The sequence below is a fragment of the Vanessa atalanta genome, chromosome 6 (genome assembly GCF_905147765.1).
Source record: "Vanessa atalanta chromosome 6, ilVanAtal1.2, whole genome shotgun sequence".
Lineage (NCBI taxonomy): Eukaryota > Metazoa > Arthropoda > Insecta > Lepidoptera > Nymphalidae > Vanessa > Vanessa atalanta.
This window is the reverse complement of record NC_061876.1, coordinates 6,207,122-6,346,742: the sequence shown is the minus strand read 5'-3', so window position 1 is coordinate 6,346,742 and position 139,621 is coordinate 6,207,122. Positions and strand designations below refer to the sequence as shown.

Sequence of the window (139,621 nt, the reverse complement as noted above, 5' to 3'; positions counted from 1 at the left end):
AAATTTCTATTTATAAATGAATGGCTGCTTAAATAAAATTTAGAGCGCACATGTGAGACAATTATATTTATATCGTATTGTACTGAGTAATCGTCATTTATAAGTAAATATAGTTATGAAGCATTCAATGTATGCTAGCTACTCAGACAGTGTGTAAGACAGTGAAGACTAAAAAATTGTGGCAATAAGAAGTACGTAGGTTTTTATTTAAAATCGATGAACTAATTACAGAAAGCTTATCGTTAGCCTAATATAGATTCCGCATTCAGATCAAGTACATACGTTCAGTGTCGAAGACACGTGAGTTGGACACGTGTCGATTTTGACATAGACATTGATATTGAAAATACTAATGCATTTACATTATTAAATTTAAGAATATATTTTGTAAGCTTAACCAATAACACTTAGACCGTATTGTTTGTAAAAATAAGAAACCGTCACGCAAAACATAATATATTTACAAATTTACTTTAAAATATTTTTGTATTACATAAATATGTAAAATATTTCAGACGACATTGGATATACAAAAAATATTTAAAATTCACACAATAAAGGTTACTAGTATTGGTGTGATAAAAAACTTAGATACCTCTGTATTTAGTTCTTACGAATTATATAGAGTCAAGTTCGTCCTTGAACAATATTAATTTACAAAGTAGCGCTGAACGCTTCCGCGACACAGCGAGGCCGTTTTGCGTAATAACAATATTTGCAGAAATGCCGACGCCTTGGCGCTCAGAGCCTCGGTGACCGCGAACTTGTCTTTTATCTCATTTGTTTCCGTATACGTCTGTACTTTTCACAACATAATACTTGAAGAGTAAAGCAAAATAAAGTGTCTGTAAAATAGTAAGCCATCTCATTCTTATACGGTTGTTGCATGTATGTTGTTTCGAGTATCAACGATGTTGCAATTACTTTTCAAAGGAATTTTTATAGGATGAAATGCATAACACGTTGTTTTCGGCAATTAAACATGTGGTTTCCATAAATAAAAAAAAATAGTGACGTGATATTAAGCGAGCGCGACTTGTGGATACGAGCATGTTCGCCTATCTGACTGTACAAATAGCAGCAACCTTGAGATTCGGCGCGCGCGACAAGGTCACCGCGCAAATTGTTATCACAATGACGTCAGTGTGTGACCTCCGAGAGACCTTCGTTGAGGTGCCCGCGCGATAAGACAAGCCGATGGCGACCGATAGCGTCTCACGCATTACCGTCCACACCGCGACCAGCGCACCGAGTCTTGCTGTGATTCGCGCGCATATTACGCGGAACGAGTACGCCAATACACTATGTGACAACTTCACATACTCATAACCAAACGATAAAATTGACGTGGTTAAAGTCTAGTAGAAATTTTAATCTGTTTACAAACAAACGATCAATGGTATCCGCTAATTATATATTTTAAAATGTCTTATGTTAAGAAGAAAAATTTAGGATTTTAATAGAGTCTTTTAATATATTATATATATTTTTATAAGTAAAATATTATTATCAAAATTAAATCAACTATTACAACGCATCGTTTGGAATACGGCCAAAAATAAAACATTAGCCGATCGAAATCACTTTCTACGTGCTTATCGTTGCCGTCCGCAAAAATATATTCGGTCGGCCTTGTAATTTCATGGCCGCGCAAAAATATCGACTTGACATTCTAAGCGATTTTCCTATCTTGAGTGGTTAACCAGGAAACACTGATTAACATTGACCACGCCTCAAAGCTACACTCGTATTGATATAATACCGACATATAGTATTAGACTAGATTAATTTGATTAAGAAGTAATTTTTTAAGAAATGATGATAGGAAAATAAACCTTAAATTTGAAAACGGCTCTAACACAGGGATACTGCAGTGAATAAGGAATTGACTAAAACCAAGAGTTGAGAAATACAACATTTTATCTGGCTTATCATTTTAGAATAATCTCGGCTTTATCACAAAGACGCAATCTATAGACGAGTATTAGTTATTAAGGTATGGCAATGATGTAGATAAACGAATTTATTAAATTGTAACTGAGCCGTGAAATATGAAAAAAAAACAATTGCAAAAAAAAGCTTACGGCACGGAAACGAAAGTCTGTGACGAAAATATATCATTACGTAGCGATTATGTATATTTTGGAATTAAATGAAACTATTTTTAATCTTTTTCTTTTTCGAGACATAAAATTTAGTTAACAACGACACAAAACTAAAGAAACGTCTAAATATTTGACTTTTGCTAATCGGCAACGATTTTCACTTTTTATTAATTACTTATTTTATTTATAATAATCTAAATATTAAAACGGTTACAAATTGTAATTACCATGGCATTGTTTATGTAGAGCAGTATGTTTGGGCGAGGTGAACTCGACCTGAATCCGAATACGGACATGAGAGAAATCTTAGGTGGCACGGATGCTGTGCGAGAAAGGCATAGCGACTTGCACAAGAGAAAGGACTTCGTCCTTTATGGACAGCTGGTATATCAATTCATTAAATTATTGTTGATTTCGGATGATGAATGAATTTTTCTTGAATGAGTTACACCCTAAATACTAAACACCGCGCAAATAAACAAGACTCGAAGATTTAAGTATAGTATAAAATATGCGTTTATTAAAAATGTTTTTTGAGAAAAAATATAATCATTTACTCTTTCAACGTATATTAACTTTCTGCTAAAAATAAATTAAATACAAAAATAACACTGATGGTATCGTTATATGTGTTGTATTATTTTATATAAAACGTACAAGGGAATTTTATAAAAGCAAAGTATGTGTACCATCTTTGTTGGTCACTAGGGCATCAAGCACATGTATATTATAAGCGATATCACCTCAATTTCTCTGCGCCAAGCTGGCGAGGGCGCGACGTGAGGCGATCTCGTCGCAGGGACCTTATGATAATTGGTACTAAAGGCGGAGAAAATGTATGGATGCTGTCATCGTATTCACGAATCGCTTGACTTATGACTTACAAAATCTACATACAATCATCATCAATGTGGGTCAGGGCAGTGGGCCGCACAGCCACGCATCGCTGCCTGCCGCGCTGTAGATTTGTATATAGTATTCTAAAATAAACATAAAACAAGTTTTATTCCATTTATTACATTACAACCATTAAGATTAATATTCTTTATTAAATATTTTTGTAAGAAAATCCACAAATTTATTTCACTTTCTATGTGATACGTTTACTCGACCTTATTAAATTTATGTCGAAGTAGAGTACCTAAATTCGCCTCATGTTTCATAGCAATTCGAATCTCTATATGGTATTCTCTTTCATTGGTCTCTGACCTGCTTTTCTTGCTTAATTTGTAGCGTCTGATTTCTTCAATTCGTGTGGCTGCTTACTTGAGCATTACTTTCTTTTATGAGCCGTGTATCAGATAGGATATTGAGACAAGAGCGCACGATGACCTTTTTATTTTCAAACATCAAAGTTTAAAATTAAAGCACATCATTTACCGAAACGATTAAGAACCCAACACAATATTTTAACAATAAATTCATAATCTGTCTACGCTACATTTAGACAGGCTTGTTTTATAATTTAAAAGTTGTATTTGAGATAATTTCTTGGCATTACAATAAGTCTTAAAGATTTATGGAGAAAGTGATAGTTGTTGAAATATTTTTGTAATTCTCGTAATTTTAAGGTAGCTTTGAAATATGTCATATGTATACTTGTAGGTCCGTACTAAAATGTCAGCAAAATATTTAATAGACGCATTTTTATATTGTATTTCTAATGAATTTCGAAAAAAATCGAAGTTTGAAAACTCTTGTTTTTTGTCTTCTATTTTGTATCACTTAAGCTTAAGCTCAAACAATAAATTAGGATTTTCTCAGTTATTTGTGTCTTCTTACTAGATAAGTAGTGAAATATTAAATTACAACTCTAGAAAACAGCCAAGATGATATTATCGGTCGAAGCAATGGTTGCGTATCTACTTTCTACGTCGATAGTCTTGGATTCGTTTTGGACTGGTATTTAGACACGTTATGTATATATTCGTTGAATTGGGTGTTTTGGGTCTCACTTTCCAGAGCACGTTAAGTAGTCGGTCACGGTTGTTATCATAATCATTTAGTAATTAAGTTTCAGTTTTGGCAATAAACTAATGTTTAAAACATATTAAACCTAAGATTTTACGTTTCTGGTAAAGAGTATGGAGTCAAAAAATATTTGAGAGATGCTCTTAGTAATTTTTAAGTTTATATAAATGCAAATAATTTAAATGTATCGAAGAAACATTGAAGGTGAACGTTAACATGAAATGTTATTTTAAAATATTAAAAGCGATTTGCCTAAACTGTGTAAACTCATTGATTTTGATTGATTTTGTTTTTGATTTCAATTATGTCATATAGTTTTTTAATTATTTATATGTCATTTATTTTTTGTATTTGTATTTTAAAGAAATACAATAAACAGTACATTTTACATACATACAAATCATAGCGAATATAAATCCTTAAGTATATATATAGAGTCTGAGTGACTGAGCCTCATTTGCAATTAAAGCTAGCTTATCTATACTAATCTATACTCATATTATAAATGCGAAAGTTACTCTATGTGTCTTTTGCTCTTTGGCAATCGCGCAAACTACTAAACGCAATTTGTTTAAATTTGGTATAAAGCAAGCTTGAGCCCTTGTTTATGCACTTCACAACTTGTATTTAATTAATATTTATATTTGTTAGAAATACTTATTTATGTAGTTACATTTATATTATAATTATATATTTAATAAACTCATATTTTGTTATTGTATCCCATTTCATAAAAGTGTAATCGATTTCAGAACGTCATTCGTATGGCTTTAGAAAATAATACAAGATATTTTCCCGCGCAAAATAATTATTAAAAAAACAAAAGAGAGTTGCGCATGGAATGACAATAGGAGATTTTTGTTAATTAGATTTTTAACTTCAGGACTATAATATTTATAAAATAAAATAAATAATAAATAAATATTCTGTGTACTGGTGTATTTATTATATTAGTAACATTATAAGAATGTTGTTAAAACTAGTGTTGTATGAAATAACTGCAACATTAGGTTTTTAATCATTTTTATTTGTAGGTTTATGAAAGTTCAGTATGTTTTTATAAAACATTTTGTTCTAAATATTGCTATTATTTTTTAATCAATTATGGTTTTCTGATAAAGTAATTGTGTAGCAAAGATTTATTTAACGTTTTAAACGAAATAACAAATTTTCTTAAATAAACGCATGAGTTGTGCATCCAAACGGCAAATAATTAATGATTATTTATTAGCTGTTAAACTTTGGCTCTGAAAATCGTCTAGAAAAATTTCAACAATGTCACTAATATTTTGTAAGGCGCACTTATTTTTATTTGGCGTTTTTGCAACAAGTGGGCGGGCGATTTGTTTACAATTGTGAAGTGTGTGATTTAGTACTTTAAACACGTTCAGTAGTACGGTAAGTGCGGTCTGCAAGGTCATGACGTATTTTAGAAGAAATTATTGCAATAAGCTAAGATTGGAAACATCGCAGTATTTATTATACAGGAAAATTATTATCTCGCGGATAAGACCTAATATGTAATGAAGATATAGTAGGTACGTTAAAATAGGAAAAAAATATATACTAAATTTGCTCATAAAATATAATTAATTTTGATTTTACAATGTGTCAAGTTTTTGCATCGCAAATATTTACGATAAGCGATACTGCATGGATTGCTGGATATGCTTACGTGTGCTGCAGTTTCATTGTTAACTCGAGGATTTAGTTATATACATATTAGGCTTCAATTTAAAAGTTCACAATACAACAAGTACAGCACGTCTTCAAAGATTCGAAATTACGGGCTTTACAAAAATGTTCTTTAAGATTTTTATAGATAACTTCAAGTCATCTACCATGTAATTTATTTAAATATATGCCATTCTCTTTTCTATTTTCATTTATTTTCTCCTTGTACTATCATTTAATATGATTCAAAAAAATTAAGTTAGTACATAATAATGAATTAAAATGGCATGATATACTTTGCAGACAAAGTCATAGTACAAACAAACACACACTCGTGATATAGATTATCACAAAATCAACAACGAGACAGACCTTGTAGTCAGACTACTAGGAAATGTCTAGATAAAATGTAATACTCAGTATGGGTATTATAAATTTATAAGTTGATTCAAATAACTAAACCCGGAATAGAACGGTGACTCTAACAAGAGAGTTAATGTGTAATTGTGTCTTGAAACTAAATAATATTCTCGACTCATTTATTTCTTATAGTTATACATATGGGCGGAATACAATGAAAGACGGGATTTTCTCCGTTGTTAGTAAAATTGTTTTAACTATACGCTATATTTAAGAGCCAACTTTAAGTTAAATTTTAGTTCTACATATTTCACAGTCTAAAAATATATGATGTCATAAATAGGATTTCACGAAATTAACCCGTTTCGTAGATTTAATTCCTTATAAGGTGCGTACGGGGGAGGAGTGTTGGCGGCCTTGTGGCAGCATCATGCGATATTTTCGCTCTCTGCGTTAATGCGGAAGACTATTTCAAGAGTCAGGGTCGCCGCGGCGCCCGTCACCCGTACCGAGCTCCATTCGCTTACCGCTCGTATGACGCGCTAGTATCAGGTTTCCTCAAACACCATCCCCAGGAAAAGAAAAAAAATATCGTATTATATTATTATAATAACAATATCGAGGATTCAAGTTACGTATTTAAAATTCGAAAAACAATATTGTTTTTGAGCAGAATGATGTAACGAACTATTTACTTACGGCTCTAAACCACAAAAACATCGTTTTATTATTCTCACAAGAATTCATCTACAATGGCATGTGTAATATCGGCGTACTTGCAGACCGCCGTTCTGGTGACCTTAGCCCGCTTGTGTGAAGGTAATCTATAGTAATGTAAATAGACAGGAAATCCATTCAATGTCAGGAGTCCAAACCACAAATCATCTTTTGTTCTTAATTCAGAATTTCATCCAAATTTAACGCGTTCAATATTCTCATATTGTTTCTTATTTCTATTTACCATTTATCCGTCTTCTAAAATCGACAGTCGTTAATCATACATATATTTAATTACCATTAATGCCATTTTTTATATTTCATTTGTTATTCTTTACGTCGTTTACTGAATATTTACTTTTGGTCAAGAAAGTAGACTAAGTAACTAATTAACTAAAGTAATTTTATTTTTATCAATACTGTAAGAGACGAAAAGTCTAGCTGTTCTTATGCTAAGCGCATTTAAAGGATTTCGCGAACGCGCGAATCATACCTATATAACTTATCACAGTATGAAATTGTGAAGAAAGTCCTCGTAAAACGTAGAGATTTTTTTTCAAAATTCATTCATACAATTGTAATTTCTAGTTATTAATATCATTTCACTTATTCACCGATAAAAATATAACATTATTGATTTACGATAGAAATTATTATAATTGAGATATTTCTTTAAATAAAAAAAAAACCTATTGTTTAGAATATGAAAATTTTTTTCCATTTATTATATTTTAAATAACTCCATTAAGCCTGGAATATATTTAATTATCTCAGAATATATTTATAGTGTTTTATGGTGATCTATTAATTTATTCGTCTGACATATTGCTCAGTGGTCAGCGCGAATCGTAATTGTAATTAATATAAATTATATAATTCTATACAAGAAGTTGACTGAAGTGAATACAAATTGGGTTCACTTCACTACAATGTTTTAACCGTAGGTTAAATGTTGATGCTCAAATGTTTTATTATAGTATGTAATTAAAAAAATATAAAATATACATATATACATTTTTTTTACAAATTTACAGATTCACAGGACTAATAATAATTATTGTTTTTAATCTTATCACAAAAATCGTGGTCATGTTATTTTTTATGAATACAAATAAAATAAGTATAGATAGTTTTGGAAGACGGGTCGCCACCCATATTTTAACGTTACATAAAATTAGTTGAAGGACATTCTGGAACCGGCTTCAAAACCACTGGTTCACATTGCCAACTAATGTGCCCTCGAGGCAACCTCCACAAGAAAAGTACATCGTTCTACAGTTGTCGTTAGCCAGGGCCTTGAACTTTGAGTGGTCGTCGGTAAACATGTTTGCGCAGTAAGCACTGCGCACTCGATATTGCTCTGACGTCTCACTTCACCCTATAGGTTATAAGTACATTTGTATTTGCTTATATTTTATTTACCGGTCTATTCTGCCACACGTCCGCACGTGATCGTAATTACAAGGACGCCTTTGGTTGTAACGCCCACTTTTGATGGTTATTTAGATTTAAGAAAAGTACATGACGACGTTGTTTTATTCATATAAGTAACGGTAATTAATATTGTAACAAGATTTGATAGAATTAAACGTCTTGTTTTGACAGCTTATATTTTAGGACTATTATATGCATGCTTAGATATTTTTATAAATATTATTAAAAATATATATATATAAAAACTATAGAGATACATATCGCAATTATGTGATTTCTTACTTCACAATAATCATAAAAAGAATAAACAATGATCGAGGAAAACAATCCTATTTGTATACATAGTTGTAGTCCTTTGTGACGTGATCAACTGTGGTGACCGCGCGGCGGCAGTGGCATGGCGGACGGCGGCGGTGGCCGAGATAATGAGCGAGCCAAGGCCGACGCGTGCTAATTACAATTACCGTGAGTGGACATTCTTTGTTCCAATAATGATTAATGCCGGTCGCGAGTGTCGAGGAGTATCGCAATGAGATAACAGGAAGCGTCCGTGCTCGCCAATGTCACGCGACAAGGTCGCACTGTGCAAGTGCGAAGTGTGAAGCTGTGCGTATGTGCATCGACAACACAATACTGTACCAAATAACATGCTTTTTATCAAATCTTTATTTTTTAATAAGTATAATTGTGACCAGTGTTTTGTTGATATAGCATATTCTAAATAAATACACATAATTGTTTTTTGGGACTTCTGCTTAGTTTTGAACATTAATCTTGATATATTACATATATAAAATAACCTTGCTAAATCAACAAAACAGCAAATTTATATTTACTGTTTTTTAATTCTTATATAAAACAGCAACGATTGACGAAAAATATGCTTTATTTCGAATATAAAAGATTTTATATTACACTGTTCGTCTCGTTCTTATCGCCATAGTTCTAATCAGAGAAGCGGTAAGACCTTGAGGCTGACCCTGAATATTTTTATCCGGATATTTTGCAAATGTTTGTAATATCTAGATACGAACACGACGTAATATAATACTTTCGACCTTAGAAGACACAACCTGATAAAGTCCATAGATAGCGAAATTGATTCGATATTACTATAACAATCGTCTTTCCATTTTAACATTATCGTAAGTATGTCGAAAATCAACTATAGACTATAGTATGTATAGATAATTTGTAGCTTTTTTATACTATCTACTATCATAGATAATATAAGTGCTCACTAAATTATACTTTAAATGAGATAAATATTAGTTTTAAAAATTGATAAATTGCTTCCGGGTCTCTAAATTTTCAAGAGTAAGCAACTCAATGGCGGACGATGGCTGGCGAGGCCGGCCTGATCTAGGAAGTCAAACGATATGACCTCGACCTTGCGCGTGCGAAAAATATTCGGCAGCATAGCCCCTCCTCCCTTCGCCCACGCCGACTCTCATCTCTTCTAACAATTTGCTCTACCGCTCTACATACATCATAAAATTATCCAAATAAAGTCGTTTAGGAACTAAAGACACTCAAATATAATATTATTACGTTATGTAACATGATGTCAGTGTTTTGATCATAAAATATAATACGTATTAAGTGAACAATTAAACTAAATATCTATTCAAAATTCTTCGGTAGGCATTTTAAAATAATAATCAATAGTATTAAGTTAATTGCGGTAAATGTTATTGTGTAATTTAATTTTAAATTAAAGCTATTAGACTATATACGGTATAAAAATTAATCAAACGTCATCGTAAACGAATGACGTATGTGACAACAATTAAAAGAATGGTAGAAAATATCCCAACAACAGCTTAGTAGTGACTATTTACGGAAATGAGTAAAGGCCAATCATATTTGCGGAAAACGGGTTATAACTAACTAATAAAGTATTTTAGTACCTTAGTAATGTGGATATATATATATTTTTAAATATCTGTTGAATAATAAAAAAAAAAATAGATAGAACATACATGTTCATGGGCAATTACATATTTTGTAATGTAATTGTCAATTATAACTTATAACTCTAATACATGTAAAATAAATTATTTTTTTAAAGATATATTATACTTTAGGCCATGTAAATTTCCTACCTTCACTGCTTAGACAACAATTATAAATATGATTCCAAAATTGTTATCTTAACCTAATAAACCTAATATACCTGTGTATTTTACCAACATTCGGGTATCGTTCTTTTAAGGTAAAATTGTCTTCAAAGATTTTAAGTCCGTTACCTGTGTCATAAATTTCTAGAAAATGTTACATATATATAATTCATTATTCAACTAACTCGATGGTTTTCGAAGGAAATACAAGGTGCGAATGTTATGGCAATAAATCTCCATTGTCGCCATTGTTCTGGTTTTATTGCGCAACGATATTTGCCAAACATTCGCGTACCTCGCGATCGATATCGCCGGCTATGTAAACAAAACTGCAATGACTTATGAACAATATAGCTATTATAACATTCATCCTTAAGTATATTTCATTTCATTGGTACAAATTAAACTTTTGGTTCTTAGGTTTTTTACGTAGAAAAATTGCAATATTTGTACTCCATTTCTAATTTATTCATACAAAAAGTCTAGTCTATTAACAAGACATTTTATTTGGTAATATTAAAAGCTGCAGAACTTAGAAAGTATGTTGTAATATATTGACAGATTTCTTTATAAGATTCACAGCATCTCTATGTTTCAATAAATAATATACACATGTAAAATCAGTTATGATTACTATTAATTTACCTGATAAATGTTTTTCTATAAAAGATAATTTTGGAATAAATATGATACTTATTTAATTTTATAAAAATCTTTAAAAAACAATTAGGTAAGCATTACTTGGTTGATTATTAAAATTATTTTAGCATATATGTGTATAGGTAAATACATAGATGTTATTATGGTATTTACTAAGAAATAAACTCTATTTCATCATTAATAGCAACCGTGCATGTGTGCACTATGACGTCATCGAATCTACTAATGTTGTAATTAATTTGAAAGTAAAACAAAGTAAATAGTTTGAGTGTGTGCGAGTATCGTGTGCAGACAAGAGGTAAACATGCTCCAAGCAACCTTAGGATGCGATACATACATACATAGATCGGTCGACCTTAATCTTGAACGATAGAGTCGGCGCGTCGCGTCGGAGCAGCGCCCTTACCTTATCACACTTGTCACATTAAACAAGCATTAACAACGCAAATATTATTTAGGCTATTTTCTCATGAAAACTGGCTAAAAAAATGTTAAAATTAAACTGTGTGTAACTAATCATTTTATTGAAATTTTACTATAGAAAGGAAAATAATTACGATTTATAAATAGCTCTAGATACATTTATAATATGATCATACTCAACAGTGAAATTAATAATTAGCGAAACGGGGATAATCTGATAGGATAAAAGTAGAACGAAAACACTTTTCGCGTTTTAAATACACTAAAATGCAATACTAATCTTAGCATACATCCATGATAAATAAATGCGGCTTAACATTTATAAATAATTTCTTTTGGATAAGTTTCCATTGACTTTACCGTACCACTGCATTAAATTATTATTTGGAACACACTTACTGAACGTACGTCAAACATGGACGCCCGTTGAACTTCATGCAATTGAATTTTATGGATTTAATATTCAAATCTATAATTTAAAATTGCGATTTGTTGTTGTGGACAGGTTTGGATCGGGTCTATCATAGACCTGCACGAAATTATTAATATAGATATGAATAATACAAGCGATTAAAGAACTTATTGTTAGAACTTATATTATTTTCTGCCATTTTAACAAAGATACCGATAAAACGTATTGGGTGATTCATAGTTTATTCTGATTATTTATTATTAATCAATTTATGCTAGAAATTCGATACAGGAAAGGGTCGCGGATAATCCGCTTTCGAATAATCGAGAGTTATCCTTCTATAAATACTCTATGATTCATATTATTAGCTATAATTTAATTTACTTTATGATCTATTTTATCAGATCCAGACAACGATTATCCTTAGTCTAATTTTGTTTTTACACTGTTACTGTCAACTGGTAATAAACTGTAGATGATAAGATCATCAATTCTATTAGTATAAAAATGTCTAAGTTAAGCATGATGAAATAAAACTTACTGTTTTAACTATTTACATTGCATTCCGCAGTTACAAATACAAGTTATTTTTGTCTAAGTTTACAGAATATACATATTCCAGTAATAAACTATTATTTTTTTAATAAAAGAATAAGATAATGCCTATCAATTAAAATCCTTATTCATGTTTAATGAATTGATAATCGTACAATTAATATAATGTGAACGGTAATTTTTTAGAGGCATTCAAATTAGTAAAGCAATAGTTTAAGCATTCAAATATGAAATAAATAAAATTTCATGAAGACTTATATCGTAATTTAATAATGTATTTTTCAAAAGAGTATTTTCAATAGCAAAGTCAGACAGTAATACAGTTTACAGCTTCTAGAAAACCTTGGCCTCTAAGAGTTTGCCAATTGTTCTACCCTTGATATTTTTTCTCTTTTTAGGCTTCGCTTAGTCGATAATATATATATTGAGTTAGCGTTAATTTAATATATACCTATTATATAGAAGTCGGCCTTTAATCTTGACTGATTTTTTTTATTTGGTTTTTTCAAATCGTGTATTGTTAAAAGTTTTGCTTACAAACAAAAGCTAACATAATTATTGTGATATACTGTGTTGGAAAGTATAAAATATAAAAAACGTACTTAGAACTGGGAACAATAAAGTGTTATTCGTATTCAGTATAAATAAGTAACATAAAGGCGATATTGTGCATTCAACAAATAATTGATGTTCTTAGAATATAATATTTGCGTTCCTTGTTACTTATAAATTTGTCGAAATATTTTATGCGTAAGTATAAAAAAAATATATCTTTTTTTGGTGAAATACGGTTTCTTTAAATCACTGCATACAAATTGCAGAACTTTCAGATCTTCATCGCCAATTTTAACCCTTGAAGGGTGAATTACATAAAATATAAAAGTAGCCGAATTCCTTTCTTAGGGTTCAAACTTACTCCGTTCCAAACTTCATCAAAATCAGTCCAGCGGCTTAGCCGTGAAACCATCACTGACAGACAGTACAGACTTTGGATATTAGTAAGGATATTTATCTGAGAGACCGAACCTGTGGGTTATTTAGTCGCACCTATTAATAAGAACTCATGTAATGTATTGCAAACATTACTCACTACATCTGTTACGATATCCACACTTCATAATGACAAACATCTGCCGCTACCTACTGAATCATAATAAGTCTATTAGTCCAAACGTCATTGGCTGGGAGCTTACGAGCCTCAATCAGTTCCTGCCTGAATCATTCCTTGCGTCGCTAGATTGTAGTGACCCTGAAAACTAAACGGCAGTAAAATAACACATCTACATAAAGTTCAATTAATCGCTTCGCAAAATACCCGAGGACTTCCTTGTTTGTCGTTGTGATATTTTACTGTAAAAATAATAATAAAAATACAATTTACCACCAAGGTCACCCCGACCTTGTTTACTAGGAACCGAAGTGTCAGAGTGTGTATTAATATATAGTATCCATCGTACTCGTATATGCTAAGAGTTTTTCTTACGTTCGCTGTCGGCATTTAAATATAACAATGGGATAATATAACTTATAACACATTGTTTTTTTGGTAAAGACAATTGTCAGTTGTCACAAATTAAATATAATTAGCATATTTAGTAATTAATTTTTTTCTGTAATTAGTAGCAATATTATTTTGAAGGCTGGCAAATGCAAGTAAAATAATAAATGCAATACCTATGATACAAACATTAGATTTAGTCTAGGTCTAGTGGCTAGATTTTAGAGCTGCTAAAAGTTACGGGGTGCTTCCGCCAAATATTCCCGGTGGCAGCCCGAATTTTTCCAGTTGGCAGTGTTAACACTCGCATGCCTTGCAAAGCAAAATTATTCAGTCCTTCAAACGAACTCTCTCTGATTGCATTGTATTCGTGTATTTGTGTTTGTGCACACACATGAGCACTATAACATATTTTGCGTAGCTGGCATGGTTGGATTATTCTCCGTTGAAATTAGCCTTCGTAACCAAAATCGGTCGGGTGAACAAGCCCAAGTGACTGTAATTTAATCACGCGATGTCTTCTGATTGAATGGATAGACGAAACGAAATAAAAATATACAAATCTAAATAATGAGATGATTTAATAAAACAAAATAATAATGTCTACGGTAGACATTATTATTTTGTTTTATTAAATATTAAAATAACACATATTCCCGAAAAACATATTTTTAAAATGGGAACTATTTAAAAACTTACAGAAACAAAAAAAGAAAGATATCGTTAAACGGTCACGCAAATTAAGTTGTGTAAATTTCATGGAACCATTCCAACATTTTTGAATGTCTTTATATAAATAATACTGTTATAAAGCCAATCTCATACTAATGTCTATTTTTATACGTCAAAATATATATTCCATACATTCTGGGCAAACCATTAAGTCAAACATTAGTCCAAGTGTCATTACACATTGTCGTACACATCTAGAGAAATGAAATAAAATGGATGCGTTTTCATTTCGCTTGTAAGAATGACACGTCGAAGTTTCCATGGAGGATTTGTAGATCACTCATTTTGAAATGTTATTATTATTTATTTCATTTTCTGAAACTTTTATTTAATTTTAGTTTTTAAGACTTATGCAGAGAAATCACACAATTACTTAATGTAATTACATATAACATTTGATTATTATTTAGTATTTGTAAGAATTTATTTATTTTCACCTATAACTAAGTCTTAACCAACATTATACAATAAACTGTTCATAATTGAAAAAAAATATGGGAAGTTAAATATTATTGTTAATTTACGAATATTGCCTCTATTTATGAACCAAAGGGTAATCACTACCCTCAAATTGTCAGTTGTTTGAATTCAGTACAGTTCCGTTGTAGAAATTTTGGACTTCAATAAATATCATTTGTAAATATGGTGAAAAAGATGATCGAAGACAAATTGAGTTGGCAGGCCAATAACACCTTTTCAATGAAGACAACTGGAAAATAAAAAGAAAAACTAACTCAATCAAAATTGCCATTTCTCTATTTTAACAGGTATTTTAATTGTTCATTTGAAAACTACGAAAAGACATTCATGTAATACAAGAATCTCTTAAACCTAAATGCAAATAATGTGGACAATGCAAATAACTGTGTACTAAGTTAAAAATAATATGTCAAACATATTATTTTTAACTTAGTACACAGTTATTTTTTCCTCTTTTTCATTTTAAATAAGTATATATAAGTATATTATATATACTTATTTAAAAATAAGTTCTACCGAAATTGCTTTATTATAGGAGAAAAATCATTTAAAAATATATATATCGAGGAATTAATTATATTAATTTATTTTAAATTGCATTTTCATTTAAAAAAAGATTTTGAGGTGTACTAATGTAAAATTAGTCTGGATTTGAGATATAAATTTAAAACATTTAGAAGCTAACAATATGAATGACTTTTAATATAAATGTAAAAACTTGTATCTCATACAAGAAATATATATAGATATATTTTGGGAATAAATTTAAAGAATAACATTACTACGACAAATATCGACGACATGAGTACCTCGTTAGGATAAGAGGTATGTCACTGTAAAAGGAGTATTGAACGTGTAAACTTATTTTATTAATATCTAGAAAATTAATTGAATGAAATAAAGTATGTCGTAGACGTTGTTATTAAAGATTTATTTTAACAAGTATAAGGTTTTTGAAAAATTATCTTGTATTTTCGGACGTATGATGATATTTTTGCACTTTTTTTATCCACCCTAGGGGTAAGCCCCCCTGTGTTTTCATGTACTTTATGTGTATTTAATTTCAGTAGCAAACTAATTGGATAAAATTCTTTAATATATAAACACGAACCGGAATTGTGACAGCGTGGTGCAAGCTCCAAACCCATCTCCTCAAGAAGGGAGACCACTGTCCTGCAGTGAGATATTTATTGGCTGTTACAAAAGTTTAGTTTTACTTTTACTTATACCTTTACTTATTCTTGTCATATTTTTTATGACAAGAATAAGTAAAGGTCATCACATAGAAACTCGTTAACATCAAGACATAGTACATAGAACTGTTTTTATAAGTAACTAGCGACCCACCCCGGCTTCGCACTTCGTCTTACAACGTTCACACTTCACAGTTTTTCAGTTATTAGACAATACAAACCGCTATGTCACTGCGTTTTATATCTATAATATTTTCAAAAATATTCATTTAAATTACATGTTATAAGGGGCCTTATTGATCTATATGAAATACTCAATGAATTTAAGGTACTAATTAGATAAGGATTAATGTTGTATTGCTTAAAAACGCTTCGAAAATAAGCTTATTTATTATAAAATATTATTTATTGTAAAAAGTAAAGGATAAAAAATGGTTATTGTGGGTTATCCTTAAGAGACAGATATATACCATGTGGACTTTTTTGAAGACCTTTTTAAGGTGTACAATATTGTAGTACATTATCTATCTCGTAGGGTTCAGCCTGTGCGATGTAAACGCAAAAAATGTGTTTATTATGACATCACTTACAAACCTCTAAAATAATCAGTGTTTCTCTACTATATTGTGCATTTATTATACTTATAAACCTTCCTCTTGAATCAATCTATCTATTGAAAAAAACGCATCAAAATCCGTTGTGTAATTTTAAAGATCTAAGCATACATAGGGACAGACAGCGGTAAGCAACTTTAATTTATACTATGTAATGATGATAATGATTTTATCATAGTTTAACTGATCTTTATAAAAGTTATTGTTTTGGCATCAATCAGGTTCTTCATAACAAAGGCTGACTGTTTAATTATATTTGAAAATTATTTCGATAAATAGTGGCTTAATGTTTATAATTAAGCAGTTTTATGTCATTTTTATCGTTAATTTAATCACAATCGTGTTTTCATTGAAAACACACAAGTACCCTCAAAACGAAAATTTCCTTCATACTAAAACCGATCTTTGTATAGATAATAGATACACTTATACACCTTACAGAACCTTAAAGAATACCAACATTTTATAACTCTATTTTTTTCTTGTTTTTATCTTTTCTTTTTTCAAAAATTAATTAAGTATAGTAAGTTTGGTATTTATGCTACTAAAAATACAATAACAATAATAAAATATTGAAACAAAAAAAATATTCTATAAAAGACTTAAAAATTATTTAAAGTATCACCTAATATTCCACGTGGATAAGATAATTACAATACGTGCTCGATTTTGAGTAAAGATTGTAACAATAAAATTGCAACAAATATCATTTACATATTTTTTTTAATTCTGCAGATTACAATTTATCTATCTCTATCTCGATTGAATTATAGTTGGTGATGTATTGGATCTAGTAATTAAAATAATCTTAATGTTGTCTTAGATTTTCGCGATTATTACACATTGAAATAAAACTAGTTTTTAACGGATTAATTTAGTCTGCCCGTGACCACGAACACTGCAAAGTGCTCGAAACGTCGGGATGTTAAAATAATTAATTTACGCGATTAAATCCGTTAAAAACTAGTTTTATTAAAATAATCTTATTATGTGTTCCAAGCTGGTTTCAGTCTTCTACAAATATAACGTGCAACCAAAAAAATCGACACTTCGAAACTGTTTGTTGGATGTGACAATAATGTTATTTTGACCATGGCAACTAAATTTACCTAAATTAGAACCTAAAAGCTATTGGAAAATTTTGATCTATATTTTACAATAAAATTACAACTTAAAGCAGTTTCTATATTAATCATGTTTCTGATATATGATATAGTACCTACTTAAGTAAGTATATCATATATTACTTATCTATTAATAAGCAAAGGTTTTAAAAAATATATTTACTTAATTGTCCTTTCTAAGAACACTTTCCATTTCCTTAATCATTTTAAGAAATTGCACCCGAGATTTTATTATAATTTTGTGATGTGTATTATTTGTTTATTTTTGTGTTTGTCAATAGAATAAAATATGTCTACTCAGTTTTTTTTCACTTGCAAGCCAAAAATGTTAAGGTCTTAATCGCTATTTAAAATAGCCATTAAGATCAATGAAGCCGGAAAAGATTCTCTGAAATTTCCTTGTATTTTTATTTTATTACATTGTAACTCTAGACAATGTACGAAGTAACATCACACACTCTATGTTTGAAGGGTTGGTATAAGCAATAAAAGACTAAGTTGTGTTTTATTTGGTTTTATTGGAACTTTGAAAGTTATTTTAATTGATAGAAAATATCTATGCTTACACTGGTTCACTCGCCCTTCCAACCAGAACACAACAATACTAAGTTTAGCTGTTCATTGGTAGAATATGTGCATAATAGGTGAAATGTAACGAGAACCTTCTATTTACTTGGTGGTAAATAGAAAAAATGGTTGCAGAAAAGGTTAATATATTAGTAGAATTAAGATGTGGTTCAAACGCCGAAAATGAGGTCAACGTTCTTATTGTAATAATGGCTCATAAAACATTCCACAGTCGCTTTATTGTTCTAATATTACGTTTATTTCGATTATTACATACGTTGTGTATGTTTTAATCATTCTGTAATTGGTTTAATTAAATTCTAAAATAGATGTTTCATTAAAAAAAAACTTAAAATCACAATATATTTTTTATCAATTTGTATTTATATTTGTACGTAAAGGCATTGACTCATAGATATGTAATCAACAAAAAATAACTTTAGAGACATTGAATGGAAATCCGAATGTGTGTCAAGAGTGCGCGACTGGCCGGCTGCGTACGCGCGTTGACCGTCGAGCGCACTGCATCTGCCGCATGGAGCCAGGGCCGGGGGCGTCATTGTTACTACGACCGTTCGTCGAAACTTAATTGGCCCGACCTAGCTCGTAAAAGCGTTGTAAAAAGTGTGAAGGTCTGGCGGAGGTAAGGACTCGAAAAGAGGTCAAGTGTAATGCTTCGTGTTCCACTGACCTCATTTAGAACCGAACGACGCCGACGCGGCCGTGCGCCTCGCTTGCTCGCCTTTCGTTTTAAAAGCGTATAGATGAACAGTTTCCTTTGTTTTTGTACAATGAAGTGTAATATTATTTTATTATAATTTTCTCCATTTTCAATTTGATCATCATAGGATCGATTGTCTAAATACCTAATTTTGAGGTGAATAAATGTACTTTCAGTTTATAATATACATATATTGAAAATGGATATCTTATTACACGAAACAAATATAATTTAGCAAATAAACTAAATTGAACACAATCTATTTATAACTAGACCTTAACCGTCCATTTCCGCTCTCGGTATAACCTAAAATTCATATTTTTTATATGAATAGTTAATAAAATAAGTACCGGAAAGAAAGGTTCAATAGTAAAGTGGATTCGTGAAATACCAAACGTAATCAAGGCCAATTTTTATTAGATTCCGTCCAGCTATTCACAAAGCGTTTATCTACAAAATGAGTAATATACTCGTATCACTGTTTAATTATAAAATACCAATTCAAATAATAACCTAATAAATTAAAACACAAAATTAAGAAAAAATAAAGGATGTTATTTTGTGCTCTTAATTAAAAATATCCGGAAATTAATTATAGGAGAGTAACCTCCCCAAGACTGACGGGACCTTCAGTTGCTATAATCATCGGATCGGCCGCGAAGCATTAATACTGACACATATCCGCGCCCGAATAACACCATAAACTCCATAATTCATAGAAACCTTGGCCCCGATGCCTCGTGTTCAAATCTCCACAGAGGCTTATAACGAGAGGCCGTAAAGACAAAAATAATGTCTAGACAAAAACATCGATTGTACATATAATAAAAAAGTAGATTGAGCTCTTTACCACGCGATCCAACTGACGCGACATTTAATTTAAAGGCGGAAATTCCGGTTGTATGACGCATAGATTAATGTAACTTAGTTTTACTGATTGCAAGAATACATTTTTTTATTGCTAATATAATTATGAAATTGTATAACGTAACCTATATATTAAATTTACATAGAAAAATAATTGTAGGTTTATAAGCTATAGATTTTTGTCAACGTTACATATATTTTGTACTAATTTCCGCCTTATGGCTACGTTGTCTGGTAGGTGTTAGTTACATTTTTTCGGTATACAAAGTAAATTCTGTGTTATTCCAAACTAAATCTACATCTGTGCCAAATTTCATTCAGATCCATTCAGCGGTTCTGACATGTTTGATTAACAAACATCCAACCATCCAAACTTTCGCATTTATAATATTTGTAAGAAAAAAGCAGAAATTAAGAGGATTTGATTAATATAAAAAACTATATTATCGTTTCATTTCTTAATATTATCATGACTAACTAACTATCTAACTGTGTTCGTCAAAATATCATGTATCAAGGCAAAACAATATGAAGTTAGTCGCCTTCACTATTCTTATATGACCTTTAACTAAAGATACCGATTGTTTTTTTTTTCAATTGAAATCCTTGTGAATAATGGACGGTGTCCTTAACGACTGAGCAGTTGTATAAACAGAGAAGTAAATTTAAACAACTACGATACGTGGTTTATAGCTTTCAGTTGCAAGGGCATTTTGCTTGTACTGAAATGACACCAGGAAATAAAAATAATTGATAATTTTATTATCCTTAACAATGATACAATCATTTAATTATTGTAATGCATAACTTTGTCATTATTTAAGATTCACAACACGGATACCATTGTTCATTTCCTAAAGTGATAACTTAACACTTCATTCATTACCACTCTGTCAATGTGTAGATATATAAGATACTATTAAATATTATATACATATTTGTATATAATTAATACTCATTGAAAAGATAACATCAGAATTTGTCACCAACACAGTCACAAATTCATACATTAATTTTAAAAACGTTAACGCTTAACATATTTTTAAAGAAGAAACTTTAATTATGTAAATAAGGAGATTTTTTTACACTTAATAAATTTTGTAAGTAATTAAAGTTCAAATTAAACAAAATTTATGATAAGATATCAAAATAATATACAACTATATCGAATTATACGGAAGTTTTTTTCAATTATTGTAGCTAGTGGTCTAATTTCGTAATCTAAATAATAATAAATAGTAATTTTCACCAGCGTCTTATGTAGTAATTTTCTTTCGGTTGCTTTGTAATAAGTTCCTAGTTGTTATACATTGTTGGAGAGCTAAAAAATAGGTTATGTTTTTAAAATAATCGGCAGGACAAGTTTCAAAACGCTTCTTTTTGTTTTTAAAGCATTTTTGTGGAAAAAAAATATAGAAATAATATCGTTTTCCGTCTCGCGTTTTAAAATTAGAATTATTGTTTCAATATTGGTATATAACCAGTGTTTATTCATATAACAGGACGATATCTTCGCATTATAATAATTAAAAAAACAAACAAAATAATGTCAAAAAACGCGTTACTGATTTTATATTTGACATCACCTTTGTTTAGTCATCAGCAGTATGAACGTAAATCATAAATGTTACAAATTCAATATGTATAAATGAGTGTGTGTCCAACGCATGGTTAAGTGTGTAATGTTTTTTAAAATAATTTAATGTATTTCAAATATATAAAATAATATGTCCTGACTGACTGATTCATCATCGCACGAACGTATGATTGATGAGTTGGTCGTTTTATTAAGAAGACAGGGAAGGAATATTGGAATTTCTACCTCTAAGGGGTCGAAGTAGGGTTGAAAGTTTGTAAGTACGTCATTTTTTAGGTTAGAATCATGAAACTTTATTTTGGGTTACTGATTAAAAGTGAGTAGATACGTATTTACGTTTCTCGATATTCTACCCCTAAAGGGAGAAGTAAGGATTGACATTTCGTATAAAGGTTACTCTGGAAGTCCGCGTCATCATGACAATGAATAAAGCACATGATGAAACCTTTAAAATTACTTGAGTAAACCTAAAAGAAGACTGTTTTTCACATGGACAGTTCTAGATAGTCTGTTTGAGAGTCAGCTCTGCGAGCAGTCTGGAGATTCTAGTGCGCGAAAGTTGAACCAGAAATGTGGTATACAAAGAGGTCTTAAATTTATGCAATATTTTAAATTTATCTGTTAATATATTGAATTTCCACGCGAGCAATGCCGCGAGCAACAGCTAGTCTCCATATGAACTTAAACTTTCATAGTATATATATATATATATATTACAATTTACTCTTAGTTTTTTATTTTCCTGTTACAATTTCTTGTACATAACTAAATAACTCAATAATATTTTTGATTCAAAATAATTTATGTATTTTTCAATAGAAATTTCATTTATTTATAAATTTTATAATACAAGGAAATTATATACAGACTGTTTTTTTACTTTTTGTAATGTGTAATAAAACAAACGCCTATATATCAATTTTTTAATGGTACACATCAAACACCTAAATATCAAATTAACCATTTTAGTAAGTATTAAAACAACAAATAAATTTATTTTACTTAAATATATTAGAACAATATGCTTCAATTATTTTAGAAGATTGTGCACGTAGAATTGTGACAACTATATTAAAGTTGTCACAATTCAATTCACAGCCTGGCAGTTGACAAACCGCCTAATTTAAGGGAAGGTAATCGAATATATATATAAAAAAATATTTTAAAGACATTATCGTTGTGACTCAATGAAATAGAGAAGATGATGAATGATGATGATAAGATGATGAAGAGATCTATTTACCATAGACATTTTCTAGTACGTTTTTCTACGTGCCTTATATATTTTGTTTAAAACTTATCGAATTCAAGTCCAATAACATTTAGTATTACTATCATAATTAGATACAATTGCCACGTGTCATTCGAATGTTCCTTTATTTAGGACATGTAGTCCCAAATAAAGTAACATTCACATGACATTTGCTTAATTTAAATATATAATAAACTTATCTATCGACCTTGTTATAATATTTAAATATGTGAAATATAGGAAGTAATAAGAAATATAAGAAACAATACATTAAATAAATTATAATTTATTATTAATATTTATAGATTTTATGTAATACTGACTGCTAAGCGTAGACATACGTATGATTATTATTCCTGCTATAAGGAATAATAATCATACGTATATCATATGATATTTAATTGTGTTTATCGTAATTGTAAGAAATTATTTGAGTAACCTCGTACTCTAATCGGTAGCCTACAAATTCTTACCTACATAATAAGTAAGAAAGTAAACCAGGCAGACGGCAGTGCCGCATCGTTTGATATAATGGTCACGGTAGTTGGATCATCCTCGAATCAAACAACAACTTGAAGTATGTATTGTTGAAATGACCGATAAAAATCGTTCGTCTTTCATTCTGGAGAAGTCGGCGATATTACTTCAAGGTCTGTTTGACGGGCTGACCTCGGCATATCGGTCGTGGAGGACAGACGGTCGCAAATATTTGCGCGCACTAGAGGCGCGCGGACTGGGGTCGGGGTGTGAGGTGCGGGGCGCGGGCAGCGAGGCGGAGGGAACAGGTGACCTTGCCGCGCGTCTGCCGTGCGACCTTGATCTTGAGACGACCGCGCGCGCGCCCTCGCGGCTTCTTGAACGACGACACCTATGCTCCGCTCGGTAACTATATCTGCCATTGTAATGGGCCATTACTAATGTGAAGCCGACTCACCAACTGAAGATTTCTACCTACTTCCTTGAGTGGTCACACAATTGATAAATGCATTTCCAATTTATTTGTTGACGATGTTTCACACTTTGTATAGTCAGAAAATTTAAACTTTCTATAAGCTTTATATATTGTATAATAATAGTAAACATATATTAAAAAAAGGGCTTAGTAAATTTTGTATTATTATTGTATGAAGAAGTCATAATATTAGGTACTACACATTGCAATGTTATCAGATTGCTAAGAATCCTATAGGCTACTTGGTGGTAGGGCTGTCTGGGCTAGATATCATCTACTCATCACTTATACTTAACAACACTACTTAATATTTATGTGTTTTGATTCGAACGGTGAATGGGCTGGTGTAATTACAGGGGATATAGTGCCAAAGGTTGTAAGGAACGGTCAATATTTCTTAAAGCATAAATGTCTATGGGCGGTGATGTTTACTTATTATACCAGGTGGGCAATTTGCCAGCCTACTTGTTATTTATTATAAAAATATGATAAAAGTATGAAAGTATGACAGAATCACATTTTTTTATGTTGAACTATGTATTTAATTAGATATCTTACAACTTGTAAACGTTCTTTTAAGTCACCCCACAAAGTGGCTGTACATTTTTTTTTTCTTCGGCCGTCTATATATAGCTTGCATAGTAACGTAAGTAGGTATCAATTTGGCACAGATTATATCGATTAGGAATCTCGAGCTTATCTTCAATTTAAATTAGCTACTCTTTTAAATACTTTTTATATTTAATTTAAAATGAGTTATTGAAGACAATAGCATTTAAAGGAATTGTACCTGTTATACATATAATAATAATTATATTCACATTCGAAATAAAGGCTAATAAAGTCTAAACCGATGGAATACGTTGGTCAGCAGCACGTGGACGCAGCAACCTTGCGATAACGGGCATCCGCTGATAGCATGCGCTGACGCAGCACCCGCACATTTCTCCACGATGCATCTCTCTCCCCTCGCACCCGCGGCCCGCGGCCTCTGCCGACGTCCTTCACCACGCGTGCGCTGCAATAAACTTACACGTGGATAGTGCAATTGCATTTATAGCTTAGCGATTTGACGACGAGAATACTACTTGTTCATAAAATTACATTGATAACGTAGTTTAATAACCACGTATCTTGGAACACGATGTTTACCGCATCTGCGACGTAGAAAACGTTTTATACATTTGTTTTTCAACGAAGATTCAATGTTTATATTTATACAGAGTGTGATAATTCCTTATAACCTTTTGATTTTTAAGAATGCTAACTGTCTCCTTTAAGAGTATATTTTGTGATAAGATTTAAATAATATAAACGTTATCATAAATAAAAAAGAAAAACTTGTATTTAATCAATGTCAGTGTATTAGTATAAGTACAAGATTGTATCTTCACCGACACCAAAACTGTTTACGAAACTTCACCTCAATATATCCAGTCAGAGGAAACTGGCTTAAAAATCGTTTGCTAGAATTGACCCACGCACAGTAACAAATAAAATTAAATATATCGTTAAAATAGTACAACATTCATCTAGTTCCTGGATAACATACAAAATGGGTTTATGATAGATATGAATAGTGTAAATATTGAATTAGTAAGTAAAATATTAAATTGTGAGGCTAGTTATAAAAGCAATGAATGGTATTATTTATTTTTATATAAAACATAAGTATATAATTATATAATTCATTGCGCAACAAATTTAATTGTATTAACCTACAAGAAGTGGGTTGAACGCTATTGCGTTTTTGTAAGGATTTTGTTGTCATGCACAATTAGGTAAGTAAGTAAAAAATAATTCTAGTCATAACGACGCAAACGGCTTCACGCCGAAAATGGGAACGCTACCAAGACTGGGCTAACGCATCAGCGTCTCGTTATGTAAATACCAGCGCATTCAGAAAGGAATATAACTCTGCCTCTAGGTCCTTCAAAAACGTGATCGCTAAGGCGAAGACGGAGTACATTGGCCGATTTGGCGAGAGACTGGTGCGCCTCCCTTCAGGAACACGTGCATTCTGGTCTCCCGCCAAGGCTGTCTTAGGGAATTTCTGTCAGCCTTCCTTACCATCTCTGCACAAGGACGGTGAGTCATTGGCCCATACAGTGAAGGAGAAGGCTGATCTTTTAGGCTCTCTCTTCGCGGCGAACTCGACGATCAAGCCCTTTCCGATCTGTTTGATCCTTTGGCTTTGCGTAGAGATGTTGGATCGCTCTGCATCTTCTACAGAATTTATCACGGGGAATGTTCCGAGATTGTTCGGATTAATCCCGGCTGCTGAATTTCACCTTCGGACATCGCATCAAAATATCACCCGCACCACCTAGATGTCCGAAATTCCACAACAGCGCGATTTTTAAGACATTTTTTGCCTCGCACAACCACACTGTGGAACCAGCTTTCGCCGGCGGTTTTTCCGAAATACGAACTTGGGAACCTTCAAGAAAAGAGCGTACTCTTTCCTGAAAGGCCGGCAACGCACCTGCAAGCCCCCCGGTGTTGCAGATATCCATGGGCGGTGGTAGTCACTTTTTATCAGGTGAGCCTCCTGCTCGTTTGCCACCTTTTGACATAAAAAAAAAAACAATATGACAATTCTTGTACTTTATGTAGGTAATCAGCAATCACAAGTTATAAAGTAGGTATATTATAACTATCAGAGTTGCGTGAACCAACGGTTACGTAAAATAAGGTATAAATAATGTCATAGTTCTCTACTTGTATATTAATTCAAATTAGGTACCATCGAATTGTCAGTTTTTATAGAAATTTATATCCAATTATATCTCAGGTAAACCGAAGGTTTGTTTACGTGGTTATATAAAATGAGCCTATTTTTTGCTATAAGAAGTGAAGGACATTTAATGACACCTTCAAAAAGGTTTTTGCAAGCAGATACAATTGTACACTTACTTTAGGTATTTATGATAGATAGCCATTTTATAAAGAAGTAAGTTGTGTCTGTTCGTTTCATCCGAATTCATGCAAAAATATTATCCGTTAAACATAGAACTTGGCGATAAACATAGCTTATATTTAAAGGTTAGACATAGGCTACACACTAAAAACTTATTGTACTAACTGTTATATAATTTTTTTTAGTATAAAATTGTATTATTATCTTAATGAAGACTAATTAATACTAGGTTTAAATGATGTAATTTAATTCAGTATCTCTTAAATATACTCGAGCCACGGTGCTTGCGACTAGGCATAAGATTCTAAAATGTACATACCTATATCAAAAGACAATTTTAATTGTACACGTGCTAATTAGACTAGAACAATTGGGAGCCAATAACTACTGTCTGTTCTTACATAATTCTTATGTTTTTATAATATTATGCATTTAGATATATTATACATACATAAAAATCTGAGTCTTACTACAAAAACATATTTTAAATGAATCAATTGAAATATATATGGCATAGGACTTTTATTTTCGTATTATTATTGTTTTTAAAATGAAATAATCGTTAACTTTATCTTTACAATAACATAGTAACATTTACAGTATTTACCATTTATATCGTTCTGTAAAACTGGAACATGTGTACTTTAAGGAGCTCAAAAAGTCCATGACATGATTTTTACTACTACCTACTGTACACGGAAATCTAACAATTTGCTCGTCCACGTGACAGTGGCAGGTGGGTCGCCAATGCAACGCATTGAACGTGACTGGCAGTGCAGAGTACGACGCGGGCGTCGTGTCCCTACAGGAAGGGGATGACATTGCATGACCGACACGATTTTTTTCATAAGCAAAATGCTTTGATGCAATGACGTCAACCGTCTGACACGCAGAAACTAACAAGGTCATATTTCAATAATGTATAATTGTTTGTTCAGTGTTTACGTTGAAACGTTAATATCTTTATTACATCGTATGACAGCTAGAACGTTTGTTACGGTCGGACATTATAAATATCAGGCGATTTTAAGTTTATTACAATATTGTTTTTATATAAAACATTAGTTTAACTAATGAGAAGTCCTACATTATTTTAACTAAATTAGGACTATAGTCTCAGAGGTTTTATTTGTAATAAAGGGTATTTAAAATGTTTGTTTCTAATATATCCTTAGTTTTGTATGTCCCTCCTTTTTTCTTTACTAACTTTTTTAACTTTTTTCTAATACTTTTTATATTTTTCCATGTAAAATGCACAGGATTTTGTATTGTATAAAAAACTTATTATACATTTGGCACATGTATAATTAAAACAGTTGACATTCAATACATTTTACAAGTGATTAAATATGTGCAGCTTAGTATGTCGTCAACTTCCTACTAACCCTTTTGACCTCCAGTCTCTTTGGACGTTGCAAAATATTTAAATATAATATAATACTTTTATAAGCTTACATTATTAAAACAAAATGTTTACAATGTATTCTTAATACAATTAAAGCAGTGTTACATGTAAAATGTGATGATATCATGGATAAGAAAATAAGTAACCTCATTCTCTCTAACTCAGTTAAAACATCAATCTGAACTTGGAAGTTAGTTTTCAAGTTTTATGTTTTTTTTTGCGCAATAAGAACTAAAATTACGCCGTCCATCAATGAATTTAAGTTGTAATTAATGAATGTATTGAATTTTTAGTAATTTATAATCTGCAATATTTGAAATAACTTTAAGTTAAGATTAATGAAAGCATGTAGATACAGAATTAATTTAATTCTTGTTTTGAAGCATCACTATACACATAGTACAAAACGAAGCCGCTTCCTCCTGTCTGTATGTCCTTATTTATGCTTAGATCTTTAAAACTACGCAACAGTTTTGATGCGGTTTTTTTTTATTGGATAGAGTGATTCAAGAGGAAAGTTTATATGTATAATACACGAATAATGTAGACGAGAAACACTAAGGTTCAGAGGTTTCTAATGTGATGTAGTAGATAGACACATTTTTTTGCGCTTACATTGCAAACGCTGATCAAAATAATATACAGTATTGTACACCTTAAAAAGATCTACAAAACAGGGATAACCCGCAATAACCATAATTTATCCATTACTTTTTAAAATAAATAATTGCTTATTTACGAAGCGATTTTAGGCAATACAACATTATTCCTTATCTAATCAAGTATCTTATACACATTTTGCATCGATAATGAGGTGGTTATAGCATATGATCTAAATGAATATTTTCAAAGATATTACAGATTTAAAATGCCAGGACACAGCGGTTTGTTTGTCTAATGACAAAAAGCTGTGAACGTTGTATATAAAGACATTCTGTATTATATTTAGTATCAGTAGCACCCTGTGAAGCCGGGGTTGGTCGCTTGTAATTATAAAGAATTAACTACAGTAGTTAGTATTGAAAAAGTTATAAAAAATATGATAAAAATGGCGTAAGTGTACATGATATCGCTTTATATAAATTACCATTTATAAGCATTTTTTAATTTTTTTAGATCTCCCTTAAATATGACTGTTTATTGCATAAAATATGGATGGTATACTATTTTAATTTAAAGTTGTATTTATTTGTAACAATATATTCCGTCAATATCAATTATAATTACATTCAATCGTACTTTTATCATTAAAAAAATGCTAAACTTTAATAAATAATATACGAATACAGCAACTTGTAAAGAAACATATATTTAATAAAATTTTCATCAGTAGGTAAATATTATGCAACATACATACTTAATTATTCCTTGACATTCGGATGGTTATAGTAGAGTAGACCAGTAGCAGTAGGAGAAAAAAGGATAACAAACATTATTGGCTACCAAATAATTTTCATTATTTTAATGAAAATAATGTTGGTATACTAATTTAGTCATTCACACGCACTTGAAAAATTCTACCTTACTTAGGGTTTTCGTTACAACGCTACTAAAAATAATCACAAAATAATAAAGGGTAACAATAATGTTAATAATAAAAAATAGTATCATATAACCATAGAACAACAAGACAAATCACAATTATTTCGATGTTTGAATGTTGTTTATTTGTGGCTTGCAACGTCTTACAAAACACATAGATAGTGTATAATTAATTATTTACTGTGTCAAGGTAGTTTAATGAACTGCAGTGAATAAATACAAACCAATCTGATATAGCTAATAAGTTTGATTATAATGTATCGGATCAAAGTAATTCATACACAATGTAATGGAAGGGCTTTGTGCAAGCCCGTCTGGGTAGGTACCACCCACTCATCAGATATTCTACCGCCAAACAACAGTACTCTGTATTTTTGTGTTCCAATTTGAAGGGTGAATGAGCCAGTGTAACTACAGGCACAAGGGACATAACATCGACGACCTCCGTGGTCGAGTAGTGTGTACACCGATTTTCATGGGTACGCCACTCCGAGGTCCCGGGTTCGATTCCCGGCCGAGTCGAATGAGAAAATAGTCCATTAGTCTTCTATGTTGTCTTGGGTCTGGGTGTTTGTTGTACCGTCGTTACTTCTACTTTTCCATAACACAAGTGCTTTAGCTACTTACATTGGGATCAGAGTATTGTATGTGATGTTGTCCAATATTTATTTATTTATTTATTATTATTAACATCTTAGTTGCCAAATTGGTGGCGCATTGGCGATGTAAGGAATGGTTAATATTTCTTACAGCACCATTGTCTATGGGCGATGGTCGCCTGTTTACATACCCGTAAAGCGGCTGGTTCTACGCCAGAGCTCTTTCCGGTCGTGTCGGATTTCCCGGATTTTGAGAAGGATGGAATAAAAGAGTGTACTTGCTCACGCGTCCGCATGTACACTATGATGTGACTTGCGCAGTTTTGGGTAGTCTCCCTATAGAAAGTTAAATCATTATCATTATCAAAACACCAATTGGTTATTAATTCTTGTTACGTAAAGCAATCAATGAAAAATTCAAACGCACAAGATATAGAATAGTATAATCTTAAAATTATCTACTTAATTAAGATGAACTGACAGTAAACGCATAGCTTAATCCCGTGGGTCTTGAAGTAAAAAAATTATCCAACACTTCCTTTAAAATTTTTTTTATCATTCTTTAGCATTGTTAAATAAGGTATGGATGTTCAAATAGAAGTACGTCATTTTCAAGTTTTCAATATAGAAATGTCTCTCCCTGTTTATAAATAAAGTCGTATAAGTGTTTTGAGAAATTAAAAGGGATGGTGGTTCACAATTTTATATGTTAGAAACTTGGAAATTCTGTTATTTCTAAAGTCTTGATTCGTTTAAGCGAAAGTAATACCTCGTCTTCACATGCCTGATTTTCGGCTTTGGAAAAAAGGGGGAAATAGATTGCATCAACTGCAGAAACTTTATCGTTCGAGAAAGATCAGATGGCTGAGATGTTTTTGATAGGAAACCTTACTGGCATCTAGCCTACTTATAATTGTTCAAATTTTAAGTCATTAATATACTTATAATCAACTGGTATAATAGCAAATGTTTTATTATTTTGTTTTAACAATAACAACATATGAATAAAATTTTTAATGCACTTTTAACAATATAACGAATATAGTATAATTTGAGTTATTATATTATACTATTATATTAAGTTACTATAAGTACATGACTTTTATAAAACAATAATATGTAATATAATTTTCTTTTTTAAACAAAAATCCTACGGTACATACACAGATAATTCATAATGTATAAAAGTAAAGTTGCGGTAAACAAAATTCGCAGGGATTAGCCATGGAAGTTACGCACGTCTATTAAATATACATAATATGTTCAACCACAATTTTAATTACAATGTTTTTACTATATTACGAAGCTATGCTATAACCTTGTTGAAATAGGAGAAATATGACACATAATTTTTTCACTTGCCTACACTGTCTAATAGATAATCCGGCCATGAATATTAATCTAAAAGCCAACTCCGTCTACGTAGAACTTACGGGATATGCTTGCGTCAATCAATAGAGTATAACTGATGCAATCACTGTATTCAGGGCCGGATTTTGGGGAGGCCTACCGGGGCAACTACGCTGGGGCCTCCACATGAGAAGGGCCTCTACAATAAAAGTTCCGAGTTAAAATTTTTTATGTAATATATGTTTAGATATCTAGATATACTTAGTCAAATTACAATAATAGTAATATTATAGTATTGCTATTTTAAAGTTACTGATGAAAAGAGTAAATAAATTAACTTAAAAATAACTATAGGCCCCCCCTTCTCTGTTGCCCCAGGGCCTCCAGACCTCGAAATCCGGTCCTGGCTGTATTATATCCATTACGACATCGGCTACTTGTTTGTTTTACTGATATTTGTGATTGTGTAGTATTTAAAGTATCTTTCGTAAATTTGTTAACATCGTTTAATAATTCGTGCAACGCCTGTGTTGATCAATGACGGATATGAATACTTCATTATATTACTTATTTAATAAAAAAATATTGTGAATTAAGTTTATTTCTTGTATTTTTAGTTTTCAAATGACTCAAATTAATTAGAAATAGAACTAGTCGTTCGCTGCAGTGCAACGACGTTTTATAATTAGCGATGCACAAATGAAGTGGCTTCGAAGGAATTAGGTCGGTGCGAGGTGCAAGCGCGGGGAGGGTGGTCGGAATTCGCGTAACGTTACGTCAGCGGGCATCGGCCTCGCATCGGTCGCTGACCCGCGGCTATCTCTAGCCGCTCCTCGCTAGTCGCACGCGCATGCTGCCGCCGTCGCTCAACGCTCATACGCTGACGCCTCTCACGCAATATCCGCGCTACCCTTGCACAGGCCGCTGACCCGTCAATAGTATTGCACTCGTTATTCAAGTCTCTCTATGTTTTATTACAATTAGGTGCATTGTTCATTGAGAGTGATAGCTTATAGAGCTGAGACAGTTGAGCAAATTGTGAATCAAAAGCGATTGTTGTATTTCGTATAGAGTGTTTGAAAATGTTAGTTACATGCTTTAAATTAATCAACATACCAAAAGATATAACTTAATTTTGTTTTAAGAAGAAGAACCGTTGTGAACTACACATATTAAAATCGTGTCATGCAACGTATTCGAGGTTGTCGACCTCGTTCAGTATCTCCCCACGCCTTCTCTGAAGGTATACATTGTTTAAAACGGGAAATAATACGGTTCATTCCATTTGAGGGCAGTCATACTAACATAGACAAAGTTTACATTTACCACAAATGGTATATAATGCTCCGAATTTAAAAAATGTAATTTTTATCCACACCACCTTTTATCGCTGTCTCTTTCTCTCTTTATCTACTCAAGAAATGTGTATATAAAAAAACTCTTAAACCAATACAAAATAAATACCTTAATATTAAAATGTATCAACAATGAACTCTATCTTTAATAAATTATTGTAAGTTTCTCGCAAGTATAATATTAAAAGTGAGTCCAGTCTGAGTACTTTCTTCTATGAAAAATCTAACATGATTTTTGGATGATTTTTGATATGCGATGCAAAGCAAAGCAGAGTTTAATAATTGATTGTAAAATAAAATATAGTTAAAAAATAATTAAATTCATTATATTTATTTTTTCGCGCTCTGTCACGTGGAAAAAACCACGTTTATCTTTATCTAAATATTGCTCACAATAACTATCACTATTTCAAATTATAAATAAATATCGAAGTGACAAATAAGAATATCGTTTTACTTAATAATCAAACAATATTTCCTACTTGTAAGATCATATTCCAGACCCAGAACCCTTATATGGAACAACTAACTTGTATAGGTTATATCTATATTGTATATGTAGCGGTAGTTTTTTTTAAGTGGTTTTAAAAAATTGCTTACTAAACATTAAAAGGGCAAAACCGTTATAAATTATCTTCATTAGATTTCATTATATTTGTATTTTTCAAGTGTTTTGGAAAAGATTTACAATAAATTATTTTATACATGATTGCTTATATGCATTATTCTATATTATGTTGAAAAATCATTCTATGGCTCAATGTAACATTCATAACAACATTGAACAAAAGAATAGTTACTATTCAAATTATTAAATCTTCTTTAATAAAACCAAATTCACACTGGTAAGCACAAAACTAATAACATAAATCATTAAAAAATAAAAAGTCTAAATTGAAATTTAAAAAACGAGAGAAAGCGAGAAGAGCGGCGCGCGGGCGCGGGTCCTAAGTAGGCCACTTTCATTTTCATTAATTTCTTTTCGGATGCAACGCGTTGGGCGTTTGCCACACTGTTTAGTTTTTATCCAGAATGCCAATCATATTTTTTGTATGTTACAATTAATACTGATATGCATTTCAACATTTTAAAAGGAATATCAGGATTGATTACATGTGGTCAAGTCCATATGTTATTGTTCAATTTATAGTTACTCACTGTTGTTTACAAAACGAATAAAATCATTAAAAGAAGCGTGCTAGTATAAGTTCATGTAATACTTTACGTTTATATATGCCACTGGTTTTTTTCTATAGATTGGAGTTAAACGTAGAGCACTGATTTCAGAACCATTCAAGCGTTAAAACTATTACAGAAAACTTTTCACTTCGTGTTCCACATTTATTTTTAAAAACCTTGAAGATCATTTAAATCATTGTTGTTGTTTTATTTAGAAAGCCTTTAATATTATTAATAATCGGAAAAAAATACACAACAACACTTTCAAAGGTATCTATCTACTTTAGTATAATAACATAATAAGTATCCACTTAGATAAAATTTTACAAAAATAGTTTTATTACATTTATATCAAATAATTAACTAATGAAGAAAAATTATCAAATATATAAATCACTTTATATTATGTGAACCGGATTTTAGGCAAATGGGCGCCAAACTAAAGAATAAGGCGGGCGCGCAAACAACGAAAGTTTAAACTTTCTAGGCCACTCTTCACCGGCACGCTAATCACGCATTTTTATAACGCAGGAGTTTTCTATTGACATATTCAGTAGAAAATTATTTAATATGCCTTTTTTGTTTGTATATTGTATAATTATCACAATGTATTTTAATTAGACTAACCAAATTTGAACGTTTAAGTTGCGCTACATTTTAATACAAAAAAAAGTTTAAAGAACTCGTTGTTAATTAGTGGTTTTGATGAAGAGATAGAAACTCTCATGTTTTGTCGTTTAAATGTATGTTCATTATGTTTTAAGTATGTTTTCCTAAGAATTGTTAAAATGACAAAAAATATATTTGCCAGATAGATAATAACCAATAAAAATATTTTATAAAAACTGTTAAGCAATGATTGTGGAAATGATAAAAGTAACGACTTTTGATTTGATAACACACCCTGGGAATTAAATAATCGCCCCGAGGCCACGTTCAATAAAATATTTGGTATATTTAATTTTTTCTAAGCATCAACTGTGAAAAGCAACTCACTTTCTTTTGTCGGTTCCCCACACATCTTATATTTATATAATACTTATTTCCGAATCGGTGGTAAACTTTCGATAGTCAATAAGTAAGTGGAATGCTTCTATGTTGAATAATGATATTTCCTTGCAAGCAAATGATTTCGAAACGAATAAATTCCTTGAAATCGTTATAGTGTGTGGTTAAAAAACAGAAATCTTACATTTATTTAATTAGGACTATACATTAATATTTTTATTAGCTGTCATTGGCATTTATAAACGATGTCCTCCAATGAAATAATACATATAATTAATACATTGCATTCAGCTGATTTCAAACAGAACGTCATAGCAAGTTTTCCGAGGTACATTTAAGCTACAACCTGAGTGCAGTCAATAAACATTTCCTTGTATTAAATAAAGCTTTTGAGATTCAAGCAATATATCTTCTAATTCTTCTTTATTGTGCACAGTAAGCAATAATATATTTTCGTTACATACATAAAACGCTTTACCTTAACAAACTTAAAAAAAAGATAATGACATGAGATACAATTTAATGTCGTATATAAGTTTATTGTCTTCTAACGATATCAGTATGTACTTCTATATAAATTCTGACCTAATTTCCTTTTTGAACTTGAAACATAAACGGCTTGCAATATTAATAAAAACACAAACTAACCAACACTCAAAAAGCTATCGACTTTCTACCGACGGTCTGCGAGATAGCGAGCAGGTCAACCCGCGCAAGTATAATAGAGTGGAAAAGGTGAAATTTAGCGGAGCGAGAAATCGACGGGATGCAATGTTTATTGTAACGAGTCCACGATGAAGCGTGCGCGCAAGAGAAACTGAAAGTAATGGCGCCGCACTCAACCCACTTTCACTGCTCTGCTGCGCGAGCGCCTACAGTCGAGTGTCGCATGTCCGTACGATGCCACATTCGCACTGCAATCCCAACCTCTTTTAATTACTCTTACATAATGTACATGTACTTAAGTCTGTAAAACGCGATATTGACATTACAGCTAACTTTGAGCCACACTTATTGGACTATGATTTGAATCAAAGAGGTATACAAAAACAAACATGTATCCCGTGCTCTTTAACGCATTATAACATTTCAGAATACAGTTGGTTTGTCATACAATTACTACTATGACATCATTCCATATAACACGGTTTGACGTTCTCTTGAATTTCAAACGTATTTTGGAAGTACATTTTGTCTTAAGTACACTGAATATAATGTTAAACAGTGAGCAATATTATCTGTTTAATAATATATCTCTACCTTAAAATAAAGTACTAGTGATGATGTTTTGTAGTGTGTGACAAAAATAAAAGTAAAACTTTAAGACGCATTGATCTTGTTTTAGACTATGAACAGGTTTCCAGTTTAAGTAAGCATTATTGCATATCCCGAATGCGTTACTTATAAATTCTGTAATGCGTAATTTATTATAATGATATTTCTAATAATATTTTAAAAGTAATAAAATATTAAGACTGACAAAATAAAATAACTAAAACCAATCATAGTGGTGGTTTGTAACGGCCAATTAAAAAGTATGATACTGACGTATACTCGTACTTTTAACTGAAACTAAAATGCTTAAAAAATAATTAAACAAATATTTTTTCACGTTTCGATATTTAATCGGTTTCATTATTAACTATTTATGTAGATGCTTAATTCCAAAAAAGATATGTTCATTGAATACCTACAAGATGTAAAATGTAAGATTGAATTATGTTTACGAAATGGAGTTTATAATTTAAATTTAATGCCAGTGAAATCGCGGCGTAATCCTAGTTATATTTTAGTTATATTATTCAGGTCATATTTTTCAGGAGAATATATTACAAGGTGAGCATTGCCTACAAACCACAAATACGTATCTTTTTTAAATCTCAAGACTAGAAAGATTAGAAATTAAATATTCTTAATCGTATTTTTTATTTATACTATATACATACAATGCTACCAATGTAAATGCTTATGGAGCGCACAGGCGCTATTGAAAGGCTTAAAACATCTGGGTCGTTTAAATAGTTTAGGATTGTACGCGAGAGAAATTTCTCCAAGAACTTTATCTATAGAAAACAACTTTCAATACCATTCAAGTAAAATTTCTCTTTCTTTCGTTATAAATACATATTTTGATCAAATAAAATATTACTGTAATATACTGCGATAATTATATTAATTTTAAAAAATAAATACATTATGTTATAACAAACTCAAGTAATTTATTTTTAATGTGAACAACAAATGGAAAACATACACAGTAACAATAATAGACTTAAATAACTGCGATTAATCTAGATAAAATGCATTAAACTAAATATTTTTTTTCTAAGGGACTCGACCAATTTTTTAAGGTTTAGTTTTTGGTATCATAAATCCACTTTAATCTTACTAATATTATGCGAAAGTTGGATGCTTTTTTACTCAGGTTGAACGGATCATAATGAAATTTGACACAAGGATAGATTAAATATAGTATACTAGATATATATTATTTATAGCATAGACATAGATTAGAGATAATCTGAAGTAGAACATACATCCCCGGAAAAATGTACCTAACATCTGTAGACAGAAAAGCCTATACAGTATATGAGTATACTTATTATACAGGTTATATAGCGCCGAAAAATCAGAAACATAGATAAATATATAATGAGAATAGGGTAATTACACTATATAACTATGAAAACTAAGTATTTGATTTAAAATTCTTACGATTTATTATTAAAGGTATTTTAAGAAACAGTTTTTATGCGATTTCATGATTGCTTGATTTTCAGAAAATGTTTGCCTGTTTCTAAAGCGACAGAAGGGCTGTAGAGTTTCCAGGTTTGCTATTGGTCATCTCTCCATCCTTGGATAAGTGTGATCTATGATGTTATATAGATGAAAGTTAGTGCTCGAGTATGAACAATCAATGATAATAAATGAACGATCGTCGCTGAGAAGTAATCGTCGCGCCGTCAAACGAAGTCGGCATATTATTTCTATTGATTTTGATATAATATTTGGACTTAAGACATATTACACTTGTTTAAATTTGCGTCTTAAAAATACATTAGATATAATTATCATTTCTATTTTAAGTTTTGCTATCATAAATGCAAAATCACCAATCTACTACTGCTATAATAAATGAAAAAGTTTTAGAGTGCCACTGCCAAACGCCTAAAACAGTCATTTATAATATTAATTTAAATCAAAACTATATTATATCTAGATGATAATTCCTTCAGTATAACAAAGCAAAAATATTTCGTAAAAACAAATAATCATACGTTTTTATTACTGCCTCATTGACAGATAGATTAACGTGAGCCGTCGTAAATCAATTAAATTCCGATTATTACGAATAATCATACTTGTCCACTGGGAAAATCTTAATGTTTACGGTTACAAAATTAAAAAAGAAACAGTCGAGTTATGTTGATCTCGAAACATGCTCTTCATTTTTCATTAGACGGCCCTATACGTTATAAAAATAACAACTTGTAATTATAAATCTTTAGTTTATCTAGCTATTAGTTTTATCTATTTTGTATTATTTTGTGACTTCCAATAAGCAGTGGCTTAAGTTATAACTCCTTATTGACTTGTTACAGAACCCAGAATACAAGAGGTTCACTCGCTCTTACTTATGTTAATGGCGGATAACAGTGGATTACTTTTACTTTAGCCAATGCCAATGTAAACAACGACAAATTTTGATATTTCAGTAAAATATAAGTAAATTAGTTTTTATTACGTTAATGAGTGTTTTATTACTGAGTACAGCCTATTAAAATTTAAATAGTTACATCTATCTAATATACTAAAAAGCATTTTTGATTTTTCTTACCTGCGAATCGTCAATACATTTAAAACATGCTTATAAAATATAACAGCTGTTACAGCTTAGTGGGTAATGAACGACGAACAAGCTGTGAGCGTAAGGTGCACTAAGGCCGTGGCCGAACGGCTGTTGCACGTCGTGCGGTGTGCGTTGCGGTCGGGAAGGCGCGCGCTGCGCGGCGAGGCGCGACGGTGTCAGGCGGTGTCGCTGAACTCGTGCGAGTCAAGGGCCTCGGTCGACGACCGCCCGCGGCCTGCGTTTCGCCCGCATAATACACAAACGGACAGTTTACTTAAAATGTGCCCAACTGCTATTACTTACACCATTTCGTTGTTTACTAACACCTTATTTGCGTATTATTGATTTGAGGTTGTTTGTTGGTTGTTTATAGAAATAAATAAGAAATACAACATGAAAAATTTAAGAAATATGCGGTTATGAATCGCAATATCAGTATTATACCGTGTTTTAAGGTCATGAAGCTTTACTGATTTTGTAAACTTAATTAATACCTTAATTATAATCAAGAATAACCAAAAGTATTTTTTATCAAATGAACAATTAATTACCTAAAGATACAATTTCAATTACAACACACATAATAAGTGCAGTGGTATGCGTGTCAACGCTCTTAATATACATGTAATAGGCACATGAATTGCAACAATTTCATTGAAAAAACAATAATCGCCTCTATATGTGGGTTTCGTACCTACAAGCGTCAGGTTGTCACGGTCGGTCGTCGAACCCACTACGATACACGCAACACGTCATGCCCCTTAAATAACGCTTTAAATTTACAAATAAACCTAACAATAATTGCAGTGTGACATACATAAGACACTAAAAATAATTATATTTGTTATTTTTGAAAATAAGAAAACAAAGTCATATTCGTGTTCCTCTATAATGGAACATATATTTACGAGTATACATATTATTGGTTGTTGGAAATAGTGTTTGAAAAATTACGAGTCTCAATGATCGTAGTTGTTTATTAGTATATTAAAATTGGAAAGTGTTTGCTTCTTAATATGTCATCAGACATTTAACGCTATCAATTTGAACAGTCAGTCAGTCAGAAGCAATTAAAATGTCAGTTACGTTTTTTATTATCAATCATTAGTATTTATTACTATCATTAAATTATTCATATTAAATACTTGAAAAGGGCAAAAAGTAACAGGATAACAATGATGGCTGATTCTTTATAATACAAATATAAGATTATTTTTTTGAATGATAATTATTATCACACTGGAATATATAATTATAATAATATATAATGTGTTTTATTGTAATGGATCGTAATATATTGTATAGTGGTCCTATACAATATATTAGACACAAATTATCGCCTCAAAGATGCCTTAGCTTAGAAGTGAGCCATTTACAGGCCATCTTTGGAACATCTATAAAAATTCATAAATCATAAAATAGTTTGATTGTGTCATTACAATACAGATTGAAATATATTGTAAAGATAATAATTATTATAGCTTCATTACATAATTTACAGTTTTTGCAGTCAATTGTAGCGGCATCTTTATAAAATCACCTTTCGAAGAAGTATAGGAATATTAACAAAGTGGAGAAAGGACAATGGAGATACACGTCAACAATTCGTCACAAGTTTTATTGTTGGACTGTGCTCATAAGATGTCTGAAAGATATTCGTAACAAAAATAGCGTTGATTTCGGCGCTTCGGCTTAAGAATAATTTCGGCTAACGACCGTTCGGTGAGAGGTTGATAGTCGTTCACCTGCCTTTAACTGTCAGTGGAATGTGACTGCCGCTTTGTTTATCGCAGCATGTTCGCTGATAGCTCGTGTTTCCGCAACTCTGGCCATGAACGTGGTCGCTCACCGCTCAGTAAAGTTTCGAGCTTTATTGTGCGGGGGCGGTTAACTGTCGACAAGATTTGTGTTATGTTGTTGACTTTAAAATATAGTACATACTATATACATCTGTAATCAATGGGCCTCTTGACCCGACAAAGGGAAGGTCAAAATAATGTATAGACGAGTTAATGTCTTGATTTTACCTTGTAGTTGTATAGTTGACACATATCTGTGTGTATTATTATAGGAACGCGAGATAACATAATATTTTTTTTAAAAGTCTATTTATATGTTTAATTTAAAAAAGCCAAGTATTTAAAATAGAAAAATATACAAAATAATATTTATTTAAAATATTTCAAATTACTTAATTTAGATCTATGCATATAAATACCTATAACGCAAATGATTCCAATTATAGCTTATATAAAACGAGACTAGATATACCACGAATATACCACAAATAGCTTATTTTATTTTGAATGAATTTCATACTTATTTATACATTCATTATAAGAACAAAAACAGTTACACTTACACATTAAAATATCAAATAGAAATAAAATCACAACCTACTACTCTTCACAAATAAATCAAACATAATTCGTAAAATAGCAGATTGTTTCAGCCAGTAACAACTGAATAATAAATTAATGACAAATAAGTAAATAAAATAAAACTTAATTAAAATTTAATGCAAAGACAATACTGATTGATAATTTATTGAAAATCCTTTATACAAATATTTTACAAATCTTAGATAAATATATACACTCAAGCACTTTAAGTAGTGAGAGGTGACTTTTTTATTAGTAAAGTGCATTATGCTACATATAGCTCCATCAGGTCAGACAGTCCAGTCAACATTGTAATGTAATATTGATAATCTAAATACAAGCTATTATGTCTAAAAATATCTATACCTACAACTTTCGATAGATCAATAACAATATATGGTAATTAGTTTTTACCACACATTGTTATAATATTATAAACCATACCAAATTAACTTGTCATTTTATCTTGTTACATATTTTATAAAACAGAAGGAGTGCTCGTTATTATTTTTAAATAATATAATATTATAGTTTAGTATAGATCTTTTTATCACCTATATGATCCTTTTATTCACCTTTCATAAACATTGCGATAGGCTCCAAGCAGGAGATTCTGAAACTATCACCAATAACTAGAACGAAAAAACAATATGGAAGTTGAAGCAATAAGAATAGTGTTCTCACTTTCTTACTTTGCATTGCAATGAATCTCGCTATAACATTTAAAATAAAATAACACCTTGTTTTATATTTGCCAACATTTGATAATAATAAGGTCAAAATACGTAACCACATATAATGTAAACTCGTCGTTTATTATAATAACGGTCAACAATTTAAGTTCTAAATAATATTATTAACATTAACCTGGTTTATGAGAAATATAAAACAGTTAAGATTAAGAGGTTAAGCAGGTTCTATCATAACAGAGACAGATTAACATATTTTTCAATGATTGTTTATGTAATGTCGTTGTCCTTTTCCCTATACTTCCAAAACCTAGTTTTATTTAATTTTTTCTAGTTTTTTTCATGGTATGGGCATGTTATGCGGAGGAATGAGGGCCATGTCGTGAGAAAGGTTTTGAGAATGGATATGGAAGGATATAGGAGGTAGGGGACGACCTCAAGAAACGATGGATGGATTGTGTGAAAGACGATATGGTTAGAAAGAATGTTACTTGTGAGCTGACATCCGACAGAGAAATATGAAAGAAAAAGACATGCTGCACCGACCCCAAGTAAAATTGGGATAAGGGCAGGAGGATGATGAATATAATATATCAAATTATAAAAGTAAAGAGGAAATATTAGAGATAACTATCTTTTTTAAAATTAATTATAATATTTTTGCAATGTTGATTATGTGCGTATATTATGTACGGATTGTACGGCTTTATTCAGCTCAAAGTATCCTTAGATTTTGCTTCCGGATGATCAACATTACTTTTGAAATTATCGGTATCACCCAAACATTCAACTAGGGTAATGCGAGGGTTTAGTCTCGTGTTCACATAACAATGTCACTCTTTTGCCAAATATTCCGTAAATAAGTATTACAATGTTACAGATAACAAGGTTCAGTTCATGCGTCGAACACGTCCAATATATTTGCATATTCTTTTTCCTATGCAAATATGATCAAATAGGTCCATTACTCATTGTCGAGTTCGGAACTAATACAAATACGGAACTATGCCAAGTAAAGTACCACAATTAGTGCACAGATTTGTTCAGAATTACACGAAACACAATTACAGCTGTGCCTAATTATAATTAAGTAGGTAATTATGCATTGCTTACATATAAATAATTATTTATAATTGTCAATTATTCCAACTTTTGACTTTGTTTAATTTCTTTATTCAATTAAACAAAATATTGGAAGTGAACCAATTTAAGTTCCGCCCCAGCTTTACAAAAAACTATCGTCCGAACTACCATCTTCATACTCCTAAATTTAACATCGTTAAATAACATGGTAGGTAAACTTTCCATTATTTTATAAGTGTCGCTTCTTAGAAATTAAATATATTAGGCACCATTTTTAAATCGCATAAATTGGCCATTTAAACTCCCATCCACGTCTCTTCTTCATCTACGTAAAATTGCTTAATTGAAGGTTCATTATTAACACTAGTCACTATCGATTGAAGATTAAATACAATACACGTTACACTTAAATTAAAATGAAAATGTTTTCTTAGTAGGTAACGAGATGCCCGATGATACATACCAATACCTATACTGTTTCTGGCATGGAAAGGCCTGGAAGAGTACCGAGTGGGGAGAAACATGGCGTTTCAGTGGAACGGCTCTTGTGACCTTGCGAGGGCGAGGTCACCCCCGCGCCCTGCACCTACCTGTTCACGGACGTCACTAACCGACATGCCTACCTACCGATAAAATGTACACACTGCCGAGTCTAATTTATAAATATTAGTCATATTTATATTCTAAAATATAATATTGTTTAAGAATATTTCTTTTTACATTTATTTCCTTGTATTGTTTCTGAATGTATATAAACCTTTATAAAAATATAATATTTTTTGTATTAGTAATATAAAAGATAAAATACTTTAATGCGATATAACACAGAAGGTAAAGAAAACTTTAACATTATTAAATAAAATAATATAAATATTAGATGCGGGTATCGCGGATACGGGTGACGGCGCACAGCTTGGGTCGGGGCGATGACGGCGCTGCGGCCTTGGCCGTGATCGCGCGCTCGATATAGCGCCAACCGCCTCGATCCGCCTACCTACCTAACAATCTCCCTCCCCTACCCCCAACATTTCTCACTTATACCTACGTACTAAATTTCTGATGCTCTCTGGCTATTTCCGTAATGATAAAGATACCTAAGTAACCAATTTCTATTGAAATAAATTTATGACGCAATTCTTATACAGGAAATATACCAAAATAATAATTAATCAGCGAATAATATTTAGAATTCATTCAAAAACAAACATTCATTACGTTTGTGTAAGTATATTTAGAAAATTGTTAGTATATTCAGTAAAATCGGCTTTAAGTCGGTATTAATATACACAAAACCACTTAATAGGCAGACAACGTTGTTGAAACGAATCAGAATAAAACACCAAGGTCGAACAGCGAATGATATCATTTATGGCCTTTCTGTCCCTGAACTCTAGCGAGTGACGCACGAGGACTCAAATATCGCCGACCCTGAACTTATATAAAAATATAGCTTCGGTAATGTCAAACAGCACCCACGCTCAATACTTTACCAGGTCATAATAGTTTTATAGGGATACATTTTGTATTAAGATTTGAAAATGTTATGATTGATGATGAAAAATAACTACACAAATTTCATCACATATTTATTTCTCTTAAAATTTCGAATTATTACAGTAAAGTAATAATATTTAATAATTATTTTGCTTTCTTGCCCTTCTGCTTAGGGGGCCTTGTTTTATTTGCCTTGCCTTTCTTGCCGCGACCTTTTGTTTTTTCCTTGGCCTTCTGCGCACGTAAATCTTTTTTCATACGCGGATCGACTACCTTGTACTGTCCCTTTACCCCTGTGGGTCGTTTCATCCGCTTAGCTGTTGTATGCTTCTTGGCAACGACGTACGTAACTTTCTTTTTGCCATCAGATTGGGCCTTTTTGTAGAGATGTCTAACCTGTTGAGCCTTTTCTCTTTCTGACATGTCTGCATTTTCCATAACAGCCTCAACCTTCTTCTTTGCACGTTCCATTTTCTTAATCATTCGTTTCTTCTTTCTAGCCTTGGCTTCAATCACTTTCTTTATTGGTCGTGCGTTTATGTCCTGCAATCTGTTCTTATACTCTTCTGCATATTTCTGTAATAAAATGTATATTTTAAAGTACATTTATATTATTCCTATAACAAAATTCCGCAGATATTTTTAAATTCCTAAATTAAAATCATTTGTAAAGAAGTCATATAATTCAATACAAGATTATATAGATGAAAAAAAAGCGTGGCTAATACTTGTTGACTTCCAGGCAGGATAAATTATATTTGTAAATATATAACTGTATTTAACTAACATCACTTTGTATTTTAAAATGTTGAAAAGGAGTAACTACTGAGTTACTTGCCAGTTCTTCTCGGTAGAATCTGTATTCTGAACTGGTGGTAGCTTCACTTAAAATAGTTTGTTAAATGAAGATTCAAAAGTGCTTGTCAAAGCCTACTTGAATAAAGTATATTTTGATTTTATAATAACTGTTTCATCAGATAGTATAATTAAGGTAAAAAACAATATATTAGGATATTATATTTTCTTTTTTAAAAGCAAATTTTTTTTCTACCTCAGGCACTGCTACTTCTTTATTCATATGTTTCTTTTCATCTTCAACAAACCAATCTGGTAAATTTTTATCATTAAAAGCATATCGATTCCAGGCATCATCAATTAGATCCCGCTTGAATTTTTTTGAAGTAGCCATCATTGTTCCTAAGGCCAGAGTTTCAGCGTCCATTTTAAGTGTTTTCTTCAACCTTTTTAATTCTAAAATTAAATAAAAAACTAAAAATTATCATATGCCAAAATCGTTTTAAAACATGCTTTATTTTATACTCAAACAAAAAAAATGCAAATATCTAATGAAATTAGACTACTCTAAAAGTATTCTTTATGTATTATTTTAAAAGTTTATTAATATAATACTGTACCAGGATCTTGGGACACAACTTCAAAACCATCTTTTTTACTGGTTTTAGCTCCAGTTTTTCCCACTGTTGGTGCAGCAGTCTCCTCAATGTCATAGTCACTGTCAGATGATTCATCATCATCATCATCATTATTATCATGTTTTCTTTTTGACCCAGACTTTACCTCCATAGATTTTTCTGAACCACTATCTTGTACTTTCTTGCCTATAAAGTAATTTTCATATTATTTATATACATTTATATTATTTGATAAAGGAAATGTTGAATGCAGATGGCATTCTCAAATGATACTAGATGTTCTTGGTAAGCTTAACACAATCTTGATGCAATTTAAAATGACCGTAACAGTTACCTAGTAAAATGCATACACTTTATTAGAATATCCATGGATATTTCTAATAAAGTGTATGTATTTATGCTTTTTAAATACAATGATGAATACTATAATATTATTATTTTTTATGGCCCATACCTTTTTGTCTGTAGAACTCAGCCAATTTGTCTAAATCAACACCCTCGTCATCTTCTTCGTCAATATCTTTGAAACCATCTTTTTGAAACCAAAGTTCTGCTTTCATTGATCTCTTTGACACAGGATCAGTATTATCAAGATCAGTAAGTAAAGGATTATTTTTTGGAATTGATGGTGTGGTCTTTATCTTACTGTTTTTTAATGTATTTAATTTTGTTATTTTATCTATTTTCTTTGATTCATTGTCAGAATCTGAGAAAGCTAAAAAAATATATATTTTATTTTAAATAGCATGCTTTATAAGGAAAATGTGCATTAAACCTTCACATAAAATCAAAAATTCCGTGTTATTGGAATACTTGTTCATCGGACATGACAATGAGAGAATACAGTTTGCACCTATTTAGTTTACCCACATTTGTGTCAACATTATTACATATACTTGTTGCTAAATTTATGTTACCTAAAGATTCCTTTGCTTCTTCAGTGTCTGAATCAGATTCCATTTCCAATTCACTATCTGAATCTTTATAGTAAAGACCAGATGAATCCAATTTCGATGACTCTACATCATATTTGACATATTTAGGTTTCATTTTCAATTCATCATCAGAATCATCTTTCTCATCGACTACAATATCAGGTTGTTGATCGATGACCATTTTCAGTTGCTGTAAAGCAGATGAAATTATAGAATACATGACAACAGTATATTAATACCAAAAAAGTAATATTGTCATTATTGTAAATAATTATTTTTTTTAAAACGAACTTTTCTTGTTCATGATTATATATTTTCTTCCATAAATAGTTTATCTATGGCACTTTAGCCTATGTGAACATTATAACATTCTCTCTGTGCATCAGTATAGGAGTAGAAATGGTGGCTGGTTGAACCTGTACATTCATTATATGTACTATGGTGTAAAATCACATTTCACTAATGTTACAATGGTGTTTGTAAATATTACATTATTTCAAGATTCATATATGTATTTATTTCATTTATTGAACCATAATTTTTAAATTCTTAAAAAGATCATAATTAAATCTATATATTTTAATTATATTGGTAGAGGATGACCAAAGAAACAATGGATAAATTGTGTGAAAGACAATATGAATTGAATTTGAATGTTACCTGTGAGATGACATCCAACAGAGTATATGGAAAAAGATGTGCTGCGCCGACCCCAAGTAAAATTGAGATAAGGGCAGGAGGATGTTGATAATAATATTAAAAATACATATAAAAAAAATGTTGTCTTACCGCACCATCCTTGATGTCAGCGAGTGTAAACATATCATGACTTTCCAAAATAGGGCCATCATCACCTTTCAATACCATCTTTAGATTCATTTTTTCAGCCAATTTTTGTCTTTGTTTATTTAACTGTTTTCTTTTCCGTTTAAGTTGCCTCTTTTCTTCTTCCTGCATAAAAAAAAAACTATTATTTCCTGATAAACTCACCATTCCCTACAAGCTATGAACTATTATTCGGCTATATAAAAATTGTATGTGCTAAAAATAGCTGAACATGTTAAGGTCTTGATAAGTTTAAACAAAAAGACAAAACATCTACATATCTAACCTGCAGTTCGTGGACTTCAGCATCAACTTCATCATTTTCATCTGCTACCTCTTCTTCAACAACTTTTTCTTCTTCTTCCTTAGTTTCAATTTTGTCCTTTAACATAACACAATTATTTGATTTATTTTTATTAATTTGAAAATCAATCATAGTTAATATTATAATTTAACAAGGTTTACATAGTTATAATTTTTACTGTTATGCAATTTTGTTATACATGACCAGTCAAATAACAAAAATAAACTTAAAGATCAATAAATTTACTAAAAATTTCCAATTTTGAATCAAATGTGGATCAAAGTCATTTTATAAAATAAGTAATCTCCTTATTCACATTACTAAGAAAAGTAATTTTTGAAAATTACCAGGGAGATAACATTAAAATGGAGTCTAAAATTTGTATTCTTAGAAACAGACATGAACGAGGCAACCTCATGGAACAATGTAACTCTCTGTAAGTACTAAGTAGAATATTTTCTCACTGCAAAATTGTGAGGAATCATTCTATAAAAGTTTAGCCACCAGCAGCAGGTATCATAAATTCCAGTTTAACATTTTTATATGCATCTGGACGGACCTGATAGGAATACTAACTTTAAAAAAAAAGAAAACTTAAAGGTAGTGGAGCCATATAATAAAAAAGTCCTTATATTTCTTTTTGTATTTTAACACATTTTACTAAACCTAACAAAAGGACAAGGGTAAGCAAGGGTGATGACTATGGTAATATAATTTTTATATTACCTCAGAAGTTTGTGATGTTTTCCACTCCTTGATATGCTTAAACCAGCTGAGCAACAACTTCACATCCTTCCTTCCAAGAACTTTTATATCTTTGCAGCATTCCTTTATTTCAGTTGTAGTTCTTGGATGATTTGCAATCTCTTCATCATCCAATATTATCTAAAAATAATGACTACAATAAATAAGAAATAATGATGATGCATTAAGTACATTCATACAATTTGTAGAATAATTGTATAAGTAAAGTAACAACAGTTGTTTTATTAAAGAATTAAAACTGGCCCTAGGCACTTATATCCAGATAAAATATTTTTTTTGAAAATTATTTTTGTGATTATTACTGTAAATATTTTTTCTTAATTTTCAATAACATATGGAACACAAAAGTAGATTTAAACTTTCGACAATTGAACTGAGATAGAGTAATAAAACCCAAATGACATCTAATAATCTATGATTAAAGTGGTAATGAACATAAAGCTGTACTATATGTATAATGAAAAGAAATTTTGATACCTGGGAACATCCTTGTAGCAAGTCAATTGGGTCATCTTTATCTAAAAATTCAGAAACTGAAAAACTATGGAAGGTTGTATAATCATTTTCTTTATATCCTTCAGCTTTAGCCTTCTTCTGTTTTTCAGGATGTAATATACTGTTGTGTTTCTTCTTCATTATTTCTAAATCTTCAAATACATATTTTGGGTCCAACAATTTAGGATCTATACTATCCGGAGCAATATAACCTTGGCACACAACAAAAATTTCAGATGATTCGTTACGAGAGGCTTGGGGTTTTGTTGCATGGACCTTTTTAAAGAACTGCTTAAGAACCCAAAGCAATGCATGGTAATCTTTAGATCTGAAAACTTTTGTAACAAACCAGCCACCGCTTCTTAAAAAATGTGATGCCAATTTCATAGCACTTAAAGTAAGACATGCTTGCTGATAAGCATCATGTATCCAATTTAAACCAACATTGGGTGCGCCGTCATGTAGAACAACGTCAGCTTTCCATGTTTTTATTTCCTTTTTAATTGCAGTTTTGCACTTTTCCGTTGTAATATCTTCAGTGAGGCTGATGCAGCCAGGAACTTGTTTGATAGGGAATAAATCTACTCCAATTACTACACTGGACACAGGCATATTTTGATGTGCAACCTGCATCCACCCACCGGGAGCTGCACATAAGTCTATGCATACTCGTGATTTTTGTAAAAACCCAAATTTTCGATTCAACTGAATTAGCTTGAAAGCAGCTCGAGAACGAAAACCTGAAAAATATTATTACAATTTACGATACACATTGTGATATTTCTACATTAATAGATTTAAAAAGTTTTCATCAAGACTAACCTGTTTCTTTTGCTAATTGATAATACTTATCCTTCCGTTGCTTTCCTACTTTAGTTTTTTTACCCATGTTGTACAATTTTAGACTACGGCAACGTTCTATTTAATATAATTCACCATGTTTCAAAACTATCATGTGTGTTTTGACAGTCTGTGAGTATGCTGACTTTTACAGGTTATATTTTTTTTTTTTATAATACATGGCCTATCAGCATTTATTTTACATCCAATGCCAATTGCCAATTAATTATATGTACTTATCTAGATTTTAATAATTGTTAATTTAATTCAGTTAATTTATAAGGTATATTATATTTCGACGTGATTTAAGCTGAAATAACAAAATTTATACAAAACATAAAAAAATGAATTACATATGACTGTAATCAATTAATTCGTGTTATTCTACTATCGGTTAAAACGTGAAAATCGATTGGAAAAAAACGATTTAAAAAACACTTAATTAAAAATAACTAAATATAATATCTTGAATAACTTTCCTTAAGACCGTAATTTTATAACTGTTATTATCTTTTTAATAATATAAAGAAACAATTAAGTAAAAACTTTTACTCACTGGTATTAAAATCAAAATATAAAAAAAAATACATGATATAATATTACTAATAATTACAATTTAAAAGATTTCTCTATTTTCTGAATTATTTAATCCTGGAACGAGAATGTAATCTTATATAATATAGCAATAATCGATAACATGACTTCTTCTCGATTTTCACTCTTGAAAATGTTACTAGTTCAATAATGTTCAATTTATTAATTACCTACCTCCTTGCGGAAGTCACAACTCTCAAGTCGTGGATGTGATATATAATATAACATCGTACTCTAGTGTCAGCCATTTATTCTATTAACCATTTCTAAATTGATTGCATCATACGATATTAAATTTACTTACTGCTCAGTTTTTCTTGTGAATTGTATTCGATTCAAAGCTTAAACTTTTTAATTATTTTTAGTTATTGTAGTCCAACTAAAAGTTACTGTTCTAGTTTGGTCAGATCAGTTTGCAACATGACTCCAAATATTCAATCCTTTATCAACAGCTTTCAGAACCGATTGTAAGTACTTTATTTTCATGGATTTAGAATTTTATATGACGTCCTATCTTACATAAAAAACCTTAGTTCACAGTATTAATGAAAGATAATTCTAGAACATAGACGTCATTATATTTATAAACTAGAAATAACAAGATAACAACCGACTTATGTTGTTTTAAAGCAAACAAAAAAAACGAATTTAACTCTACTTTATGTATGTTACAACACTATAAATCATGTAACGTAAATTATTAAAAATTTAATTTTGCGCGAAATTATGCCTAGTCATGATTACTTCATCAATAACATTCTAGTAAATAAAGCTTGTTTATAAATACCATAATTTATAATAACATTTAAAACTTATAGAGAACCTCCGGTTCGTCAACATCTCAAAAATGTGTATGGAACACTCATGATGACTTGTGGAGCAGCTTCAGCTGGAGTGTATGTTGATATGTTCACAAGATTCCAAGCCGGATTCCTTTCAGCGATTGTCGGCGCAGGTCTAATGCTGATGTTAATTGCTACTCCAGATAATGGAAAGAACACAAAGTTAAGACTTGGCTACCTATTAGGATTTGGTTTAACTTCAGGTATAAACTAAACTTTAATATTCATACAAAGATTAGTAAATTAAGATTATGCATAAAACCTCAATTTATAAATTATTTTCCAGGTATGAGCATGGGGCCTCTTTTGGATTACGTGAGCATTATTGATCCATCTATAATTGTGACAGCTCTTCTAGGCACAACAATAGTGTTTGTGTGCTTCTCCATTGCTGCTATGCTAGCCGATCGAGGCAGCTGGCTGTTCCTAGGTGGCACACTCATGACCTTACTTAGTTCCATGTCCCTGATGACACTTGTTAATATTTTCATGCAGTCTCAATTTCTTTACCAAGTAAGTTACACTTTATGTTATAAAGAAAAAAACCTGAATTAAATAATATTACATGATGATATCATTTCAAATGTCTGTTGACTATATAAGGTAACAAGCATGTAACTATTTCAGGCTCATCTCTACCTGGGATTAATGCTGATGTGCGGTTTTGTTCTGTTTGACACTCAACTTATCATTGAGAAGCGTAGAATGGGTAATAAAGACTTTGTGCAACATGCTCTGGAATTGTTCATTGATTTCATTGGAATGCTCAGGAGACTTCTCATTATCTTAACACAAAAAGTAAGTTATATTAAATTAAAACAAGTTAATAATTTAAAAAAAGCCTCTAGCTATAACAATAATTTTATTTTTTACATCTTTATATTATTTAGTATATAATTGTTTTTCTATTCATATTTACTAATTTTTTTTCAGGAGGAACAGAACCGTCGCCGCAAACGTGAATAAATCTTTCATTATTAAAATTTAAGATGTTTAAATTACACTGTATCTTGTAACATTTTCTTGTATTTATTTTTGTTATGGGTTCAGAACTTTATAAATTTCATAAAATGAAATAAATTAAAACATATTATATTTGTTTTATTTAGAAACCTTTTAAATTCCCATATATAATAGAATATATTATATACAATGGTATGGCTATTCCAGATATGGCATAGTATTATTGTTTGTATATTATTTGTGACTTACTTATAATTTAATAGAAAATGGGAGTTTCTCTACAATATTAAAGAATGAATGTCCTCCGTGCATTCCTGATCAACCATATGTCTGATTCTTTTCTGACCTGAGAAGGTTTTTGGATAATTTTCCTTCAATATGAAATATAAATGTTTTATGTAGACCATTATTTTACCCCTGCAAAGCCAGGATGGTTACTTAATGTAAAAAAATAGATGAAATTTTTATTTTCTGATATAGGTTGAATAATGCCGAGAAATAAAAATACCAAATTCCATGCATACTGTGTAATGAAAAAAAAATTAATAAGGCACATTATAGATAAGTAAACAAGGCACTTTATTTAAATAAGATTGTATATCGTATCATATTTACATATTAAACGATTAGATGAGTTTACATATTAGACAGCCCTGTGTTCTCCGTACACAATCAATATGCTCGGAATGCGATTTGGTGCTATAATATATAACAGTAAATTACATATTACAACTTATTTATTTTAATAATACTTAATAAAACATTTAACTTATTCAGTCCTAATAATGTGGTTATTATATATTAAAAATATACAATAAGCATAGGTCAATATCATAAAAAAGTTCTTATTAGACTGTCATTTTTTGAATACACGAAATATTTATACATATTATCGTCATTTTTTTACATGCTTCTGTTATAATGTGAGTCAAATCATGCAACTGAATTTTAAACTAGTCCCACTCAATTAATTGATTTAAAATTTTGTGTTCAAAATTTTCAAATAAGTATTATTATTAAAAATATTTTTTACAGTATTTAAAAAAAAAATATTTTATGGTACGTTTACAACCAAAACCTTACTTCCAAAATTAACTCAATATAAAACCCTTAAATTAAGTATGTTGGCCACCAACACTGAAAATATCTTTTTCACATTGTTGTACGTTGATCAATATTCTCTACTGTTAGCTTCTGTCTTCGTTACTAGGATGAATTTTACTATTTTCATATAAAAAAAAATTTCTAGCTTTATTTAATTCATCGGTAACCAAAGTATTTATAAAATTTTTCACACTTATTTCATTATCATGTTCCTGCGTCATGTTTTCTCCATTTACCCCAGTTTCAGAACTAACAATTGCATTCGATTTTATCTTGTCCTGATTTATTATGTAAAGTCGTCTTATATTGGTTCTACAAGACTTACAACATATCGATTTAGTGTGAGAGTTTCTCATTATATATTCGTATGTGGAGACGCCTAAAATTGAAATATAAATGTGAAAACATAATAAATGCAACAAGGCACAAGCTATCGCTAAGGCGATTGTACAAAACGTGACAAGAAATATTAAAAAATATATCGAACTCTTACAATATTTTTTAGTCACATCATTTAAATCCTCTAATTGTGTACAGTTAATAAAAGTTTGAGCTGCAGAACTTAATTCCTGAGGACTTACAAGAAAAAAATATATATCTATTAAACACAGTATCACAGTAAACAGAGTAATTAATAGAGCCGAAACGACACATAAAATAAATACGGTATAATTTCTTCGACCAACACAGTTGTTTAACCATTTACAGTGATGATCAAATTTAAATATGCATTTATTGCATATCCCGCAATGTTTTGTTTTCCTGTCTGTAGTATTAATATTACAGAGATGACATCTTCCATTTTCAATAACATGGGCATGAATTGTACGATCAAACTCTGGGAGTATATTTATGACTCGTTTTCGTAAATCGTCTTCTCCTGGATCCACTAAAGAAGCGGCAAAATGGGTAATCACGTAAACTGCATATACAAAACTATAAATAATTAGTGACGCAAACTTTAAATCATCAAATTGTATGTGAGAAAGTAACAAGAAGTTAACTAGAGCGGAGACGACGCAAACTATCCACCCAACGATTTGTTGGTAATTTAGAGGAAATTGAAGTCCATTCGTCCTCCTTTGAGGTCTCCGTTTTAGGCGCAGCGAACAACATTTATGCATTTAGATATAAATGTCCAATTTTTAAGTACTGTTACCTTAACCACTAAGGCAAACAAATAAATCAAACGGTACAAGGCATGGCTAGATTCAATGCGCGCGCAACATTGCGTGGGCTGGGTTGGTAAATTACGTGGTTTCTTCATATGTATATACATATAAAACAATGGGTTTCTTGAAAAAAAAGCATAATTAAAAAAGGAAATTATGTCACCGGCTTACTCGTGACAATATTATTTCCTAGTTTTTAGTAAATTTTATAAAAGATTTATAAAATTTACCCAATTAATTTAATTCAAGTGATATTCAAAGTTAATATCACTTAAATGTAAAATTTAGAAATCAAATCAAATGTATTTTATTCAAGTAAACTTTACAATAGAGCATTTTTGAATACTCTTATTTTATGTATCAATATTTTAACTCTGCTACCGTTTCGAAGCCTTCAGCGAAACAAAACTGAATTCACATAGTTGCTATTTTAAATAATCAGATTTACAATGAATTATGTTAGTATTCAAAATAACTTATTGTTTATTCAGGCGTCTTTATCCAAAAGTATTCTTTTAATGAAGAATAGGTTTTATTTTTGAATTTTCTCGTAATAAGTTTTTTAAATTTGTTAAATGGATAATATTTTCCCCTATCTATCAATTATCATATATAATAATATGCGTTTATGACCATTCGTATGACGTTCTCCGTACCGTTTTAGCAAGCATTATACAAACGCTTGAGTTCATAAGTTTTATTAGAACTTGTATTAATGGCTCCATGGATTTTAAATAAAACACCACACTCTAATGGAATTTTATCGATTTTACGTTATAATGTAAATTGTACTTACATATATGCTAAAATCTATTGGTAATAAATTAAATACTTTGAGTAACTTTTGCGATGAGCGATAAATGGTATATAAAAAGCTATTAATACCCTTCTTGAATATTTAGATGCGAAAACACTCAAAAAGTGTTTTATTTTCATGTGAATTACAGAATATAGAAATTGCCTATAGTCTTTCCTCGTTATATAAAACTTGTGTCGTTGCACTATTTAATTATTGTTTTCCAAACATTAAGAATCCAAAAATAAGTCAAAACTTAAATAAGACATCAACAGACATTGCAATTTAATATTTAATTTGTGTTTATCATTTATCTCGTACTCAGCGTTGAAAGTAAACATGTTGAAAAAACCCACTTGTGTCTAATTTTACTACCACCACCAATCCGGATATTCTCGTCAAAAGGAAGTTTTTGCCCAAAAGAAAAAATTAAGATTTACAAAAGCAGTTTACTTTACTGTCTATAATATACTTATTTTAACGAATTTTGATTATTCCTTCCTGATCATATGATTATATCACAACATTCTGATCATTGAAATGATGCAATGAACTATTTTCATTATTGCTTGACTTTAGAATCTCCAAAATGTTGTTTAATTTAAATTTAACCTATAGGTATTATAAACCACTTTCTTATAACAAGATATGAAAAAACGAAATACAGCCAAGGAAATTTATATTGATGTACTTCCATATTATTATACTCAGAAAAGACAATATTATACCTATATATTTTTTCTGGGTTTTTATAATAATAAAAAAACAATAATTTCAAAATCCCATGATTTTATTTTAAGATAACCTTGTCAATTTGAGATGAGTTTAAAATTAATTACTGACCAATGAAACATGAGTTCTTGAACATTATTTATATATACAAGATATTATTGTTATGGTAAAGATTGGAAAACATTGATTAATGGAGCTGTATTTAATTTTTAACTAAACAAAAAGTAAACATGATTCGTAAACTTATAAAAACAATTATTTGGTAATGTAAAATTGTATAATGTCACAATGGTTGCTAAAGTAATGCCGCTGACTCTATTGCACTCTCACAATCTCTTAATTGATTTAAGCTAACTAAATAAATTTCCATTTAAGTCCAATATAAGAAAGTACTACAGTACTTTTACTCCTGTTTTAAATTTTAAATAAAAGATTGTGTACAATAGAATCGGCACCAATATTAATTTAAATGTTAAAATACTTTCTTCAACATACTTCCTTATCTTTCTGTAAAGCAAACTTTTTTGCCATCTCACGCCGCGTATGTACCAATATTCTATGCCCTTTGCAATCTAAGTCTTCTTCATAACATTTGTTTTTACAACATTTCTTACACAACTGATAAACACATTTGCCCCCCTGAAAATTCAATAAAATCAAAATTATTTTCTATTTCACGCTTTTTATTAATTGTTATATTTAACTGGAAAGTTTTTATAACTGAAGTTATTGAGTTGTGCAATTTGAGTAGTATTTCTAAATAATTGATAAATACTTAAATAGTCATAATAATTTTGAATAAATGTAGAATAAAAAAAATATTACGAGAGGATTAGGACAAGTGTTATTGAAACAAATTTCTCCATTTCTTCTATTATGTTGCTCGAGATCGGGTTTCACTGGTCTTCTCATTATTTTTCTCAATTTTTTCATCTTTTTCCTAGAAATCTTTTCGTCATCTATATCATTGCTTGCTCTTTTTTCGCCATTATTATTGTTCTACAAAACGAAAAATATTAAATTTTATTATATATAAATAAAAAAATTAATCAATATTCTTTCAACAATAGTTTATAGACTATAATTTTCAATAAATGGTCTAATTTTTAGGCTTGTAAAACAAAGTATCCAATTCAACGATTATAGATATGGAACAGGGATTATGTAAATATTCGAATTTGCAATTGTCAAACTCCTGCATTAATTACTTGGCACAAATTTAGATGCTGATGCCATGACAAACAAATCTTCAAGTGAAGATGATAGTTAAGAGCAAGGTAAGAACATCTGAATTACTGGTAATATTAATCATAATGTTTTTATTGTAAAATACTCAACTCAATACTAAGAGACAGTAAATGACAGAGTAGACACTAAGTACTTTGATGGAAACATGATCTTTTTAGACCAGAAAGAGAACACATGATAACTATACCTAAATCTTCAGATCCTCTTAACTGGTAGAATGAAATGAATGAATGAATTCAACTATTTTATGACTGAAATATTTATTCTTTTTTTCCTTTTATTTACATACTTATATGAAGATTTTCGCTTTAAAAAAACAAACAAACATAACACAAGAAAACATTACATATGTATTCATAAATATTATCTATTTCTGAATGTGTATATGCCAATAACTCTATATCCATAACATCCCTGGTAATGATCCACTTTTTTTGTCTTGTTTACCTACAATTTCAAAGGAAGCATTTAAAACAGTTACCTGTTTATTACTAAGCCTCTCCATCTTTTGAGTATGTTCCTCTGGTGATATTCTTACATATGGTTGACATAGCCAAGGAGGCAAGATTAAATCAAATGCAATCCTTGTTATTCCCTCATTGTTATCAAATTTTAATTCACCTTGATGATAGAGTAAATATTTATCTTTTATTTTAATACAAACACTTTTAAAATCTTTTAAATTTTGTGCAGTAGCCAGTAATTGTCTCTCCTCATTATTTTTTTCAAATGTGAAACTGTAAGAATGGAATACTTAAATTATATTTTGTTGTTATTGATCAACTTTGTAGTCTCATATGATGTACTTACATTTTATGAAATATTTTGAACAAATGGCCTCTAATAAAAGATGTAGGGCATGGGTACTTCTCTACTAAATCCAAATACTCAAATGCCATTTCCCATGTAACTGGATTGACTCCTTGAAAAATTGCAGGATTTGTAAGATTACCTTCAGCACTCATAATCCCATCAACATTTGTGTAATCCAAGCATCTTTGGGCATCTTGTAAACATTGTATATTACCATTTGCAAACATGGGTATAGATATGGCTTCCCTAAAAGTATATATATATATATATTTTATTACAACATTGATATGGAGAAAGTAAAAGACAGTAGAGCCCTGATTATAAAAATATAATTATATCAGAAATTATGAAGAATATGATATACTTTTTGTTATCTATATATTTATATAAATACTATACTATACATATTATGTTAGTAATCTGCCTATAACTTAAGATTGTCTTTGCTAAAAATTTTATAAAATGTATTAATTTTATTTATTCTCAGAAAATACCAATTTTGTTTTTATGATGCAACAAAAATAACTTTCACAGTGGAATATTTAAAATAATACTATGATATGGCATACTTTAACTATTCCTAGTATCATTTAAATTAATTAGGAAAATATTATAATTATAAGGCAATCAAAGCTCTAATTTAATCAAACATATTTGACGATTTTAGTGCACAAACCAACCTAATAGCTTTAATATGCTGCCAACTGGCTATACCTGTCAAAGGGCCTTTTTGCTCTCTAGTTCTTCCATGGACTGTCAATAATTTGCAACCAGCTTCTTGTAACATTAATGCATATTTTACAGATTTTTCAACACTTTCAAAAATTCTCACCTTACATGTAATTGGAATGGAAACAGCTTTTGACATTTCTGATACTGTAATATAAACAATGCTCAATAAGTTTTTTTTTCAATGAGACATCTGCAATTTTTAATTGGTTATTAAGCTGAGGACAAGTTTACCTATTTGATGCAAGAGCTGCCAATCATCTTGAAGAAAGGAACCATATCTTCCACGTTTTGCAATAGATTGTGGACAACCAAGATTGATATCAATAGCATCACAATCTTTTTCCACGAATTTTGCAGCAGTAGCCATTATTTCTGGATTATTACCACAGAACTGTTAAAACAAGGATACAGGTATTGCAAATAAACTTAGTAGCGAATACAGCTAAAAGATTTTGTAAGTACCTGAACGATTAAAGGGCGATCTTCGGGACAAGTAGTAAAATTTTCTTTTCTATACTTTGGGTCTTTTGTAAATACATTACTGTGAAGCATAGGAGTATAGCATAGTGTTGCACTATGTCTTCTACATAATAATCTCCAGGCCAATTCACTAGCGTCGACCATAGGCGCAACCACAAAACGAGGACGCCCTATATTTTCAAACCACTCTGAAGCCATTTCACTTTTAACCAAAAATATGGTTAATAGTAAATACTTAGGTAGTAAATAACCTTAAAAAGTACAAATGACACAAGTGAGTTGACAATACAATAAACAGACACATAAACCACAGTTTACTGTCTTGAGACAGTGTCTTATGATTTGCATATTTATCATTTACATTGATGAACTCACCAAACCTAACCAATCTATCAAATAATTTGGAATCCAACAATTTTACACCGTTAGTTTGTCGTTGGTTCTTAGTTTTTGTTGATAAGTAATTATTTGTTCTTACATTTTTTTTTATAAAAAAAAAAAAATGTAATTTCAAATGTCACTTACAAGTTTTTTGTTTTATGAGTATTTCAGTATTGGATAACGTTTGTTCATTTATGAATATAAATTGTAATCTACGTTTGTTCTATCTAGTAAGTGTCCCTTATTGATAATAATTAACAATCTGATAAGCTAAATTATTATCCATAGCATTACTGCTCTTGCACCGATTTGACTCTAAATGGGTTCTTTGAGTAGAACAACTGTGTGCAGTACACCGTGCACGGCTGATCTGCCGAAGTTGTACTTGCAGTTGCATTTAGTATTTACACACATTAATAGCTACGAAATATCGTTGTCGTGTGTAGCTGCCATTAAATACGTGTGACCACTTCATTAGTATTTATGTAGTTTTAATACTCTGTGAACTTTTTTTGATTGGATAAACATTTGACATTTCTACTTCTAGTAATGGCAAATAAAAATTTAAAAAGTGTTATTTTAGTTGTTGTAACTTTTTCAGGCTTAATATATAAAAAATATATATGTTTTTAAATACTTTATAAGCAATTTATTCTGTAGGAGTTAAAATTGACTAAAGATATATATTTCAAATTTTAGGGTTAAGCGCGGTTACTTGATAGACAGTTAGTAGTTTAGTACTAGAAGACAAAATATTTTACCGGTTTTAATAAAATGGCACATGATATTATGGTGAGTTCAATCTTACATTTCTTACAATTAAACTGGTACTTATACTTATTATTACTTAATAATACTCAAGTGCATATTTAAATTTCAGAGTCAATTCTATACTTGCTTAAATTTACCATTTCAAGAAAAACTAATGGAGCTTACTAGACTAATTGATCAAACTGGACCAAATAAGGATTTACAAGCTTTATTTCCTCAACTTATAAATAATATATTTGCTCCTCTTCATAACGGCTGGGGATTACGACAAATTACTTTTGAAGCTAATAGATATGAATTTGAAGCTCTACTAAGTTTTCTAGAACCGCAAGGACCCATGTTTCGTTTATGCTATAAATTATTATATGATCCTCAGTTGAAGTACAATCTTCCATTAAACACCTTACCAGTAAGTATAAAAATATAAAATAAGGTTGTTTTCAACAACTCTTCTTTAATCTATGCTGTCAATTATGCTTTTAGTTGGACTTGCAGATGACTCTTGAAAGGGGTAGATGTCCCCAATTTTATGCAGATATGCTTACAATGGATTCTAATTCAATGAATATTGTTGCTCTGGCATTGAGTATCCTTTAAAACTATTCTACTTACTGTTTTTAAATTGTATCACCTTGTGTAATGCATTAATCGTTATTAATAATTGGCTGTAGTATTTTAACTATAACAGCCATTTAATGTTCCATTCTTGGGCTAAGGCCTCCTGTCACTTTGAGCAGAATGTTTGCAGCTAAAACTACCACACTGCTCCAATGCAGTTTGGTGGAAACTATATGCACTTTGGTGTATACACATTTGGCAGAATTTTATTGAAATTAAATCAGTGTTACTAGTAATTAAATTCAATAGTGCACACATTCAAGGATAAAATGTGGTTACCCTAGCCAATGATTGAGGGTTCTAGCCCAAGCATGCTCCACTGAATTGCTGAGACATCATCACCAATGATTGCAGATCTCAGCTGTCTCTATGACAACATATGACATGAAATATTTCAAAACACAGTTTTAATTTAAAATTAATTTTTATAAGTTTTATAAAAAAAACTAGTGTTGTACTATTGTGATGATTTTTGTACTCAAATGATGGCCCAAAACATAACCATCAATGGTGAGATGCCTCACCCTGGATTAAAACAGGGCTGTATAATAAAATAGATTTTTTATGCTTTAAACTTGTTTCTTTCAGTTTCTTTGAAGTAATATGTGATAAAGAGAGTATAATAAGTAGATTAAAGGCATTGAGTTAAAATTTTGGTTATATTAATTTACACAAACACTTGTGCAATATGAGTATTACTAAACACCACTGCATCTGATTAGTAAGCTTTTTAACGTATGATATAATTTATAAAAGCTATGTAGAATTTAAGTTATTTATTTATGGAAAATAAATCTGTGTTTATAACATATTTACTGTGTCAACTGCTTATATCTAACATAAGCAAATCAATACAATTTCTTACTACAATAAATTCAGATCCCTTTGATTATTACATTTTTAATTTTGCATTATACTTAATAAACAATAATCAAAATAAAAGCTCTTGGGACAACTGGAATAGTGTATATTTTGCTCTAGCTTGTGATTATTTGATGCACTTTCTTCCATCTGATCCTAATGTTTCTGTTTTGCCACACATTCCACATTATACTGGTAAGGTTCCGATGGCTGCACCACTGCAAACTGCAAACAGGTATTTAAAAAATGCCAATACCTATTTAAAATAATATTAATTATACTGTATCTTTTTTTGAAATGTTAATTAATAAATAACGAGAAAAATTGTAATATTATATTTTTTTACCTTTCTATTTTACATGTTAAATTAAACAAATACAATTAGCTAATAAGACTAAAAGATCCCTGTAAACCTTTTTTTCAGACCATTGTGCTCACCATCATTGTTAGTGTTGCCGGATCTGTCGGGTATAAGTAATCAGCATGTGAATTCACCACAGACACAATCAAGGAATGAAGTCTGGAGATCAGAAACAGTTTTGCAAATATTTATTGATTTGTGGATGAGTGTAGAACCATTCAATAATAGAAGTATTGAGGTAACTTGTAAATAAATTTATCTAACAATCATCTATAAGTTGTAACATTAAATTTTTTTCAAAAGTAATCTAAATTTTTAGATGTATCAGAGGACCTATCATAATGTGAGCTCAAGCCCAGAAAGAGTTAGAATTGTTCGAGTATTGGTGAAGCATATACATTCATTTTCTGCAAAGTATAACTCTGATCCTGCAATCAGATCTTCAACACTTCGTAAATATGCAAGACAAATTATGTGTTCACGGGCATATCATTATGTAAAACACTTAGTTATGACTTGGCCTCTAGATGCATCTTTCAGACTAGTAATGGAATTGTGGCTAAGCTTAATACAACCATGGAGATACACAGATAATTCCATAACACAAGACAGGTACATCATCCAAACAGTTTTAGTTTTTTTTTTTTGTAAATATTAAGTGCTGATAACATCTCTGCTAAGCTTATTAGTGATGTAATGATTGCTACTTCTATTTCAAGTTTTAAATAAAACCTTTGTTGTTAATAAATATTAAGTTGATATTTTTATATTGAAAATAATCAGCACCTTTAATATCTTCTTGAAGATTTCCTAGTACTCAAAGAAACCAAGACGAAACAAATACTTCTTTAGATGCCAGTTTCACACAGTTCATTGCCGAAAATTTTCCGTCTTACACATGTATTCTTCAAATGATTCTGCCAAGATTTACAAGACTGGATCTATCAAGTTATAAAAATGCTGTCATGTTATTTCGAGTGGGAAAGGTAATTATTGATAACCATGTGTTTATTGATTTCTAATATGAGTTATAGTAACAAATATTTTAACAACAGAAAAAAAGAGAGGAATATATTTTGTGACTGGCATTTTATTTATTTTATGTTTATGTTTTCTAGGTCTTTTCCCAGCAACATCTTGTTCCCATACTGATGAATTTGGAGAAAGCTATTACTGATAGCGTATCTGGATTACAAAGTCCTGACAACAGTGGCGTAAATCTTGACCAAAGGTAAAATAAATTGTTATGTATAATTCTTATACGACAAAAATAATAATAAATACAGTATATTTCTTCTGAATAATTAACATAAAAATCTCTAATCAACCAGTTATACTTACAATGGGGTTGCTTTATCCAAATGGGTGGCCATAGCAAAACAATCTATCTCAGAATTGAACATGGCAGCTACTTTTGAATATGACCCAATATGGAGTGAAAATAAAAATAATTTTATGCTGGAATTTGTCAAAAGAATTTTGTCTGCAAAACATACTGCTGACAAAAATTTAGAGAATTATTCAAATAAATTGAATCAACAAAATCAAGGTTAGTGTAAAATGTTATTAACTAGTTACTACTCTAGAGTAATGTACTAACTTTTAATTTCTACTTTGATGACATTAATAGCTGTTTTGAATTTATTACAATGATTGTACAAAATTTTACAACACATAGCCTTAATCATTTTCGATAATAATTTGTAGTTATCATAATATAATGATATAGATATATATACTTATAGATCAATTGACACAGGACCTCATATGAGAGATTGGCATGAAAATTACTCAAATTCATTTAGTATTTATTGAAAAATAATAAATTTCATAGGTTTTTGGAGTTCCTTGAAACAATGGCTGATGATGGGGAACACTGAAGAAGAAGCAGTATTGTTGGAAGAATATAAAAAAGTTCCTAACTATTTGACTAGCTGCATCCATTACTTTACAAATATTTTTGGAGTAAGCACATCTTTTTTTGATCACGCTATATATGTGGGACTCGCCGGTGCCCAAGACAGCTAGCATGCCCTAGTTCAACGGAAAACCTACTATAATACCCTCTCCGTCATTTCGGCGTGACGGGAGTAACCTGCACACCTGTATCAATAGATTAAATACATTTTATTTAAAAATAATATAAAATACTATACATATTTGTATAATTAAAATATACTATACATATTGTATTTTACAATGCAAATATTATATAAATATTTTATATGCCTCTTTGGTCTAGTTAGCCTCACTTTCCGAAGGCAAACCCAATGTCGGGCTACTACTAAAGCTATTGGGTTTTTTGTCGAGAAATTCTAATAACCTGCAGTTTGGAAGATGGCAGTGCCTCAGAAGACAATGTAAAGCTATTGGTCATATTTTTTTATCCCATCGGATTTACCGTCCTTTTGTGATCGTGAGAGTGAAGAAATATACGAAATCAATCAGGTGAAAACATGGTAGTTGTAAATTCATGTACTTTTTCAGGTTAGTGAGAACATGTTACTGCCACTAGAAACTGAATTGCTGGACAATTCTATTGAGCATTCTTCTTTTGCAAATTCAACAAACAACTTTACTCTTTCTATCGCTCAAAAAGTAAGTTAAATATTATACAATTTAAAAAATTTTTTTAATGTTATGCTTTATTAAAAATTTTAGCTTCGAAACACGCCAACCGGAGTTCAGTACATGGGCGATCCAGATCTCATGCCCATAATGTCTTTTGAAAATACAATTTTAGTAAGAATGTTGTATCAAATAGCTTCCAGGCTTAATGATATGGTGAGTGTTTTGATAACTATTCAAATAAAATAAAATCATATATTTTCGTATGTTAAATAATAATAATAAATGATTGTGTATTAACATGCTGAGTTGCGAATGTGCCTTACGTTCATTTTAGATTATATATAAAACAAGAAAATGAAATTCAAGTTTAGACATCACTAGTTTCAATTTAAAGCGGACGAAACTGCTACTTATATAATGTTACCCACAAATTAACCGAAAAGCGCTTTTCTAACATACGTTTTGTAATATTGTTTAGTAGTTACTTACGCATTAAAAAAATCGTCTCCATAGGTAATCCCGTTAATATAGATTAAACGGTATACTTTTAATCTATTCTACCGATGATAGAACTTAAACACCAGTCGGTAACAAACTTGTAATTTAATTTCTGTATTGACTTAATAATGTTTTTGCTTGCATATAAACGTGATTTATTTAGCACAATACATTATTTTCAGTATGGGGAAGAATTTTCAATGTTATGGAGACGAAATGACTTTTGGGGATATGTTTCACGTGAAATACTACAGAAACCTGTCACAATACATACATATGTTAAGGATGCAAGCTACCACCAGAATATTATTAATCAAGAACTACCTCCAAGGTTGTCCCTGCGACGTCTCGGATCACACATGTTTGTTGTGTGGATAAGCTTAGGTTATATTTTGTTTAGACTATTTTCATATAGTGGTATTATGTATGTATTTTTCCTTATTATTTTATGGTCCTTTTTTGTATTGTGTCGAGCATCTTTAAAGATATTGAGAATTATAAAAGATTAATATAATAAGAATAATAAATCATTTTTTTATTTTTGAATTTTGTGTTTACTTTATAATATATTGATATATAAGTTTTTCAGTGATATTGTGACTGATAATCTTTAATAATAAATTCCCTACATATTATTACATCATTATTATTTGTAACATCTGATAGATTATCTCATTGAGGATGACTTTTTTAACTATTACTTATATGAAAACTTATTACTAATATACATTTTACCCTAAAGCAAGTAGGCGGACAAAAGTATTCACCGTAAAATTAAAAACGCAACTGCCCCAAATGGATGATTAATTAATAGCCAGTACCACTCGGGGGATGTAAGGAATCTAACGATACCAGATACATCCAAATCTGTTTAGCCATTAAAAAGTTATGGTAGAATAAAGAAACTCACTGCATTTTTTGGGCAGACTTGTAAAAATACAGACATACTAAATATTCATTTTTAAAATAAAAATCACACTTGATACAAAAACATTTATTTAAAGTATATTCAATGTATTTCATATTTCAAGAGTGCGTGCCGCAGCCAAGTTAAAACTTAGCCTTCATTATTCTCACAGATGATTTCAAGATTACTTATCGATTGAGTTCAAATAACTTTACCCGGAATCCCGTCTCCAACCCTAACAGTACTTCTTAAGAGTTAGTTTAGGCACGATGTTCATCGCGGCTAGCTCCTGGAAGAGCAGCTTGCACGCATAGGGCATCTCCACGGCGGACACGGCGGCGGAGGAGCGGCACGCGTGGCACCACGCGCGGCTCGCCAGGCGCCCGCACGCGCCGCAGATGTCCGCGCTGAACGCGTCCGACGCCAGCATCAGCCGCTCCATCAGCAGCATGCTGGGACAAATTTAGTATTGTTATCTTTTGCAATACAAAAGTATTATTTCATAACGCCTAATACTAGATAATATATCTAAAGCTTAGCAAAGTTAGCATAGTGTATTCTCTCAAATCCGGACCAGAAGTGTGGTCTGTAAGAAATTCACTTCGTATCTCTCTGAAACTTGGTAACGTAACCGACGTACGGTGACACGCCATTTTGATACTTATTTGATGCATATCCTATTAATTTTATTATGATTATGGTCAATGTTGCGGTGTTCTGCCTAAGTTTCGAGTTTTATGTTACATAATAGAGTAACTTCACCATTAGACATTCTTGCCGAGAATGTTTCGAATCCCCAAGAGATGTCTCTTGCGGAGCCTGCTCTATCAATACAATCATAAAAACAAATTAAATTCCTCTATTAAATATAGAAGCATTACGCTAATTGTTTGTCAAATAAAATACTACCTCCCCCTGACCTGAGAATAACCGGTAAAAGAAACTCAGCGGGTTCTTTGTTGTCAATATGTTATGTTACGATCTTGAGTGTAGTAAGTAGAACGTTGGCCAATCGATACGATCGAACGAACAATGCTGGTAGATATGAGTCACCTGGCTCCGTAGCCGATGAGACAGTCCCGCTCCATCTCCCCGAGGCGCAGGCCGCCGTCGCGCGAGCGGCCCTCGGTGGGCTGGCGCGTGAGCACGGCGCGCGGGCCGCGTGCGCGCGCGTGCATCTTGTCCTGCACCATGTGCTTCAGCTTCTGGTAGTACACAGGCCCGGAGTAGATGTATGCCTCCAGCGGCTCTCCCGTTAGGCCCGAGTAAAATATGTCCTTCCCATGGTAATTGTAGCCATGCTTCTCTAACTCTCCGCACACGTCTCTAACTTTAGATCCACCGAAAGCCGTACCTAAATAATATATTATTTTATATTCATTGCATTAGAAAGTGGTAATTTTCATGATGCAAAGATGAAGATTTGGAACATACCATAATGGAACTTTCCCTCCATCAATCCAGCTTTTCCTGCTAAAAGTTCGATAGTTTTGCCAACGGTCATTCTTGACGGAAATCCGTGGGGATTCATAATCATGTCTGGACAGATTCCACGGTCATTAAAAGGCATATCTTCTTGTTGTACAATTAACCCCGTTACTCCCTTTTGTCCATGGCGGGAACTGAATTTATCACCTATTTCTGGGACTCTTGTTTGTCTTAGTAATATTTTAATAAGAAACGCATCTTCCGAGTTTGAAGACACCATTACTTTTTCGATGTAAGATTCAACTGGGCCCTTATATGTGACTGGGACATCTTTATAGTCTATTTGTTGCGGTTGACCTTGACTGATCGGGTTTAATGTAGCTGGCGGCATTTGTTTATTGATCAAAACTTGTCGATTTTCGACCATTTCTCCTGGAGCAGCTATACCATCCGTATCTAATACTTCGTGCGCTTTTATAACTTTCCCTGTATTAGCATCTCTAGATGGACCTAGGATTCTATCCGATGTTTGATTACTATAACGTTTCATTATCGTTTTTGCACTTTTATAAACCAGACACCGACCATAACCGCGGTCGATAGAAGCTCTATTTAAAATTAAAGCGTCTTCTATATCATAGCCACTGTAACTCATTACTGCTACGGTCGCGTTCTGACCGGCCGGTAATTTGTCGAAGTTAGTTAATTCAATTGTTCTAGTTTTTACCATAGGACATTGTGGATAAACTAAATTGTACATCAATGTGTCTATTCTATTCTTTTGATTATACCCAATTGTGCCTGAAAGTAAGAAACATCATGATTATATAGTTAGAGAATAATGAAAATGTTGTCTCTAGCATATATATTATATATGTATATATTTTTATAATTTACTGTCATTAAAAAAGTCTTAAGACTTGCCTTTTGAAAGATTCATATTATTTCATATAAATATTTTATTTACAGACAGATCACATACCCATAGCTTGTTTTCCCATAGCACACTGGTAAGTGTTTCTAGGACTCTGATTGTGATGAGGATAGGGTACAAGGCCAGCACAGACACCCAAAATTGTAAAAGGTTCAACTTCCAGATGAGTAGTGACATAGGGATCAATTTCTGCTTCAACAGTTGCAATGTGGCTGTCATTCTCTTCATTAACATCTAAGTATTCAATAAGACCATCTGAGAGAAAGTCTTGAAACTTCCTAATGCCTCTGTTTAGTTCGTTTATATGAGATTGCTGGACTAGTGGATATCCTTTTTCTACTATAATATATGGACGGCACAGTCTACCACCATCACTGCATATATAAACTGTTCGTTGATTATGATTTGGGTAAATGGATACAAAAGCTGATATTAAACCACGGCGTCGAAACATCCTAAAAATTTTTATAAGCTTTTTGTATTGTCTAGTTACACCTAATATATTACCTGAAAATTAAATTATTTATTACTTAATAGATTTTATAATTAAAAAATATATAACTTGTTTGTAGATCTTACCATTAAGAAACACCATATAAACTGCTGGATGATTAATTTCTTCACCTCCTAGTAATTTGACATCCTCCACACCAGCATTACAAGCCAGCCTTGCTATAGGTTCCTCAGAACACTCTGTTGTTATATGCGTCATAAGTGCCAAATTTTTAACAAGACCACATGCTTCCCCTTCAGGGGTATCTGATGGACACAGCATGCCCCATTGTGATGGTTGTAGGGAACGTGGCCCAGAAACTTTTCTGGTTTTCTCAAACTGTGAGTTAACTCTTGTCATCATACCCAAAGCTGAAATATAACTGAGTCGACTTAGAACCTGTGTGACTCCATGTCTTTCCATTTTAAATCTCTTGATAGTCCAATTTCCCTAAAAATATTTATTGCAATAAATAAATTTTTCTAGACCTATTATATTATATTGCTATACTACATTACTATTAAATAAGGGACTACTAACACTAGATATAGCTGTAAAGAGGCCATTAGCAATTAAATCTGGCCTCATATGTTTCACCACGTCAAATGGCGCTGCTTTTACTTTCGGTATAATTTTGTCTGCTATGGACTTTAATTCCCAGTTGAATCTTTTGAATAAATCTTCAAACATAAGAGCCAATAATGACCCGGCTAACTCAAGTCTTTTATTGCCATAGTAATCTGGATCATCAATAGCAGCTTTACTATTCTCTGCTTCAATAACTCTTTTTACCATAATTGCCAAGTAAATAGCTTTTACATAGAAATTGTAATTTTCTACAGTCACATGGGCAAGTATTGTGGTTGCTAAAAGATCTCTAGCTTCATCAACAGGAGTCCTGAACTTAGCATTGGGAGTCTGAAATCTTGAAAAGAAAAATATATTTAGTGATAATAAAAATAAATAGTTGTAGCAATTTATAAATAAATGAGAATAATACCGTTTCACTTTAAGTTTACTGCCAATGTAAGATAAAGCTTGGTTTTGAGTAAAAATCTTCAAATTATGGCAATCCATTATACATGGAGCCATTTTCTTTACAATTGCATCATCAGTACCCACAAGTTGCATTATTTCTTGATCACTACAAATACCCATAGCTTTAAAGGCTATTGCTATTGGTATATCCTGCAAATTACATAATACATTGAATCTAAAATTTATAAATATTATTGCAATTCAAGAAGTAATATAATCTTTTTTAACATACATCAGATAAGGCATTGTGTCTGAGGACATATTTTCCATTTTTTACAATAACATTTGTTCTAGTTTTTTTTTCATGTGTCGAACTTGTAACTTGACATTGAATTGCTCCTTTAAACTCATCCACAATCATTCGGTTCCGAGACAGCTGTTCCTGAATTAAAATAACTTTCTCTTGTCCTAAGAAGAGTATAACATTTTTTGATGTTATTCATTATGCAGGAGATTTTCATGATTTTCATCAAATAATGATCAATTTAAACAAAATTTAGAGAATAAAATTAATTGAATATAATTTGTACCTCTAATAATGAAGTAACCACCAGGATCATGGGGACACTCGTTCAATTGTGATAATTCAAAATCTGATTTGTTTGTTAAAACACAATTAGAAGACCGTAACATCAGTGGCATCCTAGAATATTTTATAATTCAAAGTAAAGACTCAGACATCATTAAATTTCAGAGTGAAAAGTTATAAGTCCATAATTGCTCTTGTTACAAATATATCTATTTATAATACATCATTTGATGATCTTACCTCCCAATTAACTGTTTATTTTTAATGACTCTTTGATTCCCTCTAATATATTCAATATCAACTGTGATTGGTGCTGAATATGTCATGTCTCTAAGCCTACACTCATGAGGAGTAGTGGGTTTAGTTACATTGAATCCTTCTTCCAAGTCAGGTGTACCCACATAGGCATTCAAATATTTTATGTAGAACAAAGGATCTGAATCACAGAACACTTTCTCATTTGCTTGGACGATTTTCTTAATTTCGACATTAATAAAATAATTAAATGAATCAATATGCTGTTTAACCAATCCCTTTATTTGAAGAAATGATGGAACAAGTTTCCATTTGTCCTGTAAGCAAATTTAAGATCGATAACGATTTTTAAATTTATCTCAATATAATCTCATTGTCAACAGCGATTTTGTTGTTAATAATTTGTGAATTTTATATCAAAAATTTGAATCTTAATTTTAAGTCAATATTAAATAACCTAACCTCTAGAGTCTTTATCGGCTCTCTTAGACCTTTTGCAGTATCCCATTCGGGGTGTTTATTTATTTCCCCCATAATTGTACTAAACACATTAATTAAAGGAATATTTAAATATTTTATTTCAATTGGTATTAGTCAGTAAAACCTCGTTTCATTATTTTTCATTTTGTGATTTCCAAGATGTTTTGAAATATTGAAATTTGTTTTGATGTGACAATTGCTTTTTGACATTGACAATCGGTAAAAAGTATGGCATAGACAGATTATACATTTATGATAATGTAAATATGCTGACAGATTCGACACGTACGAAAATTATCACATTTGTGTACAGTTCATGTTGCTGATTTTTTTGAGATACTGTTATAGATCTCAATCTCTAAATTTATAAATTACTATATATGATTATCCGATTGCGATACCAATATTTTTATAATAGCTGAAGCTATGAAATAATAATATCATGGCAATGTAATGGAGATAATGTTTTACGAGTAGGTCATAGAGAACTCTAGAGGATATTATGTGATTTTATCTGTTTTATATCAAGAGATATTTTTTTATCTATGTGATTATAAAATCTTAAATCGGCTTTTGAGTTTTAGCTAATTTATATGGTACCTAGTTTTTAAGAAAACAATAAAAAGTGAAATACAAATCGGACATGAGAGTCTTGTATTCAAAAATGTTTACATAATGACTTGAAAAATCTATAAAACGAAATTCAAAATGGTTTATGAAACAATTCCCCGAACAGTTCGGATTATCTTGCTTGGCGAACCGTCAGTGGGTAAAACATCATTAATACTCTCACTGGTTACTGAAGAATTTGCAGAAAATGTGCCCCCTAAAGCAGAAGAAATAACAATCCCTGCTGATGTTACCCCAGAGCAAGTACCGACGAACATCGTCGATGTATGTCGTAAGTACATGAAAATGAAGACTATTTGTAATAATTTATGATTGTGCGATCATGATATGTATCTAACACCTCTTTTTTTAAAGTAACCGAACAAACTATTGAACAAGTTGCGGAAGAGATTGAAAAAGCACATGTTATATGTATAGTTTTTTCGGTGGATAGACAAGAAACCTTAAATAAAGTTGCTTCTTATTGGTTACCCTTTGTAAGAGACAACTGCCCAGATGATTACCGGAAACCTGTTATTCTCGTTGGAAACAAAATAGATCTAATAGATTATTCCATCATTGATGTAAGTTTATATTTCATTAATCTTTATACGTAATATTAGCCCGTCGATATAAAATCATATAACATTTTAGAACATCTGGGACATTGCTGAGGAATACCCGGAGGTAGACAGGTGCATAGAATGTTCAGCAAAAACCCTAACAAATGTTTCAGAAATGTTCTATAATGCACAAAAAGCAGTATTACACCCAATTCATCCTATTTACTCAATAGAAGAACAGGAGGTACAGTAAATGAATAATATTGTTTTTATTTATACTGAATACACTTCATTTGTTACAAATTATTTAATTTTAGCTTACAGAAAGATGTAAAAAAGCTCTAACAAGAATATTTAAAATTTGTGACATTGATGGAGATGGTGTATTAGATGATTATGAAATAACAATATTTCAAAAGAAATGTTTCGATACACCTTTACAATTACAGGTATTCATAGCAATATAGATCTCTTTATGGTAAAAAAATTGTAAATATTTCAATGATTTTTTTTTAATGATGTTTCAGGTTTTAGATGAAGTAAAATCAGTAATTGCACAAAACATAGCTGGAGGTATAGAGAATGAATGTATTACTATGAAGGGATTCATTTTCTTGCATTGTCTGTTTATACAAAGAGGGAGAAATGAGACAACCTGGACAGTCCTGCGTAAATTTGGTTATGATGAAAGCTTAGAATTGATGCATAGTTATTTATATGCTAAGTATGTTTGTAATTACTTATTTGTGATAATGTCTTAACATTTTTTTCAAAGTTGTATATCATAAAAGGTTTATGTTCAATTTATTTTACAGCATAAAAGTTCCTGTAGGATGCTCTACAGAGCTTTCCTATAAAGGGCAGCAATTTTTAACACAATTATTTGAAAAATATGATCGAGACAGGGATGGTATGCTAAATCCAACTGAAATAAAGAATGTCTTTTCTTGCTGTCCCCGTATACCGTGGCACAACTTACGTTATACAGTTCCAACTAATGATAAGGTACTTACTTGTAAATAAATATTCACAATGAAGAATTTAAATATTATTGTGAATAAGGCCTGTATGTTACCATAAGTATTTTTTCACCAGGTATATTTTTTACACTTTTTAAGGTATCTAAAATGCAATGGCATTTTTTATAAACATTGTTTCATTGTCAGTGTTTTTACATGTACATGTTTAGCGCAATAAGACTGATCATTTAATGATGATAATCCATTCACAATATCCACATATCAGCTAGGTGGCTAATTTAACAAAATATGTTAATGTCCTCAATAAAATGTTTTTGTTGTTCAGCTGTTTACTTTAATGTGTAAGAGTTGGTAACTGAGACAGAAAAGTGGACCTATAAAAAATATGAAGCCTAAAACTGATTGCACCATTAATAACTTATTTCATCATACATAGATTGCATGCATGTTGAACTAAGTTATGCATTGTTGATATTTTATACAAAGAGTACTAGTTAATCATGGTCAAAATTGTTTGAACCATTTTATTTTTTTGAATCATTTTATGTTATATCTGAAACCCACTACAGAAGTGTAAGATAGGTATCAATATAAATGTTTTGAATAGAAATAAGATGTCATAGAATTAAAATGTTTGCTTTCAGGGTTTTCTAACTCTACAAGGCTGGATGTGTCGTTGGACTTTAATGACGTTACATGATTTGCAGAGTACAAGTGCTTACTTAGCTTATTTAGGCTACAATTTTCTTGAAAATGATACCCAAAAATCAGCCATACATAGTAAGTATTAAAACAAATATGTATTATAAAGTATTATTGGTTAGCATTACCCTAAAGTGAAACTGATACTAGCTTATAGCTTATGTTTCTTTTCAGTTACCCGAGATAAGAAAGTTGATATTGCTAAAAAACAGTCAAGTCGAAATGTATACCAGTGTCATATTATTGGTCCAAGATCATGTGGCAAAACATCCATATGTCGAAGTTTTTTAGGCATAGCACATAAGGTATGTATTTAATAATTATTATATAAATATAATAATGTGAATTCAAGTTCTACTACCTGATTGCTTAGGTTCATGTCTAGTTTTATATATAAAATAAGAGTCTGATCGGTTTCTATGTCATAGCCTCTGTCTTCAAGTTCAGCTTTCATTTATTTCATAAGTCATAGCTACAACATAATTTATTACAGAAAATAAAACCAACTACGTACGAAAGAGGTGACAATAACACGGAAAATAATTGTTGCATAAACACGGTGCTCGTGTATGGACAAGAAAAGTATTTAGTTCTGAGGGAGATTCCCATAACCCGCGTGTCGGATCCACTGCAGCCTCACGAAGTTAACTGTGACGTGGCTTGCCTCGTTTATGATATCGCCGCCACTAGATCATTTGAATATATTGCTAGAATATATATTGTGAGTATTTACCAAGAGATATTTTATCGAATTTGTTTCATAACCTCACTATCAATGTGCGTCATGTTTCTAGATGTATCTTATATTTCTAAATTAAGAATAAAAAATATAATTTCTTTAATATTATTTTCTTATTCTAGAAATATTTTGCTGAAAGTCACATTCCTGTTTTAATTGTTGGAACTAAAGGTGAAAATATAATGATGAGACAGGAATATATTTTACAACCGGACGTGTTTTGTAACAAATATCAACTTCTACCTCCGCAATTTTTTAATATCAAAGAGAACAAGCACGATGTTTTTGTAAAGTTGGCGACTATGGCTGCATTTCCGTAAGTATTGTCTACGTACACAAAAAATATATTTTGCAATAGATTTATATTTTCATGAATCGGTGTGTAAGAGGAATTTGGTTAGTTAGGAAGCTAATTTAGATAAAAAATATATAAAAAAGGAAATTTCACAAACGTTCAAGTCGCCTATGTTAGAGTTCAATTTATAAAATTTAAATGTCTATCATAATTAATATAATTATTATATCAATCCATTGTCAAACAATATTTTATTATAAAAAAAAATTGTTTTGTCAGTGATTATTTGTATCTTATCAATATTTAGAATTTTATTGAACGTAGATCGGGAAATTAAATTGGTCCCTGTCTAATTTAACAATGTTTACAATTCGTAATAAATATTTTAATTTAAAAGTAATGTTATTTATGTGTTATTTAAGTTGATAACTTTGATTATAAAAAATATTATCAATGCAGTTTTGGTGAATATAAAAAATTACCACTGTGATATTGTTAATATCGCATAATGGCAGGTCTTATAAATTCGGGGGTATTCCATTACGGTATTTTTTAAAATATAAAGCATAAAGGTGATTAGGAATATCTAAAGGTCAGTGGTCACCTCTGTCATCTATTAGACTTTAGTACTATCAAAGCTCCGTTAACCACAACCTCTAATATTTAGAGATCCCTTATGTCTGTAAAATAAATAACTAATTCACCTTTAAAAATAGAAAGAAATCTCTAAAGACCACAGACGACAATAACTGATGAATGGAGGTCTGTCAAAAGTAAAAAAAAAACATATTTTGCATATTTTTTAAAGGTAAATTTATTCATGAGCTATATCGAATATTTGCTGTGATGCTTAATTTAAATAGAACATAATTATGTGTTAATATTTTTAACCTGTTATTTTAATTGTATCTTGGTCAGTCAATTTCAAGCTGCTTGGATTTTATTCAGCAAACACAGGTTGGTATTACTATAATTTTCAAGTCTAAATTTCTGTAAAGATGCTACATAAAATGCATTCATTTTGTAATTAATTTGAATTTACATTTCAGTACAATCTTTTTAAATTATAATTTATAATACTAATCTATGAAAATACATTATTCATAAAAAGAGAGTTGCTAAGAAGAAGTAGTCAACAAATCATATATAATTTATCAATTTTTCTTTAATAATGTTAATAGTATTAAAATTTTAGTTTAACACTGCTCACTTATGTCGATAACAAGTTTTGCTTTTCAGGCATCTAAAGCATTTTGCGAGTTTGGCGGGAGAGAACTCGTCGTGGTGGAAAGCTGGTATCGGGGTTGCCGCAGCGACTATTATGGGCTTCATGCTTCTCAAGATGTTGAATTTCCAACGACGGTAGATTTTGACATATGTATTGGATATATTGAAACTTGCCAATTAATAATATAGGCGTGTGATACGTGAGAAATATCTTTAAATAAGTAGATCTTATGAGTATCCAATACAAACCAAAGATATGTAATGCAATGCGTTCATAAATTATTATTACTTTTTTGTTGTAAATAAAATGTTTTAATTTAAAAGATGTTTTAATTTAACTATAGTATATATAATTATTTTATATATTATCATTGTAATTTAATTATAAAATGAGAATTTTCTTCTCTATAAATTATGTAATAAATAAAAGACTTCATGAAATAAAATTACTAAATTAATTACTTAAGTTTGAGAATGATTAAATGACAACTGTTATTATTATTAACAATCACATGGAAATTAAAAGATAGCAAAAAATAGTTTATATATGAAATAAAATATAAAGAGAAGGAGAGAGAAAGATCGCCTGGAGGGGACAGAGCGCTTTTTCCTTAGGTGATATTTTCTATTGTAAGCCGCATAAAAGAACTTCGTTCCAATAAGAATAGATAAATATAATTAATTTAATACTTTTACGAATAATATTTGATGTCCCGTTTCAGAGTCAATTAGAAGAATCAGTAAATCTACTGGAACATTAATTAACAATATACTCACCAGTTGCGTACCGTTTTTCTTAAATATGTTAAGTTGCGATCATTTTGATCAGCTGTTGTCTTCATGTAATTCTCAAATAAAAAAGGCAATTGGGAATTAAAACAAATATTTTACAAGTAATACTACGGCACAACTCACATTTACATTGATTTAATATTTACTTTAAGACGGTTAAATGAAGGAGATTTCTCACATTTAATATTCGAGCGACTGTCGACATTTACTAAAGAGGTTGTATGGTTGGTGGTATGATTTTTTCTTTCGTTACGGCTATGTTAGTGTCTACTGTAACATTTGTTTATCAAACGAACGAAACATTAGAGGTAAACATAACACAATTTCCAATATTTACCTATGTAAAAATAAAAGAAGATTCTTTTATCTTCATTTGAGTTGCTAATGGCAAATGCCGAGGGCACGTCATTAATTCGAAACTACCACTCATTGGTGTTAGCGCTGTCGTCCCTTTTAAACTTTTTAGTGAACTGTAATACTTTATTCATATACATATTTAAAATCAAACTAAAAGAACCGCGGATGCTCAGTGTTTAGAATGCGTGCGTCTTAACCGGTGAGTGTGGGTTCAAATCCTTACCAGCACCACCAAATTGTCATATGCTTTTTTATTATTGTTTATAATTCATTTTGTGCTCAGCGATGAAGGAAAACATTGCTGTGAATCCACACGAGCATCTGTATGCTGTAATATACGCAAAAATCATCAATCAGACGCTTCAATTAATAACCTTTCAAAGTTTCCAAAAGTCGTCCGCCATTGTAGCTTTTATCTTTTAAGATCTTACCCTGTTTATATGTCATTTTAAACGATAACTTTTTTAAAATAAATTAATATTAAGTTATTACACTTTTATGTATGTATAATAAATAATATTAGCAATATTAAATTATTTAATATACAATTTTTATCCATATTTAGTAATACCACAGGTTTACCAATTTTCAATTTTATTCGTACATATATAATTCAGATTTTCAGCATATAAATAAATCTCAATCACTTTTCGGTGTCAGTTATTGTTCAGATCAAAATGACCCGTCCTAAATTGAAGTACATATCACGCGTATTATATTGTGCACATTATTATCGGTAAGGGTAATGACGATAGATAGTTTGCAAGGACATTTGCGATTTTCAGGTACATGTTCAGTTGACCTGTCTCATGGAACAAGACGAATTAAAAGAGAACCTACAAACATGACTAGGTATAGATACCACGCACTCAGCAGATATTCTACCGCCAAATAGCAGTGAAAAGTATAGTTGTGTTCAGGTTTGAAGGGTGAGTAACCCAGTTGCAGGCACAAGAGACATAACATCTTAGTTCCAAAGATTGATCACGCTGGTGGGATGAAAGGATTTGTTAATATTTCTCACAGTACCATTGTACGGAGCGCTCGTAACCACTAATCATGAGGTGACCTATTTGCCCGTCCTCCTAATTATATCATAAAAAAAAACTTCATTATCTGTTGAAGTTATATATTTTTTTTTAGCATTAGCAGCCCGTAAATGTCCCACTGCTGGGATAAAGGCCTCTCCCTTTGAGGAGAAGGTTTGGAGCATATTCCACCACGCTGCTCCAATGCGGGTTGGCGGAATACACATGTGGCAGAATTTCGTTGAAATTAGACACATGCCTCCTCACGATGTTTTCCTTCACCGCCGAGCACGAGATCAATTATAAACACAAATTAAGCACATGAAATTTCAGTGGTGCCTGCCTGGGTTTGAACCCGAAATCATCGGTTAAGATGCACGCGTTCTAGCCACTGGGCCATCTCGGCTCAGTGGCTAGAACGCGTAGGTAGAGCATAAGACTCTTATATATTTGACTGTTGGAATATTAAGAAGTTTCCTACACGTCTAAAATAAAACAGTTTTTTTGATTACCACTTTATTTTGTTGACATATTTATAGAAGAACACCACAGGATAGAAATATTTAAAAAGTAGTAATAAAATTATATCTTTGACAGATTCATACACACTATTTTACTATTCCTATTTTCAAATTATAAGTTTTAGTTTACTAACTTTATTTATTATATATAAATATAATACATAATTTTATAGTAATTTTGAGGTAAAAAAAAAACAAAAAGATAAGTCCACTTAGATGAATGACTGCAGGAATGGATACATTTGTAATGAAAGTTAAAAATTTTACATTTTTGTGAAGTTTTGTTTGTAATAAGTCAATACATTTAGCATCAGTCACAACAAAATATTAAAACCTAAGTTCAGATTAACACTAAAATAAACTATTTAATAAGGTCTCTGGCGATCTCTGCCTCTGAAAAAAAATGTATGAAATTTAATAATAGAAAAAAGTATTAGGTTACATTAACACATTTAATTTATTTTTAATATTAATTAATAAAAATTACCCTCCATCTCCTCTCATTGCTCCGCCGCCTGCACGATCTCCGCCACCGCCGGAACCGCGCCGATCACCACCACGGTCACCACTGCGATCGGGACGGCTGCCCCAGCCGCCTCCACCTCCACCACCTCCTCCACCTCGTCCACCGCCACGGCCTCCACCGCCACGACCGCCTCTTCCTGGTGGTCCACCTCCACCACCACCTCCGCGGCCACCTGATGGAGGTCCACCACTACTGCCCCCATTGCCGCCACCGTTGCCTCCACCACCCGGTTTCTCTTCGTTGCATCGGTTGCAAGCTTTTCGCCACGAGAAGTTAGTATTTCCACAGCTTGGATTAGGACATCTCCAGTCACCAGCGCGATTTCCTGAAGGTGGACCACCGCCTCGACCACCGCCCATGCCGCCACCGCCACCCCCTCCGCCGCCGCCACCACCACCTCCGCCTCCGTCACCACCACGACCGCCGCCACCACCGCCTCGGCCACCGCGGAAACCACCACCGCCACCGCCGCCTCCTTTTCCACCGCCCCAAGTATTCTGTCTTTGTGCTAGTGACACTTTTATCGTTGCTCCATTAAAATCTTTTCCATCAAACCACTGTATAGCAGATGAAGCAGCATTGGAATCTTCATAGGTCACTGTTGCTTCACCCTTAGGTTGACCTGTAGCTTTATCTTTATACATCCACACTTTGGGTCTTTGTGTTTTTTTGTCTGTCTGTAAAAATAATTAAATTCAATTAATTTGTTTAATTATTGTATAATTATAACGCAATAAATTGACAAATGATGAGTAATCTCTATTCTTTCAATCTGATGGGACTGCAAATTCATCCAGACCGAAAATAATTTTAGACACACAACCAACTGTTTTAAGTGCTTTCTGAGGCACGGGAGTGTGCACACTTCTAACTTCCAGGCTACAGGTTTTTAAATGATTTAAATAAGTTTTTATTCTATATTCACAAACATATAGGTCTAACTATACCTACAGTTTAATATGTATTTACAATTAGGATATATGGAATGTTTAGATTTATTTTACTTCTGGAAAATGTGTTGCATATTGCATATAAAAACACTGAATTATGGAGAACAAACTGCGTTAGTAATTTATCACAGTATATAATTGCACTTATATTTGCACTACGAGTTAATTTATTTACATTTTTAACATGTTTATAATTTCTTATCTCATATTACCTTTATGATACCTATTGCACCAAAGAATTGACAAAGTTCATCTTCAGTTGTAGATGGGTTCATCCCCTGTATGAAAACAGTATCTTCTTGAGTTATCATGTCTCCACCACCACCTCCTCCTCTATCACCGCCAAATCCACCGCCGCCACCTATAAACAATATATAAATTAATTTCAATTGCACTACAAAATAAATATGACAATAGACCATTTTCCTATTTCTTTCCTATTTCTAGCGTAATCACTTTTAACCCATTCATACATAACATTATCTTAATGTGTGACAATACCCAATATTGCATGTTGCTTGAGAATTTAAAAACGACAATGTGTTGAGGAACATGCAGTTCATTTAAAAAATTTATTTACAGTTACACTATCAGAAGAATTAAAGTAATCCACTAAACCACTGTTTACTTTACGACGAAAAGACAATGTATCATTCTATTTTAGCAGTGATACATTTAGTAAAGTTATTTTAAAGCACAGGGCTGCCAAAATATATACAGTGTTTCTGGTATACTTTAAAGAATTACTGTAGCCTATGTTTTAAACATATGTTCTAAATAGAATGTAGCATGACAGTATTTACTTGGTATAAATTACCAATGGATTTTATTTAAATAATAAAACACTTATCCAGCTGCTGACAGTTGTAGAATACTCCAAGTATAATATAAAAATTACGAATGTTTAGTCAATGATTACCTTGCACCCTTTAATTGTACATCATAAGTAATATTTTTATACCTTAATTTTAAACCTGATAATAAAACACCCATAATTATCTCATTATCCACCTTTATAAGACCACTTGCAAGTGGAATATTATTAACTTATTTTAATCACCTAAATGAAACCTTGTGTTAATTGACACTTAAATAATCTAGTGAAAGAAGAATTTTTAATGTTAACTGTAACATTTACTTTGTATATAAGTATTGGTGTATAATCTAACCCTCTTCTCAGTTACATACCAGAAAATCTGTTTCAATTCCATAAAATTATGAAATATATAAAAACCCATAATTACTGGGTTTCAATCCTGATGAGTTACACTTACTGTTTTTTTAAAACCCAGTTTATAAAATTAGATACCCTAAGTAGTGAAGGAAGACAATTTGTCAACAGCCAAGAAGTGAAGTACATAACATCTAAATTAATTTATTTGGCAGCCCTTAAAAATTACAAATTAAAAATATGACAACAGCACCAATCGCTCATAAGCGAGGAGCTTTACCTTTATTATAACCACCCCCCCTGCCGCCGCCACTAAAACAACAAAAACACCATTTAGTTCACACTGGGCAGGCTGGGGGCACACCTTATGATGCACGCAGATTGAAACTAAGGCCATTTTTATGATTGACCATTTCGATGTTGAATCCTTTTCTTTTGCATTATGTAATACCTTGATACCTTGAAAATCTTAGAACAGTTTTTGATGTCAAACACATTTACGCATTCTTTGTAAGTCATGCACATGAAAAATCTTAAAAAAGTGTCTTAGAAACTTAATTAAGTCATTGAACCAAACTTCATTATTTATGTATAAAAAATTACATTTAGTAAATTTTTATATACAAATTCATACCAGTAACACTTTTTCAAGATTTATGATTAAGTGATATAAATTCTAAGATTCAACAAGTTTTCATAAATAAGGAAAAATAGTGTGTTCGTTAATGCACCAAAATTTAGCTAAGACAATGTTTATTTCAGGAGAGGATACTAGCCATCGAAAATATTCCCTTATCTGTAAAAGTGTAACAACTACCATTTAATTTTACCATTTGCTGATAGTGACAGTCAAAATGAGGTAAGATGTGACATTAAACCCTACTACATGTTTCAAAAAAATTTAGTAACTATCACAAGTCAATGAGAACAAATAAAACCATAAAATCAATTATGCATTAAATGTACCATACATATAATTTTAAGTAGGACAGTTAAGTCCTAAATATCCTAGCAAATCTGACTATTGTTAACAATTTATTTAGAATAAACACTATAACACCATATATTTCGAAAAATGTTTTTTTCTGAAAAGTATTTTTTTTAATTTCCCAAAATTAATCTATAAATTTCATAAACACACATTTGAGTTTTATAATCATACCATGTATAGATGTCCCACTCTGATGGATAAAAAAATGCTCAGGTTATATATGCATCAATAACTGCAGGTAAAATAAGCGATGAAAACTGTGTTGCCTATGTCTAACAATATATTTGAAGACATAATTAAGTTGATAAAAATGTATATGACCAGGTTTCTTTATGTCAAAGATTAACTTATAGATTACTTCTGAATAAAAAATGTTTGCCAACACTACCAATAAAGAAATTAGTTCACACACAATCAAAGTAGATGTTGAAATGTTTATGTAGCAAAAACCTTAATAATATTAAGTCCAACTATAAACTTTGATCATAGTAATACCAAAATAATATTGCCATTGCAGTTTGCATTAGGTAATATGTACATCAATAATATCTTAAGCTTGGTCTGTTACGAAAAAATGTGGTAATGAAGTAGGATAGTGACAGTAGCAACATGAATAAATTAGTAGCACATTTACTATAATTAAAACACACAAAGAGCCCTATTATTACTACATTATATCTATAATGCAGTATCACTTGAAATATCTAACTTAACGTGTAATATTTAATATACTGTGATAAGTTTTCAGTTACCTCTTTTGAATATTTATTTGCAAACCTTATAGTAAACTAATGCATTTAGCAAAAGACATTTCCAGTATTACAAATTATTTAGATATTCTTTAACATGCACATGTAGTTTTCTGCTGTTAGGCTGATTTTTGAAAGGAGAAATAAGAATTTCATATGAAAACACCATTATATTAAACATTTACATCTGATTGAATGAAAAAGGAATACCTTTTTATATTATTATAATTGAATATTACAGTTTTGAAAAATAGCTTTAACTACACCACAACTTCCAAGAGTTTTCACATATAACCATGTTCAAAAGAAATTTCTTTTGCTGCTGGTGCTGTAATTACAGCATTCCAAATTACAATAAAGTTTAACCACATGTACATTGTAATTCAATCCTAAGTATATAGTATTTCAATATTCACCTTAATTGTAAATTAATTTTCAAGTGAGTATTAATTAAGTTTCAGATCCCTTTATGTTTATTTTTTATCTTAACCATAAAGTTGTTAACCTACTTAGCCGCTGAACACTGCTGCTTTCAATCATTAAATAAATTGAATTTGCTTTATGTCTGTACTCTTGATTTAATAAGTGTTTATTTAAAAATAAAATTAATAATAATTCAAGAAGATGCTTACCCATAGCCACCATCTCTATTCCCCCCGTCTCTATTGTAGCTTGATCTATCACCTCCACCATATCCTCGGTCACCCCCAGAGTAGCCACTTCCTCCTCTGTCTCCTCCATAGTTAGAGCCACTACCACGATCACTGCCGCCGTAGTTGCCGCTACCCCGATCGCTGCCCCCATAACTGCTTCCACGATCGCTATTACCGTAGTTACTTCCTCCACGATCATTTCCACTCACGTTGTAGTTGTTACCATTATTTCGGTCGTATCCCCCGCTTCCATAATTGGACCCAAAATTTTGACCGAAATTGTTATCTTGTTGACTTGCTCCATAATTACTTCCACTCCCACCTATGAAATTATTTTTTTTTATAAAAAATCATGACAATTATAATAAGCGAGTTAATATACCAGTAACTTTACTCACTGCCTGAACTTTGCTGATTCCAGGCAGGGCCGGAATTTTGCCCAGAATAGCCGCTTGGGTTATAATTTCCTTGTTGCTGTCCTGGATTGTAACTACTCTCACTCGAGCTTAAAGTCGGAGGAGGAATCGAATATTGAGCGGGATAGCCGCCTCCACCACTATAATCACCAGACGCGTAAGCTAAAACCAACATAATTGTGAGTTTAAAATGTTTTGTTTTCAATTAAAGTTATAAAAAATATATAATGCTTACGGTCACCCATTTTGCGGTTTCACTTTCGGTGATAAAAATTAATATTGATCCTTTGAATTCATAAAATTAGAGTACTTAATACAAAAGAGTATAGAATCTCAAACTAATGCGGTGCCGCACACGAAATCGAAATACATAAATTAATGGCCGACGGAAACACGACGGTGACAGTAGTATAGCGTTAAGGAAAAGGAAACGAATGATAGAAAATCTGGTCTATGACTGATAATAAACATAAATAATAGAGGGATGCGGAAGCTAGCAGTAATTAGTAAACCAGTTTTTCTGTACGAAGTTTATGTTGTTTATACTCTTATAGTGCGATTTAAAAAGTGCCATTGAAAAGAAGAATATACAGTTTCCACTTTGCAAAATAACATTAATAAATATATTAATAATTTAAAGCACATTTTTTTTATTCATATTTTCAAAGATCCGAACTAAAGAAGAAATGTAATATTAAATCTAGCTGGTAATAGTTATTTATGTATTCGTCGGCTTTATTCTAGAATCTAGAGCCTAGCGCTAAAGCGCACTGGAGCGGGAGTCGGAGCCAATGCCCAGAGCGGTAAAATTAAGTAGATGTGAAAAAAATATATCTTGTTAAATGTTATAGGTCACTTTATTATTGTATTGTCACTTTATTATTAATTCTTTAAGTTAATTAAAGCAAAGTTATCTTATGGTTTTGTCATTTATGTATCAGACATTACTATCGAAAATGCTTTTACAATCTTCTATAATTTGAACAATTAAAAAAATATGTATATCTATAATTCTTTTGCTATTAATGGATCATTTTATTTATTTGAAATTTGTGTATCGAAGCTATTCACATAAGTTGGCGCCATTTTTAATCGTGCCCGACTGAGCATTAAAATTGAATCCGGCCGCAAGAAATTATCGGTTATGACTAATTATATACTACTTTCCTTTTGTATTAAACTAATGGGACACGTAGTTACAAAATAAATGTAGGCGGCAGGCAGTTAAGCACTGAAACTGATAGAACAAGATTATTCTTCATGCGAAAATGGTTTTATATACGGGAATAGAGTAATAATAATACTAATATAATACTTTGAAAGAACGAAATAATATTCGGTAGACTAAAACGGAATTAAAGGGACATAGACATCCGATTTCATTAGGCGCTATTTTCAATTTATTCTGGTAATCTAATTTAAAATCGGATTTCGTAATTTCAGGTGATATCCTGTAGCTATAGTAGCACCATACTGGCATTTTATTATTACATATATTTTGGCTGACACTTTTTAAGGTGAGATAATTTTCGTAAGTCTACAATACTCTATGTATTTCCAACGTAGGATTTTTTTTGAAGATCACAGATAAAATAGGGACATTGTGTTAACCTAATAATTTTACCTCAATAAATATAATTACATCTTATTTATTTTTAATTATCTGATACAACTCATTCCTCAACTTTGATGGTTGAAAGTTGATGGTATCACCGATAATAGATGATAATACGCTAGCAATCTGCTTATACAAACTATAAATGTGTTTATGACATATTTGCATTTTTTTATATATATTTTTTAATTAATAAAGTTTAGTCTAATGTTACAGTAGAAAATTAGTCGCTAGAGTGAGTCATAGAGGTGTAAAATGAGTAAAATAACAGTAAAGGTATTGTAGATAATGTTGTTAAAGTAAAAGATGAAAAGGGATTTAAGATTTTTATTTTTTTCTGCAGTTAATGTTGGAAATTAAATGGACAATAATAATAAACAAAGCCCATTGAAAATTTAAATTCTCAGTTCAGTTATATCTAACATGTTTCTTGATTCTTCTTCTTTTGTCGTTTCATGAGATATACTTGTTAAAAGTTACTAAATAAGACCTTATGAAATGTTGATATATCTGGTTCCACATTTGAGTTTGTGCTGTACAGTGCAGGCTTGTTACTGTTCCTAAAAATTTTTATCATGATATATTAAAAAGATACAACATTACCGCACAAAATATAAATTTTGGATTAAATTTACTATCAGTAACTATTTAATATACTATATTATACCTAGTGGCAGCAGATGTTGAACGGGGCGTGACAAGAAGACAATTCATTGGCTGTCCATCCAATTGCCTATTGTGATAGAGATCTACAGCTCTCTGGGCATCTTCAACACTTTTATAAATTATTTCTGCTGTTCCTGGTCGAACCAATCGTGATTCTATCATGCCGCCAACGTCACCAAATAATTCCTATAATAAAATTGTTTTTGTTTATTATATTAATATACAATATACAAATTATTGAAAAATAAATTGCATCCATATGAATTAGTAATCAATTGGAAATTAGTATTTGTACAGATATTTTAAAGTAAAGCTACTTATTTTGCATTAACATAAATGTTGTTGACAAACCTTATGAAGTTATGATTTGTCTATTTACCTTAATAATTTAAGCTTACACAATGTTATTCTCAGAATGCATTACAATATAGGGAAATATGCATGTTTGGAATAAAGCTTTTATAAGCTCTGACTGCAAATTCTGTCAATTGTAACTACAATGTTGACTAGTTTGTTGTTGATTTATTTACAGTTTATTTTAGTAAGTAATGACATTCAAAGACCCAATATTTGAATTTTTGTTGTATGTTTATGTGCATTGGTTATTGTGTAGTAATTTGCATTTTATTTGATAAGGTTCATAAAATGAGAAGATTAAAATCTTACTTCAATATCTCCACCTGTCACTGTGCTGCGTAAATTACTCACAATAATTCTATATTCGTGAGGTTTATCCAATTTTTCAGTTTTATTTTCAATTCGTAAGGCCGCCATAGGTCTCTTTTTCAAAATTGATGGAGGTCTTGGTGGACTTTTTTCTTTTTCTACTATGGTAGTTCTTAAAAATAAATTAAAAAAAAAACAATATTATTTTTTATCTGTGGCAACAAAAGTTTGATATAGTTAACTCATGTGCAATTAAATTTTACAATTATAATGAAACTAAACAGATATATTAGATCAGCGTTGCAGAACTATCGATAGTTGACCTCGAAAACTATTCATCATATCGATAGTACTATCGATAGTATCGCTAGCTCTTTGTAAGCAATACTATTGATACTATCGATACTATCGATAGACTATCGGTACTATCTCTAACACCTTAACTATCGATAGTCTATCGATAGTGGACTATCAATATGCAACACTATATTAGATATAGAAAAAAAAATACCTGTTTATTTCATTGTTATGGGTAACAATTTTGAGTTGTAAACTTGCTTTACGGTTAGAAAATGACTTTCTCAATGGCTCATATTCTTCATCCATGGTATTGTCAATAATTTCTAGATCATTTTCAACTGTACGAATTATGGGCTTTAGTGAAGATTTAGCTGTAAAAGGAAAAATATCACAAAGTTGTATATTATCTTATAATAAAAAAAAAATTAAAATTATATCTTTAAATTAAATATTTGCCTAATTATAAATTATATTTTACAATGCGAAAAACAATAAAAATCATTTTAAAATTTTTAATAAAAAAGAATATACCAAAACTCCTAGCTTCAATAGATCTATCACCAATATTTTTTTTATTAGTAAGAGTTTGCTTTCTAAGAGTTTTTGCTGCAAGTGGCTGTGAAACAACATGTCTCGAAGGATCTGTGAACACTGGTAATTAAGAAAAAAAAATTATTACTAAATATATTATTGTCAAATATAAAAAAACTCTGTGACATTTTCAATGGATATTGGGCATATATGCTTTAAATGTAAGTTGAGTATGTTATAAATGATAGTTTTTTAACAATTTTACTAAGTGTCACCTAGACTTAATGAAATTGTTGATTTGAAAATGTAAACATCATCTCAAGTTTAGTTTACTTCTTACAGTTAGTGATAAACAACCTATATTCTGACCACATTACTTGGACCTGTAGGACCTATATATAGGAACAAGTAATGTGTAAGAAATATATAATGACAAATCTTTCTTGTAAGACTGGTATTTAATTAAATATAATATGCATACATATAATATCTAAAATTGGTTTGATATCAGATCAACCCAACATTTGAAGACATGAAAAATATTTTTATTGTATTCTATTTTTCTGATGTGTAGTTTCTATTTTTCCCTGACTACAGAAACTTACATTTTCATCACACCCAAGCAAGCACAAACGGAATAAAAATTTCCTTTATGTTTTAGTGAAAAAAATTTATTGAAATGTTATTGAATGTAATAAGTTAGAAATTTTGCAATTTTACACATCTGACACAGGAGGCCTACTAAAAGCTTAAAAAATAAAATAGGCTGCAAATAAACATCTTTTTTGTATATTAATATACAACTTACCTCTTTCCCGTTTTGTATGAACTTTTATAAATTTTCCATGATTTTGGTTAACTGAACCTCCACATTGTACTTTTCCCATTGCCTGTTTAAATTAAAAAATAAAAATTACATATTTTACCTTAAAGTACATACTTAAAGTACATACTTGAAAAATAAATTACTGAAAAGTACATCATGTATATGGGCTTGTTATTATTTTAGTTTTCTACCTAGCTTAATAAATGTGATTCTATAATAACTATTATTTTTATAAATATAAATACTATCACAAATATATTGCTGTAACTTGCATTACAAGTTTTGAGATATTTTCTATCACCAGCAGAAGTGGTAAAATTTGAATCAAAATTATGACTTTTTTTTAAATATTGTTAATCATTAGTTAAATTATATATATTTTTAACTAATAACATAACCAAGAATATTAGAAACATTATTTGTAAAATTGAAAAACATTTTCTCATTACTCGTTTTGCTCTCATTTGCTCTAATCTTAAGCGTGCATCTTTCTTTCTTGCAAGCTCTGCTAATTTTTCCCTGGCATCGGTGATTTGAGTTCTCTTTTTTGATATAATTTTATTCCTTGCATCAATAATTTTTTGTTTTGCTGGTACAGATTGATTCTTCATTTTTGATTTAGGCCTATAAGCAAAAAAAAACTAGATCACATGTGTCTTCGGGTAAGATATTGCGATAAATACCAGGCATCTTAATAACCTACAATAATATTACATGCCAGATATTCCAAAATAATCAAATCTGACATCTGACTTACATACATAACAACTGAAATACATATAACAACATGTGAAAATACTATAACCGGAGCCAGTTGATCTGAAGCTATAAGGTTAGCAGATTATAGAATTAATATTCTTGAGATTCGTAAAAATTACAATCTGTGACATTCATTTCAAAGAACATTTGTGTGTGCTACTGAGTTTTTTTAGAAAAAAGGTCACTGTTGGTAAAGATAAAATACATTCACCTATAGACAATGATAATATGACACTGTAAAATGTAAAAATCTCTCCTTACATTGTATATGCACCGAAAACAATCAAGTTGTTTTGACTTTTTGTCTCTAATAACAAATAGGATTCAACTTAAAAAATATTTTGATCAATGTGATTGGGGTATTATCGGAAAGTGGAATAAATCTTAAAGTAAATACTAAATGCTAAAGTTACAATTACAACCTGAACATAAACGGATAATATATATTATTTAAAGTTTTATTATTACCTAGAAATTCCCCTCTTCTGTTTTTGTATTATATCATCCAGACTCATATCAACATACGAAGCCATATTTATTGATAGGTTCAAAATAAATTTCTTAGGAATAAGATTTAGTTGTGATATTAAATGTAATAATGAATTAAATCGAAATCTTAAACTATTGTAATTATAATCACTTTAATGTATTCAGTTGGAATTCAGAAAGATGTCTTATATTATAATCAATCAAATAAACTGTCAAAAGTCAAATAATAGCAGTGCTGCCAAGTGAAAGATCAAACACCTACTCAGCGAATATTAAAGATTACCATTCACTATCTTTTAGAGAAAACAACCATTTAAAAAGACTGTGCGGCAATTAATAAAGATCAGGCGTATAATATAAGTATTTATGTCTATTTTCAATTAAAACCAGGTAATGATTTCGGGTAATGATTGCAAATCTCAAGAGCATAATGGTAGGGCTAATTACACATGCAGGGCTGTACATTAATTTACCAGTTCTTGAGATGCTATTTAGTATTTATGGCATTTATCTTGCTGCCGACTGACGGAATGTGCAGAGGTTCTTATAAATGTTGACTTAAAGCACTGTTGGGACTGCCACGTTTCTGCTTCCTGCTTTTTTCAGATAGTTTATACGCAATAATGATAACAACGCAATACATACGCAATAGTGGAAGCTCACACTGTATCCTGAACACGTCAATCAGTAAGATGGAAAATCTAATTTTTGAATACTGGGTGCGGGTACTCGGTGGACAAATCTGAACTCTTCATTGTACACCATATTATAAAAAACCTACCAACCAAGACATACATACCATGCATATAGCAAATTTGTTTATCATACAATATTAAAGTGCAGTTTGTGAGATATTTCATTATTACCAACACAATGTGGATTAACAATATCTGACTACAATGAAATTATAGTAACGCAAAAAATTAATACACATACAGTAAAATTGCTATGGTCTGGTAAATTAGTAAGTACTTTTTATAATATTTTGTAAGATAAACAAAAATATATCTGTGGTGAGCTTAGAACTTATAAAACAGTAAAAGAAAAACTAGGAAGTATACTCTATGGTCAATGACCATTCCCGATTCCATTATTTCCATTCACCACTCTTTGTCACCACTGTGCTTATATTGTCTTTGGTAATGTGTACAATGTCTTTCTTAGTTTAATAATTTAATTCTTCATTGTAAATGTTAATGATGTGTTCAATTATATATTTCTCTACTACATGTTGATTTTAAGGTGCATAAACTATATAAACAATCAATCAAAGAAAATGGATTGTTGAGTTTAAGTCGGACCAAATATTCATGCTATTTGTATTTATAAGGTGATATATTTATCGATCACAGAAAATAAATTATGGAGCAAGAAAGAGAAGAAGGTGAAATGAGTGATGATACAGAAATGCTTGTTGATGACGAGCAATCGTCCCATAAATTGTTGGATAATAAAAGTACTTTGGTATGACATTTTTGTGCAGCTTGGTTTGTTTTTTAGTCTAATTGTGACATCATTATGTGATCGTCTGATTTCAGTTTTATAGAGCCGATAAGGAAGGGCTTATTGTCGAACAGTTAAATAAAGTCGATGCTTCAAAGTTGGAAGATAGAGCTAAAAGATTTGGCTTAAACTTAACTGGGCATAAATTGGTAACACAGAATCAAATTGATGAGCTGTACAGTAACTGTGGAATTGAAAGTGGAAACGAAAGACATTTCCGATTTGATACATTACATTTAAATGGTGTCGGTGGTTTGACCACAAAGGAAATATTTGAATATTTAAAAGATTATAAGCCAGTGTCTTTGGAATGGGTGGGTGCCAATTCATGTAAGTTTTTTTTTTTTATAAATCTATGTCCTACTGTGGGGTTAAGGTCTGCTCTTGAGAAAAAAGGTTAGAGTTTAATTCACAAAGTTTTGACTTATGCGAGTTCCTTTACTGTATATTGTTTTACTGCTTAGATGAAATATAAACACAAATTAGGCATATGAACTATCAGTAGCGTTTACTAAAATATTTGCCCCCACATTCTGTTCCAAGATATCTAATATTCAACTCAATTAGTATTATTTTAGATTTTATAACAGCAATTACATCAGAGTTTTGTTTATTAATTTGTTTTTTTCAGGTAACATTGTTTGTCAAGATAATATATCTGTTGCATTAGCATTGTTAGTGCATTCCCAAGAAATAACTAATGATGATGTCAAGAAGATGTTATTAGAAAAGTCTTCATACCATTGGCGAGAAGGTGTGCCACATTCAAAAAGTGATACAATTTTAATGCGTTTTGCAACAAACAGTGATAAAAAGGTTACAGATAAAATACCAGAGCGAAAAGTTAAAGATACTCAAAATTTCGAAAGTGGTAATAATACTAGTAAGAATCCTTGGGGTGATTTATGTAGATCTTGGGGTGTTTATGATCACCAAGAAATATTTCAAAGAAAATTGACAAAATCTGATTATGAGGATAAGTCTGAAGAACCAACTGAAACTATACAGTTAAAAAATAAAAGGTTAGCAATGAGACTTGGAAAGAGAAATTATAATATTGAAGATGAGGAGGAAAGTAGTGATTCAGATTCAGAATGGAAAAAGAAAATTAAAACTCCCAGAATGAGAATGCATGCTGATGACGAAGAATCAAAACAAGTCAAACTTAACCCCATACATCAAAACATAGATGAGGAAAATGACAACTATGCGCCATTATCTATTGAGGTTATGAATTCCAGAAGTATGTTTATGCCTAAGGAAACAAAAATAGTTTCTGACAAATTCAAATATAAAGAAAGACCTGTAAAAAGTACTCATAAAAATATTCAATCACGACTGGGAGTAAAGGTGGTACAAGATAAATCATATTCTAGTGATGAAAGTCCCTCCAATGGGTTGGATAGTAATATGATGAGCAGGGTACAGAAAGTAGCCAGTAGCACAAAAAACTCTGTGTGGTCTAGATTAGAAGTTAATGATGCAAATGCACCACAGCAAAGTGATTTAAGACAAATTTTGACAACCCGCAAACAAAAATCTGATGACCTAAGGGATAAAATTCGTAAAACAAAGCAATGTAACTTACGAATTGAAATAGATAATAATTATGTTAATGAATAAAGTAATTATGATAACTCTTGTTTTTATTTTACTTCATATTATCTTATATCTTCTTTGTTAAAAAAAAAATATAAAAAACACTCTAAATAAATTATCATTTTAGATACATAATTTCAAAGATTTACTATGTGATAAAGTAAAAAATTTTTTTGTTTCCATTGCTTAGTAGAGTACTGAACAAAACAAAAAATAACTCATCATTCCTATTTAAGCCTTTAGTTATTTAATACGGAAAAAGATTTAAATTTGTAAATGATTTTACATTCAATAAAATAATGAAACCGTCAGTCCATTTACCGCTACAAAATTTTCGACAGTTCGCTTTGTTTTGATGATTGAAAAATATGTCTTATCTAAATCAATCACATGTTGGTCGCTGTATTGGCAAAGTTGAAATATTAAATGTTGCATTAGTTATATCAAAACTCAATTGTGTCAAACAATAAATGTGATACTTTAATAAATTGTTATCTACAAACTCGAAATCTAAGAACGTATTCAAATTGCCGAGGAAAGGCGCTACTAAAATCAGATTTTAAAATCAGTTTTCAGTAGCGCCTTAGAAATATATTGGTTTGCTTAAAAACGCCCATGTCTATTCTAGTGCATGTGCTTACGAGAATCTTCCATAATGACCGTCCATCATCATACTGCAAACAGTATACCACAGTAACAAAGGAATCAGAGTAATCAAAGTATCCTAGGAACTGCAATCACCATACACACCATAAAATAATTGAATATCAAAATAATACATTAAAATACCTAGCTATATATGAATAGAATACAATTAAATATTTAGGCAATTAACATTAGAAACAAATTAACTATAGAACCAGAAAAAACACATATATTTTGAAACAATTGACCCACCGCTTATTATAAAAGTGTTTATTACACATTTCATATTATATTTTTTTTCATATAAATGACAAATATATTAAATTAAATACTGATTGGCAAATATATTAAAATTGAAAGCGAATTATTTCATTTACGATAAGTTGTTCCATCAGGCGGTAGTTTCCTGTTAATACCACGTATTATTCGTTATATAAAAAAACGAATCGACTTTCTACACGATTTTATCCCAAAATTAGTATTGCAACAATATATTGTTGCGGTACTATTTACTAATTAAATCACTATTTTTAATAATATTACATATTAGTAAAAAGTAGTAATTTAGTCTATGTCTAAATCTCATTGTCTTCGATTAATTATTTACATACAAAAAAATAAAACAAATTCAAACTTAAAAAAAAGTATATTATCTTTGTGCAATAATGTTAAGTTCCATGTTAAGTGCACTTACGTAAGATAAAAATTTCATCGAGACTAATTTAATATGTTATGGTTTAATATAAATTGTAATTTGTAAGTGTATAACATTAAATATTTATAACAAATGTAAATATTATAGAAAAAAAATACATTTAGCAAAAAATAAATAAACAGAGTATTATACAATGTTTTGCGTGCCCAACAGTTGTAAATATAATTAATTTAGAAATTAACTTTTACACTGACTATATTTTTTTATTAAAAAATTGTAGATACCTGAAATTACATTTAAATGTTTGATATTTTTGTGAACAGCACATGTTTATATATAAATTATTTATTCTATTTTATATAACGCTTTCGTAATCAATAATAAAAATATACATTAACTTTAGTTGATCTGTGAAATATATATATTATTATTTATTTAAGAAAAAGTAATCATCATAGTCATTGGTACTACTAATAAATACCTACTTAAATCAAAGATATGGCATGAGAAAAATAAAAAAAACTGTTTTTATCGCATCTGTTTCAACAATTTCTAATGTAATAATATATGCTAAGAGTTTTAATAACATTTTAACTGAATAATTTTTTTCTAAGATATATTCGACACAATTATTTAAGCAGTTATAGTAATAGTAACAATTGCTTTCACTAACTTTAAAAATATTGAAAGATGTTATAGCAAAAAGACATAAGTTAAGAAACAACAAAGTTAATAATTCTTTTTTTGAGAGGTGTTATATATAAAATAAGGTAATATGGAAAACCATTTCCCTAATTTCAGCTTTCTAATAATATAACCGATTAAAACTATACCCTTTGTCATTATTCATTTATAATCATATAGAATATCAAATGGCAGTACAAATTAGGACAAAAATGTTGACAAGATACTTCAGTATTTATAATTTAAACCAATGGCACTGCTTTACTTTAAAAAGATATATATTGAAATATTGAGTATACCTTTCAGCACTTATTTCTATGTGTTATTTATCTCCTTCGTTAGTAAATATAATGCAGTAGTGAGATTCTGAAATTGATAGATTATAGTGTTCCAAATAGTTAACTGCTATGTTTTGTTTATTGATGCAAAATATCTAAATTTGAATTGATATATAAAATGAAAATACTTTCTAATCTATTAAACGTAATGATAATTAATTGTATATTTTACAAACTAAACTTTATATTATATTTCTTATATTCAAAACAGACAGAGTTTATTATTAAGCCATTGCAAATGTTATTGTGCTGTGTATACCGCCAAATAATATTATAAAAGAATCTTGTTATTTTAGAACATATCAATATTACCTTCTTAATATTTAAAAATTAAAGTATGGGCTTTTTAAGTTACAATAACCGAATTTCACATTTCACCTAAGTACTTGTTCTATTAAAATTTCGTATGATTTTGAATTGTTAGTCATGGTTTCTTTAAAGTATCACCATGATAATTTATACAAGTTCAGTGGAATGTTTCAGTCTTCTAAAGTACTTTTATACGCTTTTTATATAATTTTAAGATAAGATCTTTTTTAATACGTCATTTTTACTTATGGGTCTATGTTAGTCGTTATTAAAATATAAAAGACCATTAATATATATAAATTCATTTTGACTTTCTTTCCTTTTCTGGTTTGTCTTCATCTTTTTTCTTGGAAATCAATGTATGCTTTGCCTTTTTTAGCTGTTTCTTAACCTTGTCTTTCACTTTGTTTTTTTTTACTGGTGACACTGCCTCCATAGATTTCATCGAAGAACTATTTGATTCACTGTTTCTTTGTGCTGTAAGAAATCATATGAGGCAATGAAGATTTTTACAGAGTAAAAATGAATCAGAAAAAATAATTATATATAAGTTATGAAATTATATTAAGTAATAATATCACCCCCCACTCCCAAAATAAGCAAAACAATTTAGGCTTCCGTTGTAGCTGCGTCCCCGTGGGGTATTTTTGTCATGTGGCTGAGGTACCTCTCTTGGTAGCGATGGAGGCGGCGATGGCGAGGTCCTCCTGGCGCTCGCGACGGCGCTCGGCGTCGAGCTGCTGCACCAGCTCGTCGCGCAGGCGCACGATCTCCACCAGCCGCGACACCAGCTGCTCCTCGCGCACCTTTACAAGTACACAGATTTACTAAGTTTTGATGCTAGCATTTTAAATTTAATAAGTACCGATTTGCAATGGCTTATATTCAAAATATATACTAATAATATAAAAAAGTAACTCTGTTTGTCTGTCCCTTTCACTTTCCACTAAACCGAATTTGATGAAATTTGGTATGAAGCGAGCATAAACATTAAACACCAAGGTAAGGTACTTTTTTATAACATTTGAAGACTAAGGCTCGGGCGATAAGTATAGCTTTATATATATTTTATATTCCACGTATTTACATTGGTGATATTAGAAATTGCGTTGAATGCATATAATTAATTTTAATTGCTATATATCAATATCCTTAAATTTTACAGGCAGTTATATAAGTGTATGAGTTTAAGAAGATGTGCATGGTATCATTATTATATTAATCACACTCATGTGTTACGGGTACTTATTGGCACAAATTTTTTGGTCTTTATTTACCTTATCTGCATCTATGCGGTTAACGGCTGGTCGAGATTGTATGACCCTAATTTCATGCTCAATGTCAGCTTGTTCTTGTTCCAGTCTCTGTTGCCTTCGTCTATAAAAATCAAAACACGTATCGTTGAAGGTTTAATTATATAAAGAAAAATCATATCCTGTTGCTCACATTATATGCACATAAAAGGTAATTTATGCTAATGGTTAATAGTTTAACGATTATGTTACTCACATGTACATCAGCTCGGTCTGCTTCCTGAACAAGTCATTTTTCTCATTGACTAGTTCGCATAGTTGTATAACTAAATCTTCAATTTCCTCTTGCGGAGCTGTAGGCCCGTCGTCACCTGAACAAGCGATTATAAATTATTAATAAACAATTTTTTCGCACCTATACGTGTGAAATTTTTATTATACTACATTTAATAACAAATACAAAATTCTAAAATTTAACATATACTGGTCTATTAATAAAACCAGTAAATCGTTTTTAGTAATTATAATTAGGCAACACCGGTGAACAAATATGTAAACATTAAGTTGTTATAAGTTTTCGATGACTAAATCGATTTTGATAAATGAAAACTAAACTGTATCTAGGAATATTCTAACTATTAACATTTGTAATTTTTGCCCAATTTGAATATTAGCCGGGACATACAGATAAAAACAAGTTTTGGTTTTGGTAACACGCAAGTCATAAATTAATAGTCATTCATAGTCATAAAGATGCTTTAACTTTATTTATTTGTATAGATAATGAGAGCCGTTTAGTTTCCAATAGAGACAATTCGCGCAAACTCATATCAAACATTAGCTGTAGTAAGAGCTGATTAGACAAAAAATTTGTTTTAAACTTTCGATATACATATATGTAGTAGGCACTATATTTCGTACTGAATTGTACACCTGACTTTAGTGTGCCTATGCCATTCATTCAGTGTGATATTATTATTATTTTTTAGTTTTATATTTTTTTTATTTAAAAAATCTGTTTTATTTTGCGGAGTAAAATCTATAGAGACGACCATTTTTATACACTCCGAATACTATCAGCAATAGCCCTCAACAGTCTGTATGGTGGCAAAAACCTTCATAGCAAAAATATAACAAGGAGAATATCCATGTTGTGTTATATTCTAAAATCCTTTATCTTGCATTGTTATGTGCAGAACCAAATAAATTGATAAAGACAAGTAATTGATGATACATTATCAATTTTATAATTAACAATTTCTTGTATTTAAAAGAAGTTTGAAACGTTTATTGCAAAAATATTTATTTTTATGCCACAATATATTAAATAAGTTCGTAGTATGTAATCTCAAGGAGTCTATACGCGCATCCTCTATATTTGTATAATAAAACAATACAAAATTATCTTATTTTGAAACCCCGTGATCGTAACTCAACTCTTAAATTCCAATTAATGCACAAACAGTAACATTGATAGTCGAAAAAAAATTATATTACAATCTCACTTTCGCTTTATAAATATTTTCGGTTATAAATAACAATTTAATTTACATTCAGTATAGTAAAATTAACACTGTGATGGCACTGTGCAGCGAAATGTCGATCAGTGTGCGTCTTTTGGACATAAATTTGCTATTATTATTATTTACAAATCATAGATTAAGTGATAATCATAGTGCAAATTATAGCCTTATGTACAACGTACCTCTTCCATGTTAAGTACATGTTATTCATAGATTTGTAATTAATAATCAGTAAGCGGATTTAAATTATATTATTTCCTTACACCAAAACCATTTTTCCAAAATTTCATAGAAGAAAAGCGTGTTATAGCAATAGTAGTGCGGAAATCGAATTTACCCTCACACTTGTCGCGAATCATCTGTTCAATGAGCACGCCCTGCCGCTCCAAGCCCAGCTGCTGCGTTTCCAGCATGTCAAGCTGCACCTGCAACTCCTCAACCGTCATCTGCATCTTCACCTCGCGCCGCTCCGGTAGCGGTAGACCTGGAGCTGGTCCCTTCACTTTACGAGCACCTGGACGAAATTAACTGACATTTAGAAATAACCGACACTCAAAACGCAATATTTTCGTTCAACCATATTGATAACGCGTCAATTGTATGTCAACACAGTTAACTTGTCTTTATTACTTTAGTAGTTGGAAAGGCTATATTTAAAACATTTTGTGGTCTTGTGTATGATATTTATTTAAAAATTTGTTAATTTAATAGATATAAAACCACTCGATCAATATTTGTGACTTAGAAATCTAATAAACTAGTTGTTTAGTTGTAGGTATCTGATAAAAGTCATATTTTGCAATCTACATTACTAGTGCAAGATTATCGTTGAGATGGATAGGAATTATTTATATAATTTACCATCTGACGTGTTACGAAGGCCAAATGAGTCGATTCCTTTTTCGGCTGATCCACCAAAACCCGACGCAGTCGAAATACTGTCGGGAGGTGTGGGCGCCGGGCGTTTCTTCTTCGATTTTGGTGTTGATAAACCGAATGATTTCTGTAAATTGATTAACTTATAAACGTCTAATACATAGTAGTATTTATTGAGTATGCTCAATAAATACCTAATCTGTTTGATGAATCATGTTACAATCGTCTAATGTAACTAACATTAGACAATTCTGATATTAATTATCTTAAAGTAAATATTCTCTTCAATGTTATATTAATTATGTTTACTTTTTATCTTGTAGCTACACTAAATTATCGGCGATAAGCATTGTTTTTATTTATTGCATGTTTATATCACACTGATTACGATACAGGAAATGCGAATACTGGTAATGCATGTTGTTGTTACTGTTTAACGATTATTGCATTTTATCACGTATAATCTATATTTTATTTCGATTGCAGGAGGAGTTAAGATAAACAAACATTAGATGTACTTTTCCTTTGCGATTTGTGATTTGCGAATAGCTCTGCTCTATTATGAAGTTTCTGTTTACTATTCATTTATTTATAATGCAACTCTATGTCACTGAACTACATCGACTGTATTAACCTGGTGTCCGAGGTTCATATTAATAATCTTTCAGAATAATCCAAGAATTCGTTGTAATATATAATATTTTAAAAACATTAAAAAACACAGAACGAATTTAAGGAAACTTGCGCCATAAGACAGGTTAACACGAATCTACAATAAGTTGTAATAAATCACGTACGTATATCACTTTGTTGGAAATTATCGTTAATTAATCATAATCGAAGTACACAATGTATTCTGTTCCGTCGTCAGAGCTCAAGTTACTTTACTTTAATATTAATTTTTATCCAAATCAACTCTCTATATATTATAAAAAAAGAAAAACTTAATTTATCTTTTTAATTTAAACTGTAATTCATATGAAAACTATTTTTTCATTTGTTTTATATGCTATTATGATTGTTACTTCTGTTGGATGTTCAGAACAAAATAAACTTCTTACACTTTAAGTATTTTTACTTTTAAAGTTCCGGTAACAACTTCGCCGACTTTGAAATTCATTTTTCACGAATCCATCATGAATACCATTGAATATTTAGAACTCTAAAAATGAATGAATACCAATTTTATAGGTCAAAGTTTTTTTGCCATTGAAAGCGGCTAAAGAACCGATTCGTTCCAGTGGATATATACACGTGATTTTTAAACAAAGTCGCGATTACAATTTAATTGCAAACGCAACTGAATTTTGTATTTGATAGATAAATAATTGCATTTTACAATTAATATTATACTTAAAGAATTGTTAATTAAGAAACTTGCATATGTAATTTCCGGGCTGTTTCTTTATCTTTTATCGTGTTTTATTGGTCAATTAGCGACGTCGTCGACGACGCACGGGTGCATATTAATAAAGAAAATGATATGGTATAAATATCATTTATATTTTTATGTAGTGTAGCTTTCTAAGTGTTTTTTTTTTAAAGAATTAGTCAGTCAGTTCCTTTTATTACTTCCTACATACAAACAATCAAATTTTTCCTTTCTATAATATTAGTACAGATTGTAACTGTCTAAAATAGAACAAACTATTGTTCTATTTCTATATTTTCATTTAATGACTTAAATGGCATACCAGTGTAAAACTTAATAGCTATCCTTTTTAATATGAATACATATTTATTTATATTATAAGAACTTTTGCGATGACTGATATGCTTGATTGATATAACAAAAATATATTATGTTGTAGAAACTCACTTACTTTTCGCTTATATTTCATATTATTAAATGGCAAACCTAGGTGTGAGTGTGACAATACTTAAAAGTCTATACACCTCGAACTTTCACTTCTCATATTTGTAATCACAATAGCTAATAAGGAATGCTTTCTAAATAGCAAATCATATATTAATTATAGTGTCTCTCCAAGGTGATTTATGATATAAAAATAATATTATTTATTATTTGGTCTCGATATTGTTCTGATATTATATAGTTCTGACAAAAACTTACATATATTTATATCTTATTTTGGATACCTGAGTATGGACATAGTATTTAAATGTTGTATTAAAGTATTTAGTAGTAGTACCAATAACTCAATAAATGTGTTTGTGTATTCCCTTTTTTTTTGGCTAAAAGCATTAACTTAACTTGTTTTTTCGACCAATATAACTATTAAATAAATAAACAATTGACCCGTGAGTTCTTGTAACTATATAATTATGCTCAGAAATATAAAGCTAAAAGCATGGTCTAATCTTACCTGATCAGAGTGTATAGTGGATGTGTGTGAGCTGAATGAGGATATGCTCGCGACATCGTCCATGGATGTGGAAGGAACGTCTAAATGCTCGGCGATAATTGAAGGCGGCGGGGGTGCTTTTGGCTTCCTCCGTCTTGGCAAACTCGATGGGAGGTTCGGTGTGCTTGTTGTTATTGAAGATTTGTGCATGTTTGAACTATATACAGATAATTTCCAAAAATCACTAAGTGTTTTTCATCCATTTATTTAATATAATAATAATAATAAAATAATACCTCTTCTCTTCTAATTCTTCATCAGAAGAGGGCTCCTCACCATCGGACCAAAAAGGATTGTAGGCCTTAATGTGGCGTTTCCTGCAATCAAAAAATTATCTCATTAAAAAGAAATATAAACAAAGCTTAAATTCATGCAATATATAAACAGGGTAATAACATACAAGGGTGTTGATGTCTGAGCATTAGGTACAATTGGTGACGGTTGGATTGAAGAAACTTCATCTTCTTCATCGTCGCTGCTACCAAATGGGTTTGTGCTGACTTTATGGGGTACTGCCTGTTGGTCATGCTAAATAAAAATTGGAAAGGCATGCATTATATCCCATATCATCGCAGAAAGTTTTTTGGTAATAATTTTAGACATACCTCATCTTCATCCTCAGAAAAAGGGTTTAAGTGATCAGGATATTGTTTGATTATTTTAGTTGTTACTTTATTTTCAGTTAATTTTTTTCCAGTAATATTGTGCTTTTTTCTTCTAGGCGGTACACTTATGGTAATTTCAGGTTCAATTTTATTAGGTTTGCTTAGTTCTAAAGATGAAATGTCTAAACTTATTGAAATACCATTGCCTTGAGCTATTCTGCTATCGTCAGTTACATTATTTTTTACTTCAATGTTATTTGATATGCCATTCGTGTCTGTACTCAAAGAAGTCATTTCAGAGCCATCTTTGATATGTATTGACTCAGAATCTTTCATTGTATTTGTAGTATTATCAGGATCTGGAGTATCATTTGCTAATTGTGTTTGTAAAAAATTGAATTTATCTTTATTACTTTTATACAGTTTTTCTGGAAGGTTTTTATAAATATTATCAGTTTTTAAATGATCATCTTCATTTTCATTTGATTCCGTTTCTATACTAGTTGCATCAATATTATGATTTTCTATATTAGTTGGCTTATCAACCTCATCCAATTTCGATATATCTTTATACTTATTATTAAAATTTTCTTTTAAACTAATATTTCCTACTTTATCTTCGATACTTGAATCTTTTTCTATATTCTTTTCAAACATGCTTATTTTTTCTGTAAAATGAAAACATATAATAAAATTATGTTTTTGTAGTCAATTAATGAATATATTTCAAAAATTATAATATACTTAGTAATGAGAACTAATGTCCTAGTTGAAACTAATTCTAATTTTTATTTCAAAGTTAATTTTTACATTTACATTACATAATCATGTTTGTATTAAAAATGAAAAGAACAGGTGATTACTATGTCATAATATGTTAATTTAAATTATAACTTAACAAATTAGCAATGCTATACAAAGATAACATAATACCTAAAAAAAACTACACATATAAAACAATAGTATGTACATTATTTAAAAAAAAAATTATGTAAAACTATGTGTTATTTTAATAAAAATCTTAAAAATAAGAGTGCTTACAGATTTTTTTTATTTTTATTTTAATACACATACACAAAGAACAGTAAACATATGTTTTAAAGAAACCAGACACATGCAAAGTGAAATAAAAAGATGTAGTAGACATTTAAAGTACTTGGTTTATTCTCACCTAATATTGACTGCGGTCTTGGTTTGGTAACTTTTGGACTTACTGGCTCTTCAGTCCTCAGAATCACTGGGTTTGAGCTCATATCACTACTAAATGCCAGCATTCCTATTTGGTCATTATTATTTACTAATTTAGGTAGGGTCTTTTCATTTTTGCAGGAGTCACAAGAAAAATTAGACAAATCAACAATATGATAATTTTTAGGATTTAAATGTCCAGAGCATTTTGAGCACCGGAAACATCTCCTGTGATAGAGCTTCTGTGAAACCATGAGTCTCTGTGCCAGATAAACAGGCAACCCACAGACGGCACATTTATCTAAAGCCACTTTTCCGAATTTGATTGGTGTCTAAAAGGGTGAATATGTAGAGTAAAATTGAGAATTAAAGATAAAGGATAACATCACAAATAGAGCAGTGCTGAGTAAAGCCAATAACATCCAGATTTAATGCAAGCATTTAATAAAGTGTCAATACTAACTGATCCTTGATTTGTTGTTGATGATGATGTTACTTTAGGATCACTTTCAGATACTTTTGTGTTTACTGCAAACAAATTTCAAAGATTGTATCATACTATTATATATTAAATGATAAAAGTTAAAATCAATACTTACCAGTATGACCAAGTCGTTGATAAAACTGAGATAAATATGTTAAAATTGATAATCTATCTGGAATTTCATTTTCAACCATATCTTCTGGGTCTAAAAGTGCCGGAATTCCTAAATGTTTTTCGGCAATACTATAGGCCAACTGATTGTTTTCATATATATTTTCAGGCTTTAACTTTGATACATCTCTGAAAGATTTGGAACTTAAGAGTCGAAAAAATTTTTTTTTCTATTATTAAGTAAAGACAAAATAGATAAATAATAAACTTACATCAAATCAGGTCTAAAATGGTGAACTAGAGCGCAAAATGCCATGCCATTTCTCCAGGACGTCGTCATATTATCTATTTGCACATTTGGACAATCTTTGACTAAGCGTTTACACCATAATTCCAGAGCTTTAGTTCCTTTTACTTCAGACATTGCGAGTTTCTTTGAATTTGTTTTATTATATATTAAAAGATATTTATTAAGTTGACTTTTAAAACATACATCATTTGATTCTAAACAATAGTAGAATGTAAATGAAATGATTATTTCATAATGTTACTGTGTTTAAAACGTTGCATTATAGCGCAAAAGTCAAAACGTTTTTTAAAAATTACAAAGTTTTTGATAAACTATCGTCTGAAAGTGAAATTGTTATAATGAAATGATGTGTCAAAATAAATATTTCTTAGATAAAGTTTATCTATGGTAAATTTATGGAGAAAAAAAATGCAGACTTGCTGAGTGAAGTGACATTAATCTGTGGTGAGGTGACATTCTACGATTGCGCTTTGTTTTGAAATATTTAATCTGTGAGGATAACATAAAATTGAACTATTTTTTTTTTGCGCGAGGACCAGAAGTTGAATTTGATTGCAATGTTTCTACATTTTTAAAATACCTACGTGATCTTATACGAATATTTTTCTCATTGTAATTGACTACAAGGAATAGTGCTAATACTTATTTTGTACTTATATAATAATTAATATAATGAAAAATGTATTTGTTAAATGAATTTTACGAACATATTGTTTTAATCGCTTATTTTAAAGTCTATTTTTTATTTATTTTACGCAAATAGATACATTTAATGAAGTTATTCTTCTTTAGTCTTAAAACGATAAATTTTGGCTCTGCACTATATTACAGGCAGTTAACACAGAAACGCACTTAAAATATCACTCTTGTATAATAGTCATCCAATTTATTTTGAATAGATTATAAAATGATCAAAAACAATGATACAGGAATTAGTAAAAAGTAGTAAAATTGTCTATACCCAAAACTCATTTCTTTTTGTTGTCTATGTCTTGGTGTGCAGTTAATTGAAATTGTGCATATAGTATATTAATATCTATATTATCTATTTATTTTTATCTATAATATTTTAAGTTTATTAATATCTATAATATTTGACAACAAGGGGAAGATCTATACAAAAGGAATCTGTAATAACAATTAGTACATTGTGTAATTAGTTGTTAAATAAGACAATAACTTAATAACGATAACAAAACAATTACCAAATTCATTGCTGTAAACTAATATTTCATTAAACCATCACAAATTTAATTCAAATTATTATATAATGATTTGTCAGCATTTAAAAAAAAATGTATCTATGTTTTGCAGATATATTATTCAGAATCTGGTTTTGTATATATATATATTTTTTTTTGTAGAACCTTTAAATGGCGATATCTTAATAAATCAAAAACTTCCAACAAAAACTGTTTTAATTTTTTAACTCTTTATGTATATAAAGAAAAACTTTCGTATAATCCATCTGATATGATAACGGAGGTTGATACTGGAACTCTTAACGGATTACGCAACGACGCTTTATTGTCATCTCACAACATTCCACCACACCACAACCTTCAATCTTCGTATGCGTTTACTGTAGATTTATCAGAACAAATACAAAGTCAGAAACCTAGTACAGTCAGTTCGATCCACGCAGAAGCGCCCCACTATTTTTCCCGTGGTAATGCGTGGGGTGCGGCAAGTTTCGTCTTCAAGGATCTGTCTCGAGCGAGTCAACCACGGCTCGGAGTAAAGGGGTAATTCGATTTTATATTAACTATATTTTTTAATGTATGGTACAGTATTTTATAAATTTAAGTTAATTTTAATTTAAGTTAATATATAAAATTAAAGTATAATTAGTTGAGTTATCATGTCTTTCTTTTTGCCTAAAATTTGAGCTCGAAAGTAAAATTTTTTTTGCGTCGAATAAAGTACTTCCACATGTAAGTATTTGTACAAAAACCCATTGAAGGCTTTTAAGACAAGAAAAGAAAAGAGGCCTCTGTCTAAGAGAGCTTTTGTAGGCACTACTTTTAAATTATACCAAAGTATACGATATACTATAAGAAATTAGCACATGAGCAGAAGTTAGGAAGTAGCATCCGTGTCAGAAAAGCTGAATGAAAATCTTTTATCAATTTATTGCCGATATTAAATGCCTCGGAATAAATAGCCACGCTCACCGTATGCACTACAGGTCAAGACTAATCTGGGAATACTTAGATGGGTGGTAGTCACGAATTTGCACCCTATCATGTCAAATAAATTAATTTATAATAAAATAAACTTACCAAATACAATCTAATTAGTTTTTTTACTGTCAAGACAGCTTATAAGCACGAGCCTCACTCATACGAATATACATATTCAATATATCTAATAAAATTTAAGGTGGAGGGAAGCGACTTCATGATTGATCTATAGACACATGTACATGTAAATGTGAGTTACATAAATTTAAATAATAAGAAATATAAGCATAAATGGTTATATTTTTATTCATATAAATTCGTTAGGATATATTCCATCAACAATAAAATTAAAAGATATTAAAAAATTCTGCGACAAATTCCAAGAGCGTCAGGTCTATAACCTTCAGGACACTGAGTCGGGACACTTATTATATTTCTTAAAGAGTCATTACTTTCAAGAATGTTTTTTCCATTTTTGTCTTCTTCGCGCTTGGACAATTGATTATTACGAGTAGCTGATCTTGCCAATGGATTTTTTAATAACATTTCAAAAAGCATCGATTCACTGAAAATTTAAAATATGATTTACTTACTTAAAATTAGTTCTTTATTCATATATTTATTATTATTTTGCTAATAATAATATTAGTTGCTTTGATATCAGTCGATAACAGTAAGTATTTTGTGTTATAAGTAAGATGTATATGTAAATATTTATTTTTATCATGATTATTTGTCATTGTTTTATCATAAGTATTTAAAAATTGTGATTATATTTTTTTCACATTGATTTGACATATATTTAAGTATAGTCAGTATGAAAATTTATTAATAATGCGGTTTTTATTTATTTTATAATTATTATTATTTCACCTTTGCAGCTGTTGTTCTGCGCATTATACGCTCGAAATATAATTATGTGTATATTAATAAAATATAAACATTATACATAATGATGCCTTCATATATTATCATTTTAAGATAGGTAAAAACAAGACTACACAAAGGCCATTCCTTTGATAAGTATTTTCGTATCATTCGCCTACCAATAACACAAACCTCGACTGAATATAGAGTTATTTAAGGCATTTTTTGATAAAACAACAAACAAATTGAAAGGAAGTACCTAAAGACAAAAGTAAAATTGCTTAACATTATGTAAATATATACGTAATTTTATATTAGAACGCTTTCGATTTCGATATAAAACTTAATGCTTACGCTAAAGCTCCTTTCCAAACATCACGGCATTGTCCATTTATAAATTGTTGACCTGGAGGGCAGTTTGTAGGTACGGTGACCATATTCATAGGGGTGACATTTTTGCCGTATCTAATAAAAAAGTCAAATAATTTTTATAATAATATTGTACAAATAATAGAAACACAATACAATAAAAAGGTTTTTTTTTTTTAGAATTGCAAACAACCTACTTGTATCCTCTCCTCAGGGTAAAAGATGATTATTAAATAGGCATCTTTTTTGTTCACATTATGCGTGCAATAAGGTTTTAAAAAATCCTCTGCCTTGCGTTTACCGGTTGTAGTTATGTACATAATATTGTCAAATAAAATATTACGTAAACTAAGTGTGGCAAAAGGGTATACAGCATTTCAGCTCAAATTATATAATAATTATAATTACTTACATCAGCGATGGTGGCAATGGTGTTGTGAGTCCACTTTTCCAAATGTCTCTGCATTGTCCATTTATGAATTCTTGACCCGGAGGACAATTAGGTGGTACGGTAATGACATTCTGTGGAATAATTCCATTAGGCAGTGCTAAAGAAATATTCAAAGCACTTAGTATTAGAAGATAAAGAAACATCTTCAATGAACATACAAATGTTAAGGACAATTAGGTTGTGACTCTTCAATAAAATATGGTTAACTAGTGTAAAACTAAGTATTGGTTTTATTAGTTGTTTTATCAGTTATCTATAATTAATATTATAAAGATAAATCAAAGAAAATATTGTGATATGCTATCTGTGACGTACACATTGTGTCGTTATAAAATCATAAGAACAAAGGCATGAAAATTAAAAACGATTTTTTGTCATGTATGCCGATGATCTATTCAAATTGGGAAGTAGTTTCCTATGAAACACAGTAGTCAATTTTTAAATTTGAATAAATTTAAAGATTTTTATTGCAGTATTATTATTTAATATAAAACAATAATAATTCCAAAAATTTTAATAGGCATTTTTGTTCTGTCTTGTTGTGAATACCATTGTTTTATGTCTGCATGCATATTTATCGTTTTAATTAGAATTTTCTTAAGTTTAGGTAAATCTCTCGCCGTAGCGGCGAGAGATTCATCGCATACAAAAACTATTATAATTTAATTATTTGTAGGCATGACGTCTCTTGGCGACAATCTATTTCCTTCATTGAATTTTAGGTCGAGAGGTTTACGTGGAATTCTCAATCAATCACTTTATGTTTGATTGATAGCAAATATCCTTATGATTTATAAGTTGACATAAAATGTAGAATTTTATAAATGAGTCGTTTCCGAGGACATCTAAAGTTTTTTGAAAATATTGAATGCAGTTTTCTTTATTTTTTAAATTGAGGACATTAACAAAGTCTTCGTCGATTTTGAATTTTCTTTCGGGTAATTTACAGATGTTTCAAGAAATCAATTCCTGCATCAGGGGCGTTGTCGATGATGCCTACTCTGACTTAAAAATCGTCAATATTGGTATTCCACAAGGCTGCGTACTATAACCTACTCTGTTTCTTCTGCATATTAATAACTTGTTGCATATCAGTAATATTCACTGCAATGCAGACACTACCGTAGACACCTTATACACCGGTTGCGTATTATACAACTAGTATTGGAATACTTGGTGTTGATAGCTCGAACCTTGTTCGATTACGCGGTCAATTGAATAGTAAAGTTAAATTAGTATCTGAAGAGCTTGGTATTCTCAGCAAGGCAAGACAGTACTTCACGTTGGCCTATTGCCTACAACTGTACAAGGTGCAAATTCAGCTCCAAATGCAGTACTGCTTTCACCTCTGGGCTCTGAGCACTCCAGTACCAACGCAGTGACTTGAATTATCGACAATCAAGCGCTTTCCGACTTGCTTGGATTAATTGGTTGGTTTCGAGGAATTGTTTGGATTAATTCCGGTTGCTGAATTTCACTTTTAGACATCGCGTCAGAATTCGTTCCATTCCACCCGTACCATATTGATGTCCGAATGTCTACAAAAGCGCAATTTCTGCTTCGCTCAACTACTCTGTAGTACCACTAGCTTTCGACGGCGATTTTTCCGGACTTATATGATTTGGGAACCTTGAAGAATAGAGTTTACACATTTCCTAAAGGCTGGCAAATTAACTGCAAGCCCCCCGGTATTGCAAATGTGGGAGATATGCAGGATCAGTTTTGGGGCCTCTTTGGTCGAGACCTTTCCCTGTGAGCAATCATGTCGGCGATTTATTTATTAATTAATAATAATAATATTGAATACCCTTAAAAAAATTATTTAAACTGTGAGACACAAAATTGTTTAAAGTCTATAAACCTAATAGTAATACACTTATAATTTAGAAACTTTGGCCAATTTAAACTAGCCAATTACCTTATTGTGGAGAGCTTAGAACTTTTATTTCCATATCGTAAAAATGTTGTTCTAAATGTGACACGTTATTATTGAGTAAATTGAAATTTGATGTACGGTAGCTTTACCTCGAATTGCATAACATCACACTATTATTCTTAGTTTTATATTTATTAATGGTACCTAAATACAATAGGTATAGAAATACATCACAGACATGCCATACTCTCATGACAAGGCAAAGTGTAATTTCCCAATTGAACTATAAGAGTTGTTTCAAAATTGAATAAGCACAAACATTGTAAACAACTTTGAGATTTGATCTTTATGCCAATGTCATAAGGACTTCTAAATTTATCCTCAATATTTACGGCGGTAACAAGGGCAAATAACATTTCCGCTGAAGATGAAGAGTTACTATTGAAACACACTACATTTCAAAGGATTTTCTTTAAATAAACGTTTTTTTTTTAATTAATCAAAAATAGTTGCAGTACTGTTTGAGTGACGCATTAATTTGTGAAATTAATGTTAAAAAAAAAAAAAGAAATTACTGTTTGAAATTCTTTTAACATTCGTAGCTTTATACAAAACACATATAAAATTAAATCTATTTACGATATATAGGTGCTTATAGGTACATGTGATTCCAGTCATTATCGATGCAAAATAATCATTGATTTTAAGATAAAAGGCAAGTTGGTTCTTATCAAATTTCTAGCTAAATTTATTAAAAAAATGAGTGATTTAGTTTCTTACGTAATTTTTGTAAAAATGGACAAGACATTATTTCAAATTATAAGAAATTTAATTATGCTATTCCAAAAATGATGATTATTTTTATTAAGGATTCATTAAGCATTATATTTTTGTCTTTACTTTCTATTAAAAGATTTGTGTTGTTTTTGTTGCTACCACGGCAACTTTATTGATTCTATGAAAACAGTTGTTTGCGCGTGTGAAGTTGTAACCTCGATGCAAAGGTAGACCTCCTCACTATAATAACATATATTAACTCACCTAGGGTGGGTGACCAACGATAACGTTCCAGAAACACATTGCGTTGAACAATTGCGTTGATAGCACGTTGTTAAAGTGTACGGTTAAAAGTATTTGGTTTGGTTATCGATTTATAAAAATAAATATATTTTTCGTGAAAATGATGAAAAAGACGTTATATTTGACATTTATTGTGCTTCTTCTTGTAGTGACTAGCATTGAATCCAAAAGAAGCATGTCACGAAGTCGAAGTTCGGGGTCTGGCCGCAGTTCAGGTAGAAAAACTAATACAAATTCGCAACCAGCACCTACTCCCTTAAGCCACTCACAAGCTTCCGCGCCCAAACCTTCTTTGTTTGGATGGCAGGAAAAACCAGCTCAAAAAAGTCGTAATCAAGGTCACTCGTATCCACAAAGTAATACTGGACTTTCTGGAAATAATCAACCGAAACCACCTCAACAAGAAAACATACAAAGGAGCAACGTACCTTTGCAGCAATCAGTTAAACCAGCGCAGACAAGTCAATCAGGTCATTCATATCCACAAAGTAATACTGGCCTTTCTGGAAACAGTCCACCAAAAACATCTCAACAAGAAAGCATCCAAAGAAGTAACGTACCATTACAACAATCTGGAAATTCTCCGCAGAACAGTCAATCGGGGGCTTCATATCCGGTTTCGAGTGGTCTATCTGGAAATTCTGGTTCAGGTACCGGATACCCACAAGGGTCAGGGTTATCAGGTTCTAACTCAGCACCTCCTTCTAATCAAGGATTAAACTCACCCAATAACTTCAGACCTCACGCATCTCCTACAAATAGTTTTAACAATAATAACCAACCCCAACATGGACCAACACCACCACCATATTCAAGCTTAGGAAATAACTACAACAATCATCATCAAGGACCTCCTCCACCATATACAAACTATGGAGGTTATGGAGGGCATGGGGGATATGGTGGAGCATACGGACCACAGGCACCTGGCTATTTTGGAGGTTATGCTAATAATGGCAAAAACTTCGGAGGTGTAAGCCAAACACGAAGTGCCTTAACTGGAGTTGGTATAGCTGGTGCTGGAATAGGTACTGTATTAACGGGTTTGGCATTATGGAATTTGGCTAGATCGACTGGTCGTCATCATCACACAGTAATTTATGACAACCGAGGACAACCGATTGCTGTTGCCCCTGAAAATAGTACAACACCAGTTTCTGACCCTTTCTTAGCCAATTTAGTTAACTGTACATTAACTATAAATACAGATAATGCTACAGAAGTACTTGCGATACCTTGCTCTATTGCAACTTCATTCACTCCGGATGCTGATGTGAAGGATTTAGGTGTGGATAAGAATAATAAAGAGGATAATACAAAGTGTACAATTACCGTTGTTACAAAAGAAGGTAAAGAATTTATGACAACTATACCTTGTTCTACCCTTCTTAAATCAGCAGCGGAAAATAATGTTACAGAAACTCCAATTAATATAAATTCAACGAACATAGAAAGCTTTACAACGGCTCCTACTGAAGATATAATATCTTCTGAATCTCCGACTGCTTTAAGACTTTCAAATATTTCTGAAAATACCAGCAGCGAATATGCTTTGCCTAATTGCACACAAGAACCAGGAGAAATCAGAGATCCGATTAATCCTTGTTACAGTGTTAAACATAATCTCACTGTTATACCTTTGCAACCAATTGAAAAATAATTTCTGTTTTTAATGCTAGTTAAAGACCCTGTTCCGTTTAAATGTGTTGTCGATTATTGTAGCATGCTTATAGATGAAATCTTATACTATAACAATAATATAAAAGCGAACCACTCTTTGAGCTGTAGAATAGCTATACAATTATTAAGATAATTTTTAGTATATTTTACGTATTGGAAAAATGTCATTCCATATATACAAGTATTAATTACATAAAATTCTAGTACCATTAAATGTCGCGAATATGACATATATTATATGTATTACAAAGTAACCTATAATATATATACATATATATATATATATTTATTAATATAGTTTGACAGAAAAATAATATTTCTATCTTTTCTGATTAGTTTTGATTGTCTAAACCCTTAGTAAGCTAACACCTATATAATATATTTTTAAGAAAAAAATCCATATAAAAGTCGATCCATATTAAGTATAAAGTAAAACTTAGCCTACATTTAAGAGCTTTGCCTATGTACAAAATGTATAGTAATTAAATTAGGATCAATAAATAATTGTGTAAATTCAGAATCAAATTATTTTCAAGCATAATGTAAAATGAAAAAGGAACTTAAAATTCTGATTTTTTTTTTTGTTTCAGAATACGCTTAATAAAAATATGTAGTATTTTGTATGTATGAGTAGCCATGTTATTTTATTATTTTGCGTGTTTTAAATTACTTTCAGATTTTTACATTTTACACTTAATTTCATTTTTCGTTTTACTCAGACCGAAAACTAACCCTTGTAATTAATAAACTACAATAAAATGAAGAAATCTGAAATTTATCATTAAGGTTCAAAATATGTGGTAGTTTTAAAGAGTGTTTATCAAAGGATAGGAAACTTTTACATAGTGCAGAAGTATGAAAATGCAAGAGAATTTTTAAAATAAGTACATCGAAAATGTCAATTCTCGAGTGAAGGAGCATACGCAAATCATTTCGGAAAATATATAAGCTAAACCTGGCTAACAAAAAATGGTAAGGTATAAGTAGATTAAGTCAATTTAACTATTTATATCGGTGTTTGTAGGTAGAAATGTATGTAAATAATATCAACTATCAGAATTATTTCATGGGATTGGTTTTTCGAAATTTTTACTTATTATTTTTCTTATCTAATAATAATCACAAATGACAAAACCTGTACCTACAAACATAAATGTCTGAAAAAGCAGTAGCAAATCACGAGCAAAAATTCATACTAACCAATAAGTAAAGTCTCATGAGTCATCGATACAAATTAGCCGATAGTACAGTACATACATTTCAAAATGTATGAACCGAGAAAGCTGATTTAAAGAATATCAAGTAATCAATGCAAATGCTTAGAAAAGCTTACTTTGAAACTGGCAAACAATCATGTTATTAGTATTTAATGAGATTTCTCAGTTATTCTGAAAACAGGTATTTTTTGTCCGATAGCTCGACTGGGCATATGATTATTCCGTAGTTTTAGCTACAGGCACAAGGGACATAACATGTTATTTTCACCAGTTGGTGGCGCATTGGTAATATAAGAAATGTTTAATATTTGGTTACTACTTTCTACTACTACTTACAATCTCCATCATGATACGAGAATGTTAACTATTTTGTTGGTTTTATTGCGCTAAAAAATTTAGATAATATTATATTTCACCTACCGTTGATGCGGGTGTGAAGGTGGCAGCACTACTCCCCAGACTCCATTTGTCATTCAGTGCAGCTAACTTTGTGGTTTTCGCTTAAAGAGGAATCAAGATGTATAAGGGGTTGCTTCGGGGTACAACTATTTAGGGAAGAAAAAACCAAAAATGTGTAAAGAACTAAAAAATAACGAATGAAAAGAACATAAGTAAGAAGCAAAAAAGTATTCAAAGAATTTTAAAATAAAAATGTTTCACTGTTAATATCATTAATAACATTATAATTACCTTTCAAACAAAAATTCTAAGTACATACAAAAACGTTATGGGCTTTAATCGACATTAAGGGGAGTTTGAAGTTTGCCTTAGTAAATACATTCTCTAGAAGTTGGCATCACTGCCGTCATGTTTTTGACAAATTGTCAATTACAATTGACAATAGTAAACACGCAAATCGCAATACCCCTCTGCAGTTATTTTTATTTACATAAACTGTTGTATTTACTTAATCTGTTTATTTAGTAGCGCAAATTCATGACAAATAATATGAACGCAACTTAAAAATTAGAATATAATAATCGATATGTAATAATAAAATATCATTTAGAAAGTTTGGGGCCTATTTAAAAAACAGTAAATACTGAATCTATGTTCATATTTTGTTTGTTAATTAATTTATAAAACGTATACAGTGAAAACACTTCTACATATTAAAAACATGTCGGACCCTACCATTCAAACATTCTGCTGCCACCATACCGGAAATAAAGAAGATTTGGCAATTAGGATTATGGATGAATTTAATACCGAATCATATAACATAGTTTGTTTAGTGTCTTCGAGCATTGGAATTCTTGGTTCTATATATCAGGTATTAAGTTAAACAGTCACAAGAAATAGAATTGATACTTTGATAATGATATTATATATTTTTTAATACATCTTTTTAATATAAATAGATTTTTCCAAGACGAATACCAAGTTTCTTCCAAAGATTGCATAGCCTATCTTCTACGCGAGGACGACATATTATAATTTGGTTAGCTGTAGCAGACTTGTTTGCTTCTCTTGGTAATTAATTTAAAACAAAAATAATTAAATAACTGTTTTAATGAAAACTTGAAATATTTCTATATACTATTTTATTCACATTTTTATAGGAGTCCTCGTCCGATCTTCCCTGTGGTTGCAATATAAAAACATAATGCCTATGCCTAATGATGATGTTAGTGTGTTGTTTTGCAGCATAATATCTGTAAGTTAATTCATATAGTATATTATTTATTGACTGTAACACATTACATTGAATACCAACACCATGGGCATAAGAGCCATGCTATTAAATGAAATGGTGTTCGAGATAATGGTGTAAAAGTTTCTATCATAGATTTTAAATATGTTTCAGGCTTGGACTCAGTATTTCTACACAGCTACTTGGTTTTGGACGTTATTCTATGCAATAGATATATGGCATTCAATTAAAGGTCACGATTCTCATCCAGTACTTTATCACTCCTTGGCTTGGGGTATACCAGCTGTAACAACAAGTATTGGCTTGTCTATTCTCTATATTCCAAATGCTAGGTATTCTTTTTTTCAAGCTTTATATTTATTTCATTCTCCATCAATAAAATATTCTGGTTAGATGTATTGCAGTGTACAATCATACATGTAACATGTATTTTCGTATTTTTCCTGATTTTTGTTGGGTCTATAATTCTAGTAAATAAATAATGTAGGTGTACATTATATACAATTCTGTATACACCATTCAAACATTGCAATTAAAATTTTCAGATGTCATAATATAAAATCAGTTTCAACTGCAATTTTAAGAATACTTCCTAACTACTGTGCAACATATTTACCCATTGCTATTGTTATGGTGGTGAATCCAGTTATCTACCTTTTAGCTAGTAAAAATATAGAAATGGCTGTTGCTCTACCATTGGCTCAGGTAACATATCTGTATAAATTTTGTATTTGTAACATACTATTTTTGGTGTTTATAGTTAATTACCCCAAGTGTATTCCCATTAAGGTTTGTCATTTTATGAATCATTGTCTTTTATGATTTTGCTTCATACTTACATATGATGATTACAATTAGATCTCTAACTAAAATTTTAAAAGAGAGTTTCCATAAACCAAGCTCTGAACAGTTTTTATGCATTGAATTTTATGTCATATGATCATTTTTAATTAGAATATATTTTATCATTTTCAGTTTACTAGTAAAGAACGAAGGGTAGTTGATACATTAAGATTAAAATTCTTTTTGATAAATGCAGTATTTTATATATGTTGGTTACCAAACTTGGTAAATGGTATCTTGGTATGGACAATGTGGTTTAACATGCCTGTTAAAGTTATTATAATAATATGGTATATTATGGTAAGTAACAAATTAGTTAAAGAAAAAACTTTACTCTATATTCCATTCTAATGAAAGTTTTTTTTATAAGTTTTTATTATTATTAGTAAAGATAAACAAACCTTTTTTACAATTTAACAAAAGCTCTGTTATATTACACATTAAAATAGTAATAAATCACTATTCCAAATTTTATCCAAATTTTATGTGGTGATATGTAGATGACTCAACCCTGTATTGGGAGGAAAACAAAACAAATTATGGTAGTATTATGATGGTGTGGATAGTAGTTATCCTGATGCGTATCGATATAATTACCAACAAGAAAATTAAGAATACATTTGTTTCATTTTAAAAACTGCAAAATAAAACACTATTATATTTTTATTTGATACAAAAATATATACATAATACAATTTTTTTGTTTTCAGGCCTTTTTGAATCCAATGCAAGCTTTACTGAACGCTTTGGTATATCGAAGGTGGGCTCCTATCGAGAGTAAATTCAGCCCAACATTAGTAAATTTACAAAAAGACTTCAGCTTCCACGATGAACAGTCGCCACTTCTTGGCTCAGAACCGCCGCGATTACCAATGTCACCAATACCTCCAGCTATAAATAACTATGCAACTTTGTGATTTTTCTTTTGTTTTTATTCAAATAGTTATTTGGATACGTGTGTATTTTTGTGACAATTTTATTAATACATTTTGCATTTATGTGCTTGGTTTATGTTGTTTTAAAAAAGGTTTAAAATTTCCGGTAAATCATAAAAACTAATATTAGGTATGTTAAAGTAATGGTAAATTATAATGAAAAATAATCTTCTCTGTGAGGATGGCCCAAAAAATCATAGTCTGAAACTATTCGATGTGAAGTAACAATTACAAAATCAGTTACTTTTAAAAAAGTTTTCTACAGTAATCGCTATTTGAACACCGACCGTATTGTTAACCAAACCAACACGGATGACTATAATTACAGGACTAGAGTACACAAGTATGTAAACAATACAACTTAACTCGTTAGAGTATAATAACTGATGAGGTGAGGCTTACCTCCTCGAGCGATTCTCGTGGTTCTGTTTTATTTAAGATTCAAAATATCAAAATATTCTTTATTCAAGTAGGGTCATAAAAGCTTTGAATCGTCGTGTTACAGTGTTGAATTAAATTTAAAGGTACCATCGGTTTGGAAAGTAGATTTTACCGAGAATACCCTGGCAAGAAACTCAGTAGTTACTTTTTTCTATCATTTTAATCACAGAGTATGACAGAAAGATTTTATTATATATATATATATATACATATCCTGCCTAGAAGTCAATAAAAACTAAGTCCACGCTTTTTATCTTTGATATGGTCCTGTGTTGAGTAATATGCCTTATTTATCTGTTTTTTTAATATGAGCAAAAAAATTTTTAATAGGGCAAGTTAAAATTAGCTGTGGAATCTTATACCGTGCCGCAGGAAGGATGTATTAACTTTGCGAAGTGGGAAAATAGGTGTTATTAGGTTATCATATTACTGATATCAAATGATGTATATTTTAACATAAATTATATACATGGTCCTCTTTGGATTATATAAATAAAAGTTTCGTAAGCTGATCTGACAAAGATAATTTTGATTGAAATTATTGAATAACCGATTGTTTATGGGGCGCTTCTAAGAGAGCAAAAAGACTAAAATGTTCTTACGCTTCTACCGATAGGACCACAAGGATAAGTAATATGTTCATGCTGCTACTATTGGTCTGCCACGTCCATTTAACTAAAATTATTTAAACCCTGGATATTTTATTAATAAAAAAAAAGCAAGAGATGCTTTTGTAACTGCCTCAGATTAGTTTCTAACAAAAAAAATGATTTTGAAGATCAGATCAGTGATTAGGGGATCTTTTCCGGATGCCCATCTGGGTCTACAGCCTCGAGGATTCCATAAAAGAGGGGCCTGTACAATCAATGTTTCTACAACAATAAACATCCGTATTCCGACGAACAAACATATTTAATGTAGTATAGTAGATATTAATTTATTCCGCATAGTCGTTACAGAAATGTACATTCACCCTATTTTTTTAAAGAGGTATTCGTCGTAGGAACTAACAATTAATGTCACTATGATTTTTACTAGGTTTTACATAATTATAATATAATGAACTAGGTAGTCTATTCATAAGTAGTTTATTTCATTATATTTATTGATTTGACAGACCGATTTGATATAAAAGTAAGTGTACTGCAATGATGTTCTAGTAAACACTAAACAGATATGTTATATACGCGCAAAAAGTGAAGACCAGAAAACGTCCTAATTGGGATGTATTGTCTTTAATCAGTGTCGCGCACGACAACGAGTAATACGTTTCGCGCTCCTCGTAATAACTATCCAAAATGCCATCGTGTGTATTTAGAAAGTGTACCAATTACGATACCAAAGTTAATAAAACACAAGGGATCTCATACCACATGTAAGTAAGCAATATACTTTGATTTATTAATTTATTTCATTTATTTTTCTAATATTCTGATATTTGGAGGTTAGAAAAAAGAAAGAGATGGAAAATACATTTTTTGTCGTAAGAACGACAAGGATGCGTGCGTTCTGGACATAAAATAAAAGTACAGATGCGAATATTAGGCAGTAAAGTCATCTTTACTCCAGAGTTCTTTTTTTCTTTTAATAACCTTTTTATAATTTTGTTTGATACACTTAATTATAATTAAACTTGTCGAATATAAGAAAAGAAAATATAAATAGTTTATTATTAACATAATATGTTAAAATAAAGCTACCACTGAAATCAGACTTCAAGAGTGGATCGCTATTGTTCGTAAACAAAGAAATAAATCGTTTATATAACCAGCGAGTTTGACTATTTACCGTCTTTTCTTCGTAGGTTTCCAACTTCAGAGATTCAGCTTCAAGAATGGATCGCAATTGTTCGTAAACAAGAAGTGAATGCAGTTGGACGCCTTCGTAATGAATTTGTTAGACTAACGTGCGGTGATTGGTGGCCCGAATAATATTTGTTTAAATTCACGCGCAATTAAAACATCTTGTTGTCTCTTTTATTCTTATTGTTTATATCAAGCTTTCCTTTTTACTTGTAGCGAAATGTAAAATAAACGGCCCCTGGCGCGGAACACTTTTTTCTGTTGTTTAATAAGTGTATATATCTATTTATTAGAATATCATTGGTTTACCTACTGTATTTAATTTTAATAAATTAAAAGTGACAATTGTAATGCTTAAAATAAATATAAAGTTTAATGTTAACCAGCCGTATATACTTATCAGCTAAGACATAAGGCGTAACATATTCTTATGAATATTGCAGAGTACTGATATTAATGACGATTCGGTAGACATATAATCTGAATCCACATAATCTGATGTGTGGATTCAGAGTACATGTCTTCTTTGATTCACTTATTCTGACTCACCGGAATGAATCAATTCACCTTAACGAGTTACAATTCACTTATACGATTCTCTGTTTATCTAGTTTGATTCAGGAATGACTTCGCAAAGACAAACAATACATTAGTCACTGACTTAGCATTACCTACATAACTTTTTAATTTTTCAGGGCATTTATTCATATTCGGAATTAATATTTAGGAAAAATAGTAGATGTTTTATATCCACTAAAACTAGGGCTACCATCACCTAAATTGCCGACGCTAAAATTCGGACATTTGGGCGAAATATGGATTTTTCCCCGGACACCTCTGAAAAAGTATTTTTTGCAACAAAAATTAAAACATCGTTATTTTATTTTTATTTTTTATTCATGTATACAGTTTAATCGAATGAAGTACGTATGTAGTACCCACAACAAATAATAAACATTTTTAATAAAATGAATCACTATCTGAGGTAATATGCTAACAAAAATAATTAAAAAAGCTTTTAGTTTTTTACATACATTACATTAGCAGCCCGTAAATGTCTCACTGCTGGGATAAAGGCCTCCTCTCCCTTTGAGAAGAAGGTTTGGAGCATATTCCACAACGCTGCTCCAATGCGGGTTGGCGGAATGCACATGTGGCAGAATTTCGTTAAAATTAGACACATGCAGGTTTCCTCACGATGTTTTCCTTCACCGCTGAGCACGAGATGAATTATAAACACAAATTAAGCACATGAAAATTCAGTGGTGCCTGCCTGGGGTTTGAACCCGAAATCATCGGTTAAGATGCACGCGTTCTAGCCACTGGGCCATCTCGGCTCACTTTTTTTAGTTTTGGTATCAATCAAATTATTATTTGATACTATCAATAACTAACTATAATACTTTATAATTTTAAAATAAACTACGCCAATGATATTTTCATTCATCTAGTTAGGTACCCGAATCCTTTTAATATTTGTTGATTAATAATTAAAAATACTTAAGTAACTCCTACGACATTTTATTTTAATCGAATTTTATTGATTTCCCACCACAAGTGTGAATAATGATGATAATTAACAAACAATTGAAAACTGATAAAACTACACAAAATATTTAAAAAATTATGCTCAGGTAGAGATGAGTGTGTTTAAATATGCGGGGCCAGGCATTTTATTTACTTTTTTTATAATAATTGAATCATAGACCACGATTTGTAGTGTTGTACTATAAAGCTGTGACTGAATAGTTGTTCTTGAGAGAATGAATAAGTAGCCTACTGGAGCGATTCATCTTATTAATTATGATGTTACTTACCCATGTTGACGATTCAGCAATCAATTAATACGCAATGATTTACAGCTGCACCAATTTAAGAAGTTGGATTTAAAAAAAAGTTAATTGTATTTAAGTTTAATATATTTCTGAATATTTATTACATTATAACATTTTATTTACAAAATATATAATATATATGTACTTATATCATAATTATTTTTATCACACATTTATACATGATCATTATCATTATCCGGTGGAGCCATAGTTAAATCTGTGACATCTTTTACAATCATATGAGCAATTTGCCAAGCCATTTCCTCTTCAACTTTTGATGTATTAGCTGGTACAAACCTACTAACCATTTTTTTTAGAACTGATTTATCTCTTTTGTCTGGATCAGGTTCAAATTTAGATTCAAACCTACCCAAACTATTAATTCGACCAAGACTTAGACCATCGTGCTTTTTTCTCTGCCATAATGCATCAGCATTGTAAAGTTGATTAGAATCTATAGACATATCAGGTACAGAATGGTTTCGTTTTTTTCTAAATAGAGGATCACCCATTGCTAAGAGAGTATTTCGGGTGCTTATGCTAAATTCACTGCTGCAATCAGAGTGTGATTTACAGTTAGGAGACCATAACTGATCAACTGATTTTATCATTTCTGATAGATAAGTGTAATATAGTTCTGATCCTAAGAAAGTTTTCACATGTTTATTGAGCGTTTGATATACAATTTTGTAAGGTATGTCAAAGCAAGTGCCTCTTAAACCCACTTCACTACAAATATCACTTTCAACTTTTAAACGAATGTCAGTCGAAAACCCAATAGGATTAGTTGCTTGAAGTGAGAAGTATTTGTCATAAAGCACTATAGCATCACCTTGAGCTGGTTCAAGATTCAACTGGTTACTATTGACAAGGTTGTCTCGAAAATGCATAATAGATATTAAAAATTCGAGCAAGTTGCTGCATGATTCTTGTTCTAGAAATTCTGTAAAGTAAAAGAGTATTGCCTCATTGTGGAGAATATCTTGAAGAGTAATACATCCACTTGTTAAGATATCTATCTGAGACTTAATATAAAAAGGGCTGTTTTGGAAAGAAGTAAAATAGTTTTTGTCAATTTGGTGGTATAATGTATCCAGCACAGGCTTAAAACATTCTTCTGTTATTAGACCTTCGGGCTGACATATATTCGATATAACTAATTTTCTTATGCTGTCCGTTAAATCTAGTTGATATGGAGCTTCTAAAGCCACATATTTTTTGAACAAGCTAATAGCTGTTTCAGTGATATCTGAACAATTCTCATGCATAAAAAGTTCATAATAATCTAAATGTTGAGTTAAATCTCCACAGGAACTTGTGGAACATTCGCCTTTGGTTTTTCTTAAACTGGTCACACTTGTTTTCCAATTAAATTTTTGTGACATAAATTTATCACAACTCTTTTCAAGCTCATTGTCATTTGAGTGATCATCCAAACTTTTAGTGTGACTTATCTTGGAATGCTGACTTTTTACATGGTCTGTATCATTATTTTGTAATATTAACTTAAAATTTTCTAGTTCTAACCAACATTTAATGAGATATTGTTTGTTTATACCTTCCATGTACATAATAAAATAGTTAATTGCTGTTTTTTCAATAAGTATGTCATGTAAATTTATTGATAACTTGGATTTTTTTTCAAAAATATTTGAGTTATCTGAAAAAAAATAAAGATTTGTGTAACATCTGATTATTTAAAAAGAGCATATTAAAGATAGTCATTGAGTTCTCTAAGTTTCTGACAATATGTGAAAACAGGTATAAGTTTAGGTAATGGTTTGAACTAGAAAATGTTAAAATCTGGCCAGTATTGACATATGTTAATATTTTCTGAGGTAAATTTGGATTTACAATGATGACTTAATGTTTTTATAGAAAGAACAATTATATGAAGGAAAAAATACTATGAAGGACATTTTATATTCTATTATTATTATTTATATTCTACTTTTTTGCTTGTATATTAAGAGTATTCCAAATTTTTTGTTATGTTTGCTTCAAAATTCAAACAGTAACAAATATTTACTACTAAGTTAGCATACAGTTTAGAAAATTTACCATTAATGGTACAAAATTGGAAATATAAATCTGTGCACATATACAAATCATATAATAGGTTGTGGTATTACTATATTTTTAAAAATGACTACAATATTAAATTGTGCACTTTTTGAAATGGACCAGAGATAATATTTTCCTCCTAAGTAACAAAAGAATGAAGAGTCAGCATTACATAATTTGTTTAGGGAGATATCAGATTTTTCTGCTTTATGAATCTTAAGTATATAGTAATAAAATTGTATTTGATATAGTACTGTTCTGTAGAATAGCCCATGATATCCCAATTGTATTTTATAAATTATAACATGAATATTTTCTTACTACAAATGTCCTAGGAATAAAAAATCTGTCTATATTATTTATACATATAAAAAAGTAAAGAAATGAATATTGTATTTTAAGTAAACAACTCAAATTGATGGAGTTTTGAACTTGTATAACAAATTAAATATTTTTGTGACTTATAGTGCAATTCTTACAGTTGTATTATTTTTTCGGCTAACTATATTAAAAAAAATTACCATCGATATAATTGTCGATTTCTGTATCCAGTGGCACAACTTCGATGTTTTGGGTAGAAATCGGTTCTGGAGGTCGCACTGGGCAGCCAGATTTACCTTTTGCTAAAAAACACATATAGCACGTAATAGGAAAATCTATAACAATAACACTTAATTTTGTTGAGTGATCAACAAACCTGCGCTTTTCCAAAACTTTATCATATTTTACAGTATTGTTTCTGTATACTATATGGTAGAAAATACATTAATTGTAAAATAAAAACGTAGTAATCTCCAATTACTTCCATAAAGACAACAAACCGTAACAATTATTTTGTAAATAAAGTACAACAACATACATTTTTTATTCCTACGTTACATTAAACACTGACATATCTGACATTTGATTTGACAAAAAAAGAGTTTGCCCGTTGCCGGTTAAAAAAATGTACTAACTCGAATAGGTATGATTTCAATTTACCGATTTATTTATTTAGTGTTTTGACACTGGGGAATAAATCGTTTTTAAACATTCTGGAGGTAAATAAAGTCAGGAATTATCGTACTTTATTAATGGTATTTTTTAATGTGTAACATCTTTCCTTTCACAAAATCACCACCACAGATTGCAAGAAATGCAATGTATGGTGGTGATTTTTTGACAAGGGACGGAAGAGTGAAACAGGAAGCGTGGAAAGCGCGCGTAATTTGACAATAAGTGCGTGCGGTGCTGGGGTTGGCCGTCAAATAATACCAGTCCATGTTCCGAAAGGAAATATTCTTGTTTTGTTTGTTTGATTGCGTGATTGTTGCTTTTTACCGAGGTAAGATTTTAGAGATTTTTTTATATGGATTGCTAAATTAAGTATTCACAACGTAAGTTTTTATTTTATAGGAATGAATATAACCTACAAATAGTAATACCTTGTAAATGTCTAATTGCTGGGCTAAGACCTCAGACTTTATGAGGTTTTTTTTTTTGTTACAAAATTTTATATGATTTATTACATAAGCAGCCCGTAAATGTCCCACTGCTGGGATAAAGGCCTCCTCTCCCTTTGAGGAGAAGGTTTGGAGCATATTCCACCACGCTGCTCCAATGCGGGTTGGCGGAATACACATGTGGCTGAATTTATATGATTATATGATTTATTATATTACATTAATTACAAAATTTTATCCCAAGCAGCTCACTACTAATTTCAAATTTATCACAATATTTTGTTACCCTATATATTTTCTTCTAAATTTTGTAAGTATAAAATAAGTAGTTTACACTTTGTGTTGGCAGCATTTGTATGTAAGTAGGTGCAGACTGAAAAGCAGCTTTAAGCTGAGTCTACGACCTTTTTACCGGCATAGATTAATGTGTTATTTTTATTTAGTAGTAAGAAATTTGTTAACATCCTCTATGCTTGGCGAATAATTTTCTTTATTATTATTATTATTATTATTGGAGCTAATTCCACCGCGCTACTCCAATACAACTCGCATTTGAGTATACTTTGTGGAGGATACCCATTTGGAAGAATTGAAATTAGACACATGCAGGTTTCCTCACGATGTGTTCCTTCATCGCCGAGCACAAAATGGATTATAAACATAAATTAAGGATGAAATTTCAATTTTATTGCTTGCTTTAAATTAATTCATGAATTCGCTAGTTTTTGCTCTTTTAATAAATTTTCTTGTAAATGATTGTCGATCATTTTATACAATGCCATACACGAAAACATTTCTCGCTTCGATCAAATCCGAAGGAGTTGTATTACAGTGTTGATTTTGAAAATACCTGGATATTTTTCGCACTGACCTGAGCCTATATATTCGACCTAAAACTATAAAATAATTGTGTATTTTATTTGAATAACGGCATAAAGTACATTATACTTTGGGTTTCAATGATTTAAAGTACAGTAGGCATAGGCATTTTATAATTGTTTACTTATATTTTACGTAATTAAATAATAAGTAGTATTAGCCCAGTGCCCCTAAACTCACGGTCCGGCCCTAATGATAAAATGTAATCGTAGATGGACGGACATTGATAAGTTGTATACATACATCACTAGAACCTGTGGCGGATCCCCGGATGTACATGAAAACTACATGAAGTTGCTCGCTAAACCGCCAGTTAAAGATCGCTCGAAATAGACAACTGCACACCTTATCTTATTTTACATTATTTATTATATTTTATAATACTTAATTATTATATTATTAATAAGTAGTAAAATCTATATTTCCTTATATCGGACAAGTAGACTCACGCGCGTGCGTTAGTATACACGAACCTTTTTTTTTACCGCCACTCCATCCAAAGTGCCACCCGACGTGGACCGCAAATGCTAATGAAGATGCATAATTAATAGCATTAAAAATAAATCTAATTATTTTATAGAATTTTAAAAGGGCTTTTGAATCATCAAGCCATACACTGTCTACACCGTGAATTTTTGTCAGTTCGATAGAACACAGACTTAAAAAAAATGAATGAAACCGAGATATATATTTTGTACACAGTACATTTATACTTGATGAGTAAGTTGAGTTAGTTAAGTTAAAATTTATTCTTTTATTTTCTTTCTTTATTGAGGAAAATCTCTAGGTACACCACATTTTTGATGTACTTGATAAAATACTATTATGTGTCTTTTTTCAGAAAATCAAGAAAAATCGCTTGGATGAGACAATAGTCATGAAGAAATATACTTTACATTAATTTTATTTCAAATCTTAACCACGAGGAAATTAAAATCTATGATATATGCGTTGCATGTATTTTTACATTGTTATAATTATGAATTTTAATTATAATTACCTTACTTTCTCTTACGGTCCACAATTACTTTGTATGTATGTATGTACTAACACTAAAGATGGAAGAATATTTAGGAAACTGAACTTATAATAAAGAAAACAAACAACAGGTGCATTTAAAAGTGAAGTACAACTGATATTTTTGTAAGACTGCTTTAGAACTATTTAATGGTTCGAAATCCTCGAAGACTGAAACATTTTTTGTTCATACATATATATATACGCGCAGAACCCACCAGTTACAAGTATTACTTACCAACTTAATTATAACTTTATTATTCATTAAAGTTTTTTTTTTCATATTTCAAAGAGAAACATTGTACTTAGTAGGTAGGAGATTAGGAGAAAACACCGATTAAAGACAATCATATTATAAAATTATTTGGTAAAAAAAAAACCAAACGGGGTATTTTTGAAGTCAGTGTATTTTTTAATGACATATATCTATTATTTAAAATCAATTAATTAATAAATAACTTATTATTTTAACTTGCTTGTGTACCTACATGTACGTTCTCATTGTATAGGTATTTACACAGATATTTGTCCTTTTTGTAAGCAAAATTTAAAATTAATAAATGAACTTTTAAAATTTTCAAACTGCTATTAATAATATAATGGTTGTCTCATGGTAGTATCAAACAATGTTTGCGGCGTTTACGCAGTTTGAGGACGCAGTGCACTAGCGGAGGCTATCGACCTTCTGACGGTTACTTGAGATAACTGTTATGTTGATGAAAATAACTTGAAGCACAAAGCACGCAGGGCGGCAGGCGATACGGTTCATCCAGTTGCGCAAGTTCGCGGGACTAGATCGGAGCGAACTCACCAAAGAACATACATTCACATATTGATTAAGCATATGTAACATTATATTTTCGACAAAATGTTTACTTTGTACCTTCTTTCTCCACTCTTTTGGGTTTGTGTGTATTCTTCAATCTTTGATCAGCGACAAACGGGTGATTTAAATGTACAGGTTGACCTTAAGGATGTACGAATATTTGCACTTATGAAAGGAGACAAAGAAGAATATGTGGTAAGTTTTCTTCCCTCTTGTAACCATATATTTATATACTTCATTAATTAAATTAGAATATATGAAAGTATACTAAAACTAGCATTGGTATTTTAAAAATGTAAAAAGTGTAAATTACAGTCAATTATGTAAAAAAAATATATATAAAGTCTTGCGTTTACGTTGGTATCTAATTTAATGTAATAAAATTGATTTATAATTATAACAATTACTGACGTTATTAGTTTTCCATTTAAAAATACACTTTTATTTCCAGGACTATGATTATGCGTATGATTACTCAGAATTAACAATAAAACCTCAAAACCGAACAACGCCGAAACCGTTTAACGGTACGAGTCTATCTACAGAACAAACGCTAGCGATAAATGATTCAGCGATTGGTTCAACTTTGCTAGAAGAAAATACAACGGTGTCTGAGGATTTTTTTACCGTCACAACAAGTCCCACAGATTTTAAAACAACTATTACTCATTCCGAAAGTACAAGTTATCCTAATTCAGAGATCGTAATGAATAAACCGTCTACTAACACAACAATTAAAAATTGCAAAAGAGGGTTTATACTGAATCAACGAGGCGACTGCCAATTTAAACTTAACAGTACAGGAAATGCGTAAGTAAAATCTAATGTTATAGCAAACCATTTTAAGAGATTTCCCGTTTTACGCAAAAACTATCATTGGATATGAAACTTTCACTTTATTAAAAATGTAGCTGTATATCTGTTACAATAATATAAGAAATATTCATCTCTTATGGATGAGATACCCATACTTTATACACATATACACTAATAATATGAATAACATCATCCATCCTTTTTCACTACAATTTGAGCTTGATTAATATATAGATATATTTAATGAAATAATTGATAAGTATATAAAATCTATTATGGTAATGTCATATACTCTTAAATCAAGAAATATTTCAGCGAATTTTAATGTCTTCTCTTAAATTTACAATTAGTAGTTTTAAATTACGGTTTGCGATTGTTTGACTAATTTAGGAAAAAAATAATTATTCTATCTTATTTTCAAGTTTTTTTAGAAAGTTTAAAGAATAATAAAAATAATAAGATTTGTTTTTTCAGGTTAATGAAGTTGGTAAAATTGTCTCAAAAATTAAAATTAAGAAGAGAAAATAAAAGTAGTGACACTCCCTAATTTTAATTATCAAATATATTTGATTGAAAAGTAAACTTGGAAAAACCTTAAAAGAGTAATTTGTTATTTGTTGGTCAAACATTTTTTTGTGATTTAAAGACTGCTTTAAATAATAAATTATATGATAAGCAATTTTTTTTTTAATTTAGCCCTAATTAATAAAATAAGGCCAAGTTATTAATAATGTGTATATTTAGAAATGGAATAAAAGAAAACTATACAAAATTTAAATAAATTTTTAATAATTATGTGCAAGTGCAATGAATTGTGCTTATAAAAGTGTTTATTAAGAAGTATATCTTATGTGGGACGGGCACTAGTTCTTTATGATTTGTACTATTTGGCTTGAGCTTTAATAGTTTAGGAAACATTATTTAACCTTCAAAATAACAAATAAAAAAGCAGTGAATTACATAAACATTAATTTACAGCATATAAAACATATATTAACAACAACACAACATGTCATTATTGGTTATAGTTTGCAGAGACAAAATAATAATGGTATAAAAGCACCAATTGTAATAAAAACAGGTATCAACACAGAGTTGTCTTCCATTGAGTAAGGATCAGGTTGCTTAGGACCACTTGCACGACGGGACTTAGTAGATTTCTCTTCTACTTCTTCCCTAGGTTCTTCGGTTTCAGTCTCAGGCCATACTATTGGAGGTAGCTTGGGCACTTCATCAATTGTTCCCCTCATGACATACAAAGCATTAATCTTCGGGTTATCTCTATAGCCTTTAATAAATTCAACTTTAATTTTACCTCCTCGTATATCTGACTCTTCATCATTATAATATAATTTTCCATTTTTTATAGAATATGGTACATATTCATCATGTGCTACTCCACGTCCAACTTTATTGAAAATATCTAAATCTGCTACTATTGTGTGGTCTCCATTCAGAACAACGTCGAATACTTTCATATTCGGCGTGTTAAAGTATACTTCACTAAACTTGAGCACAAGCACGTAGTCTCCGTCTTTACTGGCCGGAATGTCGTAACCGAACGTGCTGTGATGGTATCTCTCTGTCTGATATAATATTTCATCTTTTGAATTGACTCTCCCTATCATAACAAGTTGTTTCCCGTAATCAGACGCCGTACCTACTCTTCCTTGCAACGGATCCTTTTCGTAATGAATGCCATATATGTCGGTATGGGCTGGACCACCTGCATTTATGGCATATATGATTTCTCCTAAGCCAGTAGCCTTTTCTAATAAGAATAAATTTATTAGAAAAGAAATTATTAATATCCGACACATACTTAACAAAAGTTTAAGGTTTTGATTATTGTACAACCAATGTTCACTGTTCTAACATTCATTAACACACTTTAAATATATCAATACATTTTCTTTCACGAATTTTACGAAAAGTAAAATATTGGTATAAATATAAATAACCGGCATGCCATGAGCTGTCCTTCTGTCCATCAATATTCAATATTGATATTCCAACAATTCCAACCACAACCACACAATCACAAATAAGTGTTGCTAGCTTAAAAAGGTTAAATTAATATTAAATGCTATTTTAGGTCGTATCTGCACTATCAATATTTTAATTTAATAAGTTGTCTCAGTCAAGAAAACGTAAAACTTTATTTGAAAAAATTACAAATATCCGGGAATAATTACCAACACAATCCGATTATGCCTATAGATAACATTTTTTTAGATTAAAGTATCGATAGCATAGAATGCAAAATTAGAGCAATTGGAATATATGTCTTCGCTGATGAAGGTACTCATAAATATATTCGTATTAAAAATAAAATTGATACATTATTATTTATTTATAATAACCCTAGACGAAGGTTCCTTATCCCATATACAGCTTTCTTGCCCTAAACTCCTCCATCCCTTATATGACGTTCTCCCTCTTAAAGTCCCTCGCCCTATTAATGTTCAATGTTTGTTAATATTTGTGTTCAGTCCCCTTTGTAAATTTTTATGTAAATATATTGAGCTTCATAAAATTAAGTTGTAAATATTTTTGTGTTTGTTCATGTATGTTATCTTAATAATAATTTATGTTTATCTACTTATTTATTATTGTGTTGTTTTAGGTTATGGGTTAACAGAGAGTCCACTACTATTATGCCTTCAAATTAAATTAAGCCTGTAATCTCGATTGCACCTTTCAATCTCCATCTCATCCGTAAAAGCCAAAACAAAAATAAAAAGTAATAATAACTTTATTGATCGGAATTATCATACCATTTCACCAGAAAATATGATTTAAAAAAAATACGCTTTTTTAAAACAAAAATCTTTTGGTCTTTTGGTGGTGGTTGGTCTTTCTAATTTCAATTCTAAATACTATTCAAATATTGTAATTCAAATATAAATTATTTCATTGTCTTTGAAAAAAATTTTTTCATCTGCCTACTCTCTGCTAATTCATTGAATTACTTACAGTACGATTTGACTTGTGTCGGTGGCTTAAATTTCGTTTGTCCCTCCGCTTACTCTCCATGCTGCGGCTCGATTGATGCTCGTGTGTGCCTGCGGCTGTGTTTCTGCTAAACGCTGCCCTTCAGTTCGTGTTTAAGGTCCTTTCATCCGATCATCTCGGTAACTGGACTTAATACGCATACTTCAGTCTTGTTAATGTTGTCTTTCTTTACTCGTTCTGTTTGTCTTGTTTACCGTGTAATCGCGTCAACAGTGTGTGCGCTTTGCCAGCATTTTATTTTTGTTTATTCCGAACTGTGGGTGTGTTATAATCATCCTACTTTTGGGTTGAAAGAACTTGGTCTTAACTCAGAAATTAAACGATTTTTCTTAGGCTTTCTTATACAATTTTATAATAATTTTAAATAATGTTTTACTCGAGGCGCAATAAGAAATATATACTCAATTTTGCCGCCATAATGAGTATCTGACTATCTGTCAATGTTTAGCCAGATTTGGCCAGATTTTAGAAAGCTGTAGTGAACGACACCGGCGCTAGTCCACCAAACACTCACAAGTAATTTTTTCTGAGTCAATTTCCGTTTAGGGCAGGATTTGGCTGGGTCTCCAGGGTCCAGCCAATGCGACGAGCGATTCCTATTATCATACAGTATCCACTTTTCATCACAAGTAATGATTCGATTTAAATTCGCCTAATTATTGCGTCGGTTGAGCAAAGTAATACAGCAGTCGACTCATGTTTGCAAGTTCAATTCACTCATTTTATGAGGTACCCATCGTTCAAGTTATTTTACATTCCGGATTTGCTTCAAGTGGATTAATACAACTCTATCATAAGAAGCTTGTAGGTATCTCAGAAGTCGTATGTGATGGATCCGCTTCCAGAATAGCCTTTAATTCTTCATTTTCCACTTTGGCCTCTGGCCGTCCACGGTGTGGTTCTGAAGGTCTAAATTTCCAGCATGAAAACGTTGAAACCAAAAATGTATCGTGCTTTCTTTTGCGACATCAGCGCCGTATACATAATTAATCCTTCGAGCTGTTTCTGCAGCACAGGTACCATGGTAGAACCCATACTCGTAAATATTTCATGTTTTCCATTGTGCGGTAGGTTCCATAAGCGACGCCGAAGAAAAAAAAAATGTACCAGTTAAACGAATTTAAATATTTGTTTTTTTTTTTTTAATGTTAGAGGTGGCAAACGATCAGGAGGCTCACCTGATGGAAAGTGACTACCACCGCCCATGGATATCTGTAACACCAGGGGGTTTGCAGGTGCGTTGCCGGACTTTCAGGAAGGAGTACGCTCTTTTCTTGAAGGTTCCCAGGTCGTATCGATTCGGAAAAACCGCCGGTGAACGCTGGTTCCACAGAGTGGTTGTGCGAGGCAGAAAATGTCTAAAAATCGCGCTGTTGTGGATTTTCGGACATCTAGGTGGTGTGGGTGATATTTTGAATTTTGACGAGATGTCCGAAGGTGAAATTCAGCAGCCGGGATTAATCCGATCGATTCCTCGGAACATTCCCCGTGATAAATTCTGTAGAAGATACAGAGCGATCCAACATCTCTACGCAAAGCCAAAGGATCAAGCAGATCGGAAAGGGCTTGATCGTCGATAATTCGAGCCGCTCTACGTTGGATACGGTCAAATGGAAGGAGCTGGTACTGGGGAGTACCCGCCCAGAGGTGAGAGCAATATTCCATGTGAGGCCGAATTTGCGCCTTGTATAGTCTTAGACGATGGGCCGACGTGAAATACTGTCTTGCCTTGCTGATCACACCTAGCTTTTTTGATGCCAATTTGGCTTTGCCTTCCAATTGACCGCGGAACTGAACGAGACTCGAAATATCGACGCCAAGTATTCCGATACTAGCTGTGGCGGCTAACGGAATGTTCTCGAATCGTGGAGATACAACAAATGGTGTTTTTTAGCAGTTAACGCGCAAACTTGCGTCTTTTTGGGGTTGAAATGTCCGGTGTATGAGGTGTCCACGATGCTGTCGTCTGCATAACAGTGAATGTTACTGATTTACAACAAGTCATTGATATGCAGAAGAAACAGAGTGGGTGATAGAACGCAGCCTTGTGGCACACCAGTATTGACGAATTTTAAGTCTGAGCATGCACCGTCGACAACGACCTTGATCCTCCGATCTGCCAAAAAACTGGTAATCCAATTGCATAATTTCCCGGGAAGCCCATAGGAAGGAAGCTTCGAAAGAAGCGTTTTGTGCCACACGCGATTGAAGGACTTCGCTATGTCCAGACTGGCTGCTAATGCCTCCCCCTTGCTCTCAACTGCTTCCGCCCATCTATGAGTAAGGTAAACTAGAAGATCACTGTCTGAGCGACCCCGATGGAAACCGTACTGGCGGTCGCTAATCAGCTGGTACTCCCCTAGGTACCACAGGAGCTGGCAGTTTATAATCGACTTTACCTTGGCCATTACCTTGGAGAACAAGGAGGTGATGGCTATATGCCTATACTTGGACGGGTCTGAGCGGTTGCCCTTTTTGGGGATCGGATGCACCAAAGCAGTCTTCCAGGAGTTCGGGACGACGCCGAATGCATAGGATTGTCGGAAAAGACGCGTTAAGACCGGCGCCAACTCGGGAGCACAAGTCCGTAGCACGATTGGAGGGATGCCATTGGGTCCACTCGACTTATGAATATCCAAGGAAAGAAGTGCTTTACGAACTGCACTTTGCCGGAATTTAACCTCCGGTATAGTGGTATCACACCGCGGGAATGTTGGTGGTGACTTTCCTCGGTCATCCAGAGTCGAGTTCGACGTGAAGAGAGAGTCTAAAAGATCAGCTTTCTCCTTCGCTGTATGGGCCAATGACTCACCGTTTCTGTGCAAAGATGGAAAAGAGGGTTGACAGAAATTTCCTAAGACGGCCTTAGCGAGAAAACGCCATTTTGCAGAAACGACCATACCAGGGCTAGGACTTGCCACCGATGGGGACTGCAAAATACGGAATGAACAGTTCCATACCCTGAAGTACCACATCGGCGACAGAGTCAGCAACAACGCTCGGATTATCTGGCGAGAAACAAACCATGGGTAGGATGCAAAGAAGGACCGCATCCCATCCCAATCTGCTGACTTGTAGTGCCACATTCTGCGGCAGTCCACGAAACGAGGTCGTGAGTACCGCGCAACCAGCTCTGTACTCCAGCTCAGAGGGGGATCGACGATAACCTGGTAGCCATCCGGTTGGGAAGTCAGCAGAAGGTCCAACAGGGAAGGTATATGATCCTCCAAGTCTGGTATTCGCGTTGGCGAGGTGACCAGTTGTGTCAAATCATATGTATATATGATCTGTTTTCGACTTCGCTTTATTTGTATTTGGAAGTCTTAACCAAAGAAGAGATATTTTCAGAGATATTCATGTAACCCGCAAATAAAAAACCATGCTAAGGACTTAAAACAGACATTTGTTCCAATAAATTTGTATTGAATTGAGAAGTTCAGAAGCAATATCATGGCAAAGCACCCATATTTACAATTAAATGATATTTCTAATGAGCAACAATTTTTTTAAATTAATTAAAACAGAATTTAATTCCATATTTACTTCCAAGACAGTCAATTCTAGGAATTTTCTTAAATTTAATGATTGGGCGACTGTCGGAATTCACAAGAGTAGGTAGAGGTTGTATGAACTTTATAGTGAAAGATCATATAACCGGTCTTTTTCATTTATCAGTTATGTTAGTGCCTACTCTAAACTATTCAAACCTGTATGTCATACAGCTAAATCATTGCACATAAAAAAATATATTGACGCACCTGATAAAATTAAAATGACATGAAAAAATGATTAATTGCGAAACTGGAAGAGTCAAAAATAACATCTCCAACTTTAGACTATCTATTGATAACAATTTATTTTCCTCAGATCGGGATGTTGCAAATGTTTTTGAAAAATTTTTTGCTGACATTCCATTTTCGACTACTTACTCATTAAGTTCCTCTCCTACCGTTGCTGAATCATTATTAAAAAACAATGTAATATTAGTTTTAAATTTAATACAGTAAGTGTAAATGATGTAATAAGTTCCTTCAGATCACTAGATATAAAGAAAACGGCCGATCTGTGGGGGATCTCTGTTAAGGTAGTCAATTCAATAACTGATGTAATCGCACCTTACCTTGTCACTATATTTAATAATTGTGTCCTTAGTGGCGTGTTTCCTGACCTCATGAAACATAGTAGAGTATTACCAATATTTGAGTCAGGTAGTACATCAGACCCCAACAACTATAGGCCCATCTCTGTACTACCAACTCTTAGCAAGATCTTTGAAAAGTTATTACTAAATCAAAACATTTTAACAATAACAAGTTGCTACACCAGAAACAATTTTGATTTACAAGGGGTCGCTCGACAACTGAAGCTGGTGTTGAGCTCGTTAAAAATATTTACAAGGCCTGGGAGGAGTCACAGGATGCCTTAGGGATATTTTGTGATTTATCTAAGGCTTTTGATTGTGTGCAACACGAAACTTTGGTCAGGAAGCTACGTCATTATGGAATTAGGGACACTGCACTCAGTCTTCTGATTTCGTATCTGAGCAATCGGATTCAGGGGGTTGATGTAAATGGAAAGAGATCTCCTGGGTCTCCAGTTACTGTGGGGGTCCCTCAAGGATCAATTCTTGGACCATTTCTCTTCCTTGTTTATATAAATGACCTGCCACATCTCCTAGGTGATAAACGCGAGATAGTATTGTTTGCTGATGATACTTCTTTAATTTTTAAAATAAAAAGATGTCTTTCAATATATGACGATGTGAACAATACTCTATCTGAAATAGAAAATTGGTTTAGTGTTAATAATTTAATGTTAAATAGTAAAAAAGACAAAATTTATTAAATTTACTCCCAATGTAAGATGTGTCAAAACGAGTGTACTTTTAAACGGGGAAGAATTAGATGTTATAGAATCAACAGAGTTCCTTGGTATGACAATAGACTCTAAGCTCCAATGGGGCCCCCATATCAATAAATTGGCGAATAGACTCAGCTCTGCAGCCTATGCGGTAAAAAAAAATAGACTTTTGACTGATGTGGATACGGCTCACCTTGTGTATTTCAGTTATTTCCACAGTATAATGTCGAATGGCATCCTGCTCTGGGGTAATGCAGTTGACATTAATACCATTTTTGTACTGCAGAAGAGGGTTATTCATGCAATTTATAACCTGGGCCCAAAAGATTCGTTAAGAGGTAAATTTAAAGAAATTAAAATAATGACTGTCGCTTGTCAATTTGTTTTTGATAATGTTATGTATGTACGCAAAAACATGAATGATTTTCCCAGAAATTGTGACGTACATTCTATTAACACTAGGAACAAAAAAATAAAATTGTTTCTCCAAGTACCCGATTACACAGGGTTAGTAACTCTTTTTTGGGGTCTTTTTTGACAACCGAATCCCAGAAAACGTTCAAAATTATTCAATTATAAAATTCAAAAGAATCGTTAAAGAGCGTTTGTGTGCTAAAGGATATTACAACACTAATGACTTTTTAGTTGACTGCACACCTTGGGAATGAAATGATCGCTTCCAGGCTGTTTCAAATAACTAAAATATAATTATCATTGTACATGCAATATGGAAAAAAAAACAAAATAAAAAATATCCCACTGAGTTTCTTTCGCCGATTCTTCTCAGGTCCGAGGTGTTAAGTTCCGAACTGGTGGTAGATTTTTGACAGTCAATATGCATGTGTAAACACTTCTATATTGAATAAAGATTTTTGACTTTGACTTTGACTTTCAAGTCAAAGTGGTCGGTACTTGGTCGGTACGACAAAACGCTAATTTCATATGTACCTAAGTCCTAATATTATATTGATTAATATACAAATTGACATATACTGTCTGTTAAAATAAAAATAGTTAATATGACATTTAAAATCAAGTATTACATTATAATTGAGTCTCTCATACGTCGCATTTAACATTATAATGGAATTAATATCGTAAAATTTATTTGGCTGATCGTTTCATAACGCTGATACTATAAGGTTATGTTATAAATGTGAAATAGTTTCTTAGTTTCGAAGGCAACTTATCATGTTATTCTACAAAATGTTTCATCTTTGTTAGGTTTATTTAAGCGATTTTCGCATCTAGTCTCATTAATGTTTGCACAACGCGTTGTGGTCGAATCACATTATAGTCGCGATATGAATTTCGTTATATGGTATTTCTGTATTTTCGCGATATGATTGTTTTACAGTGACCACAATTACATAACTTATAAATCATTATTATTATAATCAATAATCATCCCTACTTTGCATATAAACATGATATTATACTAATACAGTCCATATTGTAGAATCAACTTTCCTTAGAAGAGATTATTTGTATTCCAATTCACAAATATTATAATTTCGTAATAAAATATGTTAGTAAGGATTAATAAACAATAAAATAGTATCAATGAACTACAATAATTTGTTATAACATCTAATTATTTAATACTATCCAGGATTATTTAATGGCATCCAGGATTGACCAGTTACAACAGCTTTGTCTAGAAATCTTTGTTCAAAGAAACGCATGATTTTCAATAGTATCCCATTTAAATCTAATTTAGCTTTCTCCTTTAAATAAGGGATAATAGGATCATGAGATGTTACAAGACAATTTGCAAAAATTAAAATTTGACCCGTTTTCAGTAATGTAAACAAATAA

The 139,621-nt window shown here is 31.0% G+C and overlaps 17 protein-coding genes and 1 long non-coding RNA gene across 23 annotated transcripts; 8 read left to right on the top strand and 10 right to left on the bottom strand.

Annotated features, from left to right (window-relative positions):
* Positions 1-44,989: 44,989 nt before the first annotated feature.
* Positions 44,990-50,617, bottom strand: LOC125064832 (pre-rRNA 2'-O-ribose RNA methyltransferase FTSJ3). The gene is made up of 10 exons (XM_047672084.1): positions 50,463-50,617; positions 49,623-50,380; positions 49,107-49,265; positions 48,363-48,458; positions 48,041-48,202; positions 47,234-47,441; positions 46,771-47,031; positions 46,299-46,502; positions 45,935-46,134; positions 44,990-45,459 (listed from the first exon to the last, which is right to left on the bottom strand). The coding sequence occupies exons 1-10, from the start codon at positions 50,527-50,529 to the stop codon at positions 45,028-45,030; spliced, it is 2,547 nt and encodes an 848-aa protein (XP_047528040.1). The 5' UTR covers positions 50,530-50,617; the 3' UTR covers positions 44,990-45,027.
* A 631-nt stretch (positions 50,618-51,248) lies between these two features.
* On the top strand, positions 51,249-53,007 carry LOC125064550 (probable Bax inhibitor 1). Its single transcript, XM_047671651.1, has 5 exons — positions 51,249-51,541; positions 51,893-52,119; positions 52,203-52,429; positions 52,544-52,714; positions 52,850-53,007. The coding sequence occupies exons 1-5, from the start codon at positions 51,495-51,497 to the stop codon at positions 52,880-52,882; spliced, it is 705 nt and encodes a 234-aa protein (XP_047527607.1). The 5' UTR covers positions 51,249-51,494; the 3' UTR covers positions 52,883-53,007.
* Positions 53,008-53,825: 818 nt separating this feature from the next.
* Positions 53,826-55,236, bottom strand: LOC125064807 (palmitoyltransferase ZDHHC11). Its single transcript, XM_047672041.1, has one exon. It carries the CDS (start codon positions 55,105-55,107, stop codon positions 54,067-54,069), a length of 1,041 nt encoding a protein of 346 aa, XP_047527997.1. The 5' UTR covers positions 55,108-55,236; the 3' UTR covers positions 53,826-54,066.
* A 1,553-nt stretch (positions 55,237-56,789) lies between these two features.
* Positions 56,790-60,417, bottom strand: LOC125064587 (tRNA-dihydrouridine(16/17) synthase [NAD(P)(+)]-like). 2 transcript variants are annotated; one of them, XM_047671707.1, is made up of 8 exons: positions 60,332-60,417; positions 59,939-60,207; positions 59,708-59,867; positions 59,425-59,620; positions 58,742-58,990; positions 58,413-58,668; positions 57,509-57,682; positions 56,790-57,322 (listed from the first exon to the last, which is right to left on the bottom strand). In XM_047671707.1, the coding sequence occupies exons 2-8, from the start codon at positions 60,152-60,154 to the stop codon at positions 57,170-57,172; spliced, it is 1,404 nt and encodes a 467-aa protein (XP_047527663.1). In that variant the 5' UTR covers positions 60,155-60,207; positions 60,332-60,417; the 3' UTR covers positions 56,790-57,169. The 2 variants fall into 2 exon arrangements, with proteins under 2 accessions (XP_047527663.1, XP_047527664.1); XM_047671708.1 differs by lacking the exon at positions 60,332-60,417 and having other exon boundaries at positions 59,708-59,848; positions 59,939-60,080.
* A 468-nt stretch (positions 60,418-60,885) lies between these two features.
* On the top strand, positions 60,886-66,563 carry LOC125064549 (sphingomyelin phosphodiesterase 4). Of its 2 annotated transcripts, none has more exons than XM_047671650.1 (13): positions 60,886-61,129; positions 61,218-61,517; positions 61,604-61,694; positions 62,606-62,822; positions 63,012-63,186; positions 63,268-63,560; positions 63,754-63,934; positions 64,067-64,179; positions 64,280-64,497; positions 64,783-64,913; positions 65,436-65,546; positions 65,610-65,732; positions 66,200-66,563. In XM_047671650.1, exons 1-13 carry the CDS (start codon positions 61,112-61,114, stop codon positions 66,524-66,526), a joined length of 2,298 nt encoding a protein of 765 aa, XP_047527606.1. In that variant the 5' UTR covers positions 60,886-61,111; the 3' UTR covers positions 66,527-66,563. The 2 variants fall into 2 exon arrangements, with proteins under 2 accessions (XP_047527606.1, XP_047527605.1); XM_047671649.1 differs by having other exon boundaries at positions 61,592-61,694.
* Positions 66,564-66,996: 433 nt separating this feature from the next.
* LOC125064821 (DNA-directed RNA polymerase III subunit RPC2) lies at positions 66,997-72,257 on the bottom strand. Its single transcript, XM_047672065.1, has 11 exons — positions 72,064-72,257; positions 71,587-71,918; positions 71,348-71,460; positions 71,050-71,225; positions 70,780-70,967; positions 70,320-70,704; positions 69,866-70,229; positions 69,335-69,793; positions 68,359-69,153; positions 67,978-68,278; positions 66,997-67,376 (listed from the first exon to the last, which is right to left on the bottom strand). Exons 1-11 carry the CDS (start codon positions 72,133-72,135, stop codon positions 67,160-67,162), a joined length of 3,402 nt encoding a protein of 1,133 aa, XP_047528021.1. The 5' UTR covers positions 72,136-72,257; the 3' UTR covers positions 66,997-67,159.
* Positions 72,258-72,640: 383 nt separating this feature from the next.
* LOC125064866 (mitochondrial Rho GTPase) lies at positions 72,641-77,513 on the top strand. 3 transcript variants are annotated; one of them, XM_047672157.1, is made up of 12 exons: positions 72,641-72,982; positions 73,066-73,274; positions 73,345-73,497; positions 73,571-73,702; positions 73,781-73,977; positions 74,069-74,258; positions 74,878-75,013; positions 75,110-75,240; positions 75,429-75,656; positions 75,797-75,990; positions 76,918-76,926; positions 77,209-77,513. In XM_047672157.1, the coding sequence occupies exons 1-12, from the start codon at positions 72,790-72,792 to the stop codon at positions 77,333-77,335; spliced, it is 1,899 nt and encodes a 632-aa protein (XP_047528113.1). In that variant the 5' UTR covers positions 72,641-72,789; the 3' UTR covers positions 77,336-77,513. The 3 variants fall into 3 exon arrangements, with proteins under 3 accessions (XP_047528113.1, XP_047528112.1, XP_047528115.1); XM_047672156.1 differs by having other exon boundaries at positions 76,888-76,926; XM_047672159.1 differs by lacking the exon at positions 76,918-76,926.
* Positions 77,514-80,055: 2,542 nt separating this feature from the next.
* On the bottom strand, positions 80,056-85,760 carry LOC125064757 (RNA-binding protein cabeza). Its single transcript, XM_047671958.1, has 7 exons — positions 85,586-85,760; positions 85,333-85,512; positions 84,914-85,256; positions 82,822-82,853; positions 81,583-81,731; positions 80,382-81,097; positions 80,056-80,287 (listed from the first exon to the last, which is right to left on the bottom strand). Exons 1-7 carry the CDS (start codon positions 85,593-85,595, stop codon positions 80,260-80,262), a joined length of 1,458 nt encoding a protein of 485 aa, XP_047527914.1. The 5' UTR covers positions 85,596-85,760; the 3' UTR covers positions 80,056-80,259.
* A 1,652-nt stretch (positions 85,761-87,412) lies between these two features.
* LOC125064609 (polymerase delta-interacting protein 3-like) lies at positions 87,413-91,406 on the bottom strand. Its single transcript, XM_047671745.1, has 8 exons — positions 91,182-91,406; positions 90,404-90,578; positions 89,937-90,018; positions 89,129-89,248; positions 88,809-88,968; positions 88,298-88,469; positions 87,633-87,817; positions 87,413-87,525 (listed from the first exon to the last, which is right to left on the bottom strand). Exons 1-8 carry the CDS (start codon positions 91,244-91,246, stop codon positions 87,435-87,437), a joined length of 1,050 nt encoding a protein of 349 aa, XP_047527701.1. The 5' UTR covers positions 91,247-91,406; the 3' UTR covers positions 87,413-87,434.
* Positions 91,407-92,314: 908 nt separating this feature from the next.
* Positions 92,315-94,342, top strand: LOC125064548 (nuclear cap-binding protein subunit 3-like). Its single transcript, XM_047671648.1, has 3 exons — positions 92,315-92,666; positions 92,741-93,035; positions 93,337-94,342. Exons 1-3 carry the CDS (start codon positions 92,565-92,567, stop codon positions 94,326-94,328), a joined length of 1,389 nt encoding a protein of 462 aa, XP_047527604.1. The 5' UTR covers positions 92,315-92,564; the 3' UTR covers positions 94,329-94,342.
* A 1,706-nt stretch (positions 94,343-96,048) lies between these two features.
* On the bottom strand, positions 96,049-105,978 carry LOC125064842 (MICAL-like protein 1). Of its 2 annotated transcripts, none has more exons than XM_047672101.1 (14): positions 105,614-105,978; positions 105,346-105,530; positions 105,210-105,274; positions 104,730-105,078; positions 103,559-104,226; positions 103,354-103,481; positions 103,190-103,270; positions 102,915-103,110; positions 100,573-100,714; positions 100,055-100,225; positions 98,445-98,559; positions 98,213-98,312; positions 97,603-97,741; positions 96,049-97,412 (listed from the first exon to the last, which is right to left on the bottom strand). In XM_047672101.1, the coding sequence occupies exons 1-14, from the start codon at positions 105,763-105,765 to the stop codon at positions 97,237-97,239; spliced, it is 2,667 nt and encodes an 888-aa protein (XP_047528057.1). In that variant the 5' UTR covers positions 105,766-105,978; the 3' UTR covers positions 96,049-97,236. The 2 variants fall into 2 exon arrangements, with proteins under 2 accessions (XP_047528057.1, XP_047528056.1); XM_047672100.1 differs by having other exon boundaries at positions 96,051-97,412; positions 100,049-100,225.
* Positions 105,979-108,122: 2,144 nt separating this feature from the next.
* Positions 108,123-109,737, bottom strand: LOC125064764. Its single transcript, XM_047671966.1, has 3 exons — positions 109,483-109,737; positions 109,056-109,166; positions 108,123-108,399 (listed from the first exon to the last, which is right to left on the bottom strand). The coding sequence occupies exons 1-3, from the start codon at positions 109,662-109,664 to the stop codon at positions 108,192-108,194; spliced, it is 501 nt and encodes a 166-aa protein (XP_047527922.1). The 5' UTR covers positions 109,665-109,737; the 3' UTR covers positions 108,123-108,191.
* Positions 109,738-112,475: 2,738 nt separating this feature from the next.
* On the top strand, positions 112,476-114,419 carry LOC125064536 (uncharacterized protein DDB_G0283357-like). Its single transcript, XM_047671635.1, has one exon. The coding sequence runs from the start codon at positions 112,578-112,580 to the stop codon at positions 114,135-114,137; it is 1,560 nt and encodes a 519-aa protein (XP_047527591.1). The 5' UTR covers positions 112,476-112,577; the 3' UTR covers positions 114,138-114,419.
* A 1,793-nt stretch (positions 114,420-116,212) lies between these two features.
* LOC125064625 (G-protein coupled receptor 143-like) lies at positions 116,213-118,878 on the top strand. The gene is made up of 7 exons (XM_047671777.1): positions 116,213-116,647; positions 116,736-116,847; positions 116,937-117,031; positions 117,182-117,360; positions 117,574-117,733; positions 118,004-118,171; positions 118,582-118,878. The coding sequence occupies exons 1-7, from the start codon at positions 116,495-116,497 to the stop codon at positions 118,786-118,788; spliced, it is 1,074 nt and encodes a 357-aa protein (XP_047527733.1). The 5' UTR covers positions 116,213-116,494; the 3' UTR covers positions 118,789-118,878.
* Positions 118,879-120,501: 1,623 nt separating this feature from the next.
* LOC125064906 lies at positions 120,502-121,226 on the top strand. The gene is made up of 2 exons (XR_007119597.1): positions 120,502-120,622; positions 121,052-121,226. It is a non-coding gene; the product is annotated as an uncharacterized LOC125064906 (long non-coding RNA).
* A 1,766-nt stretch (positions 121,227-122,992) lies between these two features.
* On the bottom strand, positions 122,993-125,829 carry LOC125064537 (A-kinase anchor protein 10, mitochondrial). The gene is made up of 3 exons (XM_047671636.1): positions 125,646-125,829; positions 125,470-125,571; positions 122,993-124,544 (listed from the first exon to the last, which is right to left on the bottom strand). The coding sequence occupies exons 1-3, from the start codon at positions 125,668-125,670 to the stop codon at positions 123,058-123,060; spliced, it is 1,614 nt and encodes a 537-aa protein (XP_047527592.1). The 5' UTR covers positions 125,671-125,829; the 3' UTR covers positions 122,993-123,057.
* Positions 125,830-129,055: 3,226 nt separating this feature from the next.
* Positions 129,056-130,504, top strand: LOC125064559. Its single transcript, XM_047671664.1, has 3 exons — positions 129,056-129,307; positions 129,564-129,922; positions 130,403-130,504. The coding sequence occupies exons 1-3, from the start codon at positions 129,155-129,157 to the stop codon at positions 130,473-130,475; spliced, it is 585 nt and encodes a 194-aa protein (XP_047527620.1). The 5' UTR covers positions 129,056-129,154; the 3' UTR covers positions 130,476-130,504.
* Positions 130,505-130,880: 376 nt separating this feature from the next.
* Positions 130,881-131,959, bottom strand: LOC125064558 (malectin-A). The gene has a single exon (XM_047671662.1). The coding sequence runs from the start codon at positions 131,746-131,748 to the stop codon at positions 130,951-130,953; it is 798 nt and encodes a 265-aa protein (XP_047527618.1). The 5' UTR covers positions 131,749-131,959; the 3' UTR covers positions 130,881-130,950.
* Between the last annotated feature and the right edge of the window lie 7,662 nt (positions 131,960-139,621).

Coding starts and splice junctions, on each gene's coding strand:
- LOC125064832 (XM_047672084.1), bottom strand. CDS start 50,529: ATGGGTAAAAAAACTAAAGTAGGAAAGCAACGGAAGGATAAGTATTAT. Junction 47,442..48,040: donor CTGACATCAAGGATGGTGCG/GTAAGACAACAT, acceptor TCTGCTTTACAG/CAACTGAAAATGGTCATCGA. Junction 45,460..45,934: donor AAGAAGTAGCAGTGCCTGAG/GTAGAAAAAAAA, acceptor ATTTTATTACAG/AAATATGCAGAAGAGTATAA.
- LOC125064550 (XM_047671651.1), top strand. CDS start 51,495: ATGACTCCAAATATTCAATCCTTTATCAACAGCTTTCAGAACCGATT. Junction 52,120..52,202: donor AGGATTTGGTTTAACTTCAG/GTATAAACTAAA, acceptor ATTATTTTCCAG/GTATGAGCATGGGGCCTCTT. Junction 52,430..52,543: donor AGTCTCAATTTCTTTACCAA/GTAAGTTACACT, acceptor TAACTATTTCAG/GCTCATCTCTACCTGGGATT.
- LOC125064807 (XM_047672041.1), bottom strand. CDS start 55,107: ATGCATAAATGTTGTTCGCTGCGCCTAAAACGGAGACCTCAAAGGAGG.
- LOC125064587 (XM_047671707.1), bottom strand. CDS start 60,154: ATGGCTTCAGAGTGGTTTGAAAATATAGGGCGTCCTCGTTTTGTGGTT. Junction 59,868..59,938: donor ATCGCCCTTTAATCGTTCAG/GTACTTACAAAA, acceptor TTGTTTTAACAG/TTCTGTGGTAATAATCCAGA. Junction 58,991..59,424: donor CAGCATATTAAAGCTATTAG/GTTGGTTTGTGC, acceptor ATATACTTTTAG/GGAAGCCATATCTATACCCA.
- LOC125064549 (XM_047671649.1), top strand. Junction 64,180..64,279: donor GGCGTAAATCTTGACCAAAG/GTAAAATAAATT, acceptor CTAATCAACCAG/TTATACTTACAATGGGGTTG. Junction 64,914..65,435: donor ACTTTACAAATATTTTTGGA/GTAAGCACATCT, acceptor GTACTTTTTCAG/GTTAGTGAGAACATGTTACT.
- LOC125064821 (XM_047672065.1), bottom strand. CDS start 72,135: ATGGGGGAAATAAATAAACACCCCGAATGGGATACTGCAAAAGGTCTA. Junction 70,230..70,319: donor TCTTTACAGCTATATCTAGT/GTTAGTAGTCCC, acceptor AAATATTTTTAG/GGAAATTGGACTATCAAGAG. Junction 69,794..69,865: donor TTATATGGTGTTTCTTAATG/GTAAGATCTACA, acceptor TTTAATTTTCAG/GTAATATATTAGGTGTAACT.
- LOC125064866 (XM_047672156.1), top strand. CDS start 72,790: ATGGTTTATGAAACAATTCCCCGAACAGTTCGGATTATCTTGCTTGGC. Junction 72,983..73,065: donor GAACATCGTCGATGTATGTC/GTAAGTACATGA, acceptor CTTTTTTTAAAG/TAACCGAACAAACTATTGAA. Junction 73,498..73,570: donor ACTCAATAGAAGAACAGGAG/GTACAGTAAATG, acceptor ATTTAATTTTAG/CTTACAGAAAGATGTAAAAA.
- LOC125064757 (XM_047671958.1), bottom strand. Junction 85,257..85,332: donor GAATCAGCAAAGTTCAGGCA/GTGAGTAAAGTT, acceptor ATAATTTCATAG/GTGGGAGTGGAAGTAATTAT. Junction 82,854..84,913: donor AATAGAGATGGTGGCTATGG/GTAAGCATCTTC, acceptor TTGTTGTTTTAG/TGGCGGCGGCAGGGGGGGTG.
- LOC125064609 (XM_047671745.1), bottom strand. CDS start 91,246: ATGGCTTCGTATGTTGATATGAGTCTGGATGATATAATACAAAAACAG. Junction 90,579..91,181: donor CAGAAGAGGGGAATTTCTAG/GTAATAATAAAA, acceptor TTTTGCTTATAG/GCCTAAATCAAAAATGAAGA. Junction 87,526..87,632: donor TCAACATCTGCTGCCACTAG/GTATAATATAGT, acceptor AAAAATTTTTAG/GAACAGTAACAAGCCTGCAC.
- LOC125064548 (XM_047671648.1), top strand. CDS start 92,565: ATGGAGCAAGAAAGAGAAGAAGGTGAAATGAGTGATGATACAGAAATG. Junction 92,667..92,740: donor TGGATAATAAAAGTACTTTG/GTATGACATTTT, acceptor GTCTGATTTCAG/TTTTATAGAGCCGATAAGGA. Junction 93,036..93,336: donor ATGGGTGGGTGCCAATTCAT/GTAAGTTTTTTT, acceptor TGTTTTTTTCAG/GTAACATTGTTTGTCAAGAT.
- LOC125064842 (XM_047672100.1), bottom strand. CDS start 105,765: ATGTCTGAAGTAAAAGGAACTAAAGCTCTGGAATTATGGTGTAAACGC. Junction 105,275..105,345: donor TCAACGACTTGGTCATACTG/GTAAGTATTGAT, acceptor ATTTGTTTGCAG/TAAACACAAAAGTATCTGAA. Junction 98,560..100,048: donor GATTCGCGACAAGTGTGAGG/GTAAATTCGATT, acceptor TCGCTTGTTCAG/GTGACGACGGGCCTACAGCT.
- LOC125064764 (XM_047671966.1), bottom strand. CDS start 109,664: ATGTTTCTTTATCTTCTAATACTAAGTGCTTTGAATATTTCTTTAGCA. Junction 109,167..109,482: donor CCATTGCCACCATCGCTGAT/GTAAGTAATTAT, acceptor CTTTTTTATTAG/ATACGGCAAAAATGTCACCC. Junction 108,400..109,055: donor GTTTGGAAAGGAGCTTTAGC/GTAAGCATTAAG, acceptor TTAAATTTTCAG/TGAATCGATGCTTTTTGAAA.
- LOC125064536 (XM_047671635.1), top strand. CDS start 112,578: ATGATGAAAAAGACGTTATATTTGACATTTATTGTGCTTCTTCTTGTA.
- LOC125064625 (XM_047671777.1), top strand. CDS start 116,495: ATGTCGGACCCTACCATTCAAACATTCTGCTGCCACCATACCGGAAAT. Junction 117,734..118,003: donor TTGCTCTACCATTGGCTCAG/GTAACATATCTG, acceptor TATCATTTTCAG/TTTACTAGTAAAGAACGAAG. Junction 118,172..118,581: donor TAATAATATGGTATATTATG/GTAAGTAACAAA, acceptor TTTTGTTTTCAG/GCCTTTTTGAATCCAATGCA.
- LOC125064537 (XM_047671636.1), bottom strand. CDS start 125,670: ATGATAAAGTTTTGGAAAAGCGCAG. Junction 125,572..125,645: donor AAAGTTTTGGAAAAGCGCAG/GTTTGTTGATCA, acceptor TGTGTTTTTTAG/CAAAAGGTAAATCTGGCTGC. Junction 124,545..125,469: donor AATCGACAATTATATCGATG/GTAATTTTTTTT, acceptor ATTTTTTTTCAG/ATAACTCAAATATTTTTGAA.
- LOC125064559 (XM_047671664.1), top strand. CDS start 129,155: ATGTTTACTTTGTACCTTCTTTCTCCACTCTTTTGGGTTTGTGTGTAT. Junction 129,308..129,563: donor GAGACAAAGAAGAATATGTG/GTAAGTTTTCTT, acceptor TTTTATTTCCAG/GACTATGATTATGCGTATGA. Junction 129,923..130,402: donor CTTAACAGTACAGGAAATGC/GTAAGTAAAATC, acceptor TTGTTTTTTCAG/GTTAATGAAGTTGGTAAAAT.
- LOC125064558 (XM_047671662.1), bottom strand. CDS start 131,748: ATGTGTCGGATATTAATAATTTCTTTTCTAATAAATTTATTCTTATTA.